The 143,481-nt window shown below is 47.2% G+C and overlaps 4 protein-coding genes and 1 long non-coding RNA gene across 12 annotated transcripts in view; 3 read left to right on the top strand and 2 right to left on the bottom strand.

The window, feature by feature from the left end:
* Positions 1-23,547, bottom strand: part of cwf19l1 (CWF19 like cell cycle control factor 1) — a 52,116-nt gene extending 28,569 nt beyond the window's left edge. For 2 of the 7 annotated variants that reach the window (XR_005944752.1, XR_005944753.1), the window contains exons 1-12: positions 23,421-23,545; positions 20,949-21,033; positions 19,440-19,524; positions 17,427-17,528; positions 17,047-17,261; positions 15,829-15,947; positions 13,905-13,989; positions 11,531-11,671; positions 9,654-9,759; positions 3,366-3,445; positions 1,637-1,846; positions 961-1,080 (exon numbers count right to left, since the gene is read on the bottom strand). Coding sequence is in view for 5 of the 7 variants with exons in the window: in XM_041202390.1 (XP_041058324.1) it covers positions 961-1,080; positions 1,637-1,846; positions 3,366-3,445; positions 9,654-9,759; positions 11,531-11,671; positions 13,905-13,989; positions 15,829-15,947; positions 17,047-17,261; positions 17,427-17,528; positions 19,440-19,524; positions 20,949-21,033; positions 23,421-23,446 (1,374 nt within the window). In the remaining 2 variants the exon portion in view is untranslated. Of the gene's footprint in view, positions 1-960; positions 1,081-1,636; positions 1,847-3,365; positions 3,446-9,653; positions 9,760-11,530; positions 11,672-13,904; positions 13,990-15,828; positions 15,948-17,046; positions 17,262-17,426; positions 17,529-19,439; positions 19,525-20,948; positions 21,034-22,548; positions 22,568-22,935; positions 23,125-23,420 lie in introns of those variants that run through there. The other 5 variants (XM_041202390.1, XM_041202391.1, XM_041202393.1 and 2 more) reach the window with 5 other exon arrangements.
* Positions 23,548-23,618: 71 nt separating this feature from the next.
* Positions 23,619-46,137, top strand: LOC121286115 (vegetative cell wall protein gp1-like). The gene is made up of 4 exons (XM_041203104.1): positions 23,619-23,626; positions 39,836-40,773; positions 41,016-41,943; positions 45,747-46,137. Exons 1-4 carry the CDS (start codon positions 23,619-23,621, stop codon positions 46,135-46,137), a joined length of 2,265 nt encoding a protein of 754 aa, XP_041059038.1.
* A 23,083-nt stretch (positions 46,138-69,220) lies between these two features.
* Positions 69,221-87,199, top strand: LOC121285767 (troponin I, slow skeletal muscle-like). Its single transcript, XM_041202561.1, has 10 exons — positions 69,221-69,291; positions 79,724-79,755; positions 80,878-80,884; positions 81,086-81,238; positions 84,174-84,215; positions 84,319-84,450; positions 85,653-85,742; positions 85,843-86,019; positions 86,701-86,792; positions 86,915-87,199. The coding sequence occupies exons 2-10, from the start codon at positions 79,745-79,747 to the stop codon at positions 86,916-86,918; spliced, it is 708 nt and encodes a 235-aa protein (XP_041058495.1). The 5' UTR covers positions 69,221-69,291; positions 79,724-79,744; the 3' UTR covers positions 86,919-87,199.
* On the bottom strand, positions 87,097-107,191 carry LOC121285769. The gene is made up of 3 exons (XR_005944779.1): positions 107,082-107,191; positions 105,122-105,160; positions 87,097-88,615 (listed from the first exon to the last, which is right to left on the bottom strand). It is a non-coding gene; the product is annotated as an uncharacterized LOC121285769 (long non-coding RNA).
* On the top strand, positions 103,130-133,921 carry LOC121285768 (troponin I, slow skeletal muscle-like). Of its 2 annotated transcripts, none has more exons than XM_041202562.1 (9): positions 103,130-103,192; positions 105,234-105,253; positions 105,375-105,384; positions 111,404-111,448; positions 115,818-115,949; positions 119,715-119,804; positions 119,906-120,079; positions 129,371-129,472; positions 133,202-133,921. In XM_041202562.1, exons 2-8 carry the CDS (start codon positions 105,240-105,242, stop codon positions 129,467-129,469), a joined length of 564 nt encoding a protein of 187 aa, XP_041058496.1. In that variant the 5' UTR covers positions 103,130-103,192; positions 105,234-105,239; the 3' UTR covers positions 129,470-129,472; positions 133,202-133,921. The 2 variants fall into 2 exon arrangements, with proteins under 2 accessions (XP_041058496.1, XP_041058497.1); XM_041202563.1 differs by having other exon boundaries at positions 103,145-103,192; positions 133,091-133,921.
* The last annotated feature ends 9,560 nt before the right edge of the window (positions 133,922-143,481 follow it).

The raw sequence follows: 143,481 nt of genomic DNA, 5'->3' as shown, positions 1-143,481 counted from the left end.
GGAAAGTGTGTGAAGACTTGGAGAAAGTGAGTAGTTTCAAGTGCCTGGAGTTAGTGGTGGCAGAAGATGGAAGTATGAAGATGGAAATTAAGCAACAGATTAGCTCTAGTTGGAGTAACTGGAAGAAGCACAGTGAGTGTTACATGATAGAAAAATACCACTGAAATTGAAAGGACGAATCTGCAAGACAGTTGTGAGACCGATCTTGTTACATAGCGCAGAAACTTGGGCAACATCAAGAGAGGAGTAACGACTGGATACTAATGAGGTGTGGATGCTGAGATGGATGTGTGGAGTGACAAGAAAGGACAAAGTCAGGAACCAGTACATCAGTGAAGATTGATGGAGGATCAAAGAAAGTAGCTGAAAGGAGATTGAAATGGTAAGGTCATCTGTTGTGGAGAGAGAGAGAGGGAGAAAAAATGTGATGAGGCAAGAGATGGGACTTTCAGGAAGAAGAAGAGAAAGGCCTAAGACCAGATGGAAAGATGCGGTGGCGACAGACTTAAACGCAGCGGGATTGGAAGAGAAATGTGTGACTGACAGGAGGAAATGGACAAGGGTGAATAACCAACATTGTGGAGACACCAGGTAAAAGAGGAAAAGCCAAAAGGGAAAGACAGCGTTATGTAACTTGCAAAGAAACTGAGTGTAGATTTCTCAGAAGCTTGGAGACGCAAATACCTTGATGGATTTTCATCTCTCAGAAATTTGCTGACAAAGGAATCCATGAAGTTCAATACCCACTTAGCAATGCATTTATCTACCGGGAGATCAGGGAGCCTATCCAATCCTTCACAGTAGTGGCTGTCTATAGAAAATTTTTGAGAGGCAGGCTTGATGGAATACTTGCTCTTTTCTTGCCCATCAATTTCATATGTACACAACTTACTTCTCCATGGGAGAAATAAAGTTGCTTGTGTTTCACTTGAACTGCCAAAGTACACTGCACAAACTCACTTGCTTGAGATCGGAATGTTCAGGGATCTCCAAGAGCTCCATCTGCTGTTCCTCTGCTTGCACAATAAAAGCCTCTTTAATATCATCAATCGTACAACATTGAACAGGGACAGGAACCACCTGGATGAAAATGACAAGAACCAGCATAATTCACTGATACTCCGAAGTCATCACAATTACTGTCAAAATCAGGATTTGCACAAAAGTCAGATATTTAAATTTTTCTACTAATTAATCTAAAATAATAAAAAGTGCATCATTGGGATGTCAGTTCCCTCAGGAAAGCTTGTCATCATACCAGATGGAGACAATATCTGGGATTATTTCAGACTTAAACTAATGAAAAAAAGAACACTGCTGTGTGAGTCGGAAAAACTAAAAGAACAGGTTGACTCGATAGTCCTTCACAAAAATATTTTCCACTCAACATTATTATTTGTGGCGACTTTAGGACTGGCCTGGTACTTTCCAAACCAATCAATTTAAGATCAACCACAACATGTATACATCAAATCTTAAACATTATTTGAATAGGAGCAATTAATTAATCTTTCAACTAAGTGCTGCCATTTTGAAAGAACAAACTTGCTTTGGTGTACATACAATTAGTACTTTGAAACTTATACAGTAACAATTCAAGGTTTTACTCAAATTTTTGAAGTGACTAGAAAATTACCTGCAACTGTAAGTGTTGACTCCTGTAGTTTCTTTCAAACATAACAAACCTTTTCCCAATGCTCTTGTAAAACTTTTTCAATGCCAGTTTACACTCCTCTACTTCTTCTATGACTTCCGAAGGAAGCTCTAGCACTGACTGATGGTGTCCAATGGGCAAAATAAGTACATGATCAGGGGTTAAGCTACCTTTTGCAAGGGCAATATAACACTGTAAAACAAAAAGGAATTTACAATTAAGTTGATAAACTAACTTACAGAAATGCATGTTATTTAACTTTGCAGGCTTTTATGCAATCCAAATATTATCTGAATACTGATAGTGAAGTAACCCAGCAGGAAAATCACAAGCTTGCACATCAGTTTCTCAGATGACATCCAAGTTCTTATGCCACATTTTTGAACACTACCTTATACAGCTCTAAGGGTTACTGTTACTGTGGTATCCTGGCTATTTACGCTGCTGGCAAATTCCTCAGAGTCAGTAGCAAGAAACTACTGCAACTGCATATACATTGCTGGGTGAAAACCAACTTTATTTTCTTCCTTCGAGTCTACATTAGTAGGTTAAGTGCTGGGCTCACACACAGTCTGAAAGTTGCTGACTAATCTTATCAAAGGCTTTTTTAAAATTCATTATGCTAAGCAGGTATTGTTGCCAAGACCAGCATTTGCTGCCCATCCCTAAATGCTCTTGAGAAGAGCCATCTTGAACTGCTGCAATCCATCTGATGTAGATACACACACACTTCTATTAGGAACTGAGTTCCAGGATTTTGATCCCACGACAGTGAAGGACGTCAATATAATTCCAAGTCAAGATGGTGTGTGGCTTGGAGGAGAACTTGTCCTTCTTAGGTGGTAAAGGACCCAGGTTTGGAAGCTGCTGTCAAAGGAGCCTTGGTGAATTGCTGCAATGCATCTTGTATATAGCACACACTGCTGACACTGTGCATTGATAGTGGAGGGTATGAATATTAAGTTGGTGAATGGGGTACCAACTAAGCCAACTGCTTTGCTTAGGACGGTGTTGAGCTTCTTGTTATTGAAGCCACATTCATCTAGGCAAATGGAGAGTATTCCATCACACTCCTGACTTGTGTCTTATGGGTGGGGGACAGGCTTTGGGGAGTCAAGTTACTCAACTCATAATTCCCAGCATCTTACCTGCTCATGTAGCCACAGTATTTATATGACTAGTCCAGTTCAGTTTCAGGTCAACGGTAACCCCCAGGAAGTTGATTATGGGGGAATCAGCGATGGTAATTCCATTGGATGTCATGGGAGATGGTTATCTTCTCTTGTTGGAGACTGAAATTGCCCGACACTTGTGTGATGCAAATATGATTTGCTATTTATCAGCCCAAGCCTGAACGTTGTCCATGTTTTACTGAATATTGGCATGAACTGCTTCAGGTTCCAAGAATATGCAAATGACACTGAACATTGTACAATCATCAGTTTTTAATGGTTAGTGCAACTGCCTTTGGCCTCACCAGAGAGGATGGTCATGGCAAATCAAGATGCAGCAGTGTCAGTTAATTTTACCTGAAACTATTGCTACATAGATCAATGGCAGCAACACTGCAGGTAAATATAGTATAGAGGATTCTTAAATAATTAAAGCCAATGTTTCGAATGCTTTTGTGTTTTAATGGTAACCAAGCCCAAAGGTTTACTGTGGATGATACTTTCAAGAAAGATTGCTGAAGTGGATGTATAGTACTTACATGCGTACCAATACTGATAACCAAGTGCTTTTCAACTTCAGGACTAGCAAGGCAAAACCAGCAAGGACCTGTGGGCTGAGCTACAAAAGAAAAATATAAAATGTTAGCTGTGTATTTAACTTTACACCGAGAATATATCTAAAATGTTAACTACAACAATAACTTTCGGGAGGGAAAATCATTATGAATGACATCTTAAAACTACAGAAGCAATCAATAAATGTTTTATGAATTGCATAATAAGCTGCAACACCATCTGTGTTTTCTTTTAATATTCTTCCTTCTCCAACCCAAATGCGTTTTCTTTCAAACTTTGAAATAAATTGAAAATGAGGGGCACCTTAATTGATGAAATGAGCAATAACTCTATGGAGTAAATTCACTGTGGGCATGAGTGCGAGCGAACATGCGACAGAGGACATTTTAGGAGTTTATGGGACCTTAACATGTATATACACCTTCATGTACACATTGAGCTTCCCTTTGCTGCTTACCTGCAGAATATCATTGCTATGTTTATCACTAGCTGGGCCCAGAGGCAGGGATCATGGGAAAAGCAGATACACTCCCTGCACAATCCATTGCTTAATTCTGGACACAGGACAAAAGTAGGATTGGTTTTGAAATCCTCCTTTCATTCTGCATAAGTATCAGCTTACCAGCACTATGCTTCAAGCAAAGATGCCTAATTAGTGAGATAAAATAGGGCTGCTAATGCAATTGTACCTCAGGATGACCATTCATTTTGAGAAATGGGTGACAATCAGAGGGAACTGAGAGAAGCAAATGAAGGGAACAGAATATATCTGCAAAAGTCTTAAAATGAACATGTGGCCAATTAGAGCTATGGCTTCAGGATCCTTACTCACAAAGGATAGAGATTGAATGTATATATTGTGCAATCACTACATACCCGATTACAAAGTATATTCTGAAAATCCCCAACATTTAAAAAGTAATTTATATTTAGTTGCTATGTCTCAAGTAATCTCTTAATTACTTTACTGAATAGAAGCATTTTAGGTATATGTCTCCTGCTGCAATATTGTGAAGGCAATGCGGTTTCATAGCCCAACATTCACCATTTAACAGGGAGAGGGTGAGGGTGCGTTGCAGAGGAAAGGAAACCAAGCAAATGTCTTCTCGGAGGGCCTCAAATCAACTGTTCAAATCATACATGATAGTAACAAAGGAGCTTTAAGAGAAACAAGTCTCATGGACTCAGACATTTACAGTACAAAAGGAGGCCATTTGGCCCATCATATCCACGCCAGTCAACAAAGATCTGATTACACTAATCCCATTTTCCAGTGCTTGGCCCATAGCCCAGGAGGTTATGGCAACACAAGTGAACATCTAAATACTTCTTAAATATTACAAGAGTTTCTGGCTCAACCACCCTTTCAGGCAGTGAGTTCCAGACTCACCCTCTGGGTGAAAATATTTCTCCTCAACTCCCCTCTTAGCCTTCTACCTCTTATCTTAAGTCTATGCCCCCAGGTTATTGACCCCTCTACTAATGGAAAAAGTGCCTTCCTATCCGTCCTATCTATGCCCCTCATAATCTTATACATCTCTATCAGGTCCCGTCTCAACCTTCACTGCTCCAAGGAAAACAACCCCAGCCTATACAATCTTTCTTCATAGCTCAGACCCTCCAGCCCAGGCAGCATCCTGGTAAATCTCCTCTGCACCCTATCCAGTGCAATCACATCCTTCCTATAATGTAGTGACCAGAAATGCACACAGTATTCCAGTTGTGGCCTAACCAGCTTTTTATACAGTTCCAGCAAAACCTCCCTGCTCTTGTATTCTATGCCTCGGCTAATAAAGGCAAGCATCCCATATGCCTCCTTAACCACCTTATCTACCTGCCCTGCTACCTTCAGGGATCTGTGGTCCCTCAGTTCTTCAGTACTTTCCAAGGTCCTACCATCATAGTGTAACTCCTTGCCTTGTTAGCCCTCCCCAAATGCATTATCTCACAATTTTCCGGGTTGAATTCCATTTGCCACTGCTCTGCCCACCTGACCAGTCCATTGATATCCTCCTGCAGTTTATGGCTATTCTCCTACAAATATTCATGTCATCCGTGAACTTCTTGATCATACTCCCTACATTTAAGTCCAAATCATTTATGTACACCACAAACAGCAAGAGCCCCAGCACCGAGCCCTGCAGAACCTCACTGGAAACAGACTTCCAGTCACAGAAACATCCCTTTACCATCACTCTCTGCTAATTTTGGATCCAACATGCCATTTTGCCTTGGATCCCAAGGGCTCTTACTTTCTTGACCAGTCTGCCATGAGGGACCTTATCAAAAGCCTTGCTTAAATCCATGTTGACCACATCAAATGCATTACCCTCATCAACACTCCTGGTTACCCCCTCAAAAAATTCAATCAAATTTGTGAAACATGACCTTCCCTTAACAAATCCATGCTGGCTATCCCTGATTAATCTGTGTCTCTCCTAGTGCAGATATATTCTGTCCCTTAGAATTCTTTCTAGTAACCTAGTAACCAGGGGTCAGGGTGACTGGCCTGTAATTTCCTGGTCTATCCCTTCCTCACTTTTTTAATAATGGGACAACATTAGCAGTTCTGCAATCCTCTGGCACCTTATCTGTGGCCAGAGAGGATTTGAAAAATTACTGCCAGGGCCCCTGATATCTCTTTCCTTGCCTCCCTCAACAGCCTAGGACACATCTCATCCTATGGATTTATACATTTTTAAGGCCGCTAAACCTGATAGTACCTCCTCTCTCTCTATGTTAATGTCCTCCAATATTTCACTAATATAGATGTCTATATCTGTGTCGTGCTCTTCCCTTGTGAAGACCGACGCAAAGTACACGTGTGTACACACAGACACACACACACACAGACACATTGTCTTTATGGGAACATATTTGCCCTGTAGTCTTGCTATTTCCTCCTTGAATGCCTCCCACTGCTCTGATACAGTTTTATCTGCATGTACCACTCGGGCCAAATTGTATCTCATCTTAGTAAAATTAACCTTTCTCCAGTTTAGAACTTTTATTCCCGGCCCAACTTTATCCTTTCCATAACTAACTGAGTTATGGCCACTATCTCCAAAATGCTCCCCTATTGATACAACTTCCACCTGCCTGGGTTTAATTCCGAATATTAGGTACAGAACTGCCCTCTCTCTTGTTGGGCTTTCTCCGTACTGGCTAAAAAAGTTCTCCTGGATGCAACTTAAGAATTTTGCTTCCTCCCTACCTTGCGCACTAAAACTATCCCAGTTAATATTTGGGTAGTTAAAATCCCCTAATAATACTGCCTTATTATTCTTACTGCCTTATTATTCTTACATTTCTTTGAAATTTGATTACATATTTGATCCTCTATCTCTCCCTGACTCTTGGGGGCCTATAATACACACCCAACAGCATGTTTGCCCCTTTTGTGTTTTTTACTTCTACCCATGTGGCCTCATTTGATGACCCTCCAAGATATCATCCCTCCTCACTGCTTTAATTTATTCCTTGATCAATATTGCAACTACCCTCCTTTTATATCCCCCTCTCTATCTCATCCGAATACCCTGTAACCAGGAATGTTGAGCTGCCAGTCCTGCCTTTCTTTTGGCCAAGTCTGGGTTGTAGCTGTGATATCATACTCCCACTTGCCTATCTGTGTCCTCAGCTCGTCTGTCTTATTCCTCTGGCTCCTTGCGTTAAAATATATTCCATTTAGCCTTGCTAAACTCACTTCTTTCTTACCTAGTCTATATTTCCTCCAGACTCACTTACTAGCATTTTAATTTCTAATTCCATCTCAGCTTTTTACCCTCTGAACTACTTTTCAGGATCCCATCCCCCTGCCAATTTAGTTTAAATTCACCCCAACAGCATTAGCAAACCTCCCCACAAGGATGTTGGTCCTGTTCCCGTTCAGATGTAACCCGTCCAACTTGTACAGGTCCCACCTACCCCAGAAACGGTCCCAATGCCCCAGGAATCTAAAGCCTTCTCTCCTGCACCATCTCTTCAGCCACACAATCATCTGCTCTATCCTTCTGTTCCTATGCTCACTACTGTGTGGCACCAGGAGAAATCTGGAGATTACTACCTTTGAAGTCCTGCTTTTCAATTTCCTACCTAACTCCCTAAAGTCTGTTTACAGGACCTCATTTCTCTTTCTTCCTATGTCAATGATCCCATTATGGACCACGACCTCTGGCTGTTCACCCACCCCCTTCAGAATGCCCTGCAGCCGTTCCGTGACATCCTTGATCCTGGCACCAGGGAGGCAACATGCCATCCTGGAGTCATGTCCATGGCTGCAGAAGCGTCTGTCTACTCCCCTTACGAACGAATCCCCTACTTCTATTGACCTTGCACACATCTTCCTCCCCTCTGAGCAGCTGGACCAGGGCCTTAACTCTGGTTGGCTTCCACAGAGGAAACATTGCTCTCACTGTTTTCCAAGGCCGAAAAACGGTTTTGCGAGCAAGATGCATTCGGGGGTTCCCTCACTACCTGCCTGGTCCCCCTTCTTCTGTCTGGAATGGATGACTATCCATTCCCTCTCTGCTTGCATTTCCTTAAGCTGCGGTGTAACCACATCCTGAAAACGTAATATTCACAAACCTCTCAGCCTCATTAATGCATCGTAGTGCCCCCAGCTGCCACTCAAGCTCCAAAACCCAGAGCTCAAGTTGCTCCAGTCGGAGGCACCTCCTGCACACATGGTCATCCAGGCCGCCAGGAGAGTCTAGGTTTTCCCACATAGCGCAGGATGTGCAAATAATGGGACTGAGCTTCCCACACATATCCTAACTAAATAGAATATGGACGCTTGCTTTTATTTTACCCTTACTCCTACTTGAGTATAGACTTTATAGGCTTTATCCTCTAGATAGGCTAGATCCTCTAGATGCTGCTGACTGCCTGTCCCAGAGTCCTCCTCTCACGCTCTCCTGTAGGTGCTGCTATCTGCCTGTTCCAGAGTCCTCCTCTCACACAAATAAGTGTAAAACATATGTTTTCAAGGATAACAAAACATCTCTTTAGAATATTAATTAGAAACTCTACATTTTGACCCCTTTTGATACAAAGGTGATGTTGCACATTTCTCAAATCCAACCAAAATATTTTAGGGTTAAGTTAACAGTTTATGAGGGCTTTGCCATGTAGACAAGATATTAAGCCATTTGTAGCCACACAAGTGTGGCTTCAATTAACACTTTGTTCACACATTTTCTTCTGGCATTTTGTTTGTACTGTGTAAAGATTGAGAAGAGCATGTTAGTTCCTTGACAAAATATCCAAGATGTTCAAAGGAAAATACAAAACTACAAGTAATTTTGTAAACAACTTCCAATTAAAATGTAATATTCCTTCCTTTTGTAAGAGAATTTCAGCATTTAACATGAAACTAACGTATGTGCTATGGTATATATTTAATTAGATATCCAAAAATGGGAGAAAGCAATTTCTGTACAGGCTGCGATAACGTTCATATTTGGAGAATGATAAAAGACAGACAGAATTACCAGAACTTCTAAACTGTCAACAGCTTACTTTTCACTAAGCAACAATGACAGACAAGAGCTCTAGCGGGTTCAAAAGAATTAATTGATTTGTATACCATTAAACTGCTTAATACCAACTGCATTTCAGACATCATACTCCACAACTGGACTTAAAAAATATTTCTGTCCCGTCTTACTTAATTGGTGAATGAGCAACCTGGACCTTGGACTAAGCTGCCAACGTTGCAAGTTATCTGGCCTAGTTATTCTTTGAGCATTTGATGCTTCTATGATTTAGTTATGGGTATTGATATTTACATAGTGTAGTTAGGCACTCCATGCTCAGTTTTTTTCCCCCACTGAGCAGAGTGAAAGCTCAGCTAGCAAAATTGCTCCATTAAAAGAATAGGGAGAAACCTAAATACAACTAAGAATGGGTAGGGCGAGCCAAAAAAGAGGGTAAAAATGGCTTAGGATGAAGCAGTACACTGCTGAGAAATATGTTGATCACAACCTCAAATCGTTTGCTTAAAACTGTTTTAATACTGTTAACTTTGCACAAGCAGGTTAAGAAATAGAAAATTGACCTCTCTCATGTCAGAGAAATACCAGGTTAGTGCATTAGACATAAGAATATTAAAAGAAGAAAATCGCGAGTCCCATTTTTAAATCTTGAAAGGATTTCCTGTAGAACTTTTTATTGTGTTGCTACTTTCCAATTGCAAATCAGGAAAAAAAAACTGAACTCTTCCTCACAAACCAAAGTTTTCAGACACTTACGTGGCTTTCGGGGCTGTTTTGATTGATGAGGTGAAGGTCTTCCTCCTTCGGAGGATCTTTTCTTTCCTTCTCGTTTGCTCAAGTCAAAGAAGAACTGAGACTCTTCCTGTAAATTAAAACAGCTATTGGAGCAACAAATAGTAAATTATAAATTTAAAAACAAAACACCAGTGAAGGGAAGATTTATAGAACAGAACCAATAACATTATACTACACAGAAACCTGCAAGTTCCCGCACAAGTAGGTCCCCTGTAAGGTAATTATATGTCACAGTGAAGATACCAATAGTCATCTAGCATGATGCCCAAGGGTCATCGATATCAAAAATTGCAAGATGTTACTGAGATGTCAGTAAAATTACTCTTAGAATTCAAAAGTAGCATTTAACATTTGCAATCAATTTATGGTGAGCTGCAAATTCATATAATCACAGACATTTCAGTGGCCCAATTTGGCCCATGTGCTGTGCCGGTGCTAGTTCCACACTGGAGCTACTAACCAATCCCTTAACTTGCTTCCCCCCCCCCCCCATTGCACCTTTAAGGTTCTTCTTCTTCAAACAATGATTTACTTAGCTTCAGAAAACAGTAGCGAGGTATTCCATATTCTACAATAATTTTCTTTAGCTTCTTAACAATGAAGAAAATAGTGGGAATAATCCGTCACTGTTTATCCCCTTAAACCTTTACAAATTCTGCATATTTCACACACTTTCTATGCTCCAGAGAATAGAGTCCATTTTTGCAAGTTCCTCATCACAATTATCAGCTCTCATCCTAACACATCCCAGGGGCACCATTATCTACACAATCTGAAAGGCATTAATTTACTCTTACTGTCCTTCTATCTTAGTCATCCTTTACACATACCACCACTTTACCCATTAATGTGATCGGCCTGGATCTTTACAAGGTGTCTTTTGTTGGCACTTCATCACTTTTTGAAAGTCCAAATATATTGCATCCGTTGCATTCTCGTTGCCACAATAACTACAAATTTCCTTTCTATTACAAGTAACAGTGCATGTTAAAGCTTCACATAAGAACCGTAAAACAGCACTGATTAACTTGCATGATAAATTACAGAATGTTTTTGCAACATAATATATTAACTTGGCTCCATTTCAAATTGGCTTTCTGAAAAACTGCTTAAGTATCAAAAAGATGCATTAAATTTTACATGCAACTTGCTCAAATATTTTTACACAATTATTGAAGAAGTGTGGCAGTTATAATGCTCTCAACATACCTATTTGACTAGATTTCAAATCATGCTTAGAAAGGTGGTCATATTGCACAAACGTCCTCCATCCTGTATATTTTATGAAACCCAATAAAGTATTTCACAAGTGCTTTTGATATATGATGTTGAATTACAATAGTTTTGAATAAGGTTGCTATACAGAAATATATCAGTTGACAGAAAACAATTATAACAAATAAAAGCCAGTGGATAATGATATCCAAGATCTAACAGGAACAAGTAATGGAACCTCATGGTGACACACTTAATCAGCCCACATTAGATAAAGTTGAAAAAGTAATTTTATTTCAAAATTCACAGAAGTCACTAAGCTTGTGCAGTCTCAAGACATAATGAAATATAAGCAAACATCATAGATTTGGGGGTGGGGGCAGCAAGTGGAAGGAAGAGGAGAATTCTGTGTCAAATATATAAATAAAAGGAAGTGAAAAAGTGCAATGCCACATTACAATGCCCAAAGTTGATATCAGGACCTTAGACAATTACATATAGAATGTGTTTTGGGCTCTGTTGAGAGGAAAATAGCTTGTAAAAAAAATTTAAAAGGGAATAGTTAGTTGAAACTTTTAATTTAAAACTAAAACCACAAGAAAGGGTTTCCTACATATGCTTACCGTTGCAGTTTCCCCTAGTTTTGTTTTTTGAAATTCCTTGGTCATTTTCCTATATGGACTTTCTGTGACATCCATAGGCTGTTTCACTAGTTCAACTGGATCCATAGAACTTAGCGGCATAATGTTAAATGCATACAAGTACTATCAAAACAAAGTCAATCAGAAAAATAACGTAAATATAAATTCTGGTATGTATAGCCCAAAGATCAAACAGATAAAAAAAACCTCATCACAAAGTTATTCAAATTGGGATAATTTTTTTCAGTACAATGGTTTCTCATTAGCAATTACTTTTAAGCGAAACAGCTATAAACAAATCATAAAAGAAGAAAATTAACAAAATTCAAATAGATCTAGTGAAGATATATTGCTGTACTAATAAACTGTGCCAGAGGCTAGTGAGATGATAGCAAACATTCATCAACACTTTAAGAGGTTGAAAGAGGGAGTGGCAACCCAGCAGGTGATTAAAACAGATGATGCCTGGAACATGCTTACTAAGCATCACCTTATATCAAAATAGGGTGTCAAATGCTGGAGAAAGAGCTTACAAATATGATGGGGATTGGTGGTAAAGCAATAAAAAGTAAACTCATTTTTCTTGAGAAATTTTTAGAATAATTACTAGCTTTAGAAACAATTGAGATTACATAAAATTTAGTTTTTAAACATGCTTTCGTAAAAAAATAATTTTTCTTTCATCTATTTAGAAGAAATTACTACATTGAATTTACTGTCGTTTTACAAGCTTTCTGGAAAGAACAACTTCCTTGTTTAAATTAATTGATACACTTCAAAATTTAAGTCATGCAAGAAAGAATTCTAGACCAGATGCCTGTGGACATAACAGAAAACTGTCTATAATAAAGGTAGAAGAACTTGCATTTTTATAGCAGCTTTCATTCCCTCGGAATACCCAAAAGCATGTTACAGCCAATGAAGTACTTTTGAAGTGTGGTCATTGCTACAATTTGGGCAAATACAACATCTAGTTTTTGCATAACAAAAACTCAAAAACAGCAATGGCTATATGATTTGTTTTTGAGGTATTGATTAACGGATAGACATTGGACAGAATACCAGGAATTTCACTGGCTTCTCCAAAAGTTCCGTAGGTTAGTTTTTGCACTGATTCAAATGACAGCACCTCAGACAAAGCAGCACTCTCAGCCCAGATTGTGTTTTTAGGGCCTGAATTTACCTTTGGCGGATACGCCCAATCAGTGGGCCCAGGAGCAGTCGGGAAACGGGACTCTGACCACGATTGCCCCCAACTGCAATTTCACGCTGGCTGGTCAATTAACAGCCAGCCAGCGTGAAACATGCACTGAATAGCTCAGCACTACCGGGTGGGGGGAGCGGAAAGAGGGTGGATCGTGATGTTTCCGCGGGCAAGGTGAGCGCTGCAAGAAAGCTCCCTGAAAGCATACAGCTGCCTCAGGGGGCTGGAGACCTGAAAAAGCTAAAATAAAGATTTTAAAAGTTGAAAAAGAGAGCCTATGCATCACAATCAATCATCTGATAGCTGATAAAAATACTGTCCAGATATTTATTTTTATTTTACTTAATCACGGAAATTTCATCCCACCCTTGGATGAGGTTTGATGAAAAACGCAAAAGCCGTCTGGCCAATTTGCCCATCTGCCAACCATAAGGTTGGACTTGCAACAAAAAATCAGAGTCAAATGTGCCGTTAACGGGCTTAATTGCCCTCTTAATTATCAGCGGTCACGCTTCTGACTTTTGCGCACGCCTGCCAAGCAAAATATCATGCGAGTGCGCGATGACATCGGGACACTCACCTGGCATTTTCACATGCGATTTTACGTCCAAATTGGGTTGGGTGCGTGCCTGCCCTCAGGACGTAAAATGCAGCCCCAGGTCTCTCGAAATGTCTGAACCCATGACCTTATGACTCAGAGACAAGAGGGTTACCACTGAGCCAAGGTTGATGCATGCAAAGTATAATAGAATGGCAACAACACAGAAGGAGGCCATGTGGCCCATCAGTGTTTGGATTTTTAAGCTTTTTTTAAAAATATAAAGTACAGCAATCATAAAAGGTAATTTTACATCCATCTCCCAAATGAGACACTAATTATAGATCAAATAACCATTTGGACATACTAGCACAAAATTCTCACTATGTATGTCTTAAGTTCCTCTTCACTATTTTAATGGAAAACAGCACATCGAAGAATTTCAGACAACAACCTAAGTGCATTATTAGTGTTAAATGACAAATGTAGATTCAATAAATTTAGAAAAACAGACTAAAAAATGAACTCTAGGAAATTCTACATTAACATTTAAATTTAGATTATGTTCTCCTAAAGTATAGCCGTGCTGGTAATTTAGGATTTTGCTTACTTGCCTTTTTCTTACTAGAATTGCTGAGATTTGCCAGTGCTATGAACCTGCTGACATGCTGTGCATTTTCCTGTAGTGTCATATGGTTTCTACATAAACAAAAAAAGATAACATTTTATTGTACGGCAGATATTAATCTAATCACAACTGTTATGCTTAGATCTCCATAGGTAAAAGCCAAGCCATATAGACCAGGACAATTGTGGATTCAATCTGTGCTGCCTGCAGTTAACCGATACTAGCTAAAGGACTCTGATGAATCAAGTTTGGTTTCATAAAGTACGGAAGGGAAAAAAACAGCCAGGGTTCATGTACCTTATCAACATCCTGAGGCCTGTGCTAGAAAAAGCACTTCATGTAGCAAGGTACTTAGTGAAGACAGGATCAGACTCAAGTTATGTCAATTCTATAGTTGAATTCCCTGGCAATATTTCCCATCTAAGTTCATTCTTGAAAAGTGTCAATTTAGCTGAGCAATCAGCAGCCTTCTTCAGCATGTGAAAGTGCACCATAATGGGAATTGTCATCTTTTATAGGATTGAATATTAGCAGTTTTAGTACATATTTTTTACACATCAGACAAACTTTTGAACACCCTTGGATTGTTACTCAAAACTGCACTAGCTTTGTGACGTGAGGGTGTGGTTCAAATCCACCCGAACTTATTTACATATCATGGAATGCAACATGAACCAGTGCACCCAAGCTGCACTTTACAATACAATTTTTACTTTTTTCCCCTTGCATCAAATAATACTTATTGGTGTATTTAAGACTAGTAACCTGCTTCAGCTCTATCAGAATAGCAGGAATAGGGTTTATCACATAAAGTAAGCATTTTTAATAAATGTATCTAGTCTACCACCTGCAGCTAACCTGATTTTAAATCATTTACACGAACTAAGAGAAACCACACAATGAAACTAATAAATGGCTCTGGTGTACATTAGTCTGTTTTAGTAAATTAAATATTTAAAGTTTGATTTTTTTTTTAAAAGTGCCAACTAGTGCCTTTGCACCCTAAAAACAAAATTTAGTTTTTCTCTTGAGACCCCTCGAAAGGCCAAGGATGCAATTGGCAAAATCTTGCCATTCTAATTAATTCAAACTGGGGACATGGATGGCTTCCAGTGTCATGACTTTTAAACCAGCATAAAATATTGCAGAAACTCAATTTCTGCTGTATGCAACTTGCACTTTAAATTTCTTGATCTTTTATGCTGACTTAGCTGATTTCAGACCTAGTGGAAGCTCTGCCTCACTAACTACTGGGTTGATTTGAATGTCTATTATTTTTACTCACCTCAATTACAGCTTGCATTTATATCACTATCTGAGTGTACATGCACTATAGTCCCATAAAGCATCAACCTTAGGAATTAAATCAGTACCAGTAATTCCTTTGACCCCCTTTATTTCTCAAAATGATGCTCACTCCCTTTATCCTCTCACATTCGCTAATCCCCCACCAGTCTCTAATGGCAGTTCAGTAACATCCCCAATTTTAGTTGACAAATCAAATACAGCTATTACAACATTTGGCATTGTTTTGCACTTAATTCTGAATATGTTGCAAGAACCTAGAACTATTCTTCAGTTTGCAAAAAAAAATTATGAACCATGAAATAACTTCATACTCACTCAATGTAAAAAAAAAGTGCAGAATAACTTCACTCTTCTACAAACTCCATCCCCTGGCAGTGCCTGTACCTCATCTAAAATACTTTAAACTATTTTCAATGTGCACGAAAGTCCCCCCAGCAACAAAAAAAAACAAACTGCCTTCAGTTACGTAAGTACTGAGTACAGAAGAACAGCCTATAATTTGTGATGAATGAAGCTACAGTTTACAGGTACAGCATTTCACGAACAAATACGTTATGTGTAACGATATAACCAGTTAAGAGTTCAAATGGCCATAATGATACCTGTAAGGCAACCTTTCATAATTGGCTCCTTCCAATGCAGCAAAGTGATATCGTGGTTTTAGAGCAAATGCAAGATGAGCTACAGAGATAGAGCCGCATGACTTTATATCAATAGCTTCCTGTCAAAGATATTAAACTGGTTAGTCTCTGCATTTATTTTCAATCAAGGCTACATTAAAACAAATTGCAAATTCATATTAATGCATTCAATTCAGTCACTTTACTGTACTTAAGTCCACGCATACATTTTGTAAATAATATTAGAAGGATATTTAAACAAAAGCAAAAAGCTCCTGCTAAGCAACTAATGTCTGATTTTTTTTCCATTCAAACTTTAACAATCGCCAAAACTCCCCCGATATAAAACTCAATTTTGTAGAGCTGTCAAGACATTTTTTCCATTTATATAAAGCATATGCACAACATGTCTGTCTTGCAATCTTACAATTATAGTCAATTTTCCTGTGCATAAACTGAAGTTAAGTGTAATATAAAAACATAATAAACACATTGCAAATTTGGCCTTTCATTTCAACTGCTCAGCTGCTTGTGTATTGGTTTAATGGGGAGAATTTTCTCCCCATCGGCGATTTTTCTTCCCATTGGTTGGCTGGTCGGGAGCAGGCACGGAGCCGATCGCCACCCGCTGCCATTTTACATGGGTGGGCCAATTGTGCAGGCGGGGGGAGGAGGGAGAGTCGAACCTTGCGTGCGCTCGAAAGAGCGCAGAAATCTCCAAGGCACGGAGCTGCCTCAGGGAGATTAAGTTCAATTTCAATCCTCAAAATAAAAAAAGGTAAAAATCATTTACACATGTCCCCTCGTGATGCTATCACATGAGCTGGGACATGTTTATCAAATGTTTAAAAAATATTTATTAATTTAATAAATCCTTCATGAAACCTCATCCCAACCGTGAATGAGGTTTCATGAAAAATGCGAAGGCTGCCTGGTCTCGACACCAGCCCGCCAACATTAGGTTGGATGGGCAGTCCTGTCAAATTAGTTAATTGTTTTATTAGTGGCCTTTGACAGTTCAGCAGGCGCGCAGCCGACTCTGGTGCGCGCCCGCCGAACGAAAAATCGGAGTGACGCACAGTGACGTCGGGACACATGCTGGATGTCACCGCGCATCATTTTATGCATTGGCGTGCGGGGCCTACCCCCATACACTGAACAGAAGATCCTGCCCAATAAAAATTTAAGTAAAGAACTGACCAGATTATTTCCATATTGCCACACTCCTTTTGGCCATTGTGATGTCAACAATATGTCCACACCCTTAAATTTGGAACTGGCCATTAGCGAACTCTGCAGTGTGGTCACATCTTTTGATGTAAAGCAATAAGCAGGTGCAGGTTCATGCTGGGTCTCTGTACCACTCAAGTAAGCAATCTGCAAACCCGATGCACCTGTAAAAACACCTTTACGACCTATAGAATTATAACATACCAAAATTAAAGAAAAAGCCTACCAAAGTAAGGTCAAGTAATTTTTTTAAAAGTTAAACATCAGTAATTGAATCAACAAATGTTTCACAATGTAAGGAGTGCACACCCATAATGTGGACACTCCAACCTACAAAGTATGATACATACCTAAATAAGTTATGTTTTCTGCCAATTCGCATCCATCTACATCTGGGAAATATTTTGTGGTCTCCTGATTGTTGGCTCCCAATACATATGTTTGCATGGGAGCTAAAAAAAACACACATCTATCAAAATGTATGACCAAAATGATACATTTTTGATAAATCTTACAGGAAAGAAAATTCAAACCTGCTGAGTCACTTCATTTTATTGTTTCTACATTTTGTGTGTAACTTCTAATGATACTGATCAACTATCACTCAAAAAAACTTTAAAAGTTTATCAAAATAACATAAACGCACTGTACTATTCTAGTTAACAAAAATGACAAGGATGCATGGAAGTGCACATTGAATCGGAGTGTAGCAGTTTATTTAAAATATATGGCGGCATCGCTTACACTGATTAGTTCTTCAAACTTCTTACTCTCTAAGTTATCATATTCCACACCATCTCAACAGATCTATTCTTCCCCCTTTATTTTAATGTTGATAGTGCATTTAGTTTTTGCTTCAGCTATAAGATGAAGGTACAGTAATGAGCAAGAATATAAAATACTGAACATATGCATTAACGTTGAATCTTCGATATACTTTGTTCAAAATAAAGCACTGGATTATATTAACTGGGGGAGGAGTACAATCAATCACTGCTGGTTGCATTTTTGATCATTTTGGTTGCAAACAATGAGCAGAATTTTGCTCTTGGTGGGCATGCGGGCTCCACCGGCTCGGCGGCGGGTGGACAGCGAACCCTCGCCACCAAAACTGGGCCCACAGCCATTTTGAGTGGGCAGGCCAATTAAGGCCTGCCCAGCGGTCTGCCCAACAGGAAGCGCTATGCACCTCCTGTGCAGGGGGTGGGGGCAGAGGGATTCCATCTGTCAAAGTGCGCTCTCTGGCACATGCGCGCAAAAGAGCCCACCGCTCTCTGAGACCAAGTGCTGGCTCAGGGAGATTACTGACAGGTAAAAAAACACCAAAAATAGAAATATATTAAAATTAACATGGCCTCCTCATGTGACAATGTCACACGAGATGGGGCATGTTAATAAGAAACACATATTAGCTTTATGAAACTTTTTAAAAACGGAAATGAAACCTCATCCCACCAGTGGGATGAGTCCACAGGGGCTCCTGGCCTGCCCGCCAGACTTAAGGTTGGACGGGCAAAGTCTTTAACAATTTTAATTAGCCCATCAATGGCCTTAATTGGCCATTGACCGGTCGGCAGGCGGACAGCTGATTTCGCTGTCCACCCGCCTTCCTGAAAATTTAAAGGGACCGGGATGATGTCAGGTGTTCGTTCCAATGTCATTTTCCCGTTGGCGAGCAGGCCCTGCCCCCAAATCACCGACCGGAAAATCCTGGCCAATGTTTTTGATTAATCATTATCAAAAGATATTTCTATTTACTTTTCAACTTTTATGGTAATTTATACTAGTTTGGGCCATATGATATTTTTCTTCCAAGTAGTAAATGTTGCTATAGAAAATCCACAAATTCTCTAATTTTTCAAATCACCATCAAGAAGAAAATAAATCTATAGAGAATGTATCATCTCTGTTAGTAAAGGCTTCCAAAGTTGCACAGTACATCAACCACTTCAAGCAGGTACATTGGTGTTAACACAATTTTCCTGCAATATGAGGTGGAAAACCTAAAGTGATTACTTTTATTTTCTAGCTAAGAGTCAAGTGCAAGTAGCCATGGTATTCACATATTAAGGAGATGCAGATGCTGGGAAGATTCGAGTTTGCCTGAAATCAACTGATCTTTTATATCAGCAATTAGAGATTAAGTAATTAATGTAGCTGTATCTCAATGAGGAACAAGGAGCTTATTGATAGCTGAGTCTACTAGATATATCTGGCATTTTAAAATGATATTAAGTGTGCAAGTGCAAAACTTGTAATTAACTTCAATGGTGATGCTAATGTTTATCGTAAGTGGTGAGGGCTCTTTGCCACATCTAAGTATTTACAAGATTGTTACAGAAATTTAGTTCATAATGATTTACCTTTCTTGGCTCCAGATTTGTATTCTGCCCATTCTGATTCTGCCTCTGCTGTGGTTCCAAAGAAATTTCCCACACACAACAGCAACTATAAACATAAAGAAATCATATATCAATCTACAGATCTGGGTCTTTCCCCCTCATTCAAATGTTGATTAATAGTCGCTAACTCAAGAGACTTTGAATCAACGGGTTCCAATTTTTGTCACATTCTTAATTAAAACATTGTTAATAGTCAAGGGGATTACTTTTAATAGATTTTAAATGCAGCAACTGTCATCTTCTCACTATCACTTCAAAAAGCTGAAGTGAATTTCATGTAATTATTAAACTTCTGGTGCAAATTACACAATGAAGAAGCACTAACTGTTGGATTCCACTATGGCAATCTCCCATTCACAAAATGTAAGTGCAGGTCAATTTCCAAAAAAAAAGACTTATATATTAGCTTCAAAATTGTAGTACCACCTCTAGGTTCAAACAGTAAAGTTCTCAGCTTCCCTTCAGCTGATCTTCTCAATACTGCTGCTTTACATTCAACAATATGCTCCCTACATTTTCCAATTTAAAAAAAATGCTACAGATACCATTGTAGCAGTCCCATATTGGATGACAGTCACAGTCAATATCATTCATGCGCTTCAAATTGTCTAGTAATAATGAAGAAAACATGTATCAAAAAGTTACTTGAACCACTAAACAATTCAAAAATACAATACATAATAAATCATAAAATGCCTTGCAGAAATATAAGACAGTAATTGAATTTCAAAATTCACGGTCTGCTATTACAAGTTCTGGGAGTAGTTTACAACTCCCATAACTCTTCTCTCTCCAGAGGTTGGGATCACCATTCTAAAACAAAATCTCATTATTTGAGAAGCAAAATGAGACTCAGTTATCTTAAACAACAAAAATACTATTGAAATACTAGCTGATGCAAAATTTGTATACAGCTCAGATTCAAAATGTAAGGTACGCAATCTGCACACTTATACTCTTATGAAAAGAGACAGGAACTATATTTTCATTCTATAGATACAGAAGGATTTCTTTTCCTTGCAAATTTTAAAACTTTTTATATTGAATCATGAGTCCAGAACCCAAGTCATGCAATGCTTTCCAATTCAATAAATTGTCCTGGGAGTTCCTAGGGAGGAAGGAACTCAAGGTTCAACTAAAATATATATTTCAACACGTTTTAAGATTTAAAAAAGGTTCATTAAAAATGCCTGTAAACTTACAACACAAGTTATAAAAATGGAACCCTATTCCAGATAAAGCTATTGACTATTACACCATAGTGTGTTCATAGAATGTAACAGATTCACTAGTCCTTACAAACTACACTTTTCAACCAATGCAAATCCCAATTATCTTCAAAACAAAAATATTATCTAAATCAATGCACATATTTTTATCATATATTCAGGTGTTTCAATGATTTGCAAAATAGTATTTACAGACAAAAGTCACTTGACAAGGCCCATTTATAAAGAATTATGTTCTCACATCAAAATCTCCACTTTTCTTTTGAATTGATCGCACTCTGTTAAACAATGCATTCAGTTTCCCTTCAACATCTCCACAAGCCAATCTGAAAAGTAAAAGAAATACGCGCCATTATTTTTGTTGAATAGAGTCAGCACAATCCAAAATAATTACATGAGATTAAAATAGGTAACATTTCAGTCAATTGCACTCAAGGTATTGAATCTGTGTTGAAAATCACTTAAGTTCTCTGAAAGGATGAAGAACAAAAAAGTACAGAAATTGTTAGGGTGAATAAAAGGCCAAATAAAAGGGCATTTACCTCAAAAAACTTAATTTTTTAGTAGATTTAAACCACGTATTCTCATCCTATTTAAAACACACTTTTCAACAAATAATATTATTGATTCATCTACACACCAAGGTTATGAGACAATAAGGGAAGAGTAACACTATATACTTGAAGTTATCACTGTTGGTTATTAAAATTGTTGCACAAATTGAATGATTATATATGGTGTCAAATCCTGAAGTCACCTCAAGCAAATTAACTTCCTGAGAGAGTTTCTGTCTGCCGTCTTTCAAAGACATTCCATCCACTACCAAAGCAAATAAACCTTGTCCAGAGTTATGGAAGCATCTTTATTTGTAAGCAAGTCAAATGGCAAGTATTTTTTTCTTTCCCTCTTTGGTCGCTCTGCACACCATCTTGAGTTACAGGGGTCAGCTTCAGTTCTTGCTCAACATCTCCTACAAAAATATGTGCTAAAACGTTATCTTGAAGCAGCCTGAGCTCTTCTTGAATGGAATTACCTAGCCTCTGTTCTGCCTCTCCCTGGAACAGACCAGCTGATATGCCAGAAGACATATAAAAGAAAAATATTTGTGAATCAGACCAGAATTAGCATCGTACCAACACATAATCTGTTGAAGTTTATTTAAAAGGATCACCAAACCAGGAGAACTGATGGTCTCTTTCTGAATCAATGTACCATTGTGTATTTGCAACAATTCCATTGTACATCAGTTTACACCTTAAAAATATGGCCTTGTCACGCAATTAACAAAAAATATCTGTGCAATATTCTTTGCATAGGAAACACTTATATTCTTTGCTGATTTATTTTATAATAAATTAATTTGATAAAGAAACCTGCACAATTTCAGCTGAAGTGGAACCAAGATAAATAGCCCTTTAATTTCTCTAAAAAAAACTATCAGAACTTGATAAGTTTAGACATGTCTCTTTTTTCAGCAATACTGAAGTTCTATACTACTAAATGACTACTTATATCAGAACTGAATATATGCTGAAATTTCTGAATTTTGTCCCGTTTGACAGTCAAGTAGCAACATGTGAAGTAAATTTAATGAAGCCACTTATTTCATTCTCTTCTCGCTTTCTACAAAAAGGGAAAGAGAATAACACTTTTTTTTCACTAGTTCACACAATGGCCACAACATAGAACCTCTACATTCATTAGCATCCTTCAGGCTACATTTCATTAAACACTTAAGCCTCTATTTCTCTTGTGGGCTGAATTAAAGGCCAATTCCACCCATCCATTGAAGGTGCAATAAAAATTCAGATCCTTTCAATTCTTCAAGAAAATTTCCTTACATCTTTCTAATATCTAACCAAGTTATTGCTTAATTTTTTTCAGGTCCATCTTCCGTTCATCTAATTGATATTTTCCAAAAGGGAACTTTAAACATATCCATTGCCAAAGCAGCCTCCAGTTTCATTTCAATCACGAGCTTCATGGATGGATCAGATGGTTATTCTGAGGCACCAGTAAGACATGTGGACGCCTTCCTTTGACAACTTTCCAACCCCTGCTCAGGCTGAAGCTCCCATGTGTCAGTACCTCACTGCAAGTGGTTCATTTCAGCCGTGAAAGCCTTCAGCACCTGCTCATCCATTCAAAAATCCTTTTATCCCATCTCCCAACATTTTATAAAGTGTTAAAGGGATTCTATTATAACAAAAACACAATTTTTTAAAGACCTCTATGATATTTTTATCTTCCCAGCAGATGGTTGAGGTTAATGTTGAATTCCAGACTCCAGGACAATCCGAGTTGGCAACACCAACCCCCCTAGCCGACTGAAGACAGTCTCCGCTCCAATCCCCCCGGCCCAGTATTCCGGTCAAGTATGGGACGGGAAATCTAACCCGGCCCGCAGGGAGACTGGGGAATCAGGTCTGTGAAACCCAGCAATCAGGCCTTATGGTGAGGCAGGCGGGCGGGGCAGCCTGGGGATAAGAAGCCAAACCGGCTGCTCCGTAATAAACAGGGCCACCAAGCAGGGAGAGCCCCCGGCTCTCCTCTCGTCTCCCCCAACGCCGGGCCGCACCCGGCCCAGACTCTCCTCTGCCCCACCCCCGATACAGCCCCTCTCTGTTCTACCCCCGGTCCCGACACGGCCCCCCTCTCCTCTGCCCCACCCCCGGACCCGGCTCTCCTCTCCTCTCTCTTCCCCCGGACTCACATCTTGAGCGCTCTCCCGCTCATCATTCTCCCCGGCCTCGCGCTGGCGGCGGATTCAAATCAACCGTCACCGGCCGCGCGGCATTCTGGGCAACATCCCCCCGGAAACTACAGCGTTAAAGTTCCACCTTCCCTCTCCCTCCTCCTACCCCTCTCTGTGCCATTTCAATCTCCCCTTCCCAACTCAATCCCCGGCTCGATGGCCCCGCCCCACCTCGATTCGCCCTCCCTGCCTAAAACCCTCCTCGAACCCCCTCTCCTCCTCTCCCCTAACCCTTTCCCCTCCTCGAACTCCCCCCCCCTCGCCTCCTCAAACCCCTCCCTCCTCCCCTCACCCCTTCGCCTCTCGAAACCCCTCCCCTCCACCTCCCCCTCCCCTCCTCGCTCCCCTCACCCCCTCCCCTCCTCAAACTCTCTCCCCTTGCCTCTCGAACCCCCCCTCTCCTCACCTCGGGAACTACCTACCCTTCCGTCCTCGAACCCCCTTCCCTCCTCGAACCCCCTTCCCTCCTCGAATCGCCTCCCCTCGCCTCTTGAACCCCCTCCCCTCGCCTATTGAACCCCCTCCCCTCCTCGAACCCCCTCACCCCCATCCCTCCATCTTCCCTCCTGTTACTCCCTCCCTCACCCCCTCCCCTCCACCTCCCCTCCCCTCCTCACTCCCCTCACCCCCTCCCTTCCTCAAACCCCTCACCCCTCCCCTCCTCAAACCCCTCACCCCCTCAAACCCCTCACCCCCTCCTCTCCTCGCTCCACTCCTCAAACTCCCTCCCCTTGCCTCTCGAACCCCCCTCTCCTCACCTCTCGGACCCCCTCCCCTCCGCGGACCCCCACCCCTCCTCCAATCACCTCTCTCCCCTCCCCTCCATCTCCCCCCTCCCTCCCCCTGCCCTCCCCATTCTCCCCCTCCCCTCGAACCCCCTCCCCTCCTCGAACCCCCTACCCCACGAACCCCTTCACCTCGCCGAACCCCCTGCCCTCCCATCGCCTCCCCTCCCCGAACCCCCTCCCTCCCCTCCCCGAACCGCCTCCCCGAACCCCCTCCCCTCCCCAAAACCCCTTCCCTCCCCTCGCCTCCCCGTACCCCCTCCCCTCCTCTCCCCTCCCCTCGCCTCCCCGTACCCCCTCCCCTCCCATCGCCTCCCCGTACCCCCTCCCATCGCCTCCCCGTACCCCCTCCCCTCCCCTCCCATCGCCTCCCCGTACCCCCTCCCCTCCCCTTGCCTCGCCGTACCCCCCCTCCCCTCCCCTTGCCTCCCCGTACCCCCTCCCCTCCCCGAACCCCCTCCCCTCCCCGAACCCCCTCCCCTCCCCGAACCCCCTCCCCTCCCCGAACCCCCTCCCCTCCCCTCGCCTCGCCTCGCCTCGCCTCCCCGAACGCCCTCCCCTCCCCTCCCCTCCCCTCCCCTCCCCTCCCCTCCCCTCCCCTCCCCTCCCCGAACCCCCTCCCCGAACCCCCTCCCCTCCCCTCCCCGAACCCCCTCCCCTCCCCTCCCCGAACCCCCTCCCCTCCCCTCCCCTCCCCTCGCCTCCCCTCCCCTCGCCTCCCCTCCCCTCGCCTCCCCTCCCCTCGCCTCCCCTCCCCTCGCCTCGCCTCGCCTCGCCTCCCCGAACCCCCTCCTCTCCCCTCGCCTCCCCGAACCCCCTCGCCTCCCCAAACCCCCTCCCCTCCTTCTCTCTCCCCCCATCTCCTCCTTTTCTCCTCCCCATCCCCTCCTTTTCTCCTCCCCATCCCCTCCTTTTCTCCTCCCCCATCCCCTCCTTTTCTCCTCCCCCATCCCCTCCTTTTCTCCTCCCCGCATCCCCTCCTTTTCTCCTCCCCCAATCCCCTCCTCCTCTCCTCCCCACCATCCACTACTCCTCTCCGCCCCATCCCCACCTCCTCTCCCCCATCCCCTCCTCGAACTCCCTCCCCACCCCTCCTCGAACCAAATCCCCGAACCCCCATCACCTCCCTTTCCCTCCCCTCACCTCAAACCCTCTCCCCTCCTCAAACACCCTCCCCATCCCCCTCGAACCCCCTTCCATCACCCTTGAACTCCCTCCCCTAGCCTCCTCAAACCCCCTCCTCGAACCCCCACCCTCCCCCTCCCCTCCCCTCCTCGCTCCCCTCACCCCATCCCCTCCTCGCTCCCCTCACACCCTCCCCTCCTCGCTCCCCTCACACCCTCCGCTCCTTGCTCCTCTCACACCCTCCCCTCCTCGAACCCCCTCCCCTCCTCGAACCCCCTCCACTCCTCGAACCCCCTCCCCTCGCCTCTCGAACCACCTTCCCTCATCTCTCAAACCCCCTCCCCTCACCTCCTCGAGCCGCCTCACACCCTCCCTACCCACCATCTCCCCTCCCCTTACTCCCTCTCCTCCCTCCCTCCCTACCCTCTCTCCCTCACCCCTACCCTCCATCTCCCCCTACCCTCCACCTCCCCCTCCCCTCCTCGTTTCCCACACCCCATCCCCTCCTCGCTCCCCTCACCCCCTCTCCTCCTCGCTCCCCTCCACCTCCCCTCCTCGCTCCCCTCACCCCGTCCCCTCCTCGCTCCCCTCACCCCGTCCCCTCCTCGCTCCCCTCACACCCTCCCCTGCTTGCTCCCCTCACACCCTCCCTTCCACGCTCCCCTCACACCCTCCCTTCCTCGCTCCCCTCACACCCTCCCCTCCCTGCTCCCCTCACACCCTCCCCTCCTCGCTCCCCTCACACCCTCCCCTCCTCGCTCCCCTCACACCCTCCCCTCCTCGCTCCCCTCACACCCTCCCCTCCTCGCTCCCCTCACACCCTCCCCTCCTCGCTCCCCTCACGCCCTCCCCTCCTCGCTCCCCTCACGCCCTCCCCTCCTCGCTCCCCTCACACCCTCCCCTCCTCGCTCCCCTCACAACCTCCCCTCCTCGCTGCCCTCACACCCTCCCCTCATCACTCCCCTCACGCCCTCACACCCTCGCTCCCCTCACACCCCCCCTCGCTCCCCTCACACCCTCCCCTCCTCACTCCCCTCACACCCTCCCCTCCTCGAACACCCTCTCCTCCTCGAACACCCTCCCCTCGCCTCTCGAACACCCTCCCCTCGCCTCTCGAACACCCTCCCCTCGCCTCTCGAACCCACTCACTCCCTCCCTCCCCTCCATCTCCCCCCTTACTCCCTCCCCTCCCACCCTCACCCCCTCCCCTCCACCTCCCCCTCCCCTCCTCGCTCCCCTCACCCCCTCCCCTCCTCGCTCCCCTCACCCCCTCCCCTCCTCGCTCCCCTCACCCCCTCCCCTCCTCGCTCCCCTCACCCCTCCCCTCCTCGCTCCCCTCACCCCCTCCCCTCCTCGGTCCCATCACCCCCTCCCCTCCTCGCTCCCCTCACCCCCTCCCCTCCTCGCTCCCCTCACCCCCTCCCCTCATCGAACCACTCCCCCCTCCCCTCCTTGAACTCCCTCCCCTCCTCGAACCCCCTCCTCTTGCCTCTCGATCCCCCTCCTCTTGTCTCTCGATCCCCCTCCTCTTGTCTCTCGATCCCCCTCCTCTTGCCTCTCGATCCCCCTCCTCTTGCCTCTCGATCCCCCTCCTCTTGCCTCTCGATCCCCCTCCACTTGCCTCTCGATCCCCCTCCTCTTGCCTCTCGATCCACCTCCTCTTGCCTCTTGATCCCCCTCCTCTTGCCTCTTGATCCCCCTTCTCTTGCCTCTCGAACCCCCTACCCTTGCCTCTCGAACCCCCTCTCCTCCCCTCCTCGAACCTCCTCCCCTCCCCTCCTCAAAACCCCACACTCTCCCCTCCCCTTCCTCCCTCCCTCCCCCTCCCCTCACCCCCTCCCCTCACCCCCTCCCCTCACCCCCTCCCATCCCCTCCCTCACACCCTCCCCTCCTCGCTCCCCTCACACCCTCCCCTCCTCGCTCCCCTCACACCCTCCCCTCCTCGCTCCCCTCACACCCTCCCCTCCTCGCTCCCCTCACACCCTCCCCTCCTCGCTCCCCTCACACCCTCCCCTCCTCGCTCCCCTCACACCCTCCCCTACTCGCTCCCCTCACACCCTCCCCTCCTCGCTCCCCTCACACCCTCCCCTCCTCCCCTCACACCCTCCCCTCCTCGCTCCCCTCACACCCTCCCCTCCTCGAACACCCTCTCCTCCTCGAACACCCTCCCCTCGCCTCTCGAACACCCTCCCCTCGCCTCTCGAACCCCCTCACTCCCTCACTCCCCTCCATCTCCCCTCCCCTTACTCCCTCCCCTCCCTCCCTCACCCCCTCCCCTACGCCTCCCCTCCTCGCTCCCCTCACTCCCTCCCCTCCTCGCTCCACTCACACCCTCCCCTCCTCACTCCCCTCACCCCCTCCCCTCCTCGCTCCCCTCATCCCCTCCCCCCCTCGCTCCCCTCACCCCCTCCCCTCCTCGCTCCCCTCAGCCCCTCCCCTCCTCGCTCCCATCACCCCCTCCCCTCCTCGGTCCCATCACCCCCCTCCCCTCCTCGCTCCCCTCACCCCCTCCCCTCCTCGCTCCCCTCACCCCTCCCCTCCTCGCTCCCCTCACCCCCTCCCCTCCTTGCTCCCCTCACCCCCTCCCCTCCTCGCTCCCCTCACCCCCTCCCCTCATCGAAACACTCCCCCCTCCCCTCCTCGAACCCCCTCGCCTCCTCGAACCTCCTCCCCTTGCCTCTCGATCCCCCTCCTCTTGCCTCTCGAACCCCTACCCTTGCCTCTCGAACCCCCTCTCCTCCCCTCCCCAAAACCCCACACTCTCCCCTCCCCTTCCTCCCTCCCTCCCCCTCCCCTCACCCCCTCCCCTCACCCCCTCCCATCCCCTCTTCGAACACCCTCCCCTGCTCGAAGCCCCTCCCTCCCTTCTCGAAGCCCCTCCCTCCCTCCTCGAAGCCCCTCCCTCCCTCCTCGAATCCCCCTCCCTCCTCGAACCCCCTCCCCTCGAACCCCCTCCCCTCGAACCCCCTCCCCTCGAACCCCCTCCCCTCGAACCCCCTCCCCTCGAACCCCCTCCCCTCGAACCCCCTCCCCTCGAACCCCCTTCCCTCGAACCCCCTCCCCTCGAACCCCCTCCCCTCGAAACCCCTCCCCTCGAAACCCCTCCCCTCGAAACCCCTCACCACCCCTCGATCCCGCTCCCCTCAAACCCCTTCCCTTCCCCTCCCATCAAACCCCCTCCCCTCCGTTCCCCTCGAACGCCCTCCCCTCCGTTCCCCTCGAACGCCCTCCCCTCCGTTCCCCTCGAACGCCCTCCCCTCCGTTCCCCTCGAACGCCCTCCCCTCCGTTCCCCTCGAACGCCCTCCCCTCCGTTCCCCTCGAACGCCCTCCCCTCCGTTCCCCTTGAACGCCCTCCCCTCCGTTCCCCTCCAACGCCCTCCCCTCCGTTCCCCTCCAACGCCCTCCCCTCCGTTCCCCTCGAAACCCCTCCCCTCCCCTCACACCCCCTCCCCTCGCACCCCCTCCCCTCGCACCCCCTCCCCTCGCACCGCCTATCCTCGCACCGCCTATCCTCGCACCGCCTATCCTCGCACCGCCTATCCTCGCACCGCCTATCCTCGCACCCCCTCGCCTCGAACCCCCTCCCCTCCTCGCAACACCTCCCCCCATCGAACCCCCTCCGCTTCCCTCGAACCCCCTCCTCTCCCCCCGAACCCCCTCCTCTCCCCTCGAACCCCCTCCCCTCCGTTACCCTTGAACGCCCTCACCTCCCCTCGAAACCCCTTCCCTCCCCACGAACCCCCTCCCTTTCCCTTCGCACACCCTCCCCTCGCACCCCCTCCCCTCGCACCCCCTCCCCTCGCACCCCCTCCCCTCGCACCCCCTCCCCTCGCACCCCCTCCCCTCGCACCCCCTCCCCTCGCACCCCCTCCCCTCGCACCCCCTCCCCTCGTATCCCCTCCCCTCCCCTCGCACCCCCTCCCCTCCACTCGCACCCCCTCCCCTCCACTCGCACCCCCTCCCCTCCCCTCTCACACCCTCCCCTCCCCTCTCACACCCTCCCCTCCCCTCGCACACCCTCCCCTCCCCTCGCACACCCTCCCCTCCCCTCGCACACCCTCCCCTCCCCTCGCACACCCTCCCCTCCCCTCGCACACCCTCCCCTCCCCTCGCACACCCTCCCCTCCCCTCGCACACCCTCCCCTCCCCTCGCACACCCTCCCCTCCCCTCGCACACCCTCCCCTCCCCTCGCACACCCTCCCCTCCCCTCGCACACCCTCCCCTCCCCTCGCACACCCTCCCCTCCCCTCGCACACCCTCCCCTCCCCTCGCACACCCTCCCCTCCCCTCGCACACCCTCCCCTCCCCTCGCACACCCTCCCCTCCCCTCGCACACCCTCCCCTCCCCTCGCACACCCTCCCCTCCCCTCGCAACCCCTCCCCTCGCAACCCCTCCCCTCGCATCCCCTCCCCTCGCATCCCCTCCCCTCGCACCTCCTCCCCTCGAAGCCCCTCCCCTCAAAACCCCTCCCCTCCCCTAACCCCCTCCCCTCCTCGAACGCCCTCGCCTCCCCTCCTCGAACGCCCTCGCCTCCCCTCCTCGAACGCCCTCGCCTCCCCTCCTCGAACGCCCTCGCCTCCCCTCCTCGAACCCCCTCCCCTCCCCTCCTCGAACCCCCTCCCCTCCCCTCCTCGAACCCCCTCCCCTCCCCTCTCGAACCCCCTCCCCACGCCGCTCGAACCCCCTCCCCTCGCCTCTCGAACCCCCTCCCCTCGCCTCTCGAACCCCCTCCCCTCGCCTCTCGAACCCCCTCCCCTTGCCTCTCGAACCCCCTCCCCTTGCCTCTCGAACCCCCTCCCCTTGCCTCTCGAACCCCCTCCCCTTGCCTCTCGAACCCCCTCCCCTTGCCTCTCGAACCCCCTCCCCTTGCCTCTCGAACCCCCTCCCCTTGCCTCTCGAACCCCCTCCCCTTGCCTCTCGAACCCCCTCCCCTTGCCTCTCGAACCCCCTCCCCTTGCCTCTCGAACCCCCTCCCCTTGCCTCTCGAACCCCCTCCCCTTGCCTCTCGAACCCCCTCCCCTTGCCTCTCGAACCCCCTCCCCTTGCCTCTCGAACCCCCTCCCCTTGCCTCTCGAACCCCCTCCCCTTGCCTCTCGAACCCCCTCCCCTTGCCTCTCGAACCCCCTCCCCTTGCCTCTCGAACCCCCTCCCCTTGCCTCTCGAACCCCCTCCCCTTGCCTCTCGAACCCCCTCCCCTTGCCTCTCGAACCCCCTCCCCTTGCCTCTCGAACCCCCTCCCCTTGCCTCTCGAACCCCCTCCCCTTGCCTCTCGAACCCCCTCCCCTTGCCTCTCGAACCCCCTCCCCTTGCCTCTCGAACCCCCTCCCCTTGCCTCTCGAACCCCCTCCCCTTGCCTCTCGAACCCCCTCCCCTTGCCTCTCGAACCACCTTCCCTCGCCTCTCGAACCCTCTCCCCTCCCCTCATCGTACCCCTCCCCTCCTCAAAACCCCAGACTCTCCCCTCCCCTTCCTCCCTCCCTCCCCCCTCCCCTCACACCCTTCCATCTCCTTTTCGAACACCCTCCCCTCCTCGAAGCCCCTCCCTCCCTCCTCGAAGCCCCTCCCTCCGTCCTCGAAGCCCCTCCCTCCCTCCTCGAACCCTCTCCCCTCCTCGAACCCTCTCCCCTCCTCGAACCCTCTCCCCTCCTCGAACCCTCTCCCCTTCTCGAACCCTCTCCCCTTCTCGAACCCTCTCCCCTTCTCGAACCCTCTCCCCTCCTCGAACCCTCTCCCCTCCTCGAACCCTCTCTCCTCCTCGAACCCTCTCCCCTCCTCGAAATCCCTCCCCTCCTCGAACACCCTCCTCGAACACCCTCCTCGAACACCCTCCTCCCCTCCCCTCGAACCGCCTCCCCTCCCCTCGAACCGCCTCCCCTCCCCTCGAACCGCCTCCCCTCCCCTCGAACCGCCTCCCCTCCCCTCGAACCGCCTCCCCTCCCCTCGAACCGCCTCCCCTCCCCTCGAACCGCCTCCCCTCCCCTCGAACCGCCTCCCCTCCCCTCGAACCACCTCCCCTCCCCTCGAACCCCCTCGCCTTCCCACGATCCCCCTCGAACACCCTCCTCTCCCCTCGTTCCCCCTCGAAAACCCCCTCCCCTCACCTCGAATGCCCTCCCCTCACCTCGAACGCCCTCCCATCCATTCCCCTCGAACACCCTCCCCTCCATTCCCCTCGAACGCCCTCCCTTCCGTTCCCCTCGAACGCCCTCCCCTCCATTCCCCTCAAATGCCCTCCCCTCCGTTCCCCTCGAACGCCTTCTCCTCCGTTCCCCTCGAACGCCTTCTCCTCCGCTCCCCTCGAACGCCCTCCCCTCCGCTCCCCTCGAACGCCCTCCCCTCCGCTCCCCTCGAACGCCCTCACCTCCGCTCCCCTCAAACGCCTCCCCTCCCCTCCTCGAACCGCCTCCCCTCCCCTCTTTGATCCGCCTCCCTCCCCTCCTCGAACCGCCTCCCCTCCCCTCCTCGAACCGCCTCCCCTCCCCTCCTCGAACCGCCTCCCCTCCCCGAACCGCCTCCCCTCCCCTCCTCGAACCGCCTCCCCTCCCCTCCTCGAACCGCCTCCACTCCCCTCCTCGAACCCCCACTCCCCTCCTCGAACCCCATTCCCTCCCCTTTCTCAATCCACCTCCTCGAACCCCCTCCCCTCCTCGAACCCCCTCCCCTCCTTGAACCCCCTCCCCTCCTCGAACACCCTCCTCCCCTCAAACACCCTCCCCTCGAACCCCCTCCCCTCCCCTCGAACCCCCTCCCCTCCCCTCGAACCCCCTCCCCTCCCCTCGAACCTCCTCCCCTCGAACCTCCTCCCCTCGAACCCCCTCCCCTCGAACCCCCTCACCGCCCCTCAATCCCCCTCGAACCCCCTCCCCTCCCCTCGATCCCCCTCGAACCCCCTCCCCTCGAACCCCCTCCCTCCCCCTCCCCTCGAACGCCCTCCCCTCCGTTCCCCTCGAATGCACTCCCCTTCGCTCCCCTCGCACACCCTCCCCTCGCACCCCCCTCCCCTCGCACCCCCTCCCCTCGCACCAACTCCCCTCACCCCCTCCCCTCACCCCCTCCCCTCCTCGCACCCCTCACCTCCTTGTTCCCCTCACCCCCTCCCTCCCTCAACCTCTCCCCTCAACCCTCCCCTCCTCGCTCCCCTCACCCCCTCGCCTCCTCGCTCCCCTCACCACCTCCCCTCCTCGCTCCCCTCACCCCCTCCCCTCCTCGCTCCCCTCACACCCTCCCTTCCTCTCTCCCCTCACCCCCTCCCCTCCTCGCTCCCCTCACACCCTCCGCTCCTTGCTCCCCTCACCCCCTCCCCTCCTCGCTCCCCTCACCCCCTCCCCTCCTCGCTCCCCTCACCCGCCTCCTCGCTCCCCTCACCCCCTCCCCTCCTCGCTTCCCTCACCCCCTCCCCTTCTCGCTCCCCTCACACCCTCCCCTCCTCACTCCCTCACACCCTCCCCTCCTCGCTCCCTCACACTCTCTCCTCTCTTTCCCCCCAACCCCCCCTCCTCGAACCCCCTCGCCTCTCGAACCACCTTCCTTCGTCTCTCGAACCCCCTCTCCTCGCCTCCTCGAACCCCCTCACTCCCTCCCTCCCCTTCATCTCCCCTCCCCTTACTCCCTCCCTCACCCCCTCCCCTCCACCTCACGCTCCCCTCCTTGCTCCCCTCACCCCCTCCCCTCCTCGCTCCCCTCACCCCCTCCCCTCCTCGCTCCCCTCACCCCCTCCCCTCCTCGCTCCCCTCACCCCCTCCCCTCCTCGCTCCCCTCACCCCCTCCCCTCCTCGCTCCCCTCACCCCCTCCCCTCCTCGCTCCCCTCACCCCCTCCCCCCTCCCTCCCATCACCCCCACCCCTCCTCGTTCCCCTCACCCCCTCCGTCATCGAACGACTCACCCCCTCCCCTCCTCGAACCCCCTCCCATCCTCGAACCCCCTCCCCTCCCATCCTCGAACCCCCTCCCCTTGCCTCTCGAACCCCCTCCCCTTGCCTCTCAAACCCCCTCCCCTTGCCTCTCGAACCCCCTCCCCTTGCCTCTCGAACCCCCTCCCCTTGCCTCTCGAACCCCCTCCCCTTGCCTCTCGAACCCCCTCCCCTTGCCTCTCGAACCTCCTCCCCTTGCCTCTCGAACCCCCTCCCCTTGCCTCTCGAACCCCCTCCCCTTGCCTCTCGAACCCCCTCCCCTTGCCTCTCGAACCCCCTCCCCTTGCCTCTCGAACCACCTCCCCTCGCCTCTTGAACCCTCTCCCCTCCCCTCATCGAACCCCCTCCCCTCCCCTCCTCAAAGCCCCAGACGCTCCCCTCCCCTTCCTCCCTCCCTCCCCCCTCCCCTCACACCCTTCCATCCCCTTTTCGAACACCCTCCCCTCCTCAAAGCCCCTCCCTCCCTCCTTGAACCCTCTCCCCTTCTCAAACCCTCTCCCCTCCTCAAACCCTCTCCCCTCCTTGAACCCTCTCCTCTCCTCGAACCCTCTCCTCTCCTCGAACTCCCTCCCCTCCTCGAACTCCCTCCTCGAACACCCTCCTCCCCTCGAACCGCCTCCCCTCCCCTCGAACCGCCTCCCCTCCCCTCGAACCGCCTCCCCTCCCCTCGAACCACCTCCCCTCCCCTCGAACCACCTCCCCTCCCCTCGAATCACCTCCCCTCCCCTCGAACCACCTCCCCTCCCCTCAAAACAGCTCCCCTCCCCTCGAACCCCCTCGCCTTCCATCGATCCCCCTCGAACACCCTCCTCTCCCCTCGTTCCCCCTCGAAACCCCTCCCCTCAACTCAAACCCCCTCCCCTCACCTCGAACACCCTCCCCTCTGTTCCCCTCGAACGCCCTCCCCTCCATTCCCCTCGAACGCCCTCCCCTCCGTTCCCCTCAAACGCCCTCCCCTCTATTCCCCTCGAACGCGCTCCCTCGAACGCCCTCCCCTCCGTTCCCCTCGAACGCCCTCCCCTCCATTCCCCTCAAATGCCCTCTCCTCCGTTCCCCTCGAACGCCCTCCCCTCCGTTCCCCTCGAACGCCCTCCCCTCCGTTCCCCTCGAACGCCCACCCCTCCGTTCCCCTCGAACGCCCTCCCCTTCGCTCCCCTCGAAACCTCTCCACTCCCCTCGCACCCCCTCCCCTCGCACCCCCTCCCCTCGCACCCCCTCCCCTCGCACCCCCTCCCCTCGCACCCCCTCCCCTCGCACCCCCTCCCCTCGCACCCCCACCCCTCGCACCCCCACCCCTCGCACCCCCACCCCTCGCACCCCCTCCCCTCGCACCCCCTCCCCTCGCACCCCCTCCCCTCGCACCCCCTCCCCTCGCACCCCCTCCCCTCGCACCCCCTCCCCTCGCACCCCCTCCCCTCGCACCCCCTCCCCTCGCACCCCCTCCCCTCGCAACCCCTCCCCTCGCAGCCCCTCCCCTCACAGCCCCTCCCCTCTCACCCGCTCCCCTCCCCTCGCACCCTCTCCCCTCCCCGAACCTCCTCTCCTCCCCTCCTCGAACCCTCTCCCCTCCCCTCCTCGCACCCCCTCCCCTCCCCTCGAACCCCATCCCGTCCCCTCGAACCCCGTCGCCTCCCCTTGAACACCCTCCCCTCCATTCCCCTCGAACGCCCTCCCCTCCGTTCCCCTCGAACGCCCTCCCCTCCGTTCCCGTCGAACGCCCTCCCCTCCGTTCCCGTCGAACGCCCTCCGCTCCGTTCCCCTCGAACGCCCTCCCCTCCGTTCCCCTCGAACGCCCTCCCCTCCGTTCCCGTCGAACGCCCTCCCCTCCGATCCCGTCGAACGCCCTCCCCTCCGTTCCCGTCGAACGCCCTCCCCTCCGTTCCCCTCGAACGCCCTCCCCCTCCGTTCCCCTCGAACGCCCTCCCCTCCGTTCCCCTCGAACGCCCTCCCCTCCGTTCCCCTCGAACGCCCTCCCCTCCGTTCCCCTCGAACGCCCTCCCCTCCGTTCCCCTCGAACGCCCTCCCCTCCGTTCCCCTCGAACGCCCTCCCCTCCGTCCCCTCGAACGCCCTCCCCTCCGTTCCCCTCGAACGCCCTCCCCCTCCGCTCCCCTCGAACGCCCTCCCCTCCGCTCCCCTCGAAACCTCTCCACTCCCCTCGCACCCCCTCCCCTCGCACCCCCTCCCTCGCACCCCTCCCCTCGCACCCCCTCCCCTCGCACCCCCTCCCCTCGCACCCCCTCCCCTCGCACCCCCTCCCCTCGCACCCCCTCCCCTCGCTCCCCCTCCCCTCGCACCCCCTCCCCTCGCAACCCCTCCCCTCGCACCCCCTCCCCTCCCCGAACCTCCTCTCCTCCCCTCCTCGAACTCTCTCCCCTCCCCTCCTCGCACCCCCTCCCCTCTCCTCGAACCCCGTCCCCTCCCCTCGAACCCCGTCCCCTCCCCTCGAACCCCGTCCCCTCCGTTCCCCTGGAACGCCCTCCCCTCCGTTCCCCTCGAACGCCCTCCCCTCCGTTCCCCTCGAACGCCCTCCCCTCCGTTCCCCTCGAACGCCCTCCCCTCCGTTCCCCTCGAACGCCCTCCCCTCCGTTCCCCTCGAACGCCCTCCCCTCCGTTCCCCTCGAACGCCCTCCCCGCCGCTCCCCTCGAACGCCCTCCCCCCCTCGCTCCCCTCACCCCCTCCCCTCCTCGCTCCCCTCACCCCCTCCCCTCCTCGCTCCCCTCACCCCCTCCCCTCCTCGTTCCCCTCACCCCCTCCCCTCCTCGCTCCCCTCACCCCCTCCCCTCCTCGCTCCCCTCACCCCCTCCCCTCCTCGCTCCCCTCACCCCCTCCCCTCCTCGCTCCCCTCACCCCCTCCCCTCCTCGCTCCCCTCACCCCCTCCCCTCCTCGAATCCCCTCCTCGAACACCCTCCCCTCATCTCTCGAACCCCCTCCCGTCGCCTCTCGAACCCCCTCACTCCCTCCCCCCTCCATCTCCCCTCCCCTTACTCCCTCCTCTCCCTCCCTCACCCCCTCCACCTCCCCCTCCCCTCCTCGCTCCCCTCAGCCCCTCCCCTCCTCGCTCCCCTCAGCCCCTCCCCTCCTCGCTCCCCTCAGCCCCTCCCCTCCTCGCTCCCCTCAGCCCCTCCCCTCCTCGCTCCCCTCAGCCCCTCCCCTCCTCGCTCCCCTCAGCCCCACCCCTCCTCGCTCCCCTCAGCCCCTCCCCTCCTCGCTCCCCTCAGCCCCTCCCCTCCTCGCTCCCCTCAGCCCCTCCCCTCCTCGCACCCCTCACCCCCTCTCCTCCTCGCTCCCCTCACCCCCTCCCCTCATCGAATCACTCACCCCCTCCCCTCCTCGAACCCCCTCCCCTTACCCCTCGAACCCCCCTCCCCTTGCCTCTCAAACCCCCCTCCCCTTGCCTCTCGAACCCCCTCCCCTTGCCTCTCGAACCCCCCTCCCCTTGCCTCTCGAACCCCCTCCCCTTGCCTCTCGAACCCCCTCCCCTTGCCTCTCGAACCCCCTCCCCTTGCCTCTCGAACCCCCTCCCCTTGCCTCTCGAACCCCCTCCCCTTGCCTCTCGAACCCCCTCCCCTTGCCTCTCGAACCCCCTCCCCTTGCCTCTCGAACCCCCTCCCCTTGCCTCTCGAACCACCTTCCCTCGTCTCTCGAACCCCCTCTCCTCCCCTCCTCAAACCTCCTCCCCTCCCCTCTTCAAAACCCCACACTCTCCCCCTCCCCCTTCCTCCCTCCCTCCCTCCTCCCCTCACCCCCTCCCATCCCCTCTTCGAACACCCTCCCCTCCTCGAAGCCCCTCCCTCCCTTCTCGGAGCCGTTTCCTCCCTCCTCAAATCCACACCCCTCCTCGAACCCCCTCCCCTCCTCGAACCCCCTCCCCTCCTCGAACCCCCTCCCCTCCTCGAACCCCCTCCCCTCCTCGAACCCCTCCCCTCCTCGAACCCCCTCCCCTCCTCGAACCCCCTCCCCTCCTCGCTCCCCTCACCCCCTCCCCTCCTCGCTCCCCTCACCCCCTCCCCTCATCGCTCCCCTCACCCCCTCCCCTCCTCGCTCCCCTCACGCCCTCCCCACCTCGCTCCCCTCACCCCCTCCCCTCCTCGCTCCCCTCACCCCCTCCCCTCCTCGCTCCCCTCACCCCCTCCCCTCCTCGCTCCCCTCACCCCCTCCCCTCCTCGCTCCCCTCACCCCCTCCCCTCCTCGCTCCCCTCACCCCCCTCCCTCCTCGCTCCCCTCACCCCCTCCCCTCCTCGCTCCCCTCACCCCCTCCCCTCCTCGCTCCCCTCACCCCCTCCCCTCCTCGCTCCCCTCACCCCCTCCCCTCCTCGCTCCCCTCACCCCCTCCCCTCCTCGCTCCCCTCACACCCTCCCCTCCTCGCTCCCCTCACACCCTCCCCTCCTCGCTCCCCCTCACAACCTCCCTCCTCGAATCCCCTCCCCTCCTCGAACACCCTCCCCTCGCCCCTCGAACCACCTCCCCTCATCTCTCGAACCCCCTCCCCTCGCCTCTCGAACCCCCTCACTCCCTCCCCCCTCCATCTCCCCTCCCCTTACTCCCTCCTCTCCCTCCCTCGCCCCCTCCACCTCCTCCTCCCCTCCTCGCTCCCCTCAGCCCCTCCCCTCCTCGCTCCCCTCAGCCCCTCCCCTCCTCGCTCCCCTCAGCCCCTCCCCTCCTCGCTCCCCTCAGCCCCTCCCCTCCTCGCTCCCCTCAGCCCCTCCCCTCCTCGCTCCCCTCAGCCCCTCCCCTCCTCGCTCCCCTCAGCCCCTCCCCTCCTCGCTCCCCTCAGCCCCTCCCCTCCTCGCTCCCCTCAGCCCCTCCCCTCCTCGCTCCCCTCAGCCCCTCCCCTCCTCGCTCCCCTCAGCCCCTCCCCTCCTCGCTCCCCTCAGCCCCTCCCCTCCTCGCTCCCCTCAGCCCCTCCCCTCCTCGCTCCCCTCAGCCCCTCCCCTCCTCGCTCCCCTCAGCCCCTCCCCTCCTCGCTCCCCTCAGCCCCTCCCCTCCTCGCTCCCCTCAGCCCCTCCCCTCCTCGCTCCCCTCAGCCCCTCCCCTCCTCGCTCCCCCTCAGCCCCTCCCCTCCTCGCTCCCCCTCAGCCCCTCCCCTCCTCGCTCCCCTCAGCCCCTCCCCTCCTTGCTCCCCTCAGCCCCTCCCCTCCTCGCTCCCCTCAGCCCCTCCCTTCCTCGCTCCCCTCACCCCCTCCCCTCATCGAATCACTCACCCCCCTCCCCTCCTCGAACCCCCTCCCCTTACCCCTCGAACCCCCCTCCCCTTGCCTCTCGAACCCCCTCCCCTTGCCTCTCGAACCCCCTCCCCTTGCCTCTCGAACCCCCTCCCCTTGCCTCTCGAACCCCCTCCCCTTGCCTCTCGAACCCCCTCCCCTTGCCTCTCGAACCCCCTCCCCTTGCCTCTCGAACCACCTTCCCTCGTCTCTCGAACCCCCTCTCCTCCCCTCCTCAAACCTCCTCCCCTCCCCTCTTCAAAACCCCTCACTCTCCCCTCCCCCTTCCTCCCTCCCTCCCTCCTCCCCTCACCCCTCCCATCCCCTCCTCGAACCCCCTCCCCTCCTCGAACCCCCTCCCCTCCTCGAACCCCCTCCCCTCCTCGAACCCCCTCCCCTCCTCGAACCCCCTCCCCTCCTCGAACCCCCTCCCGTCCTCGAACCCCCTCCCGTCCTCGAACCCCCTCCCGTCCTCGAAACCGCTCCTCCCCTTGAATACCCTCCTCCCCTTGAACACCTTCCTCCCCTTGAACACCTTCCTCCCCTTGAACACCTTCCTCCCCTTGAACACCTTCCTCCCCTTGAATACCCTCCTCCCCTTGAATACCCTCCTCCCCTTGAACACCCTCCTCCCCTTGAACACCCTCCTCCCCTTGAACACCATCCACCTCGAACACCATCCCCTCGAACACCATCCCCTCGAACCCCCTCCCCTCGAACCCCCTCCCCTCGAACCCCCTCCCCTCGAACCCCCTCCCCTCGAACCCCCTCCCCTCGAACCCCCTCCCCTCGAACCCCCTCCCCTCGATCCCCCTCCCCTCGATCCCCCTCCCCTCGATGCCCCTCCCCTCGATCCCCCTCCTCTTGATCCCCCTCCCCTTGAAACCCCTCCCTTTCCCTCCCCTCGAACCCCCTCCCTTCCGTTCCCCTTGAACGCCCTCCCTTCCGTTCCCCTTGAACGCCCTCCCTTCCGTTCCCCTTGAACGCCCTCCCTTCCGATCCCCTTGAACGCCCTCCCTTCCGTTCCCCTCTAACGCACTCCCCTTCGCTCCCCTCGAAACCTCTCCCCTCCCCTCACACCCCCTCCCCTCGCACCCCCTCCCCTCGCACCCCCTCCCCTCGCACCCCCTCCCCTCACACCCTTCCCCTCGAACCACCTCCCCTCGAACCCTCCTTCGAACCCCCTCCCCTCCTTCGAACCCCCTCCCCTCCTTCGAACCCCCTCCCCTCCTCGAACCCCCTCCCATCCTCGAACCCCCTCCCCTCCTCGAACCCCCTCCCCTCCTCGAACCCCCTCCCCTCCTCGAACCCCCTCCCCTCCTCGAACCCCCTCCCCTCCTCGAGCCACCTCCCCTCCTCGAGCCGCCTCCCCTCGCCTCTCGAACCGCCTCCCCTCGCCTCTCGAACCGCCTCCCCTCGCCTCTCGAACCGCCTCCCCTCGCCTCTCGAACCGCCTCCCCTCGCCTCTCGAACCGCCTCCCCTCGCCTCTCGAACCGCCTCCCCTCGCCTCTCGAACCGCCTCCCCTCGCCTCTCGAACCGCCTCCCCTCGCCTCTCGAACCGCCTCCCCTCGCCTCTCGAACCGCCTCCCCTCGCCTCTCGAACCGCCTCCCCCTCGCCTCTCGAACCGCCTCCCCTCGCCTCTCGAACCGCCTCCCCTCGCCTCTCGAACCGCCTCCCCTCGCCTCGCGAACCGCCTCCCCTCGCCTCGCGAACCGCCTCGCCTCGCGAACCGCCTCCCCTCGCCTCGCGAACCGCCTCCCCTCGCCTCGCGAACCGCCTCCCCTCGCCTCGCGAACCGCCTCCCCTCGCCTCGCGAACCACCTCCTCGCCTCGCGAACCACCCCCTCGCCTCGCGAACCGCCTCCCCTCGCCTCGCGAACCGCCTCCCCTCGCCTCTCGAACCGCCTCCCCTCGCCTCTCGATCCGCCTCCCCTCGCCTCTCGAACCGCCTCCCCTCGCCTCGCGAACCGCCTCCCCTCGCCTCGCGAACCGCCTCCCCTCGCCTCGCGAACCGCCTCCCCTCGCCTCGCGAACCACCTCCCCTCGCCTCGCGAACCACCTCCTCGCCTCGCGAACCACCCCCTCGCCTCGCGAACCACCTCCCCTCGCCTCGCGAACCACCTCCCCTCGCCTCGCGAACCGCCTCCCCTCGCCTCGCGAACCGCCTCCCCTCGCCTCGCGAACCACCTCCTCGCCTCGCGAACCACCCCCTCGCCTCGCGAACCGCCTCCCCTCGCCTCGCGAACCGCCTCCCCTCGCCTCTCGAACCGCCTCCCCTCGCCCCTCGAACACCCTCCCCTCATCTCTCGAACCCCCTCCCCTCGCACCCCCTCCCCTCGCACCCCCTCCCCTCGCACCCCCTCCCCTCACACCCTTCCCCTCGAACCACCTCCCCTCGAACCCTCCTTCGAACCCCCTCCCCTCCTTCGAACCCCCTCCCCTCCTCGAACCCCCTCCCCTCCTCGAACCCCCTCCCCTCCTCGAACCCCCTCCCCTCCTCGAACCCCCTCCCCTCCTCGAGCCACCTCCCCTCCTCGAGCCGCCTTCCCTCGCCTCTCGAACCGCCTCCCCTCGCCTCTCGAACCGCCTCCCCTCGCCTCTCAAACCGCCTCCCCCTCGCCTCTCGAACCGCCTCCCCTCGCCTCTCGAACCGCCTCCCCTCGCCTCTCGAACCGCCTCCCCTCGCCTCTCGAACCGCCTCCCCTCGCCTCTCGAACCGCCTCCCCTCGCCTCTCGAACCGCCTCCCCTCGCCTCTCGAACCGCCTCCCCTCGCCTCTCGAACCGCCTCCCCTCGCCTCGCGAACCGCCTCCCCTCGCCTCGCGAACCGCCTCCCCTCGCCTCGCGAACCGCCTCGCCTCGCGAACCGCCTCCCCTCGCCTCGCGAACCGCCTCCCCTCGCCTCGCGAACCGCCTCCCCTCGCCTCGCGAACCGCCTCCCCTCGCCTCGCGAACCGCCTCCCCTCGCCTCGCGAACCGCCTCCCCTCGCCTCGCGAACCACCTCCTCGCCTCGCGAACCACCCCCTCGCCTCGCGAACCGCCTCCCCTCGCCTCGCGAACCGCCTCCCCTCGCCTCTCGAACCGCCTCCCCTCGCCTCTCGAACCGCCTCCCCTCGCCTCTCGAACCGCCTCCCCTCGCCTCTCGAACCGCCTCCCCTCGCCTCTCGAACCGCCTCCCCTCGCCTCTCGAACCGCGTCCCCTCGCCTCGCGAACCGCCTCCCCTCGCCTCGCGAACCACCTCCCCTCGCCTCGCGAACCACCTCCTCGCCTCGCGAACCACCCCCTCGCCTCGCGAACCACCTCCCCTCGCCTCGCGAACCACCTCCCCTCGCCTCGCGAACCGCCTCCCCTCGCCTCGCGAACCGCCTCCCCTCGCCTCGCGAACCACCTCCTCGCCTCGCGAACCACCCCCTCGCCTCGCGAACCGCCTCCCCTCGCCTCGCGAACCGCCTCCCCTCGCCTCTCGAACACCCTCCCCTCGCCCCTCGAACACCCTCCCCTCATCTCTCGAACCCCGTCCCCTCGCTTCTCGAACCCCCTCACTCCCTCCCCCCTCCATCTCCCCTCCCCTTACTCCCTCCTCTCCCTCCCTCACCCCTCCACCTCCCCCTCCCCTCCTCGCTCCCCTCAGCCCCTCCCCTCCTCGCTCCCCTCAGCCCCTCCCCTCCTCGCTCCCCTCAGCCCCTCCGCTCCTCGCTCCCCTCAGCCCCTCCCCTCCTCGCTCCCCTCAGCCCCTCCCCTCCTCGCTCCCCTCAGCCCCACCCCTCCTCGCTCCCCTCAGCCCCTCCCCTCCTCGCTCCCCTCAGCCCCTCCCCTCCTCGCTCCCCTCAGCCCCTCCCCTCCTCGCACCCCTCACCCCCCTCCTCCTCGCTCCCCTCACCCCCTCCCCTCATCGAATCACTCACCCCCTCCCCTCGAACCCCCTCCCCTTACCCCTCAAACCCCCCTCCCCTTGCCTCTCGAACCCCCTCCCCTTGCCTCTCGAACCCCCTCCCCTTGCCTCTCGAACCCCCCTCCCCTTGCCTCTCGAACCCCCTCCCCTTGCCTCTCGAACCCCCTCCCCTTGCCTCTCGAACCCCCATCCCCTTGCCTCTCGAACCCCCTCCCCTTGCCTCTCGAACCACCTTCCCTCGTCTCTCGAACCCCCTCTCCTCCCCTCCTCAAACCTCCTCCCCTCCCCTCTTCAAAACCCCACACTCTCCCCTCCCCCTTCCTCCCTCCCTCCCTCCTCCCCTCACCCCCTCCCATCCCCTCTTCGAACACCCTCCCCTCCTCGAAGCCCCTCCCTCCCTTCTCAGAGCCGTTTCCTCCCTCCTCAAATCCACACCCCTCCTCGAACCCCCTCCCCTCCTCGAACCCCCTCCCCTCCTCGAACCCCCTCCCCTCCTCGAACCCCCTCCCCTCCTCGAACCCCCTCCCCTCCTCGAACCCCTCCCCTCCTCGAACCCCTCCCCTCCTCGAACCCCCTCCCCTCCTCGAACCCCCTCCCCTCCTCGAACCCCCTCCCCTCCTCGCTCCCCTCACCCCCTCCCCTCCTCGCTCCCCTCACCCCCTCCCCTCATCGCTCCCCTCACCCCCCTCCCCTCCTCGCTCCCCTCACGCCCTCCCCTCCTCGCTCCCCTCACCCCCTCCCCTCCTCGCTCCCCTCACCCCCTCCCCTCCTCGCTCCCCTCACCCCCTCCCCTCCTCGCTCCCCTCACCCCCTCCCCTCCTCGCTCCCCTCACCCCCTCCCCTCCTCGCTCCCCTCACCCCCTCCCCTCCTCGCTCCCCTCACCCCCTCCCCTCCTCGCTCCCCTCACCCCCTCCCCTCCTCGCTCCCCTCACACCCTCCCCTCCTCGCTCCCCTCACACCCTCCCCTCCTCGCTCCCCTCACAACCTCCCCTCCTCGAATCCCCTCCCCTCCTCGAACACCCTCCCCTCGCCCCTCGAACCACCTCCCCTCATCTCTCGAACCCCCTCCCCTCGCCTCTCGAACCCCCTCACTCCCTCCCCCCTCCATCTCCCCTCCCCTTACTCCCTCCTCTCCCTCCCTCGCCCCCTCCACCTCCTCCTCCCCTCCTCGCTCCCCTCAGCCCCTCCCCTCCTCGCTCCCCTCAGCCCCTCCCCTCCTCGCTCCCCTCAGCCCCTCCCCTCCTCGCTCCCCTCAGCCCCTCCCCTCCTCGCTCCCCTCAGCCCCTCCCCTCCTCGCTCCCCTCAGCCCCTCCCCTCCTCGCTCCCCTCAGCCCCTCCCCTCCTCGCTCCCCTCAGCCCCTCCCCTCCTCGCTCCCCTCAGCCCCTCCCCTCCTCGCTCCCCTCAGCCCCTCCCCTCCTCGCTCCCCTCAGCCCCTCCCCTCCTCGCTCCCCTCAGCCCCTCCCCTCCTCGCTCCCCTCAGCCCCTCCCCTCCTCGCTCCCCTCAGCCCCTCCCCTCCTTGCTCCCCTCAGCCCCTCCCCTCCTCGCTCCCCCTCAGCCCCTCCCCTCCTCGCTCCCCTCAGCCCCTCCCCTCCTCGCTCCCCTCAGCCCCTCCCCTCCTCGCTCCCCTCAGCCCCTCCCCTCCTCGCTCCCCTCAGCCCCTCCCCTCCTCGCTCCCCTCAGCCCCTCCCCTCCTCGCTCCCCTCAGCCCCTCCCCTCCTCGCTCCCCTCAGCCCCTCCCCTCCTTGCTCCCCTCAGCCCCTCCCCTCCTCGCTCCCCTCAGCCCCTCCCCTCCTCGCTCCCCTCAGCCCCTCCCTTCCTCGCTCCCCTCACCCCCTCCCCTCATCGAATCACTCACCCCCTCCCCTCCTCGAACCCCCTCCCCTTACCCCTCGAACCCCCCTCCCCTTGCCTCTCGAACCCCCTCCCCTTGCCTCTCGAACCCCCTCCCCTTGCCTCTCGAACCCCCTCCCCTTGCCTCTCGAACCCCCTCCCCTTGCCTCTCGAACCCCCTCCCCTTGCCTCTCGAACCCCCTCCCCTTGCCTCTCGAACCCCCTCCCCTTGCCTCTCGAACCCCCTCCCCTTGCCTCTCGAACCACCTTCCCTCGTCTCTCGAACCCCCTCTCCTCCCCTCCTCAAACCTCCTCCCCTCCCCTCTTCAAAACCCCTCACTCTCCCCTCCCCCTTCCTCCCTCCCTCCCTCCTCCCCTCACCCCTCCCATCCCCTCCTCGAACCCCCTCCCCTCCTCGAACCCCCTCCCCTCCTCGAACCCCCTCCCCTCCTCGAACCCCCTCCCCTCCTCGAACCCCCTCCCCTCCTCGAACCCTCTCCCCTCCTCGAACCCCCTCCCCTCCTCGAACCCCCTCCCCTCTTCGAACCCCCTCCCCTCCTCGAACCCCCTCCCCTCCTCGAACCCCCTCCCCTCCTCGAACCCCCTCCCGTCCTCGAACCCCCTCCCGTCCTCGAACCCCCTCCCGTCCTCGAACCCCCTCCCGTCCTCGAACCCCCTCCCGTCCTCGAAACCGCTCCTCCCCTTGAATACCCTCCTCCCCTTGAATACCCTCCTCCCCTTGAACACCTTCCTCCCCTTGAACACCTTCCTCCCCTTGAACACCTTCCTCCCCTTGAATACCCTCCTCCCCTTGAATACCCTCCTCCCCTTGAACACCCTCCTCCCCTTGAACACCCTCCTCCCCTTGAACACCATCCACCTCGAACACCATCCCCTCGAACACCATCCCCTCGAACCCCCTCCCCTCGAACCCCCTCCCCTCGAACCCCCTCCCCTCGAACCCCCTCCCCTCGAACCCCCTCCCCTCGAACCCCCTCCCCTCGAACCCCCTCCCCTCGAACCCCCTCCCCTCGATCCCCCTCCCCTCGATCCCCCTCCCCTCGATCCCCCTCCTCTTGATCCCCCTCCCCTCGAACCCCCTCCCTTCCGTTCCCCTTGAACCCCCTCCCTTCCGTTCCCCTTGAACGCCCTCCCTTCCGTTCCCCTTGAACGCCCTCCCTTCCGTTCCCCTTGAACGCCCTCCCTTCCGATCCCCTTGAACGCCCTCCCTTCCGTTCCCCTCTAACGCACTCCCCTTCGCTCCCCTCGAAACCTCTCCCCTCCCCTCACAGCCCCTCCCCTCGCACCCCCTCCCCTCGCACCCCCCTCCCCTCGCACCCCCTCCCCTCGAACCACCTCCCCTCGAACCCTCCTTCGAACCCCCTCCCCTCCTTCGAACCCCCTCCCCTCCTTCGAACCCCCCTCCCCTCCTCGAACCCCCTCCCCTCCTCGAACCCCCTCCCCTCCTCGAACCCCCTCCCCTCCTCGAACCCCCTCCCCTCCTCGAACCCCCTCCCCTCCTCGAGCCACCTCCCCTCCTCGAGCCGCCTTCCCTCGCCTCTCGAACCGCCTCCCCTCGCCTCTCGAACCGCCTCCCCTCGCCTCTCGAACCGCCTCCCCTCGCCTCTCGAACCGCCTCCCCTCGCCTCTCGAACCGCCTCCCCTCGCCTCTCGAACCGCCTCCCCTCGCCTCTCGAACCGCCTCCCCTCGCCTCTCGAACCGCCTCCCCTCGCCTCTCGAACCGCCTCCCCTCGCCTCTCGAACCGCCTCCCCTCGCCTCTCGAACCGCCTCCCCTCGCCTCTCGAACCGCCTCCCCTCGCCTCTCGAACCGCCTCCCCTCGCCTCTCGAACCGCCTCCCCTCGCCTCTCGAACCGCCTCCCCTCGCCTCTCGAACCGCCTCTCCTTGCCTCTTGAACCCCCTCCCCTTGCCTCTTGAACCCCCTCCCCTTGCCTCTCGAACCACCTTTCCTCGCCTCTCGATCCCCCTCCCCTCCTCGAACCCCCTCCCCTCCTCTCAAAACCCCAGACTCTCCCCTCCCCCTTCCTCCCTCCCTCCCCCTCCCCTCACCCCCTCCCATCCCCTCTTCGAACACCCTCCCCTCCTCGAAGCCCCTCCCACCCTCCTCGGACCCCCTCCCCTCCTCAAACCCTCTCCCTTCCTCGAACCCCCTCCCTTCCTCAAACCCCCTCCCTTCCTCGAACCCCCTCCCTTCCTCGAACCCCCTCCCTTCCTAGAACACCCTACTCTCCTCGAACCCCCTCCCCTCGAACCACCTCCCCTCTCCTCTAACACCCTCCCCTCAAAACACTTCACCTCCCCTCGAACCCCGTCTCCTCCCCTCGATCCCCCTCCCCTCCCCTCGATCCCCCTCCCCTCCCCTCGATCCCCCTCCCCTCCCCTCGATCCCCCTCCCCTCCCCTCGATCCCCCTCCCCTCCCCTCGATCCCCCTCGAACCCCCTCCCCTCGATCCCCCTCAAAACCCCTCCCCTCAAACCCCCTCCCCTCGAACGCCCTCCCCTCCCCTCGAACGCCCTCCCCTCCCCTCGAACGCCCTCCCCTCCCCTCGAACGCCCTCCCCTCGAACGCCCTCCCCTCCCCTCGAACGCCCTCCCCTCCCCTCGAACGCCCTCCCCTCCCCTCGAACGCCCTCCCCTCCCCTCGAACGCCCTCCCCTCCCCTCGAACGCCCTCCCCTCCCCTCGAACGCCCTCCCCTCCCCTCGAACGCCCTCCCCTCCCCTCGAACGCCCTCCCCTCCGCTCCCCTCGAACCCCCTGCCCTCCGCTCCCCTCGAACCCCCTCCCCTCGAACCCCCTCCCCTCCCCACGAACCCCCTCCCTTTCCCCACGCACCCCCTCCCCTCGCACCCCCTCCCCTCGCACCCCCTCCCTCGCACCCCCTACCTCGCACCCCCTCCCCTCGCACCCCCTCCCCTCGCACCCCCTCCCCTCGCACCCCCTCCCCTCGCACCCCCTCCCCTCGCACCCCCTCCCCTCGCACCCCCTCCCCTCGCACCCCCCTCCCCTCGCACCCCCTCCCCTCGCACCCCCTCCCCTCGCACCCCCTCCCCTCGCACCCCCTCCCCTCGCACCCCCTCCCCTCGCACCCCCTCCCCTCGCACCCCCTCCCCTCGCACCCCCTCCCCTCGCACCCCCTCCCCTCGCACCCCCTCCCCTCAAAACCACTCCCCTCAAAACCACTCCCCTCCCCTTCTCGAACCCCCACCCCTCCCCTCCTCAAACCCCCACCCCTCCCCTCCTCGAACCCCCTCTCCTCCCCTCCTTGCACCCCCTCCCCGAACCCCGCCTCCCCTCGAACCCCCTCCCCTCGAACCGCCTCCCCTCCCCTCGAACGTCCTCCCCTCCGCTCCCCTCAATCACCCTCCCCTCCCCTCGAAACCCCTCCCCTCCCCAAGAACCCCCTCCCTTTCCCTTCGCACCCCCGCCCCTCGCACCCCTTCCCCTTGAAACCCCTCCCCTCCCCTCGAAGCCCCTCGATCCCCCTCCCCTCCCCTCGATCCACCTCCCCTCCCCTCGAACCCCCTCCCCTCAAACGCCCTCCCCTCCGCACCCCTCGAAACACCTCCCCTCTCCATGAACCCCCTCACCTCCCCTCGCACCCCCTCCCCTCGCACCCCCTCCCCTCACACCCCCTCCCCTCGTACCCCCTCCCCTCGTACCCCCTCCCCTCGCACCCCCTCCCCTCGCACCCCCTCCCCTCGCACCCCCTCCCCTCGCACCCCCTCCCCTCGCACCCCCTCCCCTCGCACCCCCTCCCCTCGCACCCCCTCCCCTCGCACCCCCTCCCCTCGAAACCCCTCCCCTCGAAACCCCACCCCTCCCCTCCTCGAACCCCCTCTCCTCCCCTTTTTGCACCCCCTCCCCGAACCCCCTCCCCTCCCCTCAAACCCCCTTCCCTCGAACCGCCTCCCCTCCCCTTGAACGTCCTCCCCTCCGCTCCCCTCAATCACCCTCCCCTCCCCTCGAAACCCCTCCCCTCCCCACGAACCCCCTCCCTTTCCCTTCGCACTCCTGCCCCTCGCACGCCCTCCCCTTGAAACCCCTCCCCTCCCCTCGAAGCCCCTCGATCCCCCTCCCCTCCCCTCGATCCCCCTCCCCTCCCCTCGAACCCCCTCCCCTCCCCTCGATCCACCTCCCCTCCCCTCGAACCCCCTCCCCTCAAACGCCCTCCCCTCCGTTCCCCTCGAACGCCCTCCCCTCCGCACCCCTCGAAACACCTCCCTCTCCATGAACCCCCTCACCTCCCCTAGCACCCACTCCCCTCGCAATCCATTCCCCTCGCACCCCCTCCCCTCCCCTCCTCGACCACCCTCCCCTCCTCGACCACCCTCCCCTCTTCGACCACCCTCCCCTCCTCGAACCCCCTCCCCTCCCCCTCCTCGAACCCCCTCCCCTCCCCTCTTCGAACCCCTTCCCCTCCCCTCGAACCCCCTCCCCTCCCCTCGAACGCCCTCCGCTCCGTTCCCCTCGAACGCCCTCCGCTCCGTTCCCCTCGAACGCCCTCCCCTCCGTTCCCCTCGAACGCCCTCCCCTCCGTTCCCCTCGAACGCCCTCCCCTCCGTTCCCCTCGAACGCCCTCCCCTCCGTTCCCCTCGAACGCCCTCCCCTCCGTTCCCCTCGAACGCCCTCCCCTCCGTTCCCCTCGAACGCCCTCCGCTCCGTTCCCCTCGAACGCCCTCCGCTCCGTTCCCCTCGAACGCCCTCCCCTCCGTTCCCCTCGAACGCCCTCCGCTCCGTTCCCCTCGAACGCCCTCCCCTCCGTTCCCCTCGAACGCCCTCCCCTCCGTTCCCCTCGAACGCCCTCCGCTCCGTTCCCCTCGAACGCCCTCCCCTCCGTTCCCCTCGAACGCCCTCCCCTCCGTTCCCCTCGCACCCCCTCCGTTCCCCTCGCACCCCCTCCCCTCCCCTCGCACCCCCTCCCCTCCCCTCGCACCCCCTCCCCTCCCCTCGCACCCCCTCCCCTCCCCTCCCACCCCCCTCCCCTCCCCTCGCACCCCCTCCCCTCCCCTCGCACCCCCTCCCCTCGCACCCCCTCCCCTCGCACCCCCTCCCCTCGCACCCCCTCCCCTCGCACCCCCTCCCCTCGCACCCCCTCCCCTCGCACCCCCTCCCCTCGCACCCCCTCCCCTCGCACCCCCTCCCCTCGCACCCCGTCCCCTCCTCGAACCCCCTCCCCTCCCCTCCTAAAGCTCCCTCCCCTCCCCTCCTCGAATCCTCTCCCCGAACCCCCTCCCCTCCTCGAACCCCCTCCCCTCCCCTCCTCGAACCCCCTCCCTTCTCGTACCACCTCCCCTCGCCTCTCGAACCACCTCCCCTCGCCTCTCGAACTCCCTCCCCTCCCCTCGAACCTCCTCCCCACGAACCCTTTCCCCTCGAACCCCCTCCCCGAACCCCCTCCCCTCCTTCTCTCCTCCCCCCATCCCCTCTTCCTCTCCTCCCCCATCCCCTCCTCCTCTCCTCCCCATCCCCTCCTCCTCTCCTCCCCATCCCCTCCTCCTCTCCTCCCCCATCCCCTCCTCCTCTCCTCCCCCATCCCCTCCTCCCCCATCACCCCCATCCCCTCCTCCCCCCATGCCCTCCTCCCCCCATGCCCTCCTCCCCCCATGCCCTCCTCCCCCCATGCCCTCCTCCTCCCCATGCCCTCCTCCTCCCCATCCCCCCATCCCTTCCTCCTCTCCTTCCCCCCATCCCTTCCTCCTCTCCTTCCCCCCATCCCTTCCTCCTCTCCTTCCCCCCATCCCCTCCTCCTCTCCTTCCCCCCATCCCCTCCTCCTCTCCTCGAACCCCTGCCCACTTTGATCCCCTCCCTCCCTTCTCACCATCTCTCTCCCCACTTCTCTGTGTCCAGGGTGACCAACTCTGTGGGAGAAAATAAGGGACATTTTGACTGGGGCATGCGAGTAAGATGGTTGACCACTGGGGAATGGGGGAGAGATAGATGTGCTCCTCATGCTGGGCTAATCCTCCCAACCCCTCTCCCTTTAATCCCCAGAGCTTGCTGGATCCCCCTTCCCCAGGCCTGCCAGACCTCCCCATCCCTCTCACTACTCCCTCACAACTTTGAGTACTCACTCACTACTGATTAAAATTTGGGTGTGCAAGAATCCAGAATTGGAGGAACAAAGTGAATGAAGTGTGAGAGGTTACAGAGATAGGAAGGGGCAAGGTGATCAGAGATTTAAAAACAAGGTTTAGAATTTTGAAGTCAAGGCTCTATTGACTGGGAGACAATACAAATCAGCAAGCACAGGTGTGATGAGTGAAAGGGCTTGGTTAGAGTCAGGATATGGGAAGAAGAGTTTTGGATGAGTTAAAGTTGACAGTGTATAGTGGGAATCCAGTTAGGAGTGGAATAGTTAAGTCTGGAGATAACAAAGGATGAGGGTTTCAGGAGCAGATGTGCTGAAGTAGGAGCGGAGACAGTCGCTTTCATAGACGTTGAAGCAGGCAACCTTGTTTGGGCAGATAAGGGGCCGGAAGCTCGGTTCAGGGTCAAGTAGATTGCCAAAGTTGCAAACAATCTAGTTCAGCCTCAGACAGTGGGTGGAGAGAGGGATGAAGTTGATTGCTAGGGAATATGAAAGATAATGGCTACTGTCCCAATATTTAATTGGAGGCTAGCTAACTCTGCTCTTCCGATACTTGAAGTTGGGCAAACAATGTGACAGATCAGGCTGTGGAAGTGTTGAGAGAGGTGATGTTGAGATCATCCACTATTCCAGCAATGTTTTTTACTCATTCATGGAATGTGAGCGTTGCTGGTATGGTTGGCATTGGTTGCCCAAAAAGACCTTGAGAAGGGTTTTGTGAAACACTGCTGTTTGTTTGGTGTAGGTGCACCCACAGTGCTGTTAGGAAGGGAGTTCCAGGACTTTGACCCAGCCATAGTGAACAGCCGGTGATATAGTTCCAAGTCAGAATGGTGTGTGGCTTGGAGGGAAACTTGCAGATGGTGTTCCCATACACCTGCTGCCCTTGACCTTCTAGGTGGTAGAGATCACGGGTTTGGAAAGTGCAAACCCATGACCACTACCATCTAGAAGGACAAGGGCAGCAGATAGATGGGAACACCACCACCTGGAAATTCTCCTCCAAGTCACTCACCATCCTAACTTGGAAATATATTGCTGTTCCTTCACTGTTGCTAGGTCAAAATCCTGGAACTCCCTTCCTAACAGCACTGTGGGTGTACCTATACTCATGGACACCAACGGTTCAAGAAGGCAGCTTAATACCATCTTCTCATGTGCAATTGGGGATGGGCAATAAATGCTGGCCCAGCCAGCGAAGCCCACATCCTGTGAATGAATTTTTTAAAATGCTGTTGAAGAAGGCTTGGCAAGTTGCTGCAATGCATTTCATAGATGGTACAGACACAGTACGCCAGTGGTGCTGGAGAGAGTGAATATTTAAGTTGGTGGATGGGATACTGATCAAGTGGGCAGCTTTGTCCTGAATGGTGTCAAGTTTCTTGATTGTAGTTGGAACTACATTCATTCAGGCAAATGCAGTGTATTTCATCACACTCATGAATTGTGCCTTGTAGATGGTGGAAAGCTTTGGGAAGTCAGGGTTTACTCACCTCAGAATTCCCAGCATCTGACCTGACATATTTATATGGCTGGTCCAGTTCAGTTTTGGGTTAACCGTGACCTTAAAGGTTGAACAAAAACAATAATACCTGGAAAAACTCAGCAGGTCTGACAGCATCTGTGGAGAGGAATACAGTTAACTTTTTGAGTCCGTATGACTCTTCATCAGAACTAAGGAAAAATAGAAAAGAGGTGAAATATAATCTGGTTTAGTGGGGGTGGGACAGGTAGAGCTGGACAGGGGGTCAGTGACAGGTGGAGATTGCCAAAAGATGTCATAGACAAAAGGACAAAGGGGTGTTGACAGTGGTGATATTATCTAAGAAATGTGCTAATAGTGACATTAAGGGTAGAAAGCAGGACGAGCAAGGGACAGATAACCCTAGTGGGGGTAGGGTGGGGGGAAGGGATTGAAATAGGCTAAAAGGTAGAGGTAAAACAATGGATGGAAATACATTTAAAAATAATGGAAATAGGTGGGAAAAGAAAAATATATATAGATAATTGGAAAAGTGGGGATCGGAAAGGGGGTGGGGATAGAGGAGATAGTTCATGATCTAAAGCTGTTGAACTAGCTATTGAATTAGCTGAGGAAATACATAAGACACCAGGTCATAACCCAGAATGTTCTCAGCTGCCGCGAATATTTACCTGGTGTTATGGTATTTCTGAGGCCCTTTATCCATTCCCAGAAACTGGCTGCCCTGGCAGAGGAACAGGGGCAGTAAGCTCTCCTGGGGCTGTCTCATGCTTTATTCTTTGACTCGAGCTGTCTGCTTGCTGCTAACGTTTCTGCGATGTCTGGGGAAGGAACAGAGGGTGTCGTTGGACAGGAGGCAGTGAATTGTCTGTAGTGAGTGGCGGGGGGGTGCGGCAGGGGGGAAGGTTAGAGTCAAAGCTTCCAGCCAGTGTGTCAGTCTTCAGCCAAACACAGCCAGTCTTGTTGTCCCAGCAAAAGGGAGTTCTCAGTGCAGTTTAACTGCACCTTCTCCGGGGAAACAAGCAGCAACTCTGGGAGGGGAGGACAGCTTTACTGCAGACCCTTCCCTTGCACTCAATCCTCAGCCAGTCATCCTACAACAACCCATCTGTTCACAGAGACTCTGACAAACTAGCGACACTTTCTGTCTCCAACCACAGGCAGAACAGATGTTCAGCTGCCTTTGTTGATACAATTGCTACCTGGCCTCATTATGAATGCTTGTCTGAGCTACAAGTCTCACTAATGGTTTCAGCCCTGTGGGGTATTGTTTACACAGTTGCGAAGGAGACTGCTAGTTTGTTTGACAGTTTTATGAAATTGGAAGAGGGGCAATTTTTTTCAAAGGGAATTTTGATTATTTTTTTGATTTCATGAACATTTCAAACACTTGCCAGTTTTATTATATGGCTCATTAGTTTTGCACCCTTATGCACCTAGTGTATACTGGAAGGGTGCTTCAAAGGCTCAGCAGATGTATGGACATTAAATCAAGCCACAGGATCCTCTACTTATATTCATATCTGATTCACCATCCTGTAGAATGCAGAAGAGGACTTTATCAACTAAAAAAAGTATTTCATTGCTTCTGAACTCTTATTCAGTGTTGGTCATTTTAATGGTCACTTGCCATTTAATGACATAACCCCAAGATCAATCACTACATTAATAACATAACTAACTTTTCAATAGCATCTCATTATGAAAGTTGAAGTTAGCAAGAGCTTTTAAACTTACCTCCACAGCAGGCTTTCCCCAAGGCTCATGAACTGACTGACCTGCCATGGTTTCCAAAGTCTTCAGGAACCCACCTGCCTCCACAAAATTATCAACCTAAGGGAAATTTGAATTTGGAGTAGAAATTTAAATTGCTTACCCGGCGTCGCTTTAAGTGTGTGTTTTGTCACAACCTGCCACGCTTCCTGAATTGGGGAAAATGGTATGGCAGGAATCAGAGGGTAAGAATGAAATTGTGGACCCATATGCCTATCATTTGAGGAAATACTCAGCAGATCAGGCAGCATGTGGACAGAGAAGCCACGTTAATGTTTCAGTTCGATGAACTTTCTGATTATCCTTGCTACCTCTAGTGTTGACCAACCCAAGGCTATTCAGGCTGGCCTCCTTGCTTACACCCTTTATAAATTTCAGTTCAACATGCATGAAATCCAGTTCACCAATCAGTCCTATGCTCGCTAACGTCTAGCTCCTCACACCCCTCTTCCTGTAAGGACTCCATCCCATTCTCTCAGTTCCTTCGCCTCCGTTGCATCTGTTCTGATGTTGCTACCTTCCAAAACAGTTCCTCTGACATGTCCTCCTTCTTCCTTAACTGAGTTTTTCCACCCACGGTCGTTGACAGGGCCCTCAACCGTGTCCGGCCCATCTCCCGCGCATCTGCCCCTCACGCCTTCTCCTCCCTCCCAGAAACATGGTAGGGTCCCCCTTGTCCTCACTTATCACCCCACCAGCCTCCACATTCAAAGGATCATCCTCCGCCATTTCCGCCAACTCCAGCATGATGCCACCACCAAACACATCTTCTCTTCACCCCCCCCAGCGGCATTCCGTAGGAATCGTTCCCTCCGGGACACCCTGGTCCACTCCTCCATCACCACCTACTCCTCAACCCCCACCTACGGCACCTTCCGATGCATACGCAAAAGATGCAACACGTGCCCCTTCACTTCCTCTCTCCTCACCGTCCAAGGGCCCAAACACTCCTTTCAAGTGAAGCAGCATTTCACTTGCATTTCCCCCAACTTAGTCTACGGCATTCGTTGCTCCCAATGCAGTCTCCTCTACACTGGAGAGACCAAATGCAAACTGGGCGACCGCTTTGCAGAACACCTTCGGTCTGTCCGCAAGCATCACACAGACCTCCCCGTCGCTTGGCATTTTAACACTCCACCCTGCTCTCTTGCCCACATGTCTGTCCTTGGCTTGCTGCATTGTTCCAATGAAGCTCAACGCAAACTGGAGGAACAGCACCTCATCTTCCGACTAGGCACTTTACAGCCTTCCAGACTGAATATTGAATTCAACAACTTTAGATCTTGAACTCCCTCCTCCATCCCCACCCCCTTTCCGTTTCTTCTCCCTCCCTTTTGTTTTTTCCAATAATTTATATAGATTTTTCTTTTCCCACCTATTTCCATTATTTTTAAATCTATACCTCTTATGCCCTGTTAGTCTCATTTCACCCCTCCCCCACTAGAGCTGTACGTTGTGTGTCCTGCCATCCATTCTTAATTAGTACATTCTCTTAGATAATATCACCATCTTCAACACTTCTTTGTTCTTTTGTCTGTGACATCTTTTGATTATCTGCTCCTATCACTGCTTGCTTGTACCTACAACCACACCCCCCCCCCACCCTACTTCTGCCCCCCCCCCCCCCCCCCCCCCCCCCCCCCCCACCTCACCTTAAACCAGCTAACATTTGACCCCTCTCCTAATTTTACTCAGTTCTTTTGAAGGGTCATGAGGACTCAAAATGTCAACTTTGCTCTTCTCCGCCGATGCTGCCAGACCTGCTGAGTATTTCCAGGTAATTCTGTTTTTGTTTTCTATTGGATCCTGGTCTAGCAATGCTGCGATTTTAAAATACTCACCTTTGTTTTCAAATCCCTCCATGACCTTGTCCTCCCCTATCTCTGTAACTTCCTTCAGACTTACAACCCTCCAAGATCTTTGCACTCCTCCAATTCTGTGCATCTCTGATTTCAATAGCTCTACCATTGACAGCAATAGTTTCACCTGCTGAGGCCCTAAGCACTGGAATTCACTACCTAAAGCTCTCAATCTCTTAATGTCCTCCTTTAAGACGCTCTTTAAAAGAAGTGCCACCCCAATGAAGGTAGTGGCTCCCTGGTGCACAAATCTGAGCATTTGTGTTCTCACCGGTAATGACTTGACAGGTTTCAACAAGAAATAGATAAACCTTCACCGGTCCCGACAGGCTTCAACAAGAAACAGATAAACATTATTACAAAAAGCTTTTCTGATGCTCCATGCTCGATCAGGACTTGCGTCAGGAAGCTCCACCACCACCACCCCCGCCCCCTTCCCCAGTTGGCCAGCGCTTAGGGCTCTTTTGTTGGAGCCTCCAAGAACATCACATCCCTGATAGACAGCAGGAGAGGCTATACCTTCAGTTACTACATTTCCTCCCCCTTTAGTTTTTTTTAAAGTTTCTATTTACAGAGAACATTTGAATATCCAAAAACATATACATATATACAACTTATGGTGATTAAAGATTAAGGGGCTGAGTGGTTTTCCTTATTCGGTTAGATTGGCATAGCGCTACCGCTTGTGATTCCTCCACAGGATCGACATGATCAGGAACTGCAGCATGAGATACATCATTAGAAAGTGGCAGTTCTGGGTTAGGCGACTCTACAGAGACATCGGGCATGTCTATTCTAAGCTGATCTGTCACTTTAGGAATTGATGGTTCAACGTTAATCACAGGCAAAATTGTTGGAATATCTCTCTATCATGAATGTAATCCATGTGTTTTCGAACGATTCTGTCGCCCACTTCCACCTGGAAGGATAAGGGACTGATCCTTGAGAAAATGGTTCCAGGAACCCAACAAGGTCCACTTCTGAAGTTCTGCAAGAATACTATGTCTCCTACAAGCTTTACTATGAATATCATGATTCAATTTTTGATTGCTCTGATTCCTCTCTACCTTGCCTTCCAAGTTTGGAAGCACCAGACTTAACCTTGTATGTAGGCAGCGTTTCATCAATAATTCAGACCGTGTTGAACCAGTAGTGCATGTGGCATTGTACGATAACTAAGTAGAAAGCAGGAAAGTTGAGTTTCTAGAGTATCTTCTGATAACCGCTTCATTCCAGATTTGAAAGTTTGCACTGCTCTCTCAGCTAAACCATTTGATGAGTGTTGGTATGGGGTTGTTTTAATATATTTGATTCCATTTAAGTTCATGAATCTCTGAAACTCTGTACTGGTAAAGACTGTACCATTATCAGAAATAATGATTTCCAGTAGGTCATGATAAAATGATGACACAGCTTCTTGATAGTTGCACTCAATGTTGGTGATCTGACTTCATATACATCCAACCATTTAGAATGTGCACCTACGATCAACAAAAACATGGTACCTATGAATGGTCCTACATAAGCAATATGTAGTCTAACCCAGGGTCGATCAGGCCACTCCCACGGATGCAGTAGAGTTGAAACAGGTAACTTCTGTTGTTGCTGACAATAGAGACAGTGCTTGACCATGCATTTAATGTCACGGTCAATGCTTGGCCACCAGATGTAGCTTTGCACAAACATTTTCATCTTTGATTTGCCGGATGTGCACTGTGAAGCTCGGTTAAGAGTGGTTCTCTACTTTGCAAAAGGACAACAACTCTTGGTCCCACAACAAAATTCCATCTTGACAACTTAACTCTGTTTATCAGGTACGAAATGGTCTCATCTCTTCGGATACAGGTAAATTTGTCTGCCCTTGCAAAACAAGGTCTCTGACTTTCGACAAAATTGGATCTCTGTTCATCCAATTTCTAACTACCTCGCACACAAAGGCAAAAAATCCAGAAATTCAGTGCAAGCACAACTTCTTGTGGTACTGGAGCATGTACAATGCTATCCAGGGAGACGACTGAATGTGTCCACATTTGCAATATGTAGGCCAGGACGGTACTTAAAGGTATATTCATATGCAGATAATATCAAAGCCCAATGTTGTATTCTTGCTGGTGCTATTGGCGGAATGGCTTTATCCTAATTGAATAAACCTGCTAATGGTCCGATGCAATGGTGAAATGTCATCTATGCAGGTACTGGTGGAATTTCTTCACTCTGAATACCACCGATAAACCTTTCTTTTCTGGCTGGGAATAACCCTTCTCAGCTGTGGGGAGACATAGCCAAAAGGCCTTTCTGATCCATTTCCATTCCATGTGATAACAGCTTCTACACCATAAGGAGAAGCAACATGTGTTAATACCAATTTTTTCGATGGGTCCTAGTGTACCAATTAACATAATGAATGCAACAGTTCATTTATTTTCACAAAGGCTCCTTCCTGTTGTGCATTCCACGACCAACAGTGATTCTTTTTTAAGTGCAATGGTACTAACACAGTTAATAAGTTTGGCAAGAAGTGGCTATAGTAATTTCTCATAGCCAGGAATGACATGAGATGGTTAAACTGGACCGGGAGGGTGCATCATTTATTGCCTGAACTTTCTCTTCTACTGGATGCAAACCCATGACCCAGGTAAGTAACTTCTGGTGCTTGGAACGTACATTTTTCTCTATTTAACCATATGGCAGTTTCCATGAATCTTTTTAGCATCTTTTCCAAATTGGCCAAGTGTTCAGTCTCAGTTGACCCTGTGATCTAGATTTACTAACATTCGGGGAAGTCCCTGCAAAAGACTCTCCATTGTCTTTTGGAAGATTGCATATGCAGATGATACTCCAAAGGCTAGGCGAGTATACTGATAAAGGCCCTTGTGTTTTTTGATTGTCAGGTACCCTCTAGACATGTCATCCAGCTCTAATTGTTGCTAAGCATAGCTCATATCCAATTTTGTATAGGATTTGCCTCCAGCTAGCTTTGCATATAAGTCATCCATCCTTGGGATGGGGTACTTATCTAGTTTGGCTGCCTTGTTTACGCTCAATTTATAGTCCCCTCAAATGCATATGGTTTGGTCAGGCTTAACCACTGGAACTATGGGTGCTGCCCATTCCAAGAATTGGACTGGTTGGATGATGCCCATCTTTTCTAACCTTCTACATCCACTTTCTCCTTCAATGCATAAGGCACAGGTCTGGCCTTAAAGAAACATGGTGTTGCCTGAGGATCCACATTTATATTTTGCTTGCAGGACTTTTAACTTCTCTAATTCATCCTGGAATATACTGTTATATTTTCTTAGCATTCAGGAACTCTTCCTGTTTTCAGGTGAAATATTTCAGACCAGTCAAGCTTGACCTTCTGTAACCAGCCCCGGCCCAGAAGACTAGGTCCTTCTCCTGTCACTATTATCACAGGCAGCTGGGCTGTCTGTTGCCTATAATACACTGGTATTATGGTGATGCCCTTTACCTGAATGGATTCTCCAGTGTATGTCTTCAATTTAGCAGTTGTCGGCTCCAGATTCAGTGGTCGGGTATCTTCATTTGGGTTTTTAAATGTGTGCTCTCCCACCATTGTGGTTGAGGCTCCCATTTCCACCTCCATTATTAGTGGCTTCCCATTAACTTAAATTATGACAGTGATAGGTGACGTTATACAGGAAATAGATGTCAGTATCAGCAGCTTCTGGTTCTGCTGTATTTTTCAATTCAATCATGTTGGTTTGCTGCTTTATGGGCCATTTCAACTTCACCTTGCGTTACTTTACAATGTGACCTTTCTTATGGCAGTTACAGCATTCTGCCTCCTTGAATCTGCAGGTGTCTGGTCCGTGGTCACCCCCACATCTATAACAAATTAACCTTGGAGTCGCTGCTGAAGTGTTTCTACAAGGCTTTTTCGTGTTTCTAACAGTGGGCATTGCCTCTTGCTTCGATTCTGTCTCTGGCTTTCACAACACACCCAATGATAAGTCCCCACCCCAGATGAAGAACAACGCCATGTTGTCTGTGTTGCAAAACCTGTGAGTCTCTCACAGCACTTTCCATGGCGAGTGTTATTTCCAAGTGGCACTTCTAGTCGATGTCAACTTCTGCGAGTAAACGGTGCTAAATGGCGTCGTCCTGAACTCCACAAATGAATCCATCCCAAAACATATCATTTAGTGTGTCCCCAAAGTCACAGCATTCTGTCAACTGCTTCAGCTTCACTACATAGGTTGCGATGGACTCTCCTGGGGTCCTAACTGTGGAATTAAACTTAAACTGCTGCGTTATTACGGACGGCTTCGGCTGGAAATGTGTTTTCACAAGGTCCACTAATTCATTAAAGGACTTAGAATTGGGCGCGTTGGGGCCATCAGACTGGGGGTGAGATTGTATGTCTTGCTACCACTTACACTCAAAAGGTTTGCCTTCTGCTTTTCCTCCATGGTAATTTCATTTGTTACGAAATAAAAACCAAGGCGCTCTACATATTGGCTCCAGTCTTCCATAAATGCATTGTAAGGATCAATTCTGCCAAACAGTGGCATGACTGATCAGTATACTTATCTTTTTTTTTAAGATTCGATGTGCTCATGTTAACAAGGCGAGTGCAGCGTCGGAGCTATTTTATCCTCGCTGCCAAATGTAATGAGTTGACAGACCAGATAAGAAACAGATAAACTTTATTACAGAGTTTTTCGGATGCTACATTCGATCAGGACTCTTGTCAGGAAGCTCCATCCCCCCTGGATTTCCCACACTTAGAATTCATTGGTCAGAGCCTTCAAGAACATCACATGACCCCTGATAGACAGCAGAAAAGGCTATACCTTCAGTTACTATACCACCACTGTCACTTTGCCAGTGCCCCTGCTGATGCCCAGTCAGTCCAGATTCCTGCTGCCTGTGCCGAGGTGGCGCAATCCAAATGTTAGGCCCAGGGCTGCTGGGACATATCCTCCATGACCATCTGCAATCTTCTCCAGTGAAAGTCAGAATCTTGCCACCTGCAGCCACTGACGTAGCACTGTGCAGGATATCTGGAACTGGCAAAGGCAAAAGACAGGCACTAAGGGAAAACAAAAGCATGAATAATTCAATTTTGTGTGAATTATTTGTTGCATATATGCTATGTGTTGTTGGATAAATGTTGTTATGGAATGGATTTTTTGCTGTCTTTTTTTCACAATTTTGGCCAAGAGGATCGTGTGATGGTCCATGGAAGACGAATGAAAAAGTGGGGAATTGTGGAGCTATGGTGATGTTGGGGTGCTTTTAGGGGAACTGTGATTAGCCGCTCCAAGAAGACCTATCCAGATTGATGGTGTCCCTGAGACGTCCACCCTTCCTCATCCTCCTCTTCTGCCTCCTGAGGCACTTGCCAAAGACCTGCTGGCCAGTTCATGAGAGCCAGATTGAGTAGCACATAGCAAATCATTACTAATTTGGAGACATGCTCCAGTGAATATTGTAGGGCACCCTCTGAGCAATCCAAGCAGCATAACCATTGTTTAAGAACATCAATGGTTTGCTTCACATCATTCCTTTTGGCAGAGTGATTCTCACTGTAGGAGGACCGACATGTGGGATGGGTGGCAGAGAGGAGTCATGAACCTCATATTGAACGGGTAGTCCTTGTCACCAAGAAACCACCCTCTGGTATGCCATGGTGCTTGCCATATATGGCAAGGACAGCTGACTGGTGCAGGATAAAAGCATCATGATTACTGACAAGTTAGTGAGCATTCACCAGCAAGATGCTCTGTGCATGGTTGCATACCAGCTGCACATTAAGGAAGTGATGTTCCTTGCAGTACATCTCCCCATTGAGATGTCATGCCCGCAAAGCCAAGAGCATGCAGTCGTTGACTCCATGCACCGTTGGAAATTTTGCTATCCTAGCAAAGCTATGTGCATGCTCCTATTGCTTCTGGTTAGAGAGAAGACAATGAAGTCCTCTCTCTTTCTGTACAGGGCTTCTGTCACCTGCCTGATGGCGCGACTGCAACTATAACCCCATCAGTGATCGCAGGCTTTCTCCTCACAGACCTTCATACCCCATTATACTCCTTGGAAAAGTCCAGCACCACTCCCTTTAAATCCAACAATTTTTGAAAGCTCCTTCAAAAACACAGTTCACAGCTCTTAAACCAATTCCACGGCAGAAGAAGAAAGTCAAAAGCACCTCATTTGAAAGTCTTATACTGATCCTTTTAAATTGTGCTATTGGGAAGTCCCTCATACGATCGCATATTCAGTTGAAACTGTTTAAAAGAGGGTGTTAACAGGACTAGCAATGTTCAAAATGGCAGGATGGGTGCCAGGTCAACATTACACAGATTGATGGGGCGATCTGCCCACCATCTGACAGATAGGTCCTTGACCTCAAATGCTAACTCTTTTCTCTTTCCACAGATGCTGCCAGACTTGCTGAGTATTTCCAGCATTTTCTGTTTTTATTTTAGATAAAAGACTATTTGGTGAGAAGCAAGGAAAATTTATTTAATTCTTCCTTGATACAGTTAGAAAAAAAGTAATGAAGAAACATCAAAAGAATGCATTAGGAAGGAAAGTTTACATTTACATTTACATTACATTTACTTTATAGTGCTTCTCGATGCAACATAATGATAAAAATATTTTGAAATATTAATAATTACTTTTTGTTGTGTACTACATAATTAGCTACAGTCAACAAAGAACTATAGGCATCTCCTTTAGAGAGAGACAATTGGTTATATATAAATAGCTGTTTGGTAGTACAAACTTGAGTATTGTTGGGAAAGGACACATTGTCAAAGCTTTTTGTCTTGCACTCATAAGGACAATTCGCAAGAATACCAAATGTAAAGGGAACAACAATTTATTCTTCATGAGAAGAGAGTGCTAATTGATTGGCAGGTGTACTTTGATTGGTACAGGGGGTGTGACGGAGAATGCACCAGTTAACTGATGACTGACAGTTAACTGCCAAGCTCTGTTTAAATTCAAACCAGGTAGGTTGACCGATTCATCAAGGCCTTGCCCTGGGAATGAATCAGAGAATGGCTATCCTCTATTTTATTTAGGCACAATTTGTACATGTTCTTTCTGTCTGCAAAGAACAGAGCCCTGTATATTAATATACAAAGCTTCTAGCACACGTAAGTGCGCCACAAAAAAGCTTACATATAGCTTGAGGGACACCATTCTACAAGTGTGGGGCAAGACAAGCCTCCATAAACTAACACAGCTGACATGGGTTAGAACCCATGCTGTTAGTGTCATTCTGCATCACATTCTAGCCAACTGAGCTAACCAATCCCCACAAAAAAAATGAAAGATTTTACTGGTGTCGAAAGGAGAATCAACTGAAAACCTGACAGTGATGGGATTTGAACACACAGGTCCTCAGAGAGTGGAACTTAAATCCAGCATATGAAACCACCAACTAACCTATGTGTAAGAAGCTTGTTTAAATCTGCTAATTCTTCACACATCAGTATTGGTATTGTTTGCTGGATGTTTAAGCTTATTAAAATTGTTGGTATTTTGCCAAATCTTATTTCTCTTTATATTGGGCTGAAGGCCCAGAACTAACAGAACAGTGAGCTCAATTTAGCTTCAGCGTGGCTGAATTTCAAAGTTAGTAACAATGTTGACACACTGCAATGTGCTCTGCTTCACTTGAATATAACTACCGAAAACACAATAGCTTCTAGAAGGTAGGTAAAGGTCATTCTTGGAGCAGCTGGTGCAGTTCAGGCATTTCAGATAATGCCGAAAGTTATTTCACAGATGACCTTCATTTTTCTCTCCTTAAATTTACCAATCTGTTATGTGTTTTACGGCATGTACTGTGATGAGTTTTTATACACTGTACATGTATCTATTCGATTTCACAGATGCAATATTAAAGGATTTATTTAATGACAGAATCATATTAAATTCTGTCAGGGAGTGCAGTGCATGCAAAGTCTACTTTATAGAAGCATAAGAATTACAGTACAGAAGGGGGCTAATTCAGTACGTTGTATCTGCGCTAGCTCCTCAACTAGAGCTATCTGTTCCAATTCTATTTTCCTAACCATTCCTTACAACTTCTTGAATTGGTTTGAATTAATTATACAATTTAATTTTTAAACTGATGATACAGGTTGAGAAATTCCTCAGAGCTGCTCCTCCCACAAGCATTACTTTATCCAGAAGTGTGGGGACGCCCCGTTTACACACATAAAGTAATACGAGATAAGGTAATTGAGCTTGTGGCGCAGATTGAAATTGGCAGATATGATGTGGTGGGCATTATGGAGACATGGCTGCAAGGGGATTAGGACTGGGAGCTAAATATCCAAGGATATACATCCTATCGAAAAGATAGGCAGGTTGGCAGAGGGGGTGGGGTTGCTTTGTTAGTAAGAAATGAAATTAAATCAATGATAAAGAAATGATGTAGGGTCAGATGATGTAGAATTTGTGTGGGTAGAGTTGAGGAACCGCAAAGGTACAAAAACCATAATGGGAGTTATGTACAGGCCTCCGAACAGTAGTTAAGATGTGGGGCACAAAATACACCAGGAGATAGAAAAGTTGTGTAAGAAAGGCAAGGTTACAGTGATCTTGGGGGATTTCAATATGCAGGTAGACTGGGAAAATCAGGTTGGTAGTGGATCCCAAGAAAAGGAATTTGTGGAATGTCTACGAGGTGGCTTTTTGGAACAGCTTGTGGTGGAACCCACTAGGGAACAGGCAATTCTAGATTTAGTGATGTGTAATGAGGCAGATTTGATAAGGGAGCTTAAGGTGCAGTTCCTTAGGAGGAAGTGACCATAATATGATAGAATTTACCCTGCAATTTGAGAGGAAAAAGTTGGAATCAGATGTAACGGTATTACAGTTGAATAAAGGCAACTACAGAGGCATGCGGGAGGAGCTGGCCAGAATTGACTGGGAGATGAGCCTAGCAGGAAAGACATTGGAACAGCAATGGCAGGAGTTTCTGGGAGTAATTTGGGAGACACAGCAAAAATTCATTCCTAGGAAGAAGAAGCATACTAAAGGGAGGACGAGGCAACCATGGCTGACAAGGGAAGTCAGGGACAGCATAAAAGCTAAAGAGAAAGCATACAATGCGGCGAAGAGCAGTGGGATTGGGAAGCCTACAAAGACCAACAGAGGACAACTAAAAAAGAAATAAGAAGGGAAAAGATTAAATATGAGGATAAACTAGCCAGTAATATAAAAGAAGATTGCAAGAGTTTTTTTAGATATATAAAGGGTAAGAGAGAGGCAAAAGTGGACATTGGGCCGATGGAAAATGACGCTGGAGAAGTAGTAGTGGGGAACAAAAAAATGGCGGAGGAGCTGAATAGGTTCTTTGCGTCAGTCTTCACAGTGGAAGACATGAGTGACATCCCCAAAGTTCAAGAGATTCGAGGGGGCAGAGGTGAGAATGGTGGCCATTACCAAGGAGAAGGTGCTAGGAAAACTGAAAGGTCTGAAGGTGGATAAATCACCTGGACCAGATGGATTACACCCCAGAGTTCTGAAGGAGATAGCTGAAGAGATAGTGGAGGCGTTAATAGCGATCTTTCAGGAATCACTGGAGTCAGGGAGGGTCCCAGAGGACTGGAAATTCGCTAATGTAACCTCCCTGTTTAAGTAGGGAGTGAAGCAAAAGACGGGAAATTACAGGTCGATTAGCCTGACCTCGGTCGTTGGTAAGATTTTAGAGTCCATTATTAAGGATGAGATTTCAGATACCTGCAAGTGCATGGTAAAATCGGGCAGAGTCAGAAACAAAAACAGAATTATCTGGAAAAACTCAGCAGGTCTGGCAGCATCGGCGGAGAAGAAAAGAGTTGACGTTTCGAGTCCTCATGACCCTTCGAGAGTCAGCATGGTTTCATCAAGGGGAGGTCATACCTGACAAATCTGTTAGAATTCTTTGAGGAGGTAACGAGTAGGTTAGACAAAGGAGAGCCAATGGATGTTATCTACTTAGACTTCCAGAAGGCCTTTGACAAGGTGCCGCACAGGAGGCTGCTCAGTAAGATAAGAGCCCATGGTGTTAGAGGCAAGGTACTAGCATGGATAGAAGATTGGCTGTCTGGCAAGAGGCAGAGAGTGGGGATAAGGGGGTCCTTCTCAGGATGTTGGCCGGTAACTAGTGGAGTTCCGCAGGGGTCAGTGTTGGGACCACAACTTTTGACTTTATACATTAATGATCTAGATGAAGGAACTGAGGGCATCCTGGCATATGATACAAAGATAGGTGCAGGGACAGGTAGTATTGAGGAGGTGGGGAGGCTGCAGAAGGATTTGGACAGGTTAGGGGAATGGGCAAAGAAGTGGCAGATGGAATACAATGTGGGGAAGTGTGCAGTCATGCACTTTGATAGGAAGAATAGAGGCATAGATTATTTTCTAAATGGGGAGAGAATTCAGAAATCTGAAGTGCAGACAGACTTGGGAGTCCTAGTCCAGGATTCTTTTAAGGTTAACTTGCAGGTTGAGTAGGTAGTTAGGAAGGCAAATGCAATGTTGGCATTTATTTCGAGAGGATGTGCTGCTGAGGCTTTATAAGGCTCTGGTCAGACCACATTTAGAATATTGTGAGCAATTTTGGGCCCCGTATCTCAGGAAGGATGTGCTGGCCCTGGAGAGGGTCCAGAGGGGGTTCACAAGAATGATCCCAGGAATGAAAGGCTTAACATATGAGGAACATTTGAAGACCCTGGGTCTATACTTGATGGAGTTTAGAAGGATGAGGGGGGATCTGATTGAAACTTACAGAATACTGAAAGGCCTGGATAGAATGGATGTGGGGAAGATGTTTCCATTAGTAGGAGGGACTAGGGCACAGCCTCAGAGTAAAGGGAAGACCTTTTAGAACAGAGATGAGGAGAAACTTCTTTAGCCAGAGAGTGGGGAATCTATGGAATTCATTGACACAGAAGGCTGTGGAGGACAGGTCATTGAGTAAATTTAAGACCAAGATAGATAGGTTCTTGATTGGTAAGGGGATCAAAGGTTACGGAGAGAAGGCGGGAGAATGGGGTTGAGAAACTTATCAGCCATGATTGAATGGCGGAGCAGACTCGATGGGCCAAATGGCCTAATTTCTGCTCCTATGTCTTATGGTCTTATAGAGGTGGAGCAGGAGCAGCCATACTAGTTCTCCCAATATCATGGCCAAGATGTATCCCTCAATCAACACCGTCAAAATCAATTATCTGATCAATTGTCTCATTTTCTGTTTTTGGGATCTTGCTGTGCATGACTTGGCTCCTAACAGCAGGCACTACAATTCAGATGCAATGAATTGGCTCTGAAGTACTTTGGAACATCCTGAGGGCATGAAAGACACTAAATAGAAGCAGCCCTTTATTTTCCTTCAATAACCATTTGCGGTGAAAATTTTCACTTTCTAATAACTCTCTGAAAATAAATCTTTTAAATTAAACTTTCATTTTACTGTTGATAATTCACAGTCTGTTTCATTTTGGGGCAGATCTTGCTGGGGGCAGCGAATGACCAGCATCTGCCATTTGTTAGACTTGCGTTTGCCCATAGACTTTCTATGTCATTTTGTGCTGCAAGTTCTTGTTCGCAGGATATTCTTCCAGGTGTCTGGAACCTGTGTGAACAAAGAAGCAACTTTGTATCCCCTTAATGAATAAGACTGAAGAATCGTTAATGAGCAGGGTAGAGTCCGAACTAGGAAGTAAGTGTAAGTTAGAATAGTGAATGCAATGTCAAATCAAGTACAGAAAGCAAAATAAAGAGAGGGAAAGAAAGATTGGATTAAGGGAGAGAAAAAGAGATGGAATTAAAAAGATTTTAAAAAATGTACATTTAAAAAAATCTCCAACAATAATTAAAAACAGAAGGAATGAGACTCTGCAATTATAAAACTAAATTTTAAAGGCCAGGAAGGTTGTTTAGAATTATTAAGATTTATCACACTGTTAAAAGAGCAAATATAGTGGAATGGGCAACTTTAAATTTTTGTGGTGAATTTAGTCAGTCTCTATGGCATCAGTACAGGAACTTCATGCTGTTCAATACATTTGAATGGGGAACCAGATGGCGTGATGTCATTTTCACACAGCTTGTAGAGGTGTGGTACATCTCAGTCAGCAACATCTGGATTTACCTGCTTAACTGCACATCTTCAATCCCTGTCTAATTTAAGTATGAATAATGGTGAGACTAACAATGCTGTTGGCCTCACAATCATTTTCACACTAATATCTGAGCCATCATCTGTACATATTACAAGTAATCATGGTAAATTCTGTCATGACATAAAATGCATATCAAACCTTCATTACATAATATTATTTTTCTGCATAATACAAAGTTAAGATTGAAACAGTTTTACTTGATGGACATTTAGAATAAATAGTCAGGTCACAAGCAAAGGAATTCAGAGCTCACAATCCCCAGTGTGATAACAGCATGCCTCACATTCTTGGACTATCAGAACGTTAAGCAAGATCTCCTATTCCCCTTTAAAACATTCTGAATTTATTAAAAATTGTCTCTGCGCGTTGAAACAACATGCACTTAAATAGTTTGCATAAACTAATGCAAAAGATTCTGAATGTTAATTTTACAGGGTGAGTGCAATTGCCAGTGAGGTTAGAAATAATTTTTACATTGACTTCATTGGGTCTGAATTTCTGAAAAATAATTTTTCAAAACTTTGCAATTAAGCGTTCTGTCAAAATTTCAATTTATCTTCATTTTCTTCAGATATTTAATTAAAATTTGGATTTGAAGTCCTTGAAAGACATTGGTGTTTGTACTGATTGCATAGATCATGTTCTTAATTCTTTATGGGTCATTTCAAAGCTTAAAACAGTTCATATTTATAGCTACAACACTCATCTAATTCCACATTAACAGCACTAATAATTTTTGTTATTTTATCTCAGCAGTAAAAATAAGAATGCAAATAGACCAAATGGATTTATGTGATGACAGCTTTTCATTGCTTTTGAGGGGTTACAGCAGCCTTTTTCACTCTGGGGTGGAATGTTTTTTTTTATTCTTATCTTCCCTCTCCATTTCCAGTCATATATTAACATTACAGAGTTTTGCTTGTTGAATCATATGGAAATCCAAGAATTTCACAGATTGTAATCTTATGATTTTTCTTCCAGCAAGTGGGAAGATGACTAGCACAAAACATTCTGCGGTCCCCACAAATACAGCAAGAAAATTAAATGTTTTACTTGTGTGATTTATCATCTCTGCAGAACTTTATGCAGCAAAGTTACATTCTGACAAAATGTTGAGAGCGATTTCCTAAAATGCCGGTTGTGGATCATTTTGCCTGTGTGGATGGAAAGATACATAAGTGGCTTGGGGCAGAGAACAATACATTGAAAGAATGGACAGACATCTATAGTTTAGAACAATAAAATGTTCTGAAATAGAAATGCACAATTTGACTTTCCTATTTCTAAGGGATGAATAATATTGTTTTATATTTGCTGTGACAAAAAATAGACAATGGTAGCTTTCAGATTTTAAATGTTAATCTGCGTAGTCCTTGCTTTGTTTCAGGTTTCCAGTTCAAAGATTCTTCTTAATAAAAAATGTACAGCTTACTTTTCTCCTGTACAAAAGGTTCAGAATGCTGGCACAAAGATGACAAAGTGTTTCCTGATTTTAACTTAGGCTTGTGTGTCAGATGTTGAATGATCGCTAAAAATAAACTATGATGTGTTTTCAAGTGTCACAGCTAAATTTATTATCCAGTCAGGGAACAGTTCCATTTGGTGTTCTATAATAAATACTTGCATGTGTCCATTCCACTCCTAGCTTTGTTTCCCAACTAAGAGAGAAGTCTGATTGTCATAAGAAAGGTAAGAATTGTTCAAACATTTATTACAAATTCGAATGAAAGTTAGTAACATATCAATCAATGCACTAAAAAAGAGAAAGCTTTGGGAAATTAGGTTATACATCCCATAGTTTTGCACTGGTAATTAAAGTGTAACAAGTTATTGTTTTCAGTCATTTGCATTTAGGATCAGATTAAATAAATGGTAAAAATAATATATATTGATAATAGATGTTTGCTATTCATGTTAGAAATAGCTAGTGTGGTACAGCATTACCCAATTAACCATCACACATTATTACAAATAAAACATTTTTTGAATGAGAATTGAATCTTGGCAACCAGAAATATTAGTGTTCAGTGAAAGCAGAAATTAATGTCACTGACAGAACCCAGTAGTGACTGATGTATAAAAAAATCACTTTGAAATAATCAAAGAATTAGTTACTGAAAAAAATATTGATTTATAAGTTTTAAGAATAATTCCATTAAATGGCTGCAAAATTACAGGCAGTGAGCAGATAGCATCTGAGCTATCATTCAAGAAGGGGCATCCACTCTGCAGCTCTTGAGCCATTATAATCTGACCTGTGAATCTCAATTTTATTTGCACATATATTTTTCTGGTTGGTTTCTGAACTTTGGGATTTTGCAAAGTATTTTTTTTAGCACTGTTGCCTCATTTGTGAATAAATCCTAAAGCAGAACAGGTGTGTTAATAGCAACAGTGGGAACATGGGTTTAAACTTCAAATGTGGCCCCCGAGACTGCATGGTACACAAATATATTGCTCACAAAGATTAGAGACACATGAATTAGAAAATGAGGCATGATTGAACCTTTTAGTTGAAATGTTTTCTATCATTGCTCTGTGGTATCCTAGGAAATGTAACTATCAATCTAATGCATCTGTAATACGTTTAACTACTCTTTCTTATATTTATATGAATCAGCGGTGAAATCAAATGAGTGCTTTCTCACTCATGAATTGATTTATCCCTTTTTAATCAAAGGAGGGGTTTCTACTTGGACAAAGACAGGTTTTGGAACCAAAAGGGTATAATACTCCTAGTCACTAGATGGCACATTTGACTAAAATCACGGCTTCAGAAAGGGGTGTTCAATTTCATATATATTTCAGTTTTGTCAGATAATTGACATACCACCATCTTTCACACTGCAATAACAGCCAACACATGGTACACATTAATGGTTGGTGGTAGAAGATAATTATGAATTTTTGATGGGAGTAATTTTAACCTAATTCATTAGGCAAGAAGCCCATAGAGTTTGCTGGAATGCTGGCTGATGTTGGCACCCCGGCTGATATTATTCTCCATTGACTTCAATAGAGAGTAAAAATGGGAGGGGTATTAAATTGGATCCAATCCTGTCAGTTTCAAGATGGTTGGGTTAGTTAAAATTGTTCCCCTTAGTGTCAGCCATGGTATCAATGCCATCACTGTACATCCAACTTTTGGAACTTTTACCCCTACTCCTATGTCTTATGTTCTTAACTTTCAATTTATCTATCCAGTAAGCAGCTGAGCCAAACCACCAGATTCACTCAGTGGTCATTACTGAGTAAACTGATCACAACTGGAGAAGTTATAGGACCCTAAAAGTTAGCTTCAATGTTTCTGGGTTCAGGGTGGAAAATTCAACAGAGTCGCCCTTCCTATTTCCATTCAACGACCTCTGCTGGAATGTGTATGGAAGTCGAGTGACGATAGGATTGGGCTTGTCTGAAATGCTCCATATCTTCAAATAGCTTGATAAGACACTCTTGTCAAGGCTCATACATGGAGAATGGCAATTTTAGTGAGGCATAAAATTAAACGCAAACAAAAAGTCAGCACTTTCAGGCATTGGGGAAGAGAATGAAATCAATGGGTAAATTGATTTTAAAAACCTTAAAATTTAAAAGAATTATCTCCCTAGGTTGACAGGCTGTAAATGATGAGGAGCTACAAGAATCAGTACTTGGGCCTCAGCTACTTACAATCTATGTTATTGCAAAGGCAGGGTTTTATAAGGTTGTTTTGTTCTGTGAATGTGTTTTTCGGGTAAATTGGAAGAATGAAGGAGGTCAGTGAGCCTGGGTGCTTTAGCTGTTAAAGGTTGTCATACTTGGAAGAAGATGCACAATATTCACACCAGTAAATAGTGGCCAGAGCAGCTGCACTGATGGTGGGTAGACTTTTAGTGTCCAAGTTCCAAAGAGGTGTTAGGAATATCAGGTTTTGTAAACAGCTATACTTTAAACTGTCTATTTAATTCCAAGATAGAATTAAGTTGGGGGATCTAGAGGATAGTTAATTAGCACCTCTGCCTGGATACAAGGCCCACGTGCTTCATGTTGCCACAGAGATGGGCTTAGAGAGGGGAAAAGTCCATAGAAATCCATTCTAGGATTGAGTTACAGGTTTTCCTAAAAATATCACTGAACCTCACAGACAAGGTCAATGTGCTAGAGTCCTAGAGAGAGAGAACAAATAAGAAATAAGTTTTCATTGTTCATCATGTAAAATGTGGGTGGGAGTTTGTGCTCAGATTCAAGAAACCAAGGTCATGGGGGTTTACACAAAGCTGGATGATTCACCTAGCTTTGGCTAGCAGGAAGGATCTTCAGAATAACCCATACCATGAAAAGAAAGAACGGAGCTAAGAATCACTTGGATTGCCTCCTGGAGAATGAAGTGTCTACTTAAGGGACAGATTAAGGAATAACCATAGAGAGAGATTTTTTTTAGCTATTTTAATTGTTAAATGGGATATATTTTCTGTAGTTTACAGTATAAATTATCGACTGAAGTACTGTTTAGTCAATATCACTTTTAGTTTGAGTGTTAACAGTAACGTCTTAAAATTTGAAATCTTGTCACATGATCCTTTCTAACATTTACTGGAAGTTCTGATTTCTTTTTTTAAAAAAATATTGGTCTCTACAGGGATCATAACAATGTCAGTCATTTAGATGATGGGACCAAGTGTAAGGTGTTCAAGCTTGCTGATGTCACAGAGCTGGGCGGGAAAGTAAGCGGTGAGGAGGATGCAAGAGGCTACAAAGGGATATAGACACATTAATTGAGTGGGCAAGAATGTGGCAGGTGGAATATAATGTGGAGAAATGTGAAATTACCTACTTTGGTAGGAAGAACAGAAGTGTAAATATTTTTTAAAAAGTGAGAGACTGGGAAATATTGGTACTCAGGTGTCCTTTTATAAAAATCACAGAAACCTAGCATGCAGATTTAGCAAGCAGTTATGCTGTATTACAAAGGGATTAGAATTTAAGAATAAGTCATGCTGCATTTATACAGGGCCTTGGGCAGCCCATACCTGGAGTACTGTGTACAGTTTTGGTCTCCTTAACAAGGGAAAAATACATTTGACATGGATGGAACACAAAAAATGCTCATGAGACTGATTCCTGGAAAGAGGAGGAAAGATTGAATAGACTAGACCTACATTTCCTAAAGTTTAGAAGAGTGCTAGGTGATCTAATTGAAACATATAAAATTCTTGAGGAACTTAACAAGGTAGATGCTGAGAAGCTGTTTCCCTGACTTAGGAGTCTAGAACGAGGGATCACAGTCTCAGAATAAGGGGGTCAGCCATTTAGAACCAAGTTGAGGAGAAAAATCTTCACTCAAAGGTTTGTGCATCTTTGGAATTCTCTATTCCAGAGAGCTGTGGAGGCTCAGTCAGTGGGTATGATTAGGATGGAGAGTGATAGATTTTTAGTTAAGGAAATTACAGGATATGGGATATGATGGGAAAGTGGAGTTGAGATAGAAGATGATCTTGTTTTTGGCAGAACAGGCTCGAAGGGCTGAATGGCCTACTTTTCTCCCATTTCTGCAGTTCTTATATTCAATCATTCAGTAAGTTTATTTTGTAAGTAGCTAAGCCATAAGGATAAGGAAGTCCCTAGGCCGAATTATCTTATTTCTACTGAGTTAGTCAGTTTTAGCTAAGGCGTGGGCAATGAGGCTGCAATTTGTCTTAATGCCATTGCATCCTTTAGTTACCCAGGCACATCTCCTGAAGTGTACGTAAATGAACATCAGCTGAAGGAAGGATTGGGCTCAACTGTGAAGGTCCAATAGAATAGTACGTTCAGTCTCATTGCCATGGCTCAAAAATGAACAGTCGCCATTGGGTGAGATGTGGTTAAGTGAGCAGCAGTGCTCATTGGTCTTCATTAGAAAGGATACATAGCAGAAACAAAAACAAAGTTCAAAGGAAAAACTCTCCAGTAGCCAACAGTACAACCTTTACATCTCTATAAAAGGAAAAGAAACAACCATCAGTTCTTTACTGTCAAAGCTGATGAAAAACATGATTCTGCTGAGCATTCTTGCACAAAACTCTCCTATGTAACAATGGATCTGTACAACCATGGCTTCTAACTCATGCTATTGTTTGAGGCAATTCCAAGTTGTGCAGTATGGGTTCTGAAAGCATAGTTTGCAGAAGGTATAGAGATCTGGAACTTAATTCCTAGAGAATTTATTTCCTGTCATAGTCCAGAATTATAATCCTGTGACTGAATATTACCTCAGAAGTACAAGTTTCTATTCAAAAAAAGTTACACATTTCAGAGCATACAATAGATGCCGTAGGTTCTGAGACTAAATAGCTAGCAATGAACAGATAATTATATACAGGGGTATGGGGCTGAATTTCCTCAGAGCTGATCCCATTATCCCATCATCATTTTTTCTAAAGTTCAGTGGGGTGGATGGAAGCTCCAAGTAAATTCACTCCATTGTCTACATTTTAAAGAGCAGCTATAGGTCCTGTTATGCACCCTACCTGACTATATTTTGTTCAAAAAATACAGGCCTAGTTTTGAATAAAACTGATTAGATGCTTCAAAGGTATTGTTCAGATATGAAACTAAATATCTTAATGAACTCAGCGCCTGCCAATTAATCATATATTTGGATTTCATAACAACTAACACTGTTTAGCTTACTTGCAATATAGAGAGCAGTGACTTACAGAGATAAAGGTTGGGAAAAGGGAGAAAGAAGAAAGCACTTCAATGCACAGAGTAATTCTATACTGTGACTTAAAGGTGCTTTTATATTCATGCTTACAGGTTCCAAGCATGAGTTATGTACAGTTGGTTACAAATCAAACATGGGGGCACCTCAATATTGTGCGACATCCATGCTAATACTGCCACGCATTCCAAGTATGGGTTTCGTGCAACCAGCTGCAAGCCATATTGTAAGGTGCTTTTATACTGCACTAGATCTACTCTACAATGCTGCGAAGTTCCCGAAGTACAGGATTTATGCAGCTAAATGTAAAACTGCTGCGACTCATTAATATTGAAAGATCAATGTAATATTAAAGCACCTTGAAGCTGTTAGAGAAGAGCATAAAAGGAAACTAAGGAGAGGCTGAAAAATAGAATGTGATATATACAAGAAATAGAAGTGAAGAGAATATGAAAATAAATAAGAGAAAATAACAAAAGTCTGCTTTTCAGGAAAGCGAATCTATCGAAGGAATGATGTACTATTGTATAATCTAGGATGACAGTTCAGAAAGTAAGAAGAATCGTAACCTGAAAATATTTGAGATGTTCTGAGATGAGAAGGAAAAAAAAGATAGTGGTTGGAATCACCCCACATTTGCACTAAGTGTGGTAGCAGGCGGGAAGAAAGATGTTTTACCCGCTGGCCTCAATGGCGGGTTTTCGTGCCATATCATCCCATTCCTGGCGTGTCCCATCTCATTAATGACGCATTCCCAGGAAACACACTGGATTGCGGGCGGGGAGGCCTCTGATTTGTCTGCCCGTGGTCACCTCAGGCCTTCAATAATCCGGGTGCTATATTTAAAGGGCGTATCTGCACAGAGCTAGTGCTCTCAAAGGCATCAGAAGCTGCTGGAAAGTCATGGCTGCCAAAGGGAAGAAACATGCTGCCCCTAAATTTAGCAATGCCTTCTTCGGGCACCTAGTGGACACAGTGGAGGCCCACCATGAAGTCCTCTACCCCCACTCTGGGCAAAGACCAGCAAGCAAGGTAACCAATCCAGCATGCAGGGCAGTGGCAGCAGTGGTCAGCACTAATGCTCTGCAAAATTGGACAGTCACCCAGTGCCACAAGAGGATGAATGATCTCCTCCATTCCGCCAGGGTAAGTCACTCTTCTCATCACTCTCAACTCTCACACATATAAACCCTTCACACACCCACAGGGATCTCGCTTACTGCCAGTTTAAGGGACATCACCATTCACTCTCTTACACATAGCTTCATCTGCCTTGAGGATCATGTCCTCATTCCATCCATGGCACCACTCACCACACAAGCATCCTACTCATCGGACCTGGCAGGCATCCTGCTTACACTCTCTCCATCTATACTGATGCAGGACCAGCTGACACACACCAAAAGAGAGAGGTTGCAGATGGGTGGAGGAACGCCCGACATCAAGGTCCTCACAGACTTTGAAATTAGAGGCATCCAGCTGGCTGTCAATGATCTGTGCTGACGGTGAGGTTGGCAGTACTCAACCAAATGATGATCCAACAATGCAACATCCATTAGATTACCATGCTGTGAGTCAGTTCCCCTGTTCCACAGTCTCCTACCATGACTAATTATCTCCCCTTGTTTTCACAGGCACATCTGGGAAACAGCTGAGGGGGTTCATGAGCTAGGTCCTCGACTCAAGCCCTGAAGAAATCACCAGCTACCCTTTCTCCTTATGGAGTCAGCCAGTGGCCCTCGGGCAACCACAGAAAAGAGGATCATCCGGTGCACACCCTGGGGCCATCCCACAAGGTGACTCTGGGAGCGCTTGGCTCATATGACTCCCCTCTTCCTGTGACCCCAGCAGCTCCAGTTCTACAGGTCAAGGAGGGTGTCACTGCCACACAGCAGGGCCCCGAAAGCAGGCCAGGGCCCACCATGTCTCAACCTTCCAAAGGAAGATGTACTTCCACAGCCTGGGCACGGGTGTTAATTACTTGTACATAATGTTCACTATTGAAAATAAACTCCCAAAATTGTCTCCTTGCCTATGTCTCCTTGTACTGATGAGCAGTGTTCGTTGTCCCTCAGATGTGAAATCTTAGTTCCTGCATGAGATACAGTCAGGTGTCTCAGTCCAGGGCCTCTTCCCTGTGCAGTGCATAACCTTCAGACCAAAGTGATGGTCTGGCTTCACACTCACTGGATACATTAATGGCGCCTTCACCTTGATGGTGCTCGTCATTGCTCCAGAATGTAGTGGGCAGGCGCCACAGAGTTCCGTCATTCTCTCTGTGTGCTCTCAGCACCTTTGAGGTGGGACTGGCCCCCTATCTCGTCAACATCTGTAACCAATGATGCTGTGCTCCTGAAGGGAACAGGTGGTGAAGGTAGACAAAGGATCAGGTGCTTTTAAAGTTTCATAGCTGCGTCTCCATGATATGACCCTGATCACAGAGCGTAAGTGAGCTGCTCTCAGCCAGACAGGAGTCAAACATTCACAGAGGCTATGTGAAGATGTATGAAACATTCTCACTGTATGCCGTCATCATCCTCCTGGAATCTAGCGACTATTAGGGCCTCCTCTGTGTCTCCATGACAGAAGGCTGAGCGCTGAGGGTATGTGTGCTACCATCAGCCACAAAGGATCCAAAGGTCCATAGATGCAAGGTGAGGATGTCAAGACTGTCCCCATTGCATCTCGCCATCATCCTCTATGAAGCTTGCAGCTATTAGGGCCTCCCGAGCATTCCTGCCTTGTCTGGCCAGTGCGATGATCATCACCGTTATCCCCTTTGACATCCTCCTCATCGGAGGAGACTTGCAGTTCTTCCATCTCCCCCTTAGCCAGGTCCTCCCTCCTCTCCAGGTTGTGGAGCGTGCAGTAAGCAACAATGATGCACGACACCCTCGGTGGACTGTATTGCAGTACTCCAGCAGACCTGTTGAGGCACCGGAACCTCATTTTCAAGATGCCTGTAGCTTGCTCCACCGAAGTCCGGGTTGCGGTATGAAACTCGTTGTACCATCACTCTGCTGTCGTCTGAGGCCGCCGCACAGGCATCATCAGCCATGTCCTCTGTGGGTAGACCTTGTCCCCGAGGAGCCAACCCTGCAGCCTCTCTGGACCCTGGAAGATGTCAGGAATCTGAGACCTGCTAAGGATGTAGGAGCCATGGACACTCCCTGGGAATCATGCGCAGGCCTGCAGCATGTGTTTGTGGTGGTCGCACACCAGCTGAACATTCAGCGAGTGGAAGCCCTTGCAGTTGACATAGTTGACTGCTTGTTGCCACAGAACCTAAGCACCACATGAATGTAGTCGATGGCGCCCTGCATCTGTGGAAAAAATGAGATCTGCGCAAATCCAGTACTCTTGCTTCCTGGCTTTCCTGATCCCAGTCGAAATGCACAAAGTTCTGTGCCTTCGCGAAAATGTTATCCATGACCTCCTGGATGCACCTGTGCATAGAGGCTTGCGAGATCTGTCACAGGTCACCTGTGGAGCCCTGGAAGGAGCCACTGGTGTAAAATTTGAGCGCTGTGGTCACTTTCGCGGACACTGGCAGTGGATGTCCTCCATATCCCCACAGCACCAAATCCTGCAGCAGGTGGCATATGTAACTGATCAGTTCCCTAGACATGCACAGTCTTTGGTGAAACTGGTCCTCAGTCATCTGCAGGAATGACAAGCGCCATCTATAGACCCTGGGTCTAGCAAAGCGCCTACGATCAATGGCTCTCTGTGGATCTTTGGCTACGTGCGCAGCAGGCCCTGCTGCCCCTTCATCTTGAGGATGGTGCTCCTCCCTTTGTCGAGCCAGGCAATTCCGTCGCTCTCTTCTTCTTCTCTGGTCTCTGTAAGCCATGAGGAACACTACTAAATTACCAGGCTCCATGATCCTGATGTTCTCCTCCTGCAGGATCAAAGAGAAAGATGCATGGGTTAGCATGAGTTTCCTAACTTGGTTAAGTCTGAAGGCCCCTTCACACATGCAGGAGAGTGCTGGCCACCACTTGGATGGCAAGTGTGTAGTGCACTGGTCAAAACCCCACCCACATCTGCCTCACTCCACTTGACCGATTGGCAGCAGCTTTGGCAACTGGACTGCATGATGTGCTCTTAGCTCAGGCACAGGCATCCTCCTAACCCACACTGCAAGACTGCGCTGTTAGTTTGAACCATGTGGGATACTGGTCCAAACATTAATAAAGACATTGTAAGGGGCTGTGAGCACCTCCACCAGTGATTTTGCCATGCCCCCCTTTCGCAAGGGATTGGAAGTACACAAGCACATGCTTGGGGGGGGGGGGGGGGGGGGGGTGTTGGGGGGGGGCGAGTGGGGGGAAGGGGCGGTGAGGGATGCGGCCATACACTTGGAAAAGCTTGTCAAAAGTGAGCATTCTTCTGCAGCTGAGACTGGCTCAGCTGCAGCTCCACTGAGATGTTTGGACTCGGGCCTCTGAAGCTTTTCTGCCCACTCAAGCAATGCAAAGCATGAAAGTGCCTCCAAAAGCTCAGAACTTTTCACTCCTCCAATTGCTGCCACCTAAAACGCACATTAATTTGCAGTCTGTGCCTGAGGAGTGAAAAGTTCTGAGCTTTTGGAGGCACTTTCATGCTTTGCATTGCTTGAGTGGGCAGAAAAGCTTCAGAGGCCCGAGTCCAAACATCTCAATGGAGCTGCAGCTGAGCAGTCTCAGCTGCAGAAGGATGCTCACTTTTGACAAGCTTTTCCAAGTGTATGGCCACATCCCTCACCGCCCCTTCCCCCCACTCGCCCCCCCCCAACCCCCCCCCAAGCATGTGCTTGTGTACTTCCTTCAGTCTGTGCTGCCTTGCCCCACACACTGCCCCATTCTGACCCACATTGCAGCCCTTGCCCTGGCACCGTACTGAAAGCGAGCCATGAAAAAGCAGCGTGCCTCTTCCTTGATGTCCTACGGGCGATGCTCATGAGCGCTGCACAAGGTTGTGTGCACTCACCTCTGAGTTCCCCTCGATGTTCAGGGTACCAGATGCACACCTCTTAAAGGCAGTTGTGAAGCACGCCATTCTGAAGTCACTGAATTTTGACCTCCTCGCCATAATGTCCCCGCCATGATGCCTGACGCCAACGGGGCCGAGAAATTCCAGCCACTGGCTATATCTTAGTTCACACAAATAGACAAGTGGCAGGAAAAGGAAAAACTGCATTAGCACAGAAACCAGAGAGATGTAGAAAAGCAATGGTCACAAGAATCACCGAAATAATTCTAAACTGGAAGTGTTGTTGTTAATATTCTTTGACAGTACTTAACTTATTGCTATGTTTCTTTTCCAATTCCTGACACTGAGAAGTGAAAGGTGTACTTTAACAATGAACTATGGCCTGCTTTGACACTTGCACTTCTAATTGCTTAAAGCATGAACCATTGGCAGCAGGTATAATAACATCTCTTGTTGCTGTTCCAGGTCTAAAGCCACAACTCCAAAATGTCTGATCAGTAAGTTTTGTTTTTTTCCTTACATTGAAATAAGATTTCTTTCTAAGATTGCTACCTAAAATTCAAGCATTTGAAATCTTTAAATTCAATACTAGTGTCTGTGCTGCCAATCTTGGCAGGCAATATGATCCCAGAAATTAGCGCCTGCCAGAAGGAAAAAACAGTTCTGATCAGTACTCTTATTTCCCAGTTTTTACTGGTGTTCCATTTTAAAGTATACAAGACCAGTTCGGATCAGTATTCTTATTTCCCAGGTATTACTGTTTTTTCATTCTGGGCTGCACTCCGCTGAATGAGTTTCATCCGATAATATGGGTACAGTTCATTTAAATATTTTTATGGTGCACCCCTTGCTGATAGGCTGGGAGTCAAGTCTATGTTATAAGGAACCAGTAACTGTTTAAGGATTGCTGACTACCCTTCAAACAGTGTTTTTTAAATGAATGACTTGGGGCAGAATAACCCCTTTCACATGTTGGTCTTTGGAGGTCAACAGTATGAGGTACATCAATAAAGGGTGGTCCTAATAGAAGAAATGGTTCACACAAGGAAATGTCACTTTCTTGTCAGCCTTCACTGAAGAACCATTCCAAGTGTGCTGTTTTCCTGTTGTACAGCTCATAGAAGCTGGGCCCTGTTGAGCCTTGTTCCCAGTCCACTATATGCTAGCTGAGCACATTGGTCATGCGCAGAACATATCGGACACAGAGGAGGCCTTGCCTGAAGCACCACAATCCTCTGCTTCTTGAGAGTGGTGCACTTTTAAGTCTTTGGTGAATTAATGCGTCCAACGCAAATCTGTACCTGAACAACTGTAGATAAAAAATCCATGGCACGCAATTTTAAAAAGGTAAAGGCTATAAGATAACTTGTTAGTTTATTCCCGGCCACAGTAAGTGCACTCATTCCTCTTACCTTGAGAGGTACACATAAAACTGTGTAGTATTTGACTTACCCCATTTCACAGTCTCCAACTCAATTTTTGAGCAGTAATATAAAGTTATCAACAGTAATGTAGGAGAATAGGATTGCTTTAAAACTTAAAAAATATATTTGGAATGCTATTCTTTTCTAATTATCATGATGTTCTCTCTGACACTTCTCTCTTTCTCTCTTTTTCAGGGAAGAGGTAAGCATTTTAACAGACCTGTCACTGTGTCTGTGGCAGTGGTATTTCTGATTGTTCGCATTTTGTTGCTTATAATTAAAAAAATTTGGATCAGTTTCGACTGTCCTCTAACAATTAAAATTTTAATTTGTACCACTAAAATGTAAAATTTGTACCAGTTTTGACAATTCTCTAACAATTGGATCTATAATATTTTTACAGTTTGAGGAAGAGATTATTGAGGAACCGGAAGAGCCTGAAGAAGTAATTGAGCCGGAGCCGGAGCCGGAGCCAGAGCCACCGAAACCGGCGCCTCCTCCTAAAGTTGCTCCACCGCCAAGAGCTCCAATGGTTCAGAAAGAGGCAATTGTCAAAGTATGCACTCAACTTCCATGTGCTTCCCTCAATGAGATAGTCGTGCTATTTCCAATCGTATTCTATTTTCTCACTATTTTTATTCTACACCATTTAAGGGAATAAGTGAATACATGTACTTATTGTTTAGGAGCCCGTGAATCACATAAATTCTGAAAAATTATACTAGAACTATAGGATTGCAAAGACTGAGGCTTTATCACACTTTTTATGTTAAAGATGTGCTATAGAAACAATATTTCCCCAGGCAGCCCTGCTGGGGCCGTGCAGTAGTATTCGCACTTTGCAATGGCACAAGACCACACTACACTGGATGAAATTTATCATCCTTTGGTTCAACCCATGAAGAATTGTCAGGCAAGGACTAGATTTTGGGTTAGGAAGTACTTATATATTTTTGACACAATTTGTCAGTGTTTCTAATAGCTTACAGAATGCCAGTCTGCTTTTCTCCAAAGAAAATTGACTTTCCATCGGCAAAAGTTGTGAAATATATTAAAATTAATAGTGTGGGGTGGAACTTTAACTCATTGACCAGAGTGGAGAAGAATGGGGTGCAGTGCCTTGAAATACAGCATTCCCCAACATGCTATGGGGTTTTCACTCCACAGTGTGCATGCGAGGCATTAATAGGTTCCCTATCCAGACGTCAGCCTGATTGACAGGCTTGGTTTCCAGATGGGTGGAGAAGGCTGCATGGCCACTCATCACCACCTCCACAAGTGCAATGAGCAATGGGAAACAACTGTTGGCCTTGCCAGGAATGCCCACATCCCATGAAAGAACTGAAAAAAAGAGGCTGGAGGAGCCCCAACCTCAGAAGTGGAGGATGGTGGGGGGAGGGGGGTGCAGAGGAGGAGGAGGAGGGGGGCGTAGAGCCATGAGGTGATCCTATCTGCGGTTGGGGAGCTGCAGTCAGGAGACTGAGTGAGTGATGGGAGAAGGTCAAGGCCTGAATGCAGAGGGACTGGAGGGCTCATTAGGGGTTTTGGATTGGAGTCCTCAGGGGAAGATCAGAGGCCAGTGGTCTCAGGCAGGATCAGCAGTGATCAGAAGAGTCACAGGATGTGTGTTTGCAGAGGGGTTAACATGACAGATACACTAGCAAGTAAGTGTAAATGCCTTCCACTTACCTCCAACAGTCCTCATTTCCCTGTAGCTGCTAGCTTTATGTAACCTGGCCACCCGGAATTAAATTTAAAAAGGTGCATAGATCTGAGGCACAAAGCATCATTATAATATTCAAATTGCTAATCCACCTCCTGAGAGTGGGTTGGCTGCCTGTCCCCAACCAACATCCATTAAAACTTGAACTGGGTGGATTAGAGGTGGGTTGGGATCAGGTTTCAGATTTTAATACTTTAACTTCTCATCCAATCCATTTTTGGGGGTCTCGAGTCTAATTAAAATTATGGAAAAGAAAATGGTATTTTTTCTATTAGTTCAGCCAAAATGATGAAGTAAAAGGAATTCAACAGAAATGTCTTTAAAAAAAGAATAGTTAGAATGTGGAACAAAACAAAAACAGAAATACCTGGAAAAACTCAGCAGGTCTGGCAGCATCGGCGAATAGCAAAGTTGACGTTTCGAGTCCTCATGACCCTTCAACAGAACTAAGTAAAAATAGGAGAAGGGTGAAATGGGGGGGGGGGGGAGAAGGGGGTGGTATGTGGTTGTAGGGACAAGCAAGCAGTAATAAGAGCAGATAATCAAAAGATGTCACAGACAAAAGAACAAAGAGGTGTTGAAGGTGGTGATATTATCTAAAAGAATGTGTTAATTAAGAGTAAATAGCAGGACAAGCAAGGTACAGATAGCTCTAGTGGGGATGGGGTGAAATAAGGCTAAAAGGGCATAAAAGGTATAGATAAATGATTGGTGGATTACATTTAAAAATAATGGAAATAGGTGGGAAAAGAAAAATCTATATAAATTATTGGAAAAAACAAAAAGGAGGGGGAAGAAATGGAAAGGGGGTGGAGATGGAGGAGGGAGTTTAAGATCTAATATGGTTGTACTCAATATTCAGTCCAGAAGGCTGTAAAGTGCCTAGTCAGAAGATGAGGTGCTGTTCCTCCCGTTTGCGTTGAGCTTCACTGGAACAATACAGCAAGCCAAGGACAGATATGTGGGCAAGAGAGCAGGGTGGAGTGTTAAAATGGCAAGCGACAGGGAGGTCTGGGTGATGCTTGCGGACAGACCGAAAGTGTTCTGCAAAGCGGTCACCCAGTCTGCGTTTGGTCTCTCCAATGTAGAGGAAACTGCATTGGGAGCAACGAATGCAGTAGATTAAGTTGAAGAAAGTGCAAGTGAAATGCTGCTTCACTTGAAAGGAGAAAGTTAGAATGTGGAACTTGTTCTGCAGGTAGCTGAAGTGAGTAACATAGATGCATTTAAAGGGAGGCTAGATTAACATATGAGTGAGAAAGGAATGAAAGGTTATGCTGATATAGAGGAGTGAGAGGAGGCTTGTGTGGAGCATGGGCCAGTTTGGCTGACAGATGTCTTTCTCTGCTGTACATTCTATGTAATTCTATGGAAGTTAATGACTTTCTATTTTTAACATCCGGCATTCATAATGTTAAGTCAGCTCATTAACCAGGTCACAAATAGGTGTGAATGAAAATATTTTACATATTTTCATACTTTCACAGGCCACTTTTTCTGAACACTAAGTTGGAAGTATGAATGCTTTGTGTCCACAATTTTGTACATATGTCATAGAGACACGGGGTAAATTCATCAACCACGCACTCACAGCCGCAAGGAATACATAAATTGAAGAATCAATACTAGGTAGTTCTATCTTGATTATAGTTCCTTTAAGTATGGCTCGTCATTGAGAATGTATGATCAGATGTATTTATCCAATGATGGTAAAGGCTTAACAGCACTTAAATAATCTGTTCTTATTTGCTTTTATTGTCAATAAAAGAGAAGTTGTAAGATCTCAGCATCACGCAAGCTCCACCTTAAGGTGAGATAAATTTGTTTTTCCCAGTTTATTATTCAGACAATATTTTTAAAAGTTTAGGTGTTAGTTATTATAATGCTTTTACTTATTAACAATATTCACACAGATTCTGATGCTGGGCAAAGCCAAAGAAGACCTAGAAAAAGAAATAGCTGAACGAAATGAAGAGAAGGAAAAATTCCTTGCAGAACGTGTACCTCCACTCAACTTCAGTGGCCTTTCTCTTACTGATTTGCAAGTGAGGCTGCATTTTGTACTGTATTTGCCATTTAAAACAGAAATGCATAACACTTACAACATATTAAGTTTGCTTAATATTTATTGGATCTGGGTGTTTTACCTGGACCTTCAAATGTGCAATCAGCTCAGTTTTTGACACAATAGGGGGAGTTTTCATGCCTAGACAGAAAGTGGTGGAGCACTCAGGCTGTCTGCTTGGCAGTTCCAGTGGGAGGCCCAGGCCATTTTAATGGCCGGGTCTTATAAAGTGCTACTGACAAGTTGTCTAACAAAGCCAGAAGCCCAGAAACAACTTGCTGGCTTTGGATGTTTAAAAATAAACCGACCTAGAGGCAGGCAGGTAAATTGTGGAGGATTCATGGATCATAATGAGGAGGGAATGCCTGAGCAAAACTTTCTTCATGTGGCCTTGCTCCACCATGCTGGATAAAGATAAGTTTTAAACATACCTGACTGGCTATCCTCCATGTTTTACTGAGTAGAGTGTTTATTTTGGACTCTCCACTCAGGCAATCAAAATTATATCGGCCTCCTAATATCATAGGGCCCTTATTTACATTTATCCATGAGGTTCCTATCCAAATCAGATGAGCTCTTAACTGCCCAAGATGGCCATGTTAAGATGGCTGCTGGGTGGGAAACGGGCACTACTTGGGTTTTACCTCCTGTTCCCTTGGGTGGGGTAAGTTAAAATTCATTCTGTGCTATTTCTGACAGATGAATCTGGGAGTTATATGTTATGATATTATTAAGAACATAAACATTACTTTGAGTAAGAATGTTGAATTAAATGGTTATGGAAAGTAACTGAGAAGATTGAGGGGAGGCCTAGTGGATGCGTTAAAGATGATGAAGGATCACAGTAAGATAAGTGGTGATAGATTGTTTCTACTGGTTGATAAGACAGTGACGAGAGGGAACAACTTCAATATAACCAAAAGTTTCCTCATAGCGAGAATGGTTAGAAAGTGGAATTCTCTGTCACAAACCTGTGTTGAAGTTCAAATTCCCCCTAGGCTATTTTTGACAGAGGCAAGTCCACTCTGAGTTATGCTTCATTAGTGAATGTTTTAAAAGGGAATTGGACAAATGGTTGACAAATATACATATTAAAGGTTACAGGATGTCATAATATAGGTAGGATTAGATGAGGTGGCATATGTGGAAATATTGACCAGAACTAACCTATCCTTATTGCAGAATTTGTGCAAAGAACTTCATCAGAGAATTGAGATTGTTGATGAAGAAAGGTATGACTTTGAGTTCAAAGCTGGCAAGAACAGCTATGAGGTACATGACAAATTTGACATATTTTAATCTCTGCATCCTTTCATCATAATACCATGGAAGTATCAACTTTAATATTTCACACGCATTTTTCTGCCAACAGATTCATGATCTGTCCCTGAAAATTCTTGACCTTAGAGGGAAGTTTAAGCGACCCACTTTGCGCAGGGTCCGTGTTTCTGCTGATGCTATGTTGCGTGCCTTGTTGGGTTCCAAGCACAAAGTATCTATGGATCTGCGAGCCAACCTGAAGTCAGTCAAAAAGGATGATGCAGAAAAGGTAATAATCAAATAATATCTCACACATTTCTGTATTTCCAGCTTGGTTATTTCTTGGGATTTTATTACGTTTGACATCTGCTTCAACAGTTCTGTTCATGCTTGCAATGAAAATATTTAGATGTTTATTTGAGATCTTTACTCTTAGATAGTCTTTAGGCATAGATTTGTGTAGCAACACAAATGTAGAAGTTAAATAATTACAGTAATTATGTTGGAAAGTCTTACTGTAACTTACACTTTCAGCAGGGAATTATATATAAACAGATAAACATAGAAATGGCTTGTTCTCTTTTGTGGGGATTAGGTCCTACTGCAGTTTGATCACTTTTGAACAGAGAATGCCTTGAACAAGCCTTAAGTGGCTTTGCCAGGCTTCCAATATGGCAAACTAACAGGCTGGATTCAGTCAATTATTGATTTTTTTTAGACCAAGTAACTTAATGTCTGCAGTATTTCTTCCAAAAACTTTACCTGCTTTATTCAATCTGAGTTGCATAAGAATCCAATCTGAATAAAACTGGTGATCAGGTGAGGAGTATGACAGGCAATCAATGCCATATTGCCCAACTTAGCACCACCATGCCCCGTAAAATTTTGCTCAATCTTAAACATTTTCTTCATCCTGATTCTAAACAATTATCTTTATTCTGAGCCTGTGACATTTTCAAACTCTCCACAGGAACGTAATGTTGAGGTGAGCGACTGGCGTAAGAACGTGGAAGCCAAGTCGGGCATGGAGGGTAGAAAGAAGATGTTTGATGCTGCTAACCAGTGAGTGTTACCAGGTTCAAAATACGTTAAATGTTATGGATTTAATAACATCAAAGATGTGATTTAATTTAATTCAGACCTGAGAATATTTATGTTGAATATTGACTTGTGTTTTTCTACAGATAATCCGTGCGAGGCATTTCCACTTCTTTGAAAGCAAAAAGAAAGAAAGTGTTCGCTGGTTTCTTTACTTGCAGTCCTGCAGTGTTCAGCATGGCACATCCTTACATTATAAAGTATTTTAATACATGGTTTTAACGTTCACAACCACCTGCTGAGATCCATCCGCACTATTAGACTTCTTAAATTTTTGGTGACTAATGATAAATTTTGACAAGGCTATGTTCAAAAATAACTTGCTGTCTTGTAACCAAAAATGAACAGTAAAGTATGTACTTATAACTGGGCAATGTCATTGCCTCGTTTTTATTATTGAACTTTCTATTTCTTAAACATCTGCTGTTCAGCCTTCAGCTATTTGTTCCAAAAGCTGCAATCAATGGCTGGAATCTTGTGCTGCTGCCAGCAGTGGGAAACAAGGCGGGCGGGCACATTTAGTTATGCGGGAGGTGGAATGTCAGCTTCCTGACGGTGGGATAAAAGTAGCGAATTAAAGTTGCAGCAGATTGAAGGCAGATCGAGCTTTCCAACAGCACTTGGTGGGAGCCTAATAATGCATTAGCATGTCATGCACACTCATTAAAACACCATTTTGCCAGATTAACGGTACCTTTGCAATTAACCCTGCAGCGAACGAGAAACACATGCCTTTAGATTCACAATTGGCTAAAGGTAGCGTGCGAGGTAGTCTTCCTGGTCAATTCGGACTGAATAGGAGCTGCTTTTCTTTCATGGGGGGCAATTGGGCCACAGGAAAGGAGGCATTGATGCATTGAGATTGAGTGGTGGCTGTGCAAGGAAGATCAGGGCATGGCTGACTGAGGGTTGTGGTGGACTGACAAGGGTTCATGGGGGACAGAGGTCAATGCCTACAGATCGGAGGTGAAGCATGATTAAGGTTAGAGAGTGAAGGTCAATGCTAAGGTCCTAAGGGGGCGAGTCAAGGCTGATGGAGTGAGGGCCATGGCTGATGGAGAGTAGGTCAAAGGTGATGAGGGAGGGTGCAGGGTGATGGTTTCAAGTTCTAGGGTCAATGTGGGAGTGTCCAGGGACATAGCTGCAACAACATGAAGAGGTCTCTAGAGAACAGGTCGAGGATGAAGATGTCCACAGTGGGGTGAGAGGAGACCGGAGTGTGGCTGATGCTAAGTATAGGTCTCCCCTTTGGTCAAAAATTCTCAGATCAGGAGAGAGGGCCGCTTGCTGCCATTACTAGGAAACATGACTTCCCATCATTCCTGGACGGACTGGAGGAGAGCCTGCAAGGAGGCATCACTAAACCTTGCGGCCATTCGTTGTTTGCTCTGAGATATCTAGAATAGCATATGAGAGTGGGGGAAGATGAGCAGGTGGTAGCAGCAGCTGAGGTTATTCGGCGTTGGGGGTGATGATCAGAAGATTCTAGTAGCAGCTTTTGTCTCAAGGCATCCACTCACACAACCAGACTGATGGTGCTGGACTGCAGGGAATGAATGTCTTTAAATATGGTACCCACACATTCAATGCTGCGAGGTGGGGTTGTCAACTTCCTGCCTGTCCTGCTGCATGATTGGCCAGGTACCTTGTCTATGAATATCCAATTGGCTGGCCGCCGCGTGATTGCGCCTGGCCAGCCATCCAACCTACTGTAGAAGTCCTGCGCACATCCGGTCCTGCCATCGGTAACTCGATGCTCCAACAAGATTCAGGTCAATATCTTATTGCTGGGGGAAAAATTCGAGAAATCTCCCATTAGATGCTAATAACAAAGTGAATGTTATTGGTGCAAGTTGGTGGAAAGTTAATTCTCGCAAAATATACATGTAGCAAGCATGAAAGAATTTAATTTGTTGCAATACAAACAATACATTTCCAAACCAAGGAAAAGCTATAATTTTCATCAGACACAGTAATAATTATTGTTAAGATTAGAGGCCAACACTGATGTAGAAAAATAAATCATAAAAACACAGGTTACCTGCCAGGAGATGTTAAACATTTTAGCAGATTGGGTGCTGAACTTTCCTGGCTTTGACTAAAATCTGAGTCTGGATCCTACATGATCCTTGCTCACAAATATCTTAATGATATTGGTAACACAGCAGGGTAGACCCGAAACAGTCAATCTTTCATTAGAATAGGGGAGAATAGACACAATTTTTGAATGTTATCCTATATGTATCTAGTTCTAATGGCACAAGCGACATGAACCTTTTTTGGAGACCTTCTTCCTTTTAATGAAATAATCCAATTGCATCTTTATTTCTGCCTCTCATTCCCTCTCCTTTCCTGAACTCAATGGTGCAAGCCATACTACAGTTCCATGGGAATGCGAGAAATGCTTGGGGAGCAGTAGATCCTTGGTGTCTAATGAGGTTTGGTTCTGGAGCTGTGTTTTCAGTGAATTAAATTCCAGATGAACCAACATTGTCATAAAATGGCTCATACATGATAATAGTTGTTATTTCTTTGAGCATCTGGTGTATCCCTGGAGCCTTTCAGTGACACAGTGGCTGCTATTCATCTACTAGTTTCCACAATCAGTGTAAGGTATTTGACAAGAGCTGGTTTGGTACATATCCATCATCTAAATCAGTGGACACTAATCTGTGGACAGTGGTCTGATTGCAGAACCCTTTTTTCACCATCTTTTATTTTGTTTCTTGCTTTTACTTACAGTGGCAGCTTTAATAATCAATTGCTTCAGTTGATGATGAAACTAATTTCCAAATGTAGATGTAAAGAAAAAAGGTATTCAACCTGTCTTGAGCATCTTTCCAACCTGTAACATTAATTATTGTCAGGAACCACAAGCTTCTCAATTTGCCATTTCAAGTTTTTGAACAGATACATGACTTTCCAGTGAAATAAATGAGAATCCTCAAAAGGCTTTTAATGCCCAATTTCTCACTTCTCCTCCTCCTCATCTTGTTACTTCAGAATATATTTGGAATGTTCTAAATATAATTATACCATTTTAGGCAGAGACTGCAAGAGTCCTGTTTATATCTCATGCATTTGGTTTATTTTAGTCATGGCAGGTGTTTTACATTCAGACACACATAGCAGTAACACATGTAATGTGTTTACATTTATCAACCTGAATCCCTTGAGAGGTATGCAGAATGTGCCAGGAAGTCTTTGTTGGTAGACTTACACCAGATGGACAAAGAAATAACTTAACTGTTATCATATGCAAGCCATTTTATGACAGCATCAGCCCACATGAAGTTTGGTTTATGGAAAACGCAGCTACAGAACCAAACTTCATTGGACACTGAGGATCCGATTGTTCCGCAAGTATTTCTCCAGTTTTCTGCCATAACTCCGGGAAAATGACACTGAGGCCGGAATTTTCTGGCCCCTTTGGCATAAGGGATCATGGTGGGCAGGCAGGACAATTCAGTGTGAAGGGCAGAAATCTGTTTCACGTTGGCTTGAAAGCATAGCGGGATCATCCAACGGTGTCCGCCATGGCGGAACACAAATTCCGCTGAAGGCCAGCGTGAACCTGATTGCATTCTGGTAATGGAATGCAAAGTAAGGCCTGACTGGAATCATGCCCTCACGCCAGATTTTCCATTACCCAGGCGGGAAACAGGCCGGCCCAGAGCACGTCTGAACAAGTATAATGTGCAGAAGTCAGGGCTTACATTAGGGCCTTGCTGAAATTGTGGACATCCGGGGAAAAGAAGCTGGAGCCCTACAGCGACCGGACCCTGGAGGAACTTGTGCATTGCACGCTGGGTGGTTTCTCATGGACATGGTTCCACCACGAAGCAGCTCATGGAAGGTAGGGGGTCCCCATCGATGCTTCAGGTCCGCTTCTGAACATCACGGTCTAGGCCATGGGCTGATACGGATGATCAGCGAGGGGAAGAAGAGGAAGGTCTAGGTTTGACTGGGAGAGAAAGTTGTACTGGGGGGGAAGAAGGTGTTAGTTGGGTGAGGTTGAGAAAGGGGAGGAGGGAGTATGGTGGGGGGAGGGTGTAACAGGGAAGAATGCAGCAAGTGGGGAGGTAGGTGTAAGGAGGGAGGGATGTTTAAGGGTAGGAGTTCGGAGGGGTGAAGGAGATCGGAAGGGGGATGGTGTCCAGGGAGAGGGGGGAAAGTGTCTGGAAGGTAAGAGAGAGATTGGAGGGGAGAAGGTGTACAGGGGGAGAAGGGAATTTGGAGGGGGGAAGGTGGCTGTGGGGGGGAAGGAGTTCGGAGGGGGAAGGTGACAGGCAGGAGGCGGGAGTAAGGGTAGAGGAGGGTGTAAGGGGGTGGGATGTCCAGGTGAATATGCAAGGGAGGGGTTGTTGGAGTCAATGATGGCCTTCTGAGGAATGAACTGGGGGTGGGCATAGTAGGAGGAGATGGTAATTATGAGAGGGGACAGAGGGAGTTGGTAGGGTGGGATGTTGAGGGTGCACCGGTACCGGTAGGAGGGACGTCGAGGGTGGTTGATGGGGACTCAAAGTCAGACAAGGACCTTGGGGTGAGATTCTCAGGAAGGTAGGGACATCCTGGAAGGAAAAGGGTTCTGGTTGGTAGGTGACAATGGGGAGGTGGAAGGTGATGCCAGGGTGTTGACAATGATGGGGGAAAGGTCATGGGTGACTGGGGGAGGAGAAAGAATGAGGGAGCTGATGATAAACTTGACAACAACCATTTTCTGAAATCAAAAGTGAGTGGAGCCTCGTGTTGGAAGGGCACAGGTGCTGCATGGGAGCACAATCAGTGAGTGGGCGGAGATGCAGGTCGGTTCAGATGGACAAATGAAAGAGAACCTCAGCTGGCAGCATTGAAAATGCTCCGGACAGTGAGATGAGTCTGATGGACAAAGGCTCTGCGTGCATGGGAGAGTGCTTGCAAGAGGATCTGAAAGGCTCTGCCACATACACACTTCTCCCTCCAGAATCACTTGTGGTCTGGCTATTGCAGGGGTGGGGTGAGGGGATGCAGTGGGAGGACTCAGAAAGCCTGTCAATGAAGCTGAAAGACAACATACCCACTATTCAGTGAAAGTGAATATATTTTCAGATTGTAAAGGGACAAAATGTGTTCACCCATGCAACCACTTGTGGCGCATGTCTCTGGAGAGGCGAGGCCTTGAGGGCCCCAGCTTGCTTTGGGTGTCCTCCTGTGGGCCCGCTGCCCTCTCTGCGATGACAGAAGACAGGTTTGAGGGGGTTACAGGCTAAGGGGATTCGGAGGGAGCGGACAGCCTCTAAGATTCCTGAGTGGATGACCCAGGGGTATCACCATCAACCTCACCATCACCTCAGGCACGGTCCATGTCCTCACCAGTTAGCACGATAGCACAGTCCTCAAAGTGAGTGAGGGGTCTAATAAAGGCCACTCCATCCCCTCTCCCTGGGACCTCTACTGCTGTTGTGAGCCAGCTTCTCCTGCATGAAAATAGATGGAAAGAGTGTGAGCAGGACACATAGCACTGCGTGGAATGTTTGTGTGGTGAGCGGCGCCATGGATGGGTTGAGGAGGTGAGCTCCAGAGGTTATGAGCCTGATGGAGATGTGAGGGTGTGTGTCACTAAATTTGTGGGCTGACATCTTCTATGCATTCAGGGTCATCGGTTGCCTGGAGCTGTCCTAGTCTGGAGACATGAAGTAGGCTGCGCTCTGGTGCACTTTAAATAGGGCACCCGGAGCGAGGAAGTGCTGAGGTCAGGGTGTGGAGGGAAAATCTGAGCCCATCCGCCAGCGATCTGGAGCGTTTCCCGTGAATGCATTAGTCAGGATACGCGGGGAATGGGAGGATACGGTGTGAAAACCCGCCATTGCGACTGGCGGGTAAAACATCTTTTTTTCCCTCCCGCTAATGCACTTAGTGCAAATCTGGCTGTATTATAAGGAGTCAAAGTGTCACCCAAACTCTGCACAAGCTACCTTTCATGAACTGTATCCTACCTTTCATTTTTGCCAATGTTACTTCCAATATTCAAATATCAAGAAATGAAAAAGCACAGCATTTATTCATCTTTACATCCCCGCCAATCAGCCTTGGCAGACATGCTTCCACACATGACAAATCCTGCAGAAGTCGCTTCCTTTGTCCAAGCAGTGCAAGAACTGCCATTTCCCGTATAATATTTTACTATCTTACAACGGAAAATAAAGGGTCAAGTAAACTATCCAGGAGAATGGCTCAGTCAGGCAATTGTTTAAAATACCCAAATATACAGAGAATTCAGCTTAAACAATACAAAACTTTGTTAAAAGCAAAAAACTGCAGATGCTGGAAATCCAAAACAAAAATAAAAATACCTGGAAAAACTCAGCAGGTCTGGCAGCATCTGCGGAGAGGAACACAGTTAACGTTTCGAGTCCGTATGACTCAAAAAAAATACAAAACTTTGTATTGTATACACAACAAATAGATTTTAATCATGTTTCTTTGGCCGGAATTTCACAGTCCTGTCGTGATAGGGAAGGGGACATAAAATGCAGCGAGCCGTTCTCAACTCCATTGACTTCGGCAGGACCATAAAAGCCCACTGTTGTAAAATTCCACCCTTTATCTCTGCACTCACAGGTCTCCTGTGGTATTTAATTCCTAAATTAGATAAATTGCTGTTAATAAGGGCAAACTTGTTACACACCATGATATACAATGCATATTTTTCAACCTTATTGTGGTAGATGTACAAAAGCTGATCTATATGGTATTACCTACAGTGTTCAAAATCTATGCTATTTCAAGGGTGTATGTGGGGGCTTGGAAGAAGGGAGAGGCACATATTGCAATTGAAAGCATTTGGTGAAAAATGTTAGCGAGAGATCTCCTAGAAAGAGTGAGGAAAGTATAGACAAATAAATGAAACTATTTAGCACAATTATGTAATAATTTGGCATTTACATCCCAAGGGGAGCACTTATTTACTGGTACTTGAGAAATCAAGTATGCAGACTCTTCAATATGTTTGGGGTACAGGTTTAAAAGCCAAGAAATATGTAGAAATATCTCTGCAACAGTACTTAGTGCTTCTTTAATGCTCTGACATTTACAGGGATAAGGGGAGGGAGCCAGGGTTAAGGGGAGGTGGGGAATGCAAGGTTGGAATACTGGTGGAATGCAAGGTTGGTTCTGTGTTGAAGAGAGCCAGACGGTTATGCATTCTGTGCCAGACAGCCATCAGGAAGTGGAGAGGAGAGAGAACGGCTAGAAACAGGAGTTCTAGAGGCTGGGGGTGTGGAGGGAGGGTGGGGGTTGGGGTAGGGGAGTGTGGGGCAGGATGGAAAGATTGGAAGCAGTGAATGGGAGGTGGTGGGAGGAGATTGGAGGCAAAGGATGGAAGGGCCAGGATCAGAAAGGACAGAAGTGGGAACAAAAATTGGAAACATTAGGAGAGATTGGAAAGGCCAGGAATGGAGTGGAGTGTGCAAGGAGAGTTTGGAAGAGTCAGGGAGTAGGGGGAGCAGGGTGGGGGAGGGTGAGCAGGGACGAAATGGAAGCTGCAACTGAGGGAGGAATCAGGAAGAGTAGGGAGTGGGTGGGGATAGAGGAGATCAGAGAGGCTGGGTTGGTGGGGGATCATGACTTGGGGGCTATGGGCAGGGCGTGGTGTGATCTTGGGTTGGGTGGGTGGGGGTCTTGACCTTTTGCGAGAGTGGGTTACAGGTAAACTTAGGGTACAGGAGAGCTGGCCAACCAGGGTTAAACCTAAAATGGAGAAAATGTGAGGCACTGAGCCTCATTAAAATATTCAACTGAGCCAACTGCCCCCTGGGAGTTGATTGATTGTCCATGCATTTCTGTCGCAGGTCTGGTTCTTGTATTTACCAATGAGAAGGGATGAAGAGAGAGTGAAAGTTTAGATTTGTAGGGGAGTAAGAAAGTGAGAGTTCAGACACATAGAGAAAAGGAGAGAGAGAGAGAAAATTCAGGCACAGGGAGGGGAGGAAAAGGGGAAGAGGAATAAAATAATGTCAAATTCAGATATGTGAAGGCAAAAATAAACAAGTTCAGACAAATGAAGAATGAAAGAGACAAGTTCCGATCTCTGCATCCCTGTCTTTACCTACACTGCTCTAAATTTCCCTCCCTCCTATGACAAACAAGGACAACCCTCCACCACGCCACTGCTTCTAGATGGCAGTGGGAATTCATGGACCAGAAAGCATACAGTTTCCCTGCCTTCTGCTGCCACTGCCAATGGGCTCAAGGTAAATCAAGAGGGAGGTAGTGATAGATCCCTTGGCGGCACTTTTGGACATCTCTCCCCACTCCTCATGTTCCGAGAATGTACCTTGTTTAGACTTCTGTCTAATACAATGATCAAACCTCAATTCTCTTCACCTCTTTGGAAGTTTCTGCAAAGGACTCAAGAGTCAGTTCGCCAGGTGTTCTGCTGCTATACTGTCAGAACTTCTGCCGTGGCAGTAGAAAGCTTCCTTCTGCTAGGGATAAGGGTTCCTGTCAGGATCCTATCCTGCATTGATAAACTGCCACCCTCCATTAAAATGGATGACAGCTACAGAATTATTGACCTGGTAGGAAACCTTTAGCAGCGAATCAATCAGGACTGGTGCAAGATCCCTGATTAACCCTTTCATCCTAGCCTATTACATTCATTCAATGTCATTATGTAACTATGCAGTATGAATATATTACAAAGTCTTTTCAATTTTGTGCAAAAGTTGTCTGTTCTGCTAAAACAATAAAAATATACTTTTGAGGAGCAAAGCTTGTCCCTTACACTTCATATTCTGCATGTTTCAGACCAGCCATGCAGTATACTCTTACATTAAATCAGATTCTAAAGAACATTAAGTTAGGAAAGGAGGTAATTTATTATCATGGCACCTATCTCAGTACAGAGGGTGCTAAACATTGTTTTAAAGCCACTTGTGTGTGCAGCTGTCATGAATAATAGTCTTACATCTGTTGCTCCTAATATAAACACACAGGGCAAGGGCACATGGCCTTGAAAGTCACTGCAGGAGCTGAAAGACAAACATATGAGTGCTCATTATTCTTCCAGTTGGCATTCTGAGCGTGTTCTGGCTGGACACTGGAAGGGTAAGATTGACACCTGTTGCCTCTATATTAAAAGCCAGCACACATCAAAGAAAAGAGTGATAGGAGCCTGCGTGTCGCTGTTCTAATCAATCTGCACTTCCCAAATTTGGTGAATTATACATGTCGTAAAAATAGAGAAACAAAGCCACAAAAATAGACTATTTAGTTTGGGTCTGTGTACATAACCTGTCCAACAGCTGCACACACAATGGGCAGAATTTTCTGCCTAACAGGCGAGCGGGCCCAACCCAATCTCCAGCAGGCGGGGAGCCGATCCCACTGGAGAAGTGGGCCTCACCGCCATTTTAAGTGAGCAGGCCAATTAAGGCCCACCCAGCGTGACGCCCGGCGGGAAGCGCTATGCACTTCCTGTACGGGGTGGGGGGGGAGGGGCGGTTCCCCAAATTCAAGAGTGCTGTCTTAGGGAGATCATTGACAGTTGTATAAACATTAAAAATAGAGAGAAAGAAACATCCTTACCATGTCCCCCTCATGTGACAATGTCACACAAGATGGAACATGTTAATAAATTTCATTAAAGCTTTCTTCAACTTTTTAAATCCCTACATGAAACCCCATCCTGCCGGTGGATGAGGTTTCATGTTTTTTCTATTCCCTGCCGGGGCTCCTGGCCTGCCACCAACCTTAAGGTTGGACGGGCAGGTCCTTTAATTATTGTAATGATCCTGTCAATGGCCATTGACAGGTCAGTGGGTGCACAGCTGATTTTGCTGTGCCCCTGCCTTCCTGAAGATTTAAATGGGGCGAGGTGACACCGGGGGTTCCCCCCAATGTCATCCCGCGTCATTTTGCGCGTCGGTGAGCGGGCCCCGCCCCTGCTCACCGATGGCAAAATTCAGCCCAATGTTTACCTCCTTTCTCCCTCAATATCAAGCACCTGTCCTTTTGCTTCCTGTCCTCTCCAATTCTGAATCCACGCATTTCATTGTGAATGCTCAACTAATTCCACATTCACTTCATGAGATGGTCGTCTACTCCACAAAGTAATAGTTAACTGTAAAATAGATGTCAAACTGACCTGGTGTTCTAAGTCATGTGATCTACTTCTCTGATTTAGCACAATGATCTTTTCTCTGTCCTCTTCATGATCTGAGGGAAACTTGGATCATGTTCCAAAATCCCTGAATTTTTCTATTCTCCTCAATGACACAATTTCACAATGACAGAACACAAGCCCATCAGAAAGGTTGTTAAGCTTTGTAAGTATTGAGTGGTTGAATTGTATAAAACTGTAACTATAAATGGACAACTAAAACTGGAACTGGAACTATATAAAACGCTGGTTAGGCCGCATCTGGAGTATTGCGTGCAGTTCTGGTCACCACATTATGGGAAAGATGTGATTGCACTGGAGAGGGTGCAGAGGAGATTTACCATGATGCTACCTGGGCTGGAGAGTCTGAGCTATGAGGAAAGATCGGATTGGCTGGGGTTGTTTTCCTTGGAGCAGTGAAGGTTGAGAGGGGGCCTGATAGAGGGGCATAGATAGGGTGGATAGGAAGGCATTTTTTCCATTAGTAGAGGGGTCAATAACCTGGGGGCATAGGTTTAAGATAAGAGGTAGAAGGCTAAGAGGGGAGTTGAGGAGAAATATTTTCACCCAGTGGGTAATGGGAGTCTGGAACTCACTGCCTGAAAGGATGGTTGAGTCAGAAACCCACGTAACATTTAAGAAGTTTTTAGATATTCACTTCCGTTGCCATAGCCTCCAGGGCAATGGGCCAAGTACAAAAAAACGGGATTAGTGTAGTCATATCTTTGCTGACCGGCGTGGACACAATGAGCCGAATGGCCTCTTTCTGTGCTGTAAGCGTCAATGAGTCTATGAATTTTCATTTCAATGCTCCTGGACAAAATGGATGGCTTTATAACAGAATAGTGATGAATTTAATTATAAAGTGGAGCTTATTCTGTGAATAACCTAATAATTAGAAATGGAGTTAGTATCTTGTGTGGGTAACTACATACAATACTATTCTCTTACTTGGTGTTACAATTAAACCATGGTCAACCTGAACTTATCGATTCATGCAGACCTCCAGAATCTTCCAGAGACATGCCTGAAATCTTGTAAGTCTTTTGGGAATTGAGCTATTGCTTTTAAAATATTCTCACTTAATTCGGAGGCACACTAGGATGAGTTTTGGGACAATGCTAATGTCCTAAACAAATACGTGAATGCTGATCCCTTGAAAGAACTCCCAAGCTATGATTCACTCCTAAAACTATAGCCCTTGTTGAACCACTTCAGAATATCACATGCCAGATGCTGTCATTTCTAAGACCTTTGGAAGATGAGAGCCAACACACAATGTTACTGTGGATGCCAATTGCAACCATGGACCACATTAAAATCAGTGCCAATTTTGATTATTTGCTGCCAGCATTTTGAACTTACAACAAACTACCCACCGGCTCACCGATCTGCACTTGGGAATTTGAATATTGATAATTATCTCTCTGGTCATATGATCTGTATCGACATATAACTCAAACTTGGTGTTAAAATGCCGTGTATGTATTTTATTCAATTCGTTACTATCACTGGTTTCAGAATTTTATATGATATTATACATACAGGAGAAGCTTCTGCAATCAAGGAAAATGTGAAAAAATATCTAACTGTCAGATCGTAGAAGCAAAAACATTGGGATCATTTTGGAGGCAGACCCTTGTTGATGAGGAGAGAAGCCATTCTCTCCTTTAGAGTTTTGCATATTCAATTACATCTATATTTCTAATGAATTTAGGGCCCAATGTTGTCTTAACAAATAATTCAGATGAAATGCATATACGTGACATAGCATTATTTTAATTTATTGATTTCTAAATTTAATTTATTTTTGATTTTTTTTTTCCATGAAAGTTATGTGTTCTTTTGGATCAAGAAAATTGGTTCTTGGAAAGTGAACGTTTTTCATCTTTAATATGCAGTATTAGCATCAAGCACTCCCAGGTCTAGTACTTATAGATCTTGTCCTTTTACACAGTAATGCACCTGAAGCCATATTCTGACAACAGCACTCCAATGCAGTGTGATATTTCCATTTCCCACAACAACTGTTATAGCTTGTGTCTGAGCAAAGCTTCTGAAATAGTGCAAGAAATTGACACAGAGCTTCATTTTATTATCTCCTGTCATTGATGGGTTGGTAAATACAATGAAAAAGCTCCAGATCAATTTTTATTTCATAAAGAAAAAACTTATCTTAAAAGGGACAAGATCTTCAAGGAAGCACTTTCACTTATGAACACAGCCCACACTGACTTTTAACGTGCTTAAACCTTACAATATCACAGCTCTGTATCTCTTGATGGATTCCATGCAGCTGCAGATATGCGACATATTTATATGACTGTGAACCTGGTTTTGTTTTTATTTGCAAAGAAGCAGAATGAACTTTGTATTCCCTCATATGTCCTGAGCACTGCTTTACAAAAATTTGAGTTTTCAAGCTGAAATGTTGAGACCCTGATCAGTATCTGAAGTTTCCGTGTGAATTAATTGGATTTGCTTTTCCACATAGGTATCATCGCCATCTCTTCAGCATTGATTAAAGCCTCATGGATGTAGTAACCCCCTCTGAATACACTGAACCAGAGACATTGGGCAGAATTTTACCATCCCTGGGTGGTAGGAATAAGGGGAAGCCGTGTCAGGACAGCTCCCAATGCAGTCTCAGAATTTTCCCAGTGGCAGACTGTAAGGTGGATCAGCTGCTTGCTTTGAGAAGGCAGGCAACCAATTTGCTTTCTTAAAGGCCCTATTAACAGCCACTTTAAGAAACTATTAGCATTTTACCGATGTTGAGAGAATTCCCCCACTGTGTGGGAGGTTGCCAGCATAACAGAGCAGCATCCCACGGGGCCATCAGATCTGGAGGTTCCATGCCCCAAAGAGGAGGTCGCAGGCAGGGAAGGCAGCCTCCCTGGGCCCCACCGATCTCACCATCTCCCCACTCCCGACCCTCGCCCCCCTGAATGTTATAGTTTTAATTTATTTACCTGTCTGAGGTTCGAGGTCTCAAAGCTGCCTCGACAACACCTGCTTTTCCTGGCGGCACTGCTGAGGCTTCAGAGCTGTCAGCCCTCAGATTGGGCCGGCTGTATCAGGAGCACACCTGCCTTCCTTAATTGGTCTGCATTAAAATGGCCAAGGTACTCCCACTACTGGCAAGTGCTGGCACTCGGTAAAATTAAGCTCATTTAGTAATACAGTCCCCAACACTTAAAACATCCATGCTTCAAATGAGATGTTGTTTCTATTGGTCAAAACTCAAATAGCAATTTGCATTAGTTTTAAGCTAAAAGCTGCCGAGTATTTTTCTTTCATTGCTCTGTTTATTCTGGGTAGAACTAACAGCATTTACTCATAAGTCTGTACCTCATTAGGATGCACTGAATGCACAAACAAGCTGAAGTAAACAACAAAAGCAAAATACTACAGATGCTGAAAATCTGAAATAAGAGCAGAAAATGCCAGAAATACTCAGTAAGTCTGGCAGCATCTGTGGAGGGAGAAACTGAATTAACATTTCAGACCAATAACCTTTCATCAAGTGATAGGAATAAGAAATAATACGAAACGTAAGGACCAATGACAAAAAAGATTATTGACACTAAATAAAATCAGCGATCCAAAATCAAGTGGAAATACAGTTATTCATGTCACTGAATACTTCTGCATTTGCAGTCAGCGTCGTAAGAACATAGAAATTGCTTGACAGAAATAGATCCTGATCCATCTATTTCACCTTCTGCCATACTGATAATCACATGACAAAAATGAGAGGGGAGTTGTTGACTAAGAGTTACAATTAAACTTTATCAATTAGTCTACAACAGACCCAGATATAAGATGAGGAAAACCCCAGTAGTGGAAAGCATTGGGAACCATGGGTCTAAGACACCTGTTCCTTCCAAACACTTAGCATGTGTTATCCAATTACCTAAACACAAGTGTCCCAAAATATTTCTGAAAAAATCTAGTGAATTTGAATCTGAATAAACCAACGCTATCCATTATCACCTCCCCAGGGAGAACATTCTACAGGTTTACCCTGGCTTACTGAATTAATCATTACTCAAAGTACAAAACTAAAAAAGAGGCAGCAGATGGAAGCTATAGCTGCACTGTCCCACAGAGGGATTATCAGTTTTAATGTGAATGGATATACCTATGCCACCTGGATCACAGCAGTTCAAGAAGGTGGCTCACCAACACCTTCTTAAGGGCAATTAGGGATGGGCCTTGCCATAAATATATGCCAGAAGTGCTCAAGTCACATGAAAGAATAAAAAAAACCTGTTAGTTACACACATTTTAGTTACATTTTCCTGATCTGCATCTCCATCCAGCAGGTACCTATATCCTTAACTAAAATCAATCAGATAGATAACAAAACAAAAACAGAATTACCTGGAAAAACTCAGCAGGTCTGGCAGCATCGGTGGAGAAGAAAAGAGTTGACGTTTCTAGTCCTCATGACCCTTCGACAGAACTTGAGTTCGAGTCCAAGAAAGAGTTGAAATATAAGCTGGTTTAAGGTGTGTGTGTGGGGGGCGGAGAGATAGAGAGACAGAGGGGTGGAGGGGGGGGTTGTGGTTGTAGGGACAAACAAGCAGTGATAGAAGCAGATCATCAAAAGATGTCAACGACAATAGTACAATAGAACACATAGGTGTTAAAGTTAAAGTTGGTGATATTATCTAAACGAATGTGCTAATTAAGAATAGATGGTAGGGCACTCAAGGTATAGCTCTAGTGGGTTTTTTTTTATAATGGAAATAGGTGGGAAAAGGAAAATATTTATAATTTATTGGAAAAAAAAGGAAGGGGGAAACAGAAAGGGGGTGGGGATGGGGGAGGGAGCTCACGACCTAAAGTTGTTGAATTCAATATTCAGTCCAGAAGGCTGTAAAGTCCTTAGTTGGAAGATGAGGTGTTGTTCCTCCAGTTTGCGTTGGGCTTCACTGGAACAATGCAGCAAGCCAAGGACAGACATGTGGGCAAGATTTTCCTTTTCCCACCTATTTCCATTATAAAAAAAAAATCCCACTAGAGCTATACCTTGAGTGCCCTACCATCTATTCTTAATTAGCACATTCGTTTAGATAATATCACCAACTTTAACACCTATGTGTTCTATTGTACTATTGTCGTTGACATCTTTTGATGATCTGCTTCTATCACTGCTTGTTTGTCCCTACAACCACACCCCCCCCCTCCACCTCTCTGTCTCTCTATCTCTCCACCCCCCACACACACACCTTAAACCAGCTTATATTTCAACTCTTTCTTGGACTCGAACTCAAGTTCTGTCGAAGGGTCATGAGGACTCGAAACGTCAACTCTTTTCTTCTCCACCGATGCTGCCAGACCTGCTGAGTTTTTCCAGGTAATTCTGTTTTTGTTTTGGATTTCCAGCATCCGCAGTTTTTTTATTTTTGTTTCAATCAGATAGATTTTAGTTTTATTGAGCTGAAGATTTCTCAGATTAGGTGCAGGCCATACCACTAATTTTCTATCTAACAAACAGGCACCCCCATTATGTCTGTTTTGGCTGCAACAATGAGTGTCTTTCTCAAGGTAAAATTGTGAAAATGTTACTAAAGGCCCCGTGGTTTTAATTTTAATCTCCTTGTCACAACAGGATCATTAAAACATATTTGTAAAGACATCTTGTCCTATTTCATGAAGAGGTTACAATGTTAATTCGGAGTATGGGTTTTCTGTGCTGAATCACCTGAAGAGTGAGGAGGGTTTACTATACATTGGCTCACCTATTGACACACCTGATCACTAGAGTAAGTGGATTTGTTTGATACCAAAACAGCTGTTGATATGACTGATTTCTACAGGCAAACAAATAGACAATTACTCATTTATTAGTTCACCAAATTAAAAGGTTGTCATACTAGCACCTTTCTAACTCAGTAAGTTCAGTTCCCCCTGACAATTTTAAAGCCACTTCAAAATTGTTCCATGGTGAATTACAGTGTCTATGTAGTAGACAATTGTGTCTATAAAAGGAATGTGCCTGAGAGATGACGGCAGGTATTTGCAAATCACTGGACTACTACAAGAGAAAATCACGTTCTGCAATGTCAAGGCAAAGCAATGTGAATCATCTGGTGCTATTTTAACCAACCACTCATGGAAAGTCAAGAATAAAAACAGCAACAATAAATGCACAACCTGCCTTTAACACTCACTACATTACAATTCTTCATTAGTCTTCACAACAGGGAGCAAGGTAAGATCCACTTGTGTGAAAGGAATTTGCTGAAGCTTGTAAGATGATACAAGTTTCAAATCCTGTATAATGCCAATTTTTATTTTTAACTAATGTGGTATTAAATATAACAAATTACAAAGTAAAATATAAGATAGCTACAACTCATTTTTGAAGTTTGACGTATTTAAAACATGTATCTACTTGTATTTTTAATTTAGATTTGTTTAGAATGTAGAATTGAATGAATGTAGTTATAGATGTAAAATAGCTTGGAAACATAATAAATGCTAACTTTCTCATTTTGTGGAATAAGCTATTAACTTCCCTCACAAACTGATAAAGTTATTATATGGGTTTAAATATTATGCTGCCACAAACTGAAAATAAATTGTTTCCCTTTCCATGCATCCATGTTTTCCTGTTTTAGATTAGGGATCTGAGGATGCTAGTGACCTTATAAGCTGTCTTTGGCCCTGAAAAAGAGTGATAAACATGAAACTCACATCAGGAATATTACATTTCAAGCTGTAACCTAACTCAGCACAAACGTAATAAACATTTAAAAGCAAATAACTAACCCTTCCTGGCTCCTAGAGGTTGAAATTATTATATAAATGGAAATATTTAAAGTCCCAAAGATTTTTCTACTGGAGCAACTATGCCAATAATAAACATCTTAAATGTCATTGACTATGACTTAGGAGAAGAGAACAGCGGAAACAATAGGGTACCTCGCAGCAATGGCGCAGGTGGGAGTGTTAAAATGGAGAGCTTTGTCCCACATTCATGATGCGTTTCCGCTACCATCCTTTGTGCTTACCCGAGTTCAGCCACAAGCAGGGTGCCTGATCTGGAGGAGTGGGGACTTGTTTTCAATTGTATCATTGGGATGTGCACGCTATTTTAACTGTTGCCAATTTCAGGCTTCAACCTGTCAGGAAAGCCCAGGTAACTGTGATCTTAAAATGTTTTTATATAGCTGCTTATGACTACCTTGTTCCTCTCTGATGATAATGGCTATCCTCCTGGCCCTGATCACGGATATTCTGATGTACCCCAAATTCCTTATTTACCTTGACAGGGAGTTTTTATGTGGGTTCGGAGCAGTGGTCTGAACCTCCACCTCCCATTGAGTTTTGACTTCCACCCACCAGTGGTGACGTCATTCTGGTTCGGAGTCATTGTTGGGGTGTGTAAATGAGGCCCGGAAGTTTAAAATTCCTGGGGTGCATGCTTTGGGGTGGGGGTCACTCCCTGTTTTGGATTCCCCATTCCCAATTATCACCCTGAGTTAAAATTAGGGTTAATCAACATATGCAGGCCAACAAGCTTGTTCGATCACCAAAAGCCTAATGCGGCCTAGACTACTAGGGCTGCATCCCCATGTTGCCCCGTGTTCAAAAAATGAAGCAGTGGAGCCAATAAATAAGACACAGTAATGTGATGACCAGCATTTGATACATGAATGATCTTGCCTTTCTATAAAATGCAATCATGTCCTCAGGATATTGCAAAGCATTTCACAGCCAATTATTTTTGAAGTGCAGTCACTATTGTTACGTAGGTTAATCTTAGCAGCTAATTGTGCGAAGCGTATTGCCATAAACAACCTTTATGGTTGCTGAGGTAGAATCCAGAATATTGCTCATCTTCAAGTTGTGCTGCTTCTACCCAAGCAAGCAGACACGGCTTCAGTTTGATGTCTCATCTGAATTGTAGATTGAATGCACAATTCCTGGAATTATATTTGATTCTATAACTATTTGATTCGGTCTTGAAAATCATTAGGCTGCCAAAAAATATGCTTTATTTATTTTCATGGGCACGTGTTAACAAACTCTTAATAAATTTAACAAGTAAACTATCTGATACACTTTGCATTCAATCAAAAAGAAAAGAAATACAGGAATTGGCAATTCTATAATAAAACACAACAATTGTACTTACATAATAGAATGTGAAAACTGTATGCTAGATCAGGATTTCCTGTGAATGATGGAAAATAATAAAAATGTATTATTTGGAATAATTTTCACAAAACACTCTTGTTATTGTACAGGTCAAAATGTCAGAAGGAAAGTAAGTACTGAAATTAATTTAGTTTTCTAAATTCTATAAGCAGATTACAGTTTTGAAATACATTCATTTCAGAAATGATATTAACATTAAGTTTTCTGGTTTCTTTTTCCCTGCTGTGTAGCAATGGACAGGTTAGTTTTGGTTTTCTTCCAATTCCTTTCTGTGAACATTGTTTTAACAATTGAGATAAGCACATGATAAATTCAAATAAGCCAATTGTCTCTAAACTACAGATAGGCTTTGCAAATAATTGGATTCATAGTTACCTGTAAAAAAAACAATTCTTAACATATTCTTTAATAAAATTTATTGGTGTTTTTTTACACTTGTTAAAATGAAAGCAAAGAATGGAAAAATGACCGTTTGAAATTCTGGGGGGAGGTCCCTTTCTGCCGGTGCAGAGGATTAGGAACCCCATACATCCAAAAATGAGGCTGCAAATCCTCTCTCAAAATGTGGAGGTGGAGTTATTAGCACAGCTGAGGTGGACCTAGGAATCTACATGCGTGTTTCAGTGGATATCCAATCTGCATTTATGAGGCACATACGACCATATCTATTCCATTTGAGGTGCCTCAAGACCCTGTCAGGCTGAAGGAAAATAATACCCTCAAATGTCAAAGGAAGCAACGCTGTCTCCAGCCAAAAGGTAATAAGCACCTTTGTTTTCCTTTGCCTGCGATAGCTTTGGGGCCATTCAAAAGACCAAAACAGAATTCGCACAAACTCTCCACTGGCAAGAGTTCTGCCACAGCATTGTAGAGGACAGGCTGGGTGGAATTCCTGGAGAAGGCATCCAAATGTTCTAACCCTTCATTTGGTGTAAGGGGGTAGTAAAATGGAGAAATCACCCTCTCCATCCCTAATGGAAAATGACTATTAAAACAGGGCAGAATTTTGGTGGAGCCAAGCTCCCACTCCAAATTCTGGGCATCAGTAGGTGATTTGCTCCCTCTTTGCTCTTGGACCTCACTGGAATTTTAGGCCTTGGATGCTTTTTCACTTATTTCATCCAATGTCAGCACTATTTAGTGCTAGACCAGGTACAGCAAGGACTAGGTACAAAGTGAAGTTCCTTCTAATATAGAGCATGTATCAAGGTCAATGAAATATTTGGTATGGTCAAAATTACAAATTATGTTGACAAATGAATCGGCAAGAGTACAACAACAGATTTGTCATTTTATGCCTGTCAGAATGTCTGAAACATCATCAGAATGAGGAATAAATATCTACCATATGCCTGGGCCAAATGAACAATACCATATAACCCTTTGTAAATGAGAAAATAGGTAAAACAATGGCAATGAATTTAACAGTTCCACAGTTTGTTCCCCATGGGAGAACCATAAATCAAAATAGCCAAATTTACCAAACTGAAGAAATTACCAACAAAATTTCACTTTAAAACTAATCAGAACTGATGCAAATTAAATATGAATTGAAGGCAAATAATACTTCAAATAATATGCTAAATTTCATTTTAAATAGTCAATACAACAAAGATACATCTTACACAAACAGTCCCCTTCAGCATGAATGGCATTACATAGCTACACAATGTGCTGTCCTTTATTCACACAGGATAGGCCAAGAGTCCTATCTGACAACAGCTTTCACCCAGAGTTCCACAGGTACAATTATCTTCATCAAGGCAAACTTCTACGACTCCTCTCTCCCTTGAATGATGACAGTCCTCATGGCATAGTTTTCCAGAATTCCTTTTCAACTGACCAACCAATAACACCCAGGTTCATGGTTTGGCCACTTCTATTAAAAGACCAGCTCTTTATCACCTCCAGGTTTTAGACCTTTTAAGCACACTCACACAGTCCTTCCAAGAGCTCCTGCTTCTGTGCGCTGATTGCCTTCTACCTCCAACGCTCCTTTGTGTTTGCTAGCCATACAGCTTTCGTGTGCTAACTTCCTTCCTGTTGGTAGCTTCCAGGTCAAGGGTCACCAGGTCACATGGATTATTATGTCTTTTTAAAGAAGGGCATTTCGATTGACCCCTTTATAAATGATGTAAATTCAAAGTCCTTTCTCGAGCATTTTTAAAAACAATTACAGATTCCACAGATATTTTAAAGAAATAACATTTTTTCTTACTGTACTGCTTCTGGGTCAAAGGTCATCATAAGTTATACCTGAGAACTAGTGGATAAGATTATATGAAAGTTAGAAGCCAGTTTGTTTAACATCAATGTTGGGGGAAATGCTTAGTAAAATTGTACACATTGGCCCAGATCTTTCAATCTCCAGCTAGTTGCAGACTGGACTTACCCCAGAAGATGTGCTATGGGACCCCTCGGAAGTTCCAAAGTACTGACTCTGTGGGAACTGCCTGGGAAGTTTGAACTTCCAATGGGTAATTCCCGGCTCCCTGAGCCCTCTGAAAAAGTCACCAACTCTGAGTTAGTGTTGGAGACTTCAGACAGTTTGGACTCACTTACCTGAATAGTTACCCAGAAAATGTAAGACAAAAAAATCTTAGTCTAACTCCTGGGTAACTACAGAGCTGACCCACCACCCCAATCAATCACACTGACCCCCCTTGACACCCCTGACTACCTGCCCGACAACCCCCCACCCTACCTCCCCAATCCCCGGCTGTCCCCTAAGCACCGACTCCCCCTGCACCCCAACTCCCCATCACCTGACCTGACCATACCTCCCAACTCCTCTCCCCAATCACTCCTTGACCCAATCTGACTCAACCCCACCATCCAACTCCCCCTTGACTCTCCAACTACCCCCCGACCCAATCCGATGAGCCACCGACACCCCCTGACTAGCCCCAAACCTGACAACCCCTTCTGACACAACCCAATTACCCCACGGCCCATCTACCCATTCACCCACCTACCACCCTATCCATCCCATCTACCTCACCCAGCTGCCACCCTACCCACCCGCCATGCTATCATCTCACTCACCTGCCCACCTACAATCCTTCCCACCTACCTCCCAATCACCCTGCCCTCATGTCATACTACCCATTTGCCATCCTACCACTCTACCCACCTGCCACTCTACCTACCTACGAACCCACCCACCTGCCACTCTACCCCACTTACCTCACCTACCCTACCTCCTTACACATACCTTCTCTCCTTAGCTCTTCAAAGAAGCATTTAAACTCTTACCAGAATATGGCAGCTAATGCTGTAAAAAGGGGATGAACTTCTGCACACTCCCCTTCACTGGTGTCTCTGAGGGTTCCTGTGCTGAGGGAGTTTGGAAGGATCCTCCATCGGAAGATTGACCAGAAATATTGGAGGAAGATAAGCACATATTTCTTTATCTGATCGGGGTCGAAAATAGGAATTCCGATCCTGATTGGAAGATTTAGGCCAATGTAATCTTTCATGATCTAACAGATTATTAGGTGCTTTACAAAAGATAGGCCTGACCTCACAAATTGACTAAAATGTTTTGAGTAGGGAGCTAAATATACGGATGAGAGCTGTCCACTGTTCAAATATTCAAAGATGTTCTATTAAGTTCTCACCATGATACTTAAAAGGAGCGTGGAAAGAAAAAAAATGTTGTTATTGTGATGTAGAAAATGCATCAGCCAATTAACACACAGCAAATCCCACAAACAGCAATGAAATAAATAATGAAATAATCTGTTTTAGATGTTGGCTGAGGGATAAGTGATGGCCAGGACATTATAGATAATTTGGCACAGTAAGGTTATGTAACTGGACTGAAAACAGGCTTCAAAATGGAAAGCAGAAGATCATGATGATAATTTGGAAAAGCTCTGGCTAGAGATCGGGGACTAATGGAATTCCTAAAGGTTTGCTGTGGAGCTTCTGTTCATTTTAAACATACACAATGTGGAGAATGGCAGTGATGTAATAAAATTGCCTCACCACAACAGGCTAGGTCTAGAGTTCTGCCTATTTACAGTTAAAAAGCAGAAAATTTAGCCCTATTTCTCAACTGACTGGTCAGGAAAATTTGAGAACATTCAAAAATATATGAACAATCAGATGTGCAAGGAAATAGCAGGCAGATTTCAATCTTGCTTTTTTTAATTGTGCAGATAAATGTAAAATAATGATCATTTGAATAGGAGCAATTTAACATAGGCACACTACGGAGTGTATTTCCCTCAGGTTGCTAATGTGAATAAAACAAATGTCATACTCACAGCAACATTTTCACCCACGTTATTTATAAGCCAAAACAAGTATTCTAACTTTGCATAGATCATTGGTAAGTCTGTAATTGGAAAATTGTTTGCTGGTTCTGATTTTTCCAAAGAACGTTGATACACTGGACACTTCAACAAACAGAATAATCGAATAGTGACAAGTGCCACGATTGGGTTGAGACATAGAGGCAGGCTGTGAACAGAGCCATGATTGGTGGGGGGGTTCATCGAGTGTTTGGAGAAATAGGCTCACCCAGTTCAAGGAAAGCTCATAACTTCTTCATGATCCTCAGAGGAGAATTTCCCTTCCCCATTCCACAAGAAAAACTGGGCCTTGCCTGATGGAGGAACCAACACTACTCTTCCCCCAATCCCTTGCACAGGCCTCTGATTAATATTGCAGATTGGATGACATCATCAGACCCAATCTGCATACTTAAATCAGGGCCCCACTTCCTTCCTGTGGTTTTCCTGCTTGTTTGCTCAAAAGAGTGGGTTAATATGGAGACATGGCAAGAAAGAAACAGTTCTTGGGGATTGTTGGCACCCATCTTTTACCTGCCCTTCCACCAGGTATCTACCAGGTGTAGGCTGTTAAACCCAGGGCCCATAAAACTGGCCATGATTGATTAACATGGGATTAGTTGACTGATATTCCAGAGTCTTACCTTGAGTGGTAGGCAGACATTTGTAATGAGTTTCAATTGTGATTTTGGTAACTTCCTTTATAATTAACAGCATGGTACATTGCCTTTGAAATAAATAATTGGCCAAATATCCACTATTTTCACATGTTTTAAGCTCCAGTCTCAATTAGGAAGCAGTGCAAATTTATATTTTCCAAAAGCAACCATCTTGTTGGCTACTCTGATGGAGATTATCAATTTACCCCGGTGCATGTTGGCATAACTTGCATTTATGCAGCACTTTTCAGAATTTTGGGACATCCTGAAGCACTTTACAGCCAATTAAATAGTAATTGGAAGTATAGTCACCATTATAATGCAAAAAACATGGTGGCCAATTTCCACACAGCAAGGTACCACAAAGACCAATATGATATTAGCCAGATAATCCACTTTAGTAACGTTGGTTGAGGGATAAATATTTGCCAGAACAACAGGGAAAATTCCCTTGCTCTTCTCAAAAGATTGGTATGAAATCTTTTACATTGAATTAAAAGGACAGATGAAGCTACTATGGTTTAGCATCCATTCCAAGAGATGGCAGCTCAGACAGTGCAGCACTCACACTATACTGCACTGCATCACCAGCTTGGATTATGGGCTCAATTAGAGTGAAAAATGATAACAGTGTTATCACTGAACCACAGGTGACACCAGTCGTAGAACTCCTGCCTTTGAAAAGGTTTTCACTCTCTAGTGAAGGCCTTAGGCTGTCATTTTGTATCACTAAGTATTGAATTGTTGCTATGCTCTTATTTACTTAAAAGTGGCAAAGAGAGGAATCTTTGTACAGTAAATGCAGAATGCAGTGTAGAATGAGGGAGAAAATTGTCACCCAATCCCACTGAATGTTTAAGGAGAAATTACCTGCCACAATAGAGCACCAACAGTACATATCAGGAAATCTCATGTGCCCAGTCAGTTTCCTATCTATAACATGAAAAGTTATTGGTTGCATGCGCAAGGTTTCTATAAGGACTCAGAAGGCACGGCTTCATACTGAAAACACACACACTGGAAATAAAGCCATATAATTTGCATATAATTTTGATTTAGGGCCTTTGAACATATTTGTCGGTTGATTAATCAAATTGCCAAAGTCTTTTCTTTTCATAAAGCAGTTTCTTTTTTTGAACAGCTCGTGCACTTGGTCAAAATATATAATTGCTCTGTGGCCCTGCAATTTATACTGCTGTTTAGGGACTTGGCAGCTTTTCCAACAGATTTACTTTTGATTTATTTATTTGCACTATCTTGTTTATACCTGATTAAATAATAATAATTCTTTTATCATAAAAGCCAAGAAAATCCAAAGTCACGATTGCACGTAAAATACATCTTAAGGTAAGAATTTGACACAGTTACCGCGATTCCTCGATAAATTCATTTTAAAGCCATTCTATACAGTACAGAAATAGATAGCCCACCCAAAAGAATACTTCTCACACTCATTTGAATTCCTGACAAGACAGACATTGCATCAGTCAGTCATATAAACTGTAGCAACACTCATTATTGTCTATAAAAAATTCCAGAAGCTTTTAATTTCGGTTTTATAACATGAGATAACTATATGAATTATCGCCATATTATTTAATATAACTGTAAAGCAGTCACCTTGCAGGCAATGGATGAAAGCCAGGTTAGATTATTGTTCCATTAATAGATAAAAGTTGCAGTTACAGGGCTTAGACAGTTTGTTTACAAACAATTACCCCATCTGTATGAATATTGTATCATACTTTTGGCACACAACAGCCTGTATCCAAACATAACAATGCAGAGAACTGGCAAAAGCAGACCAATAGCTCCAAAGAAGGTGACGGAACATGACAACTTGTGAAGCCGTGAAATTGGGATCAATAGCGCCTGTTGTTTAGGATCAAAATGGTGTGCATGCACACTTTTGGGGTGAGTTAAGTCAGAGGCCATACTGGTGAGGGCAATGACTTGTGCAGTGAATGATTGCCAGAAATATGTACAACTGGCAGATCATGAGATCAATCAGCTTACAATGCTGGTTTAATGTCACAGAGTCATTTTGGAGCTCAATACTTGAGCTAACACCCTCTCTTAACCTCGCACAACTGAACATGCATTCAGCAGCAGGATGGAATCCCCTCTTCCCCACCAGCGCTATTTAAAAAGCCAAAAGCAAAATACTGCAGATGCTGGAAATCTGAAATAAAAACAGAAAATGCTGGGAAAATTCAGCAGGTCTGACAGCATCTGTGGAGAGAGAAACAGAGTTAACGTTTCGAGTCCATATGACTCTTCTTCAGAGAGACCATTCTTTAAAGAGACTATTGATTCTTTACAGATTACTTGTTGTTTGATTTTTTGGGGGTCTATTGCATTGACTTTACAAGTGTTTGATTCTTTGCATAGTTGTTTAAAGTTGCAAATGTCTACAGGAGTGGCGTGGAAAATGCTGAAAGACTTTTTTGCTGACTTTGAGAACTCTGCGAAAACCAGTTGCTCTTAGAAATGGATGTGCTAGTAACCTTTCCCATTAGAACACAGCATTCTTGGAGAATAACTGAGGTCATGCAGAGCAGGACAAGTTATTGAAAGAGGGAGGAGGAGAGGGAGGACAGCCCTCAGCAAGAGGCCACATTTGCCCAGAGAGCAACCCTCCTATTAGAACTTCAATGAAGAACAGTGTGTCAGATGTCTGCACTTTGATAAGGACATCCTCACTGAACTTGGCCACCGGCATAAGCTGCAACTGTAACTTCAGAACAGGAGTGAGAACTACACTGTCAGTAGCTGTGACTGTGGACATGAACTTTTATGCGCAGACTCCTTTCAGGCTGGTGTTGGAAAGCTTTGCAACATTTTATAGCTTATCACATATCACTTGGAAGGTACAAGTCTTGGTGGAGTAGAGGAACAAAAGGGTCTCAGCATAAAAATATACAAATCATTAGAAATTGTGCCACATGTTAGCAAGGCTATTTAAAAAAGCAAACTAAGCACAAGATTTTATTTCTAGAAGGACAGAATTGAAAACCTGTATCTCACACCATCTGGATGGGGAGGAAGCGGAATTGTTTTGGTTTGCAATACATCTCAGAGTTGGCATGAGGTGCCTGGAAAGTGACATGTGTGTGGTCATTAACACCCTGCACCATGGAAATCCTGAAATCCTCACAAAGTCGTGTTCTTGTTCTGCTTACTGCTCTCTGGCAAGAAAGAATGAAATACATTCAGCTCTCTTGGAATAAAGAGTCTCAGTGCCCTCCTCTACACAACACTGGATTGCAAACTGCGAGATGTTACAAATATCATCAGCTCCAGCCTGGAAGGAGTCCAACACAAAAAAAATTCATCACCACAGTCACCTTCGCAGTCACTGGCAGTGCTTTCCTGGCCCTGCTCTGAGGTGGCAAATTTCAATCAGGTCATACAAACTGTTCTATACTCATGCTCAGATTAGAGAATTGTTCCCTGAATACCCTGGGTGGATATGACCTCCTGTTGAGAATCCTTCTCTCCTTCCATCTCCTCCCCCTCCCAGCAGGTTGTTACACTCTGTGGACTTTAGCAACTTTAATTAACTTTAGTAACTATTAAACACTTTTTTTACAATTACAGCAGCCACCAGTAGAAATCAATCATCAATACCTTGAAAGTAGTTGATGATCCCTTTAAAAAGCTGCTGGAAGCATGTTCAACTGGACAAGGTCATGAGAGGGCATTAGCTGAAGCTTTGAGCTCCAAAATAAAAACATTGGCATAAAATCAGCGTTAGACATTGATTGACATCATAATCTGCCAACTCGGCACACTTCTAGCAGATGCTCCCTGTGCGTGCATGAATGCACTCACCAAAATGGTGTTTGGCATGAGTTACATGACATGTGTGGACGTGTGCCATGGATGCCATTTTGAAGCTAAAATAGCACTCAGTATTGAAAAACAGGCTCTACAGAACCTCTACTAATTCACAAAGGCACTCTATCCTCTTCTGAGTCAATTCAGAAAGACACCACACCTCATCCAATTCTCTGCCCTTTCACCAAAAACACTCGTCTTCAACCTTTCCAGTTCTACTTCCCTTCCAATTTCTTTAAATTTTGCTTGTTTTCTTCCACTTTCCCCTATTCAATCTGGTACTCTCCTTCCCTCCAGTGTTATGCTGGTCCTCTTCATTCTAAATTAGTTAATGCAAATAGGCAATTTCCCTTCCAACTCCCACTCAGTTAATGCTGCTACTCTCCATTCTCTCCCAGTTTACATTTAATTCCATCCATCTAGATGGAATGTTAGTTAAACTCCGTGGAACTTCTTGCCACTCTGATGCTGCCTGTTTCCTTCTGTTTTAATATTGGAGGCTTTAGATGCTCAAGTGGGCACCTGATGAAGATATGTACATTGGGGCCGAGGACAGTTTTAATGGCAGTTTATTGTTTATGGTGAATTTGCCATGTACACACTGACCAGCAAAACCTCTGGGAGCACTTGGGAGCTCCAAGTGATAAGTACAAAACTTATCTTTGTGGAGCCAAGAGGAACTGCAAAGCTTCTTAAGGGATCTGTAAGGAAAGTTTGTGCATCAATCATCCTGGATTGTCCTTGCCTGTGCAACATTTCCAGCTGCCTCTTTACACCCATTTCTGAGGGTTTAGGCAGTAATCCAGAAATGTTCACTATATCTGAATGTTACAAGGCCTCTCAATGTGACTCCCAGGCTGGTGTCTTTCACCTGCTTTCCACCTGGAAGATTAAATCCTCACTCAATATTCTTTCTTCTCCTCAAAGCATAGCTTCTAGCTTCTGCATCATTCTCTCTTCCCTTCAATATCACCCATTTCTCCTTTTCCTCCATAGCCACCCATATGCCTCCCTCTCCTATGTCTCTCATTGCCCCTTTCTCTTAATTTCCTCATCACACTCCCTCTCATTGTTATCCAATCTCCCACCATCTCTATTATACACTCTTCCATTATTCCAAACACTCTCCATTTTAGTACCATCCATTCCCCCTTCCAATTCACCTCCCAGTCCCATCCATTTTTCCTTTGTCATGTATTCTGCCCCTCCTCCCCTTACAATTATTCTGCCTTTTTTCCCTGGCCATACATTTTGTGTTCTCCCCTTCCCAGGCCATACTTTCCATTCACTCTCCTCAACATTTATTTCCCTTGCTTCTCCTCCCTTTTAATTACTTCCTCTCACTCCCTTCCACTCCTCGCTTCCCCTTCTCCTGGTATCCATGGCCCTCCGCCCACACCTACCATAATCCAGTAGTGAATGCATCAGGTAACATGGCCCCAGTGATATCGATTGGGATGCTACCTCTGAAAACTGGAGGCAGAATCTCCCATTCACACCAGAAACAGTAGTTTCCAGTACACAAACTGTCTCAGCTTATCAAGACAATTGTGTGGCAGAGTACATCATCTGAAAGTAATTGGATCTGCCCCCAAATAATCGGCTGAGTAGGTAGTTCATCAGTGCTATATATTTATGATCATATTAAATTTATAATGGACTTTGAAAACAGCTGTTAGTGGTTCTCAAAGTAATTTTAATGGCTGACCTGTCATTTACTGCCTGGTGGTAAATCAAACAAAGTCACAATATTTTTAGTAATCAACTTCCCTAAAGATAAAACCCTTCTATCTATAGTTGGTACTAAGAACGAGAACGTAAAGCTTTGGGATTTCAGAAGTTTTTTTCAACATGCCCTTTTGTATTTTATGTGTAGAGTTTGATGCTTGTAAATGCAAGCAAGCAACTGGAAAAAGAAAAGAGCGAGAGAGATAACGAAAAAAATCGTATGCTTAATGAGTGTGTGCCACAATTTAACACATCAAGTCTTTCAGTTCAAGAACTCCAGGTAAATTGTGGATTGGTTGTAATGAATACAAACTTGTGAAAATGTTGAATGGAATGGGAATCTTCAGGAGTCAGTTACTCTGCAATCATCTAAGATTAAATGGCTTGCAGGTAGCGTGGGACTCGGAACTTAACGAATATAGAAATTTTAAATTTAGACTTTTCTACCAATACTGCCCACTTTAGAGCCTGCCCAATTTTCTGCTGCCATTACCAATGGACTTTGGAAGCAGCTGTTCTAAAATGGATCGGCGTATTTAAATGAGACTTAACAACATGATGACTTCCATTTCCTATTATTACTATTTCATTTGCATTCAGCATATATAATGGAGATCCAGGGTTTCTACAAACTGAGGAAATGATGAAAATAAATCCAAAGAGCCATGTACAAATGTTTTGGAGATTTACCAGGTCATTGTTTCTCCTTAATTTCTGGACTTTTTGTTTATTTTACTCCGGCTGGCTGCTTGGCCGCTTGTTTCCCTCTCCAGCTCAATTTCCTTTCAGACAAGGTGATTGTAAGTTACCATCATGTTTAAGTGTATCCTTGGAAGGTGCAACTGCCTCGTCTTACTTTGCTAGACCTAATGAGGTTGTCAGACTTTAACATCATTGCACTGATGTGCATGAGGCCATCGAGCTGGCACTGAATGTCTTGGCTATCTCCTACTACTGATATGGTCCTTACAGAGCTCCTCCCTCCCTCTCCTGACTGACTTCATGAGAAGCACTTCCACTGAAACTCATCCTTTCTGTAGATGACCTAACCAATATATGAAAATGTTCAGAGCTGGTGAAAATCCAGGTTTTTGATATATAGCCCTTTGAATTACACGCCTTTAATAGTGCAGCAGCCTGCAATTTTAACACTTAAAATGTAATTCTTAGAATCAGAATCACTAATGATGGGCTATATCCAAATTATTTAAGCTACTTTTGACATTTTTATTAACACAGTATATTTCCGGCACCCTCAGTTTTTACTGTGAAATTTGATTGATAATTTGAGGGACAGTGTCTATGTCTGGTAAAGTGCATTCCAGCGATTACAGCATTGCTTATGGATGTGGTTAACTTAACGATCCGAATTATCTCTGAATTTTCAGCATGATAGAGATCTCTGGAAAAACTCAGCAGGTCTGGCAGCATCGGCGGAGAAGAAAAGAGTTGACGTTTCGAGTCCTCATGACCCTTCGACAGAACTTGAGTTCGAGTCCAAGAAAGAGTTGAAATATAAGCTGGTTTAATGTGTGTGTGTGGGGGGCGAAGAGAGAGAGAGAGAGAGAGGTGGAGTGGGGGTGTGGTTGTAGGGACAAACAAGCAGTGAAAGAAGCAGATCATCAAAAGATGTCAACAACAATAGTACAAAAGAACACATAGGTGTTAAAGTTGGTGATATTATCTAAACGAATGTGCTAATTAAGAATGGATGGTAGGGCACTCAAGGTATAGCTCTAGTGGGGCTACCTCTCTATACCTATATACCTCTAGTATAGCTATACCTTGAATGCCCTACCATCCATTCTTAATTAGCACATTCGTTTAGATAATATCACCAACTTTAACTTTAACATCTATGTGTTCTTTTGTACTATTGTTGTTGACATCTTTTGATGATCTGCTTCTATCACTGCTTGTTTGTCCCTACAACCACACCCCCACTCCACCTCTCTCTCTCTCTCTCTCTCTGCCCCCCACACACACACCTTAAACCAGCTTATATTTCAACTCTTTCTTGGACTCGAACTCAAGTTCTGTCGAAGGGACATGAGGACTCGAAACGTCAATTCTTTTCTTCTCCGCCGATGCTGCCAGACCTGCTGAGTTTTTCCAGGTAATTCTGTTTTTGTTTTTGTTTTGGATTCCCAGCATCCACAGTTTTTTTGTTTTTATGATAGAGATCTCTACCTGACGAACTGATATAGCTGTGTAATTTGCAAGAAATTCTGCTTTTTAAATCAAAAATACATATTGAATACTTCAGTTGGAATTGTTAGGTTTGTAGTAGATACCGTACAATTGTACTCTCTAGCCCTAGTTCTTCAGCTGCTGAAAGATCATTTATACATCTGGGGAATGTGGGTCATGATGTGCACTAGGGAATGGTGCTGGGAGTTCTTTGTTTTCCATGTATAGAAATAACTTGGACATGATCACAAGAGAAGCTAAATTGAAATTTGATAATAATACCAAATTAAGAGTTATGGGAAACTGTGAGGAAGCATAGAGGAAATTGTGGGAGAACTTTGACAAGTTAGCAGAGAAGTCAGGGGCTGTTCAATGGGAAAAAAAGGTCTAAGTCATGCATTTTGGGGAAAAAGAACAGTGAAGAAATAATTGCCTAAATGGTAAGTATTTAACACAGTAAAGCCTAATATTGTAGAAACAAAAGTCTTTAATGGTTGGACAGCAGGAAGAATAGGGCCTAAAAAGGCAAATGGTACTTTGGTTTTTTTAGGTACAATTTGGGTTGAATTCATACAAGTCACAAACTATCATGGAGTTGGAATATTATATAGAGTTTTGGAGACCCTGTTATTATAGGAAGGATATTAGAGCCATGGAAGGAGTATAGTAATGGACTGCAGCGGATCAAAAAGTCAGCTCACCACCACTTTCTCAAGGGCAATTAGGGATGGGCAATAAATGCTGGCCTAGCCAACAATGCCCACATCCTGTAAATGAATATAAAAACATAACAAAACTTCACTGGAATAAAAGCAGGAAAAGAGATTATAGCTGTGGAGAAAAGCTTAAAAGATTTTGGCTTTTCATAATAGAACTGAGAAAATAATGAGGAGTTTAGTGAAATTTCCAAAATTATGAAAGTTTTTAAGAAGATAACCAGTGAAAAATTGATGAATTCAAAAAAAAGGGTCATTGCTTGAGAATTATCACTTGAAGAACAAGGAAAGGACTGTGATAAGTTATACAGGGACATTACCCTGGCATCCTCAGGAATTATGCCGTATCAGATTTTAGATATTGCTAGATTTGGGGTCAGGCGGTTTGGGCCATGGGCAGTTCAGGTCAAGCCAGGTTGGGTGGGGTCACAGGTTGCTTAGAGTATGGGATAAAGCAGCACACAAAGTGGCGAAGCCAGTAACCAGTCTGGCGCCACATCACACTAATGCAGCACCTAGCTGAATTGTCAGGGTTAGTTTTTTTTTAATATTACTCAATTAAAATTGATGCATAGAACACTATAAAATTGTCCAGTCTTTGGACATCACTGGTTTTCAGGTAAATGGATTTGAGCTACTCTCCCTGCACTGAAATAATTGTAATGATATACTATACAAATTATACTGTGCTGTGCACTATAGAGTGATAAAATGCAGGTTGGTGGTTATGGTTCCTTGCATAATGAGTTCTTGATCTCCACCTGGCTGATGCCAGGTTGGAGTGGTGAGGGAGGGCAGAGAAATTTGAGGATGGAATCCTTTGCCATCAATAAAGAGGACGGGCAAAATGAATAGGATAGCCAATCTATATTGTTCATATGGCTGTGGCCTTATTGGAACCTTGAGGATAGGTTTGCTGAGAAATGATGTAATGGGGATAATTTTCACCCTCATCACTTGATATGTTTAAATGGCATAGCAGGTTACCCTTTCTTCATATAACCCATGGATTTTCATTCTATCTGGCAGTGAAGGTGAAAATGACTCCCACAAAAGGAATGCAAAGAATGGGCCAAAAAAGAAACAATTTAGCATCTGTCCTCTGGCCATCCTGATCATGTTATTTTGAAATATTCCAGAAAATCTGCAAACAGTTCCATCAGAAGATTGATAACGTTGATGCAGAGCGCTATGACGCTGAAGTTAAAGTGTCCAAGAATGCCAAAGAGGTGAATCAATTAGATCTCTTTTCACTGAAGAAAACTGGAGCTGTAAGCTCTTGAGGGTCAGATCTAAGAGTATGGATAACAATATATTCTATTATATTTAGATCGAAAGCTTAAACCAGAAGATCTTAGATCTCAAAGGTAAATTCAAACGTCCCACCCTACGTCGAGTCAGAGTATCTGCTGATGAAATGCTGGGTGCTCTAGCGGAAACCACTTGTAAAACTTCCCTGGATTTGAGATCAAACCTAAAATCAGTGAGAAAGGAAGAGGAAAAGGTATGGAGCTGCTAAAACATCACGCACTGCTAATAATTATCAATAGCTTTGGTTATCTTATATTTAATTACAAATATTTCACTTTAGATTGTTTTGGACATTCAGTTTCAGTTCATACTAAAAGTGAATTCTTATCTCCATTTTATAGTTGCAGTTTTAGAAAAATATTGCTCTGAATATATTGCCAAACTTATTGATGAAACTTCTGTACTCTGTGGTCTGCTTTACGTATCTTGTTTACAGGTGAATATCATAGAAAGTGTGTTGTTCTGAATGGCAGAAAGGAGCATCCAGTGCTGACAGATTCTATATTCTCTCTTCACTATTTCCTTTCTCCTCCTTTTGCATTCCTGTCTACACCTACTTTTTTTCTTTTTTCAAGTCATTTCTTGTTTCATCTCATTTCTCTATCCTTTTCACTATTTGAATTGTTTTCATTCTTTGTGCTTCCTCTATCAGCCCTTTTCCTTCATGTGGGCTGGATTTTCCTTAAGTGGAATTTAGGCCAGTTGGGCAATAGTTTCAGCAGGAAGCCCTGTCTACTCTGAGGGCTTGGCCTCAGGTTAGCATTGTGTTAGAGGACTGCAGGTGGAATTTGAGCACCCTGGGGCAGCCAGCTGACTGATTCTGGGGCCCTGCAGTATGACACAGCCTGGCCAGCTGACAGGCTAGAAGAAGGTAAGTCCATGGTGTTGGAGGGGTGTTGCAGTCTCTAAGGTCAGACAAGCGCCAGGCCCAAGTGGCAACAGCCTAGACTGACTTTGGAGCTTAAGCTGTGGAGCTTAAGGGGAGAGATCCTGCTTCTCCTACCTCACAAGAATAAATGTAAACGTACCTGCTGGCTCCTCTTCGGCCCAGATGCCGTCTGATAGGGGGCAGCGTGAGCGAGGCACACATTCCATCCAGTTCTAGCCTAAATTTGTAATGGAGTTCTATTGATGACTCAGGGCTCCTATTTAAACATATCAATTTACTGTGCCATGTCTTCAGGCAGCCAAACTGGCTGCCTATTAGGTGGACCCCAGCAAAATGGAGCTGGTCGGGGTAATCCTGGGAATGGGGTAGAAGTTATTTTACACCATTTTCATAGCATTACCATCTATTTCCGCTGGGCAGGAGGCCTCAAAATTCAGCCCTCTATCTCTTCAATTTCTGGCTTTTTCTCATTTCTTTCTGCTGCATCTCTTTTTGTCTTTTCTCGTCATCCCACTCAAAGTAAGAACACTGACAGTTATGCAAATATTATCACAGGTCTTGATGTGGACATGTGTTTACTGCTGTTCCTTGGCCCTCTTGGTTATTAAGTTTAAATCGAATTTAACCTTATTGCCAATAGAAAACACATGAGCAGAAATTACTTTCAGACCTCCCACTACTGAATCTCTTAAAATCTGATCAGGTACGGAGAAATAGAGAGTGAGGATAAATGTAGAGCAAAGTCTGTGATGTGTTACGGACAGAAGGGGGGTTAATTTAAACTGATTTCTCCACTCACTACCTGACCATAAACAAAAATGTGTTTTTTGATTTTTGATTTCCCCCTTTATAAGTGGTAATATATTTTCCTCAACCCTAGAGTTTTGGAGTTATCTAATCCTCTATTAATAGCCCCACAGTAAACTCAAGATAAGGTAATGTAAGAGGGGTAGTTCATTTTACACACACACACAAAACATGGAAGCGGTTTTGCAATGTCCGCTCCTTTTGCATTCATAGAATAAAAGAGGGATAAGGGAAAGAAAGGGGTTTAGGGCAAAGACCACGATAAAAATAAGAATTATTGTTTCGCATGAGTCCAGAGTCCAGAATCAATGTTCAGGGGAGGTTCTTTCCAGTGGCTTTGTCTGGCAGAATTCTTGGCCTTGGTCCTAGGAACTCCGTTGCAGTTTGAGTCTGTTGAAGAAGCCGCAAGTATTCTTGTATACTGGGTATTAGTTCACTCAGTAGATGTACTGGGGGATGGAAGAGGAAGGTCTAGGATCAACTGAGAGAGGAAGAGGTGTCAGGAATGGGGGAGGGGGGAATGAAAGTGTCGGGGGAGGTTGGGGGTGGGAAGGAGTATGGGGGGGGAGGAGGGGGTAATGGGAGAAGACCGCAACTGGGGAGGTAGGTATAAAATGGGAGGAAGTTGTAAGAGAAGGAGTTCAGAGGGGAGGAGTGCATAGAGGGGAGAGAGTCCATGTGGAGGAAGGAGTTGGGAAGTGGGAAGGACTAAGGGTGGAGGAAGATGTAAGGCTGGGGGAAGAAGTAAGGGTGTCTGAAGGAGACAGAAAGGGAGAAGGACTAAGCGGGGCTGGAGTCCGGGGGGGGGAGGACCAAGTGATGGGGGCGGAGGACGAAGGGGGAGGGAGGGGTGTCCAGGGGGAAGGAGGGTGGGGGGGCAATGGTTCCAACAGGGGGAGGGGTTCAAGGTGGGGGAAGGGGTCCGGAGGGGGGGACGTCCAGGTGAACGTGCAAGGGAGGGCTCTGATGAGTCCATGACTGCCTCCTGGGGAGCGAATTGAGGGTGGGCATGCAAAGATGGAATGGTGAGAATGACTGAGGGGAAAGTGAGGCGGTAGGGTGAGGGTTCAACGGTAGCGATAGAGAGGACTGCGAGGGCAGTTGTTGGGGCCTCGGAGGCAGACACAGAACCTGGGGGTGGGAAGTAGGAGGTCGGGAAGGTGAATGTGGATGGGTGGGGTTTTCGAGAAGGAAAGAAATGTGTACATTCACCTGGACATCCCTGAAGGAAGGGTTGTGGCTGGTAGGTTACGGAGGGAAGGTGGAAGGTGATGCCAGGGGGGTCAACTGTGATGGGGGAAAGGTAATAGTTGACTGGGGGAGGGGAAAAGATGGGGGAGCTGATGAAAAAGCAAATCCACACCATTGGTGTCCAAATCGAAAGTAAAATGACAGTCATGGTGGGCAAGATCAGGTGCTGCCACGGGAGTGTGATCATTGGGTGGACGGAAATGCAGGTCAGCTCAGATGGGCAACTGAAAACAAACCGCAGCAGGCAGCATTGAAAATGTTCAGGACATTAAGATGAGTCTGATACATGAATGATCCACATGCATGGGAGAGAGAGCTTGCACAGGGCCCGAAAGGCTCTGCCACAAACACACTTCTCTCTTTAGAATCACTCATTGGCCAGCTGCTCCCTCGGCGTTGACAGAGGACGAGTGTGAGGAGCTCATAGGCAAAGGGGACTCGGAGGGAGAGAATAGCCTCTGAGATTCCCAGGGTGTCCAGCTGCCACTCCTTAAACCTTCAGATGTCTGAGGGCCCTGGCCTGACTCTTTGAGGGGAAGGAGCACCTGAAGAGACATCGAGGTGCCCCATTTCTCTCTCGTGTTACCACTGCAGGAACTCACCCATGGCTTCTGCGATGGAGTGCAGGTCTGCGCACATCTCCCCATTCTGCTGGACCAGGGTCTCCATGGCGTCTGCCATCCTCCCTATGGAGACCTCCATCCATCCACATGTGGCCACCACTTCATCAGAGAGCGGGCAGACACACTCCTCCAACTCATGTGCCACTCTGTTGAGGGATTCCAACAGCTCTACGTGATGGTCCCGCGCAATCTGCTGACCCTCCAGGATGAGTTGGAATGCCAAATCCAGAGGCTCGTCATCTGACTCGGACCTCACAGGTCCCCGATCTCCAGCAGTCCTCCAAATGCCAGGGAGCTCTTTCAAAACTGCCTCCTGCTGCTGTGGACATGTGTCTGTGTGGTGACCACCAGATTGTGAACCTGAGCCTGCTCTAGATCTAGATCCCACCAAGGTATACGTCTCTGTGCTGGTGCAGGGTATGGGTAAGTGCTGTGATGGGTCTTCCTGGCTGCTTATTTCTGAGGAATTGGCTGGCTGAAGGTGTCGGTCACTTGGCGGAGCTCCCTGTGAACCAAAATAGAGATAATCAGTGCATGGTAGCAGAGTCAAGAGGAGGAGACAGAGCACTCACATTTGCGTTGAGAGAGGGATGATGTGGTGGAGGGTCCTCACCGAGGGTGTTTGCTGCTGACCTCACTGTCACCGCAGGCACGGTCCATGTCCTCACCAGTCAGCACGATAGCACACTCCTCAAAGTGAGTGAGGGGTCTAAGGTGGGCCACTCCACCCCCGGTCTGAGACCTCTTCCTGCTGATGTGAGCAGGCTTCTCCTGCATGGAAACAGATGGAGAGAGTGTGAGCAGGACGCATGGCACTGCGTGGAATGTTTATGTGGTAAGTGGAGCCATGGACAGAACGAGGACGTGAGCTTGACAGGGTACAACCCTGATGGAAATGTGAGGGTGCATGTGAGAGTTTGTGGTGTTGTGCCTTGAGATGTGAAATCCCTATGGATGTGTGATGGATTTGTGAGTGTGTGAGTTGAGAGTGATGAGAAGATTGAGTTACTCTGGTGGAACGGATGAGACCATTCATCCTGTAGCGGCACTGGGTAACTGTCTTTTGCAGGTCATTGACGCTGACCACTGCTGCCACCACCTTCCATGCTGAATTGGTGATGCAGCTGCCCATCCTGTAGCCAGAGTGGGGTTAGAGGACATCACGGCGGGTCTCCTTAGTGTTTAAAATGTGCTCGAGGGAAGTGTCACTGAAGCGGGGCGTTGCAGTCTTTTTGCCTTTCGGGGCCATCCTGTCTTCAGTGCGGCAGTCGTGGGGTAGAAGCACTGAGATGTGTCCGCGCAGCTGCACCTCAAATGTGATGCCCAGCACGATGAAGCAGCGAGGTGATGGCATGGCAGTCAAAAGCCTGCCATCGGAATGGTGTTTTTCACGGGAATGCACAATTAATGCGGTGGGTTTGGGACAATACGGCATGAAAAGCTGTCATTGCAGGTAAAACATTTTATGCACTACTTATCTCTACTTTGATTCACCGGGAGCTCTACCAAGAGACTGACACCCTCAGCCAGCCAGTCCCTCAGCTCTATCCAGGTCCTCACCTCCAGCCAAGAGGATATTAGGGGCAGAATTGTCCCAGATTTGCACTAAGTGCGGTAGTGGGCGGGGACAATTATGCCCCTTGTGTTCTCATATTTCTTTCATAGAATTATTTTGCAACCTATTAACCATTGTGTTTTTCATTGAAACTATGAAAAGTAGAAACTCTTATTTGATCATACACTTTATATCATTCATTTTTCACTAATGTCATGGAATGGAATTTCTGGGCATCTTCTATCTTAGGAAATACCTGGTGGGATTTCCTGGACCCATCGCGGCTGGAGCAGAAAATATCGCGACATCGGAAAAATGTGTTTACTGCCATCTTAAAAGCAGTCCGGGATCATCCACTCCGGCTGTCAATGGTGGGTTGCAATTCCCACCGTGGCATGTTGGGAATGTCATTTTAATATATTTACATCTCATTGGAAGGACTGCTCACCGAAATCATCCCCCCACCCCAAGCTGGATCAAGAGGGCACAGCGGCTCCAATTAGACTGACATGTTTCACAATGGTATATAACCAATGTGCACCTGGCGACTTGCATTTCACTCGTGACTTTGAGGTTCATTCGTCTACCTTACATCACACAATGCGCATAGCAACTCAGATTCAGCGCCAGGCTTCACAGGCAGCACCACGTCGCTTTCAGGAGGCTGTTAGAGATAAGTTTCTACCTGCCGGACCAGAAGTAAGGTGCGGGTGGCTTTTAATGTTCTGCAGGCTAAGGCATCCACTGGAGAAGGGGGGAAATGGGTCTGGGGCAAGGGAAGGGGCTGCAGGGCAAGGACTAAACTGGGGGTAAGAGTGGGGAAGGTTGCACTCAGACACATGACTGTGAGGTGAGGGGGGCATGGCAATCGGGCAGTGTTCTCAGTGCCAGCATGGGGAGAGTCAGTTACAAAATGACATAAGCAATTTTGGGTCAGAATGGGAGGATTGCCAAGTGAAGAAATGCTCCAACGTTGAGCTTGCAAAAACTGTCCTTGTCCCGCTCCAGGCAGGGGGAGGACACGTCAGTCCAGTTTCAGTCATGCCCAGGATGTTGTGCTCAGGGCGTTGTTGTAACACCATGCGCATTGGTCCAGGGGGGGATTCTGGCATCCTATTGGGCCGCTGATGGCACACTCAGTCAGGGGAGGCATCTGCCCCATCTTTAGATGGAGAATAGGTATTGTGGGGTCATTCAAGGATGTCAAAAGGGGGGGTATATGTCAGACTGTGTAAGTGCCCTCAAGGTGGGTAGGAGTGAGGTCCACATGGGGCATAAGCATATCTACCTCACCACGTTCCGCAGGTAATAAAGGGATATCCACCACAATCATGATGGGATCAAGGAATACAGGGGGAGGATTGAGAGGTTTTTGGAGGGAGGGAGGATTTTTCGCACTCAGACAGGAAGGGTCCAAGCTGGTTTGCTAGTGAGACCTCAGCACTACCATCTTCCAACTTGCAGCAATGGAGCAGTACAAGATTAAAATGAGGAGGTACTCTGCTGTTGAGGGCTCTGAGGGCTGACTAGAAAGCAGATGCATGCACTTTGTGGTGGGGGGGTGGGGGGGTGCAATTAAAGGGAATTGGGAAACTGAAGCTATGATGTGTTTTCATGTAAAATTAATCCTGCAAAGTGGCACTAATTGATCTCCTTGTATTAACCCTGTGTTCACAGTATGGCGAATCCCCAGATAACGCACTCCAGTGCTCTTGGATGACTGGACAAGCTTCAGGTGCATGTTACAATTGCGGCATTGGCAGCTTCACAGAAGAGAAGCCTCAGGCGTCCCTCAAATAATCTCAGTTCTTGACTAAACATTTTCCCTCATGTGTATTCCAACGGGTCTGTGGCATTCCAATGTAGTGAATGAGGATCATGTGCCTGGGCTGAAAGCAACACATCAAATGCCTGGCCAAAGCAATCTCATAGCAGTTGGTCATGTAAAGTTGGCGGCGGTGGTGGGTGGGTGGGGGGAAGGGGGAGGCGCACCTTGAAACAAACCCTGCACTAGCCTGGATTTTTGGGGTGACTAGTTTCTGACACTGGAACAAAGCCCTTGAAGCCACATTCACTGACACTGACGAGTCATTGACAGAAACACGACCTTTGCAGACTGATGCTGACTCAAGTCTGTTTCTCATTGATACGGCAGAGAGGAAACCATCAGGAAGATAGAGCCTGCCTATTGCTGCCTGCATAATCGCATAGAGGCAGCAGAGAAGAAGGAGAAGATTGTGATGGAGGCACCAGTCTCACCAAAGGGAGAAGCTAAACCCTCAAAACCAAGGGGCAGCAGGTCCCTCTTCAGACACACAGGATGAAGCTCACAGAGATGTCATGTGTGGGGTCACAGGAAGAGGGATTGGGATCACCTGGACACTCCTGGAGTCACCTGGGTGGCTGGACCAGGGGTGTCCATCTGCTGGTCTTCCTCCCAAATGACTCCTTGAGGAGAAGGGACAGCTGGAGTGAGATCGAGTTGCCCCCGCCTCCCTCTCACGTGGCCACTGGTGGATGCTACTAATGACTACAGTGATGGAGTGAAGGAAGGATGTCCTGGACCAAGGTCTCCATGGTGGCCTCTATCTTGCCAGTGTTGACCTGTGTGCGTTGACATGCTGGTGCTGTCACCTCCATCTAGACACAGATGGACTCCTCCATCTGTTGAAATCTGAGGAATGCACCTAACATCGCTTCCTGATGTTCTCATGACTGTCGCTGCAGCTCCATCAGCTGATTTAGGACCCAGTCTGATGGCTCGTCATCTGACTCGGACTCAGCAGAATCATAGCCTCCAGCAGCCTTCTGAGTGCTAGCGACCTTGGATGCCCTTGCCTCCCCGCCTGTTGTGGACCAGACTGTGTGCTGTGCTCACCAGGTTGTAACCCAGAGTCTGCTCTAGAACTAGGTCCCACCAAGATGCGCCAGTGGAGGGTGTGGGTGAGCTCTGTGACAGGTTTACTGCTGTGGTGTCCTCAGATCTTCATCTGAGGTGAAGACGGGGCTCATGCTCAGGGCCTAGCTGGTTGAGGCGCTGGGCGCTTGGCTGAGGTTCCAATGAAAGAAAGTAGAAATAATTAGTGCATGGCAGGTGACTCTAAAACAGGACAATGCACTCACAGTATGGTTGTCTGAGGAATGAGCTGGTGCAGGATCCTCATGTGTGTATTTGCCACGACCTCACTGTCACCACAGGCATAGTCCACAAACTTTCCAGTCAACTCAATGCTCGGTTTTCAAATTGAGAGGGGACCTTGAGTTCTGGCACTCCCCCACACCTGGTCTGAGACCTCTCCCTGTGACTGTGTGTGATCTTCTCCTGCATAAAGACAGATGGGGAGAGTGTGAGCAAGATACATGCCAGGGCAGATGATGCTTGGCATGTGTGGGCGGTGAGGGGAGCCGAGGACCAGATGTGGATGCGATCTCCAGGGAAGATAAGCCTAGATGGAGATGTGAGGGGGTGTGTGGGTGGATGGTGATGCCCCTTCAGCTGGCAGTGAGTGAGGTGTCAGTGAATGTGTGATGGGCTTGTGAGTTGAGAGTGATGAGATGGTTGACTTACCCTGTTGGCACAGATGAGATCATTCATCCTCTTTCTGCACTGGGTGCCTGACCTCTTCTCTGCAGTGTTGGCACTGACCAGCTATGCCATTGCCTGCCAAGCTGGACTGGTGACCTCCTTCTGGACCTCCTGGAGCCAGAGCTGAGGTAGAGGACATTGTGGTGGGCCTTGACTGTGTCCAAAAGGTATTCCAGTGACTGAATTTGGGGGCTGCCATGTTCTTGGCTTTTGGGGCCATGTCTTCAGTGGAGCAGTCCTGGGCTGCAGACACTGAGAACACTGCATGGCTGCACTTTAAATATGGTGCCTAGAGTGAGGAAGTGGTGAAGTCGAGGCGGAGCAGGCAAAGCAGAGGCTGCCTGCCAGCAATCTGGCGTGTTTCCTGTGCTTACATATTCAATGAGGTGTGAAGCGGACAATATGGCGTCAAAACCTGCCATTGCGGCTGGTGGGTAAAATGTCAATTTTTCACACCTGTCACTGCATTTAGTGCACTGAGGAGAAAATCCCACCATCAAGTTTCTTAAGTATTTAATAATCTTTGTTTATACTTAACAATTCCAAGGTGGAACTCTACAGCAGAACTGAAAAAATGTGCCCAAGGAAGTAACTCATACTTCAGATGTTGTAGCAACTGTATATTTGGCAATCTTAATCTATCTTCTGATATTCCAGAATATTAAATATATATGTTCAACAACCAGTACATAAGGCTAAAGAAACCATATGGCATGGTCATGCTTCATCTTATGATGAAATTTGATTTAATATATATTTCATTCTATTCAAAGGAACCAGTTGAAGTCCATGACTGGCGTAAGAATGTAGAAGCAAAGTCTGGGATGAAAGGGAGAAAGAAGATATTTGATACAGGTGCTGCTCCTCAGTAACAGGTATGCATCCAGGAAACAGCTAATTCTTTTCAGCCTCCATATAATTAAAGAAAATTCCTTTAGGTGAAGCAAAAGCAGAAGCTTGAAAATACACAGCAGGTATTTGAAGGAAAAAGGCAAGTTAAATGTATTAACGTAAAGTATTTCATTCTGACCTTAGGGAGCTCAATCTTTACAAGGAACAGACCATGCTAGAGAGGTGAGATTGGTGGGGCAGTGCAGGCTGAAGGTTAGTGGAGGATCACCTAGACAGTTGTTATTGTCATTATCTACGACATGATCAAACAACCAAATTCTTGCACGCCCTTTTCTATCTCCCCAATCCTAAAGGGTTCATTCTTGCTCAGACCTTCGTTTCATTTAGAGCAATCACGCAAAAGGGGAAAATAATAATGGTAAGGACAGTCCCTACCAGCTGGATGAGGGAGGAGAGATGTTGGAGGAGGATAGCATTGTCAACTGTGTTGAGGATTGCAGGTAGTTTGAGAATGAGGAAGGATAGTTTACTACAGTTGCCATCACATAACATGTCATTTGTGACTTTGAAAAGGCTATTTTAGTACTGTTGGGGGAGGAGTGGGATGCAGAAACTTGATTAAAGAGATTCAACCACGGAATTGCAGGAAAGATGGGCATGGATTTAGAGGCAGCAACACATTCAATGAGTTTGGAGATGAGACGGTAACTTGCAAGCAGGGTCAGGGATGGATTTTGTGAGGAAAGGGTTGATAAGTTTGGATTTCTTTAGTGCCTCTCATATACCTCAGAATGTCCCAAAGTGACTTACAACCAACAAGTATTTTTGAAACATAGGCACAGTATAAGACATCACATCTATGTAAACGCTCTGAGCTCAGTTTCCAAAGATGTGCAGCAACTGACAGATATGACTTTGAAGTCAGCTACATTCAATTGTGGTGGCATTATGGAATTTTTTCTTCATTGTGGGCGCTGATGAAGATTATGGTAGCTACATGAATCTGTAATAGTCACCCATCTGAGAAGCAGTCAGTGATCAGATGGTGACTCTACCTCATTGGAACCACAGGCTGATGCCCTGGTGGCAATGGGAGACAAATCTAAAAGATTCTTCGCACTGGGTTTCAAACACTGGGATCTCGCTTGCAGGCTGCTACATCAAATGGCTTTCAGGATCTGATAGCTACCCTTACACCAGCTAGGCTGCTGATCGGTGAACACTGGTTCAGAACATTTAGTAGAATGGTGATGAGGCATAAAACTGCTGTTACTCAGGACAGAAACTCAGGCTGGGCATCCAGGTCTTCCCCCTCAGGACACCATGCAGATGACACTAGACTGCCTGGGCAACACTTCAGGGATATAGACAATAGTGGCTTCTTCCCAGGACCAAGCTGTCATGAGAGGAGAGCCACCTCAATCTATAACTTTTATAGCAAAGGAGTATTCAACCAACTCTCTCAATGCTGGTTCCCCCTGGTTACACCTAAGAGCAGTACTAGAATAGGAGAAAGGAAGGCACATGTTTGGACACTCTGGCAAAGCACAATGTTAAGAGAAAGTGGATTTCCTAATTCTTTTCCCAGCTTCACATAAGTTAATGCTCCTTCAACCAAGAAACAGATCCTGGAATATCACATCACATTAGACCTCTTCGGCCCAAATGACCATACAAGCCTAAAACATATGCTTGAATGAGTGAACATGAAATAAGTATACATTCTCTTCTTTTAAACTCATTTGATTTGGGCATCACTGGCAAGGTGGGCATCACTGGCAAGATGGGCATTTATTGCCCATACTTAAACATTTGAAAGCAGTTAAAAGTCAATTACATTGTTGTGGTCTGGAGTCATATGTAGGGTTTACTTGGTAAGGACGGCAGATTTAAAGGACATTAGTGAGCTAGATTTTTTTTATATGACATTGCAATAGTTCCAAGGTCACTATTACCAATGCTAGCTTTTTATTTCAGATTTATTTAGTTAGCTCAATTCAAAATTCCCCATCTACGAGGGTCAGATCTGAACTCATTCTCCTGATTATTAGTCCAGTAACATAACTGCTTTGTTAACACACCCCCAAGGGTCTTAGTACAAATGTTTTATGTTCACTTTTGAGTTCTTTGTAATCATAGAATCACACAACACAGGAGGCCATTAATCTTATCATCCCTGGGCTGGTTCTTATTGGGTAAGTCCCAATCCCCCTGCTCTTTCCCCATAGCACTGCAAATGTTTCTTACTAAAGGAGAAGATTTAATCAAAATTCAGGCCTAATGTCTGAAATTATTTGAAGTGACCGGAAAAACCGCAATGAACTTTTGAATATTGTTTTCGCATTTGTGCCATAGGTACAGAATGCTTTCATGGCATAACATACACACATTACAATATGACAGGGTGTGTACATTGTAGAGTGGGTTGACATGCATCTAGGCGGTTGGCTGGGTTAAGTGGTAATTGTACTTTTGCTGTTTTCCTACAGTCCCATTGTCTTGGCTACAGTAATGCAACTCATGATTTTCATTGGTTGGGTTACTTCACATGGAGTATCTATGCTGATGGGTTAGGTTGTCAGTAGCAGTCGGCCACTAACAGGAATCATATTTTGAAGCGTTAAAATATCTTGATTCAGAATTGGTGAATACATCATTTTCTTCATGCTGAGGTACTTGTCGCAATATTTCTGTTTGATGTAACTAGGTGCAGGGTGACTGGAAAGCTGATCTGTCGTGGCCTCTCTGGGATGCCACAATCAGACCACATTTAGCAGGGGGCCCAGGCAATCACAATGTCAAAGACTGGAGTTCTGAACTGTGCCTGTCTTATAATTAATTTAATTGTGAACAGCACGTTAATATAAATCTCATTGTATAACATTGTTTCCTCCCCATTTAACAAATTGGGATGTCAAAGTCCCATCGTAACATTGAAGAGGATGCGGTAGATGAGGCTCATTTTCAAGATGTTAGCCTAAAATCTCATCCCAATAGAAGAAGATGCTCCGTCCACATTTTTGTTCAGGCATTGCCACATTTCAATTTATAAGCCTAAATATAGTCTAATTTACAGTGTATGGTTTACTTTACATCATAATTCTGTTATTTCCACAGATGTAATTTCAGATATAGAAACATCAGTATGTTCTAATATAGTCACTTTAGATTTGTATATTGGTACAAATTTTTCCTTAATGAGAGAAAAAGTGATATACTCCTTGGTGGAATTTATTCAGTTTGTTATCACTATTTTCCATATATGTATATTTGCTCAGTAAGAAACTGGAAACTCAAATGAGTTCATATGGCCTCAATTCCTTTGAACAACAAATAATGGGTGCATTTCATAATTCACCCCCTGGGGGCAATCTACAGGGAGCAGATTGCAGGTCTGCTTTGAATGTTATTGCATTGATTATTATTCTTAATTCAGCTAGTGTAAAAGTACTAACAGACCTATTCAAAAGCATTAACTAAAATGTAGTATTCTACAGATAGCTAAGTCCTACTAAAAATGGTCACTTTCAGCAAAAATATTGAAATGAATCACACCACACCTGCAAACATTTTGCAAATAATGCCACAGCCTTTTTTGTCAAGCCCTACACTAACCTAAAAATATCTTTCTTCACTCACAGCATCTATATATGGATCGCAGCTGTAAAAAGAGCAACTGGTTATTTCTTGAACCTGCAAAGATGCCAAGCTTTGCTGGCAAACAGTAATTGGTTCCTTAATATTTATTCCAGGTCTGCTGACGAAAGCTTGGAAATCACTCAGTTGTTATTCACAATTTATCACAATCAATCTCAAAAAAGATCAGTTAATTAAAGATCATTTTGGAAAGTGGATCCGTAAAGGGAAAGTTTATCTGAAAGACGGGATTCCAACTAAGAGAAGCCTCATTTACAAGGCTGCATGGTATGTTCAATAAGAACAGTTGCTGGATGAGTCTTCTGTGTACAAGTTTATGAAAATGATGATGAAGATGGAAAACAGATGATATTAACTCCCTCAGCACAAAGAACTTTTCAACTTTTAATATAAGTACATATTTTCCTTTCCTAGAAAAGAACTCATGTAGCATTGAGAATTGTACTGAAGTAAATCTAGAGAATTGTACAGAACCAAAGAATTCTACTTAATTCACAGTTTTAAAAAAAACATCCTGGTAATGTTCTAAAATTTATTGATAAAGTGTGACTCAAATCGCAAAGGACATAATTGCTACAGAGTAAACAATTGCTTTGGTTTCTTGGAAGAAATTCAAATGTTTGTGAAATATTTCAAAGGCCCACAGTTTGCACTTAATTTACAATCTATATATTGGTGATATTTTAGTATAATGATTCAGAAATCAGCTGTAAAAGATAAATGTTATTGTTGGACTGTCATGATCTCAATAATGGCAACTGTCCAATATTTTTAAAATATATAATTGCTCAGTTCTAATAAATGTGTAAATATAATAGATATCATTTTTGACTTATTTTTAAGAAAAACCTTTATTTAAACAATGCTATAGGTATACATTGAACATTTTGTGGTTTGCAAGTCCATGTAATTATGTGTTAAACTGAGTTATAAATGTAAGAGTGTACACCAAGAGGTCATTAGGTTGTTAACAAGGGCATAAGGTGAGCAGATAGAGAGTTCTTGCCTACAAGATAATATCTTTCTTTGTATCATGGCAATTATTAGATATAAGGTGAATGAAGAGGAGGGAGTGTCAGGAAAGTTGTCATATCTCCTCCTCCACTTTATCTATAAAACAACCGTAAAATATGTCAGAGAAACTCATAATCAAACTATATAGAACCAGAAATTCATCCTATTTGGTGATCTTCCTCATGTGATAGGTAGGCCCAATGCCCACCTGTTGGCATTTACATTAGACTGGCAAGCTGCTTGAGGATCCTGAACAAGCATATACAGCTCACCAATGGAGGCCACTTGAATTTCTGTCAACTGCTTGACACACAGCTAGGCCTTCCAGCAGGGTGGGGAGCATAAGCTGGGTGGAGGGCTGACCAGAAAAGGACAACTGGGAGGGGGGCTTGACTGTGAGGAGAGGGGCATTTCAAAGAGGCAGTGACTAGGAAGGGGAGGGGGAGAGGATGACCATGAGCAGTTTGGGAGAGGGAGGGAAGGGACAATCCAGAGGAGGTTCAGGTAACTATTGGGAAAGGGAGCTATAAGCACGATTGAAGGGAAGCTGAGGCAACGATTGGGGAGAGTAGTGAGCAGTGGGTGGCAGTTCTGAAGAAGTTATATTGGACTCTGTTAACTCTGTTTTTCTCTCCATAGTTGCTGCCAGACCTGCTGAGTTTTTCCAGTATTTTCTGTTTATATTTAAAAAAAGGACCTGCTTTTCCTGGATGTCACCAACTTGGCAGTTGATTTCAGGGCAAACCAATTAAATAAACAAGGCAGCAGAAAGCTGAAAACTCTTTTATTTGCATGTGCACCAGGTGTAATGCCTGTTTCAGGTAAGGGCCCTGGACAGTACTTTTGAAACCAATACCAATGTGGAGATGGCACACTTCTCGAGCAGGACATGCTCGCATATATTACTTGTCATACTGGAAGTTATAGTATCTGTTTTACATCTGTAAGAAGCATACAAAAACATCAGATTTCAAGACCAAAATGTTCTGGTCAGGTCATAACTTGAATACTGTGCCTAATCCTGGTCAGGGAGATATTCATTTTTTGGAAGCAATGCAGCAAAGAGCAACAAGGCTGGATCTTGGTGTTAAAGCTATGAGTTTAAAGGATGAGCTGGAGAGATTCAACTTTTCAGTCTTGAAAGGTGGTGAAGTGGATAACTGAAGTGTTTAAGAGACTAAATGGTGTAGAAAGGTAAACATGGGAAATCATTTTAAATTAAGTTGGACAAATACAAAAGGTTCAAACTAGTAAGATGCAAATTTGCTGTCTGGAATTCTTTCTTCATGAAAAAAAACATCTTTTTGGCTTCTGGTTTGAATATGTACTCCTGCACATTGGATCCTTATTCAGTAAGTTTTTTTTTAAACTTACCTTTTGGTTGTGGCCTTCGGCAGTCCCTTTAAGGATTGGTGGTTTGATGGAATAGATTTGCAGATAGAGTCATGGAGGCAAAAACCTTGGAATCACTTAAAAACCAATTGAATACTGCAATGGTTAGACTTTAGGGTTATTCTGAATGGATGAACAATGAGCTGAAGGGCCCTACTCATCTGTAATTATCCGATAATCTTATGATATTAAAAGTTTTGTGTCTATCTGATTGTTGTGCTTTAATATTATAGTATTCCTTCATCAAATCACAGAACCAAGAGACCAGGATTCACTGTCCTGTTATGCTAGAATTCTACTTTGTAATTGCAAAAGCTCTGGTTAGACCCCATTTGTAGTAGTGCATTCAGTTCTACACATTGCAAATAAGGAAGATTATATAGGCCTTGGTGAGGGTGCAGTGCAGATTCATCAAATTGACACTGGGTCTAAAAGGGTTAAATTAAAGAACAGGTAAAATAGACAAGGCCCTTGAGTATTGAAGATTAAGAGTAAGTCTTATTGAGGTGTTTATGATGATTACAGGACTTGTTAACAGTTGACAGGAGAAACTGTCCCCTCTGGCAGGGGAGTCTAAAGCAAGGGGTTATAATCAGGGATGATGTCAGGAAGCATGACTTCACACAAACAGTAATCGAAATCTGGAAGTCTCTTTTCCAAAAAAACTTGCAACTCGATGGATTGAAAATTTTAAAACTGCAGTTGATTTTTGTCAGGCAACAGCTATTAAGAGATAGGAACCAAGGTGAGTAAATAGATAAAAATCAGCCAATATCAACATTCCCTCTAACTTTTTTTAAGAGGGCACGAGTGATTTATTTAAGTGCATAGCACCTTAAAATTTTTGCGTAGCTGGGAACGTGTAGAGGCTTAAAGATTTTGCATTTCTTGCTTTCTTTACACAAACTCATCAATCACACATGCAGGACTGGCAAACGATAAAGTTAGTTCTTCTATTTGAAGACTAGAACTTGCATACACACAAATTACAGCTCAGTTCAGCAACTACCACCGCCTGTATCACATACTTTTTTTTACATCCTGGTTCTATGATGACACATACAATATTTGCATATTCTCTTAAAGCAATATTACATCAAGAGGGGGTGGCTTGAGCCTTCATGGGGACTTTCGGGTTGCTGTGCTGTTGCACAGCCTACAGGGATGTAGGATTGAGTTTATTATAATACTGTTAGGACTTAGTTGTTATATTCTTAAGTGTATTGATTAAAATTGTATTCTATCTGTAGCATAACCACAAAAGCATGATGGATAAGCTCAGTTGAATGTTGGCTACAGTTTGCTACAAATCATGACATGTCAAGAAACGTGAAAGGATGGAGTCAGACCATGTAAAGACCCTTCGTTTAAAAGTTGTTAGATAGTGGATAACCCCAGAGAGGCTGTTGGCCTCTTAACCAATAAAGACTGTAAACATTAAGATAAAAGCCAAATACTGCGAATGCTGGAAATCTGAAACAAAAACAAAAATTGCTGTAAAAACTCAGCAGGTCTGACAGCATCTGTGGAGAGAAAGACAGAGTTAATGTTTCGAGTCCGTATGACTCTTCATCAGACTGTAAACATATCTCGCCAAATAGCTGTGAAACAGGACAAGGGCATATTAGTTTTGTTAAGTGGTCATTGTTGATGAATGAACAGCCAGAGAAGCACAAATCTGGAGCCCCCTGAATGAGAATGACAATGACCTAAACCAAACTCAAGGGAACATCATGGAAGGGCAGTTAGATAATGACTAACCAACCAGATAAACAGAAATGGAGTTTTACCTAATATGGCACAGATCCATGCTGGGAGTAGTGTGTAAAGTAAGGATTTGTAAGACACAAAGCACACATCATTGTCAAGAAGAAAAGACAGAAGATAAACATCAATTAAGAGACAAGGTGCCCAGTCAATCCAAGGTTAAGGATCGGTGTTCCATCGTGAATGCAACTACTGACCACAGCCCTTTGCTAAGTATCACAATTTTGCACTTATTGTGGAAAACTTAAGGTCTGTGAAGCTTGTGAAAACACCCTCATACACATGTAGTTCTGTAGCTAGTCTGAGATGGAAGTCCCTTTTTTGATCATCTCTCCCACTTAGTCTGTAATTATAATTGACCTAAGTCTTATGACTAAATTAAAGTAAATGCCAGATCTTGCAGGAAACATTGACCATAATCAAATTAAACGGTGAAACAAGTTCAAAGGATTGAATGGCCTTCTCTGGTTTCTATGCTCACTATCACATTTTACAGTAAAAATATTTTTGGTATATGGCTATCTTGAAGGCCACTTGAATGCCTTGGATACTACTCTGGGATGGGTTTGCTGCCAGAAAAGTATTGGGTGGGATTGCTATGCTGACTTCATCATAACTCTGATCATTTCCTGGGTTAGAATCATGACCAGATTATCGATTTTTGTGATGTTGCTAAAGGAGGAATGTTGGATAGACTTTTCAGAAAATTCCCAGCTGCTGTTCAAAAATTGTGAAGACATCTTTCATATCCTCCAAATCATGTAGATAGGGCCTTCTCCTCGAGAACAGTGCAAAAGGAGGACCCTGGGACAGGCAGACAGCAGCACCTAGTGGAGAGTGCGATAGGAAAACCCTGGGTCAGGCAGTCAGCAGCACCTAGAGGATCTAGCATTAGTCTATACTCAGATAGGAGTAAGGGTAAAATAAAAGCAACGGTCCATATTCTACTTAGTTATATCTGGGGAGCTCAGTCCTATAATTTGAACATTCAGTGCTGTGTGGGAAATGCTAGACACTCCTGACGGAACCCATGACCATGTGTGCAGGAGGTGCCTCTGCCTGGAGCAACACGAGCTCCGGGTTTTGGAGCATGAGCAGCAGCTGGGGGCACTACGGTGCATTCATGAGGCTGGGAGGTTCGTGGATAGCACATTTCAGGAGATGGTCACTCCACAGTTTAAGGAAGTGCAAGCAGAGAGGGAATGGGTGACAGCCAGGCAGAAGAAGGGGACCAGTCAGGTAGTGAGGGAATCCCTCGAGTGTAACTCACTCGCAAATGGTTTTTCGGCATGGGAGGCCATCTGTGGAGGCCAACTAGAGCCAAGGCCATGGCACTGTGAATAGTCCAGCTGCTCAGGGGGAGAGGAAGAAGCGTGGAAGGGCAAGAGTGGTAGGAGATTCAATAGCGAGGGGAGTGGAGAGGCGCTTCTGCAGCTGTAGATGTGACTCCAGGAAGGTATGTTGCCTCCCAGGTGCCAGGGTCAAGGATGTCACAGAACAGCTGCAGGGCATTCTGAAGGGAAAGGGTAAACAGCCAGAGGTCGTGGTCCATGTTGGGACCAATGACATAAGGAGAAAGAGAAATGAGGTCCTGCAAGCAGACTTTAGGGAGTTAGGTAGGAAATTGAAAAGCGGGACTTCAAAGGTAGTAACCTCTGGATTACTCCTGGTGCCATACTGTAGCGAGTATAGGAACAGAAGGATAGAGCAGATGATTGTGTGGCTGGAGACGTGGCGCAGGAGGGAGGGCTTTAGATTTCTGGGGCACTAATGGAAGTGGGACAAGTTGGACGGGTTACATCTGAAAAGGAACAGGATCAACATCCTCGCAGGGAAGTTTGCTAATGCAGTTGGGGCAGATTTAAAGTAAATTGGCAGGAGGATGGAATTCTGAAAAGTAGTTCAGAGGGGAGAGAAGCTGAGATGGAATTAGAAGTTAATACACTAGTAAACACTGAAAGGCAGAGGAAACATAGACTAGATAAGAAAGAAGTAAGTTTAGCAAGGCTAAATGGAATATATTTTAACGCAAAGGAGCCTGAGGGATAAGACAAATGAGCTGAGGGCACAGATAGGCACATGGGAGTGACTGAGACTTAACCAAAAGAAAGGCAGGATTGGCAGCTCAACATTCCTGGTTATAGGGTATTCAGATGAGATAGAGAGGGGGAAAGAAGAGGAGGGGGGCATTGCAATATTGATCAAGGAATCAATAATAGCAGTGAGGAGGGATGATATCCTGGAAGGATTATCAAATGAAGCCATATGGGTAGAAGTAAAAACACAAAAGGGGCAAACATGCCATTGGGTGTGTACTATAGGCCCCCAAACAGTCAGGGAGAGACAGAAGATCAAATATGTAATCAGATTTCAGAGAAGTGTAAGAATAATAAGGCAATAATAGCAGGGGATTTTAACTAACCAAATATTAACTGGGATAATTTTAATGTGCAAGGTAGGGAAGGAACAAAATTCTTAAGTTGCATCCTGGAGACCTTTTTTAACCAGTTCGTAGAAAGCCCAACAAGGGAGGTGGCAGTTCTGTACCTAATACTTGGAAATGAGCCCAGGCAGGTGGAAGGCATATTACTAGGGGAGCATTTTGGAGATAGTGCTGAAAACTCAGTTAGATTATGGAAAAGGATAAGGTTGGGCCGGAATTAAAAGTTCTAAACTGGAGAAAGGCTAATTTTACTGAGATACAGTTTGGCCCAAGTGGACTGGGAGCAGCTACTTGCAGATAAAACTGTATCAGAGCAGTGGGAGGCATTCAAGGAGGAAATAGCAAGAGTACAGGGCACATATGTTCCCATAAAGACAAAGGGCAGGGGGGACCAAGTCCGGAGAACCCTGGATGTCAAGGGCCATAAAGGTTAGGATTATGAAAGAAAAAAGCTTATGGCAGACACTGAAGGCTCAATACAGCAAAGTCCCAAGAGGAGTATAAAAAGGGCAGGGGGATCTTAAAAAGGAAATTAGGAAAGTTAAGAGCATGCATGAGAAAGCATTGGTAGGTAGAACAAAGGAAAACCCAAAGGGTTTTTAAAAAATATATAAGGAGCAAGAGAATAACTAGGAAAAGAGTAGGGCCAATTAGGGATCATAAGGTAATCTGGTGTAGACTCGGAAGACGGGGTGCAGTCCTCAGTGAATACTTTGTGTCAGTCTTCACAATGGAAAAGGATGATGCAGGTATAGACATCAGGGTGGAGGAATGTGAAATATTAGAGGAAATTAACATAGAGCAGAAGTACCAGCAGGTTTAGCGGCCTTAAAAGTGAATAAATTGACAGGCCGGGATGAGATGTATCCCAGGCTGTTGAAGGAAGCAAGGTAAGAGATATCAGGGGCCCTAGCAGTAATTTCCAAATCCTATCTGGCCACAGGTGAGGTGCCAGAGGACTGGAGGACTGCTAACATTGTCACATTATTAAAAAAGGGAGAGAGGGATAGACTGGGAAATTACAGGTCAGTCAATCTAACCTCGGTGGTGGGAAGTTACTAGAAAGAATTCTGAGGTACAAAACATATCTGCACTTGGAGAGACACAGATTAATCAGGGATAGTCAGCATGGATTTGTTAAGGGAATGTCGTGTTTAACAAATCTGATTGAATTTTTTGAGGAGGTAACCAGGAGTGTTGATGAGGGTACTGCATTTGATGTGATCTACATGGATTTTAGCAAGGCTTTTGATAAGGTCCCTCATGGCAGACTGGTCAAGAAAGTAAGAGCCCATGGGATCCAAGGCAAAGTAGCAGGTTGGATCCAAAAGAGGCAGCAAGCAGAGGGTGATGATAGAGGGATGTTTCTGTGACTGGAAGTCTGTTTCCAGTGAGGTCCCACAGGGCTTAGTGCTGGGACCCTTTCTGTTTGTGATGTACATAAATAATTTGGACTTAAAATGTAAGGGGTATGATCAAGAAGTTCACAGATGACAGGAAAATTGGTAGGATGGTAAAAAGTGAGGAGGATAGCCGTAAACTGCAGGAGGATATCAATGGACTGGTCAGGTGGGCAGAGCAGTGGCAAATGGAATTCAACCCGGAAAAGTGTGAGGTAATGCACTTGGGGAGGGCGAAAAAGGCAATGGATTACACTATGGATGGCAGGACCCTGGAAAGTAATGATCAGTGGGACCTTGATGTGCATATCCACAGATCCTTGAAGGTAGCAGGGCAAGTAGGTAAGTTGGTTAAGAAGACATATAGGATACTTGCCTTTATTAGCCGAAGCAAAGAATACAAGACCAAGGAGGTTACGTTGGAACTGTATAAACCGCTGGTTAGGTCACAACTGGAGTATTGCTGGCAGTTCTGGTCACATTATAGGAAGGATGTGATTGCACTGGAAAGGGTGAAGAGGAGATTTACCAGGATGCTGCATATGCTGGAGGGTCTGAGCAATTGGATAGGCTGGGGTTGTTTTCCTTGGAGCAGTGAAGGTTGACAGCCGACCTAATAGAGGTGTCTCAGATTATGAGGGGCATGGATAGGGTGGATGGAAGGCATTTTTTCCATTAGCAGGGGTGTTAATAGCCAGGAGGCATAGATTTAAGGTAAGAGGTAGAAAGCTAACAGGGGAGTTGAGGGGAAATATTTTCACCCAGAGGGTAGTGGGAGCCTGGAGCTCACTGCCTGAAAGGATGGTTGAATCAGAAACTCTCGTAACATTTAAGAAGTATTTAGATATTCACTTGCGTTGCCATAGCCTCCAAGGCTATGGGCCAAGTGCTGGAAAATGGGATTAGTGTAATCAGATCTTTGTTATCTATCACAAGACACGATGGGCCGAATGGCCTTTCTGTGCTGTAAATGCATATGAGTCTATACATCACACTTAAAAAGTGGCATTTCCAGCAATGTAGAACTCTCTCACTACCTAAGTAGTATCAGTGTCAATCATGTGCCTAAGTCCTGGAGTGAGTCTATAAACCAACTCAGAGGCAAGAATGCTACCAGTGAGCCAAGCTGGTACTTGAATAGACCTTAGCTAGATAGTATTTGGGAGGCCAGCATAGCATTGGAAAAATCAAGCCTTGTGCAGCAAAGACTAGTGTTACGTTCAGGTACGGAGGGGTGAGATGGTTTTCCATCTTTTCTCTCTCATTTGACCGCAATGGATTTTTTGAAAAGGATGTGCTTGCCAATTCAGTGAAAGCGTGTAAACAGTTAAACAATGATCATAAAAGACACAATCAGACAGGTTTTTTTGAGTTTTGACAAAGAAGATAGCTTTTTTATACTTAACTGGCCTAAGTAAAATAATAAAATATGCGCGACATGCGCACGCACGCACACACACACACATTCGAGTCCAGAGAAAATTAATGGGGTAAACAGTTGGTGGAGGTTAGTGACTTGAGTGGTTTCAGGCTGGATTCAGTGGTGTTGATGCTTCCGGTGTCATGGAAATGTAAAGATCTAGATAGATAATTTGATCTTCTGCAGGCAGTAGTGTTGGATTGAGTTATTTGAAGAAATTTCTGTCTCGGATAGTTACAATCAGTAAACAGGCTCAAAAGCTTGCAGTTTGGGTGGAGAGAGAGAGAAAGAGAGAGAGGAAGGAGAGATCCCACCAGGGTCTTCTTCCTTCAGTGTATCGGCTGCTTGTGCTGTACTGCTGAGAAAATGTGCTTAAAACACACAAAGGAGTGTACTTGTCACAGGACCAACTCTCTCCAACTGACCAGTAATTTAAACATGGTCGTTACTACGGTATTCCCCCCTATAACTTAATCAATTCCACTCTGGGAATGCCCCCTCTTAGACAGGGTCCAAATATTCAAGTGATTGGGTTTAATATTTCATCCCCATCAGTTGAACACTTAAGGTGATTGCTTGGATGCTTTGCTAAGGGGGACAGAATATGTGGTTCACTTATATTCCCCTGGTCATTGTCCTTGAAGAGTCTTTGCAGACATGGTGTTTCCATCTCAATAGTTTGGAATTAGGAAGATACAGTAATGCAAATTACTGCATCTTTGGCTGCAAGCTCAAGTTACCTTTAATCTCCGTTTTAAAATGTTTAATTCAGGTTTCCAGCCAGTGGATTTTAAAAAATCATTATTTGACATAAAGCATGTTTTCACGACACTTGCTTAACTGATAGTTTACCCATTTTCCAGTTGTGCAACCCTAGCTGGGTCATTCATTGCCAGATATGCAAATATGCTGCTGTTTCCCTACGCAATAACAATGACT

The sequence above is a fragment of the Carcharodon carcharias genome, chromosome 13 (genome assembly GCF_017639515.1).
Source record: "Carcharodon carcharias isolate sCarCar2 chromosome 13, sCarCar2.pri, whole genome shotgun sequence".
Taxonomy (NCBI): Eukaryota; Metazoa; Chordata; class Chondrichthyes; order Lamniformes; family Lamnidae; genus Carcharodon; species Carcharodon carcharias.
This window is presented reverse-complemented; position numbering and strand designations above follow the sequence as displayed.

Coding starts and splice junctions, on each gene's coding strand:
- LOC121285768 (XM_041202562.1), top strand. Junction 119,805..119,905: donor TGTCCAAGAATGCCAAAGAG/GTGAATCAATTA, acceptor TATTATATTTAG/ATCGAAAGCTTAAACCAGAA. Junction 120,080..129,370: donor TGAGAAAGGAAGAGGAAAAG/GTATGGAGCTGC, acceptor TTCTATTCAAAG/GAACCAGTTGAAGTCCATGA.
- LOC121286115 (XM_041203104.1), top strand. Junction 40,774..41,015: donor CTCTCGAACCGCCTCCCCTC/GCCCCTCGAACA, acceptor CCCCTCCTCGAG/CCACCTCCCCTCCTCGAGCC. Junction 41,944..45,746: donor CTCCCCTCGCCTCGCGAACC/GCCTCCCCTCGC, acceptor CCCCTCCTCGAG/CCACCTCCCCTCCTCGAGCC.
- LOC121285767 (XM_041202561.1), top strand. Junction 84,216..84,318: donor CACGCAAGCTCCACCTTAAG/GTGAGATAAATT, acceptor ATATTCACACAG/ATTCTGATGCTGGGCAAAGC. Junction 86,020..86,700: donor AAAAGGATGATGCAGAAAAG/GTAATAATCAAA, acceptor AACTCTCCACAG/GAACGTAATGTTGAGGTGAG.